Below are 110,662 nucleotides of genomic sequence, written 5' to 3'. Positions count from 1 at the left end.
TGGACAAGAACAGTACAACACATATTTGGTCTTCAAACAAGGAAACGTCACTGAGAATACATTTAGTTAAAAAAAAAAGAAAGAAAGAAAGGTAGCACAGGTAGCATCATAACATGTCTATTAATATGTTTTTTGGTTGTTGTTTTCTTTTTTCAAATAAAGATCCCATCAAAGCAAAATGTTACATTTTATTTTATGACAGTTGTGAATATATTGATTAAAAGTGTGCAAAATGATGCAGTAGAGCAATACAACTGTACAACTGCAGATATCTTTTGTATATACTGTACATGTGAAGTTGAAAAGTGTTCCCTTTTAAATGTGATCACAAATTCTTCTCAACATTGCATCTGGTCTAATATATGAATCAGAAAAATAAAAATAAAACTTTTTTCTGTCTGATCCATCTTGGCAAAGTTTAGCACCTACCATTACATCATCAAGTATTTTGTACTCTCGCCCACCAGTGTCTAAACTCCAGGTGGTCCTGATCTAATCCCTATCAACACTGGGATACCGTTCCGCCAAGACGCGCCATCAGAGTCTAACCACTAAATACCTTTATTTAAATTCTGTACATCATGTTCATTTCATTTTAATGATTTCTCCTTATATATATATATGTGTGTGTGTGTGTGTGTGTGTGTGTGTGTGTGTGTGTGTGTAGAGAGAGAGAGAGGCAGCCCATCCAATCCAACACACACATAATGTTATGTGTAATGATGACAAATAACTAAGGCAAAAAATATTCAACACAGGAAGAACGAGAGGTGCAAGCAAAAAAAGCATGGAATTTCATGTGTAGCTGTTGCTGTTCTGTGAGTCTATTGTGCAAGTGGTGTGATATGCCCATGTAGAAAGGACGGCACTGCAACGCTGGACTTGCCCTTACTCTGGGCTCCCTCTTTATTCTGGCAGCTGGTACAAAGAAAACAGCACACAGTCTTCATTAACAGTGTGCAAAGCAACTGCAACATTCAGTTCACCAGCTTGGGAGTTTTTTTTCCTTTTTCTTTCCAAACATAACACTTAACAAATGACTAAGATATATTTATACAACACAACATCAATAAAGTCTTTCTTTTAAAAGTTCTAGCTGAAACCAAACCTGTGATCGTATAGTAGCAGTATTATTTATTTATTTTTTTCTATACAACAGCATCAATTAAAACTTATACTTAACAGCGCCTACCTGGTACAAAGAAAACAGCACACAGTCTTCATTAACAGTGTGCAAAGCAACTGCAACATTCAGTTCTGTTAAAAAGAATTAGAACAATTACAATCCCATAGAGAAGCATTAGAGCTGAGTGCAAGTCAAAAAGCACCCGACTAGCTAACGAGTATTAGCTTAGCATGCTAACTAAAAGTGCTACTCGTGAATAAAGTTACTACCCATGCATCAAAATGCCTGTAACTTTCAGGATACATGCTAGTACTGCTTACAATCAAAATACATGTTGACAATTACCACTATAAGAATGTTTTCCTTAATACACATACAAAATTGACAACAGTATCGCTCACTAGCACCTACCACCAGCTTGGGAGTTTTTTTTCCTTTGCTGAGGCATGCGCTGTGCAGCAATTTGGAACCTTAACAGTTGCTGTTGCTGTGTTTGTCCACCAGGTGGCTCCAACTATTCACAAAGCACATCAATTTTGAGGAAATTCATTAAGCTATTTTCTAACTCTGTTACATCCACCCCCGCAGAATTTCACTCAAGATTATAGATGCACAACCCACAGCATCCACCAAAATCAACAAAACAAAAGAGAAACCCAAAAGAAAACAGACCCGACATGGTTATATAGACACACCAACTCAAGAAATATCCCCAAAAGGATGAAGCAGAGTGAGCGGCGCCAACTCACTACCAGCTCCTGGATGCAGGATGCCGTCTACACCCCACACAAACCATGCCCCACAGAAAAAGAAATGTCCCCGCATCGGGACCGAAGTTCAAACATGGTGGTGCAATGGAAAACCAGAATGGAACAAAGAATACACCAAACTGGAAACCACAATGTAGAAAAAAAAAAAAACCTTACTGAAAAGCCTGACGTATTGACTTAGAGACTTTGCCAATTATCTGACTTGCATCATTAACGACCTCTTGAGTGGACATTACATGGAGCAACCGATTGACTGGTTTGACAATGCGTCCAAAACGAGATCTGACTGGTTGTACATCGCCAGGACCAGAGTGGGTGGAAGGCGTGAGTTGTCTGTTCGCTCCCTGAGTGATAGTCGAGGGGGCCGATAAGCAGTCTCGTTCAGAGGTCACTGAACCGGCTTGATGGTGCAAATCACTCACACTCTCAGGCTCATCAGCCATGCTCAAAACATGACTAGAGGGCTCAGCGCCCTCACAGCTGTCCGAACATGCAGCTGACAAATTGTCAACCCATTGCCGAGTTCTGGTCACAGAATCCCCACTTTCTGAGAAAGACAGCAATCCCGTCGCATCCATGACATCGCCAGATCCAGCTTCAGATGAAGACTGAAAGGTGCGATCTGCGTGACTGTCCACGTCCACAGGTAAGAAGTTAACAAGCATCAACAGGTTACGGTGCACAACCCTCTCCTGTCCAGTCATAGGATTCTTGATCACATATGTGTGAGTAGCAGGCTTCACACCAACGACAGTGTATATGGTGGACTCCCACCTGTCTGCTGTTTTTCGCTTCCCTCTCTCACGTCTGTTGGAAACCAGGACTCTATCACCCGTAGCGATCAAGTTCCCCTTCACACGGCGGTTATAGAGCTCAGCCTGACGTCTCTGTTCTTTGTCAGCATGTCCTTGAGCAATAGCCATTGCCTCTTGAAGATCCTTTGTCAGGGACACCACATAGCTATCATAACAACCGATTTCAGGATCTTTCAGTATGTTTTTGAACAGCACATCAACTGGAAGACGGGGGACCCTACCAAACATGAGATAGAAAGGAGCGTAACCTGTTGTCTCATGCACAGTACAGTTATACATGAATGTCAGGGTCTGGAGGCGCCGGGGCCAGTCGTGTTTCGCATCGGGAGGGAGGGCACGAATCATGTTGCCCAGTGTCCTGTTAAAACGTTCCACACTACCGTTGCCCATTGGATGGTACGGTGTCGTCCGAGACTTCTTCACACCAGCAACCCTGAGCAATTCAGCAACCAGCTGACTTTCGAATGATGCCCCCTGGTCAGAATGGACCCTCTCTGGGAATCCATAAATGCAGAAATACTTGTCCCAGAGTTGCTTCGCAACCTGTTTAGCAGACTGATCTTGGCAAGGGAAGGCCTGGGCCATCCTAGTAAAATGGTCCGTCACCACCAGCACATCAACAGGTTTCTTGTTAGAATCCTCCGCAGTCCAAAAATCAATGCACACAATTTCCAAAGGTGCAGATGTCTTGATACTCTCCAGGGGTGCCCTCCCCTCAGGATCAGCTGCCTTACCAATGACACACCGCTGGCATTGTCGCACATAATCCTTCACATCTCTGTCAATGTGCGGCCAAAAGAACCTCTGGCGGGCCAGACACAAGCTCCTAAACTGCCCCTGGTGACCAGCATTGTCATGTGTGCCCTGGAGGACCTCGGGTTTAAGGGCATCAGGGACAACAAATTGGTATCTCTTCTTCTTGGAGACCTGATCCCTAGATACTCTGTAAAGGACACCATTACACATCGTCAGTTTGTCCCAGTGTTTAAGGTACCTAATGACCATGGCACACTCACTGGATCTCTCCCTCCTGGAAGGTCGACGGCCGCGTTCCACAAAGTACAGCACTCTGGAGAGGACAGGATCCCTCAACTGCCCCTCACGAAGCTCACCCTCAGAGAACACAGGTTGAGCATCTGTTGCAGGGAGAAGTAGCTGTGGAAGCTGTTGGAGGATGTCAACAGCACGCGTTCTGGCACCCGACTCCCAAAGGGTATGTGTCTCAAAGATGGCAGAGACCTCTTCTTTAGTCAAGGACTGGTTCTTAGCATGCACCGACACAGTAGGCTCCTCCTCGACCTGGCCATCGAAGAGATGTCGACTGGAGTTCGACTGTCGAAATGCCTCCTGTACTGAGCCAACAGAGATGGGAAGAGCTTCTCCAACTAGGTTGCTATAAGGGCAGCAAAGCAACCTCTCTCCAACAGCCAACTTCACAAACGGTCGACGGCTTAGTGCATCTGCAACAATGTTCTTAGAACCAGGGACATATTTGATATCAAACTCGTAAGATGCCAGCTTCGCCACCCACCGCTGCTCACAGGCGTCCAGACGAGGTTTAGTCATAATGTGTGTAAGCGGATTATTATCAGTCCACACCATGAAGGCATGTCCCTTGAGCCAGTGGCTGAACTTGTCACACACAGACCATTTCAACGCAAGGAATTCAAGGCGATGAGCAGGGTACTTCCGCTGGGCACGGGAAAGGGATTTACTGGCAAATGCAACTGGTCTAGCCACAAAATCACCTTCCTGAACTTGTGAAAGGACTGCTCCCAGCCCATCCAAGGAGGCGTTGGTGGACAAGACAAAAGGGCGAGCAAAGTCAGGATGGGCCAAAACTACTGAGGACACCAAAGCAGCCTTCAGATCCTCAAATGACTGTTGATGATCATGTGTCCAGTCAGTAGGTGTCAGCTTCCGAGATTGCATAGCACGGCTCACACGTGCCCGCCCCTTGCGCTTCTGCTTCTGGCCAGACAGAAGGTCAAAGAGGGGCCTTGCCAAGGCAGAGTAATTGGGCACAAAATGCTGGTAATAGTTCACCATCCCCAGAAATGATCTGACACGGGACTGTGACGGGGTGATCCCATCAGGCTCCATTAGGTCCGCAATGGTCATATTGCTGACAGCCTCGACCTTAGCAGGATCTGTGGACACACCAGACTCATTAATGATGTGCCCGAGGAATTTCACCGACCTCCTGAGAAGCCAGCACTTCTTTGGGGCCAATTTCAGGTTGTGTTGGCGAAGTCGGCTGAAAACCATTTCCAATCTCTCCAAAGCCAACTGCTCAGATGGTGCAAAGACCAACAGGTCATCAAGGTAGCACAGCAGGCTGAGGAAATTTTGATCGCCAAAAATGCAGGTCATCATCCTCATGAAGCTGGCTGGGCTGTTGCACAAACCCTGAGGGAGGCGGTTATACTCGTACAAACCCATGGGTGTTGTGAATGCAGAGTATTTGCGATCTTCCTCATGTAGCGGCATGTTATAGAAGCCAGAAGTCAAGTCCATCGTGCTAAAAAACGCATTGCCACCAAGGGCTGCCAAGCAATCAGCTTGATGTGGCAGGGGATGAGCGTCCTTTAGCGTCCGCCTGTTGAGCCATCGAAAATCGGTGCACACTCGCAAGTCACCATTTCTCTTCCACACAAGGACAAGAGGTGAGGCAAACTCGCTAGTAGACTTCCTGATTATGTCTCTCTCCTCCATCTCGTTAAGAACCTGGCGGAGCTTGTGGTATTCGGCAGGAGGCACACGCCTGTAGGGGAGACGAAATGGCCTGTCATCTGTCAGTCGAATCCTGTGCACAAAGCCCTTAGCCTCACCACAGTCCAGATGATGGCGAGAAAAGACATCTTGATAATTGACCACAAGGTCAGCCAACTTTTCTTGCCAGTCCGATGACACATCACAGGATTTCAGGTCCAGGTCACCCAGGCCAACATGGTCCAGCCTCTCCTGTACAGTACCAACATCCACTGTGGGTACAGATGTCCCAGTGGGCTCTGTACGAGTGGACTGTTGACTGAGCTCTGGAACCTCCATATCCTCCAATGCAAGGCAGGTGTAGACATCAGCAAGCTTGGCATTCCTCCGCAGAATAACAGGGTTGTCTGTGACGTTAAGGAGCTTGAGTGGGACCCACCTGTCTCCCCAGAGAGGAGTCACCACTCTAGCGACCATGATGCCCCTGGGTGCACAGCGAGAAGTGGTTGACTCAGTAACTACAGTAGAGCCGGGAGATATCTTAACATCTTTAGGAAGTTTCCCCCATACAAGAAACTCACTGTTACCTGGCAGGGTGACAGCCCTGTTGCACCTGACTGTGCCCACTTTGTCTGGTATCTCAGTACCAGACCAGCGTTCCAGGCCAGCAAGCAGAGAGAGGAACTGTTCAAGTTCCTGATGCCCTGAACCTGACGTCGAAACTGCCTCCCAGTAGCTTGCATCTTTCTTGAACTGACGGATTAAATGTCTGATGACATTCGAGCCAACAATTAAGTCATCTTGTTGATTCTCAACAACAAAGGTTGGAACCAAGATATGACACCCATACACTTCCATGTCAAGCTCCACCACTGATTTAGGCTTCACTCGTACACCACCACAGCCAACAAAAACAACAGTGGGTGCCCCCTGATTGCTCAAATCAATAGCACCAGCAGCAGCAAGCCTCTGCAGTGCTACTTCACTCAAAGAACAGGCCATTGAACCACTATCCAACATAGCACCAAGGGATGCCTTGCCTCCGATTGTAACAGGAGTGTAGAACAGGCTGTCACTGCTGCTGATTCTCTGTGTGTCCTGAAAAATAACTCTCTCAGACTTGTCTAAGTCCTTTACATTGTCATACAGCTCTGCTGCATCATGTGTGTGGGAGTGTTCTTTACGACCCGTACAGCCTCCCTCAAAGCACAGGTCGTCTAGTTTCCCTGGGCATTGTCACCCGTAGAGGCCCCATTGGCACACGAGCGACGTGTGTGACCGGGCTGAAAGCATGTGAAACAGAGTCGGGCAAAGCGGCAATGGGACTGTGTAGTGTGGTCCTCCTTATTACAGACCTGACAGCTCCTGCCATTGAACGAAGGGGCCCGATTCTGTACTCGTCTGCCACCCTGCCGTGAGGGGGAATGTCCATCCCCAGCCTTCACTTTATTCAACAGCTCCCTGAGCATCGACATCATCTCGCCAAGCACAGCATTGTCGCTGGGCTGCTGACTGTGGGGAAACTGCTGCTCAGGAGCAGGGAGAGCAGACTGCTTCTGGTAATGCAGGGGAATAGTCTGGCATTTATTCTGAGATGAGGTCGTCGGATTCCGTTCCCCATCCTGTGAGAATAGAGGAGGAACTGTGGGACAGCTTGGAGCAAGAAACATCTGCTGCGTCTGGGACAAGAGAGGAGAGGGTGAGACAGAGGGTCCTACACCAGGAGACGGGGGTGAGGTAGGAAGCGCGTCAACACCAGAAGACTTCCTGTCATCATTATTCAAGAGCTCAACACGCGTGTCATCACGAATTAGCGCTGCTGCATGGGCCTCAACCACGCGCACTCTCACAGAAGACACCCTCTCGCGCCGATACTCATCTATCCTCTCCTGAATCTCCTTGCATGTCCACTCATGTATCTGCTTGTACTTAAACACAGATGCGAGCTCAGGATCTGGGCAGTGTTTCACAAACATTTTAGCGATCTCACCACCAATGTCCTCCATTCGCCTGCCTTGACGCTTCAAACCTTCCTCAGCCATATCAGCAGCCTTGTTGAGGCGTATCCAGTAATCAACAGGATTCTCCCTGTGACAAGGCAGAGTTGAGTAGAAGTCCTGCAGGGGTAGGCAAGAGGAAGTGCTGCTGAAGTACCTTATCAGCATGTTGAATATGACATCAGGGGCGCAGGAAGTAATAAGCGCAGGATCACTTCTCAAGCCTATCTTAACTACATCCCTGGCCTTCCCCATTAGCCTCCCCATCACCTCCTCTGTCTGCAACGACACATCAAGACTCTGCTTCCTGATGTATGATTTCATCAGCTCAACCCATTCAGTCACTGCGTACTTGTCTGTACCATCACCCCTGAAAATGACAGGCTCCCTGTCGGATTTTACAATAACACTGAATTGAGTGTTTTCACTAGGTGTATTCGTATCGCCACTCGAATGGGAAGTCTGGTTAGGTGAGTGAGCATTATTTCGGTCGACATCACCAACAGCTCCACTAGACATAAGTCTGGCCGCAATAGATTCACCTATCTGTGAACCAAGTTGAAGGATCATGTCACTAAACTGGTTTAATGTGTCATTCCCATCACTGGGAGTGGAGTGATGTGCTTCGCCCCGCAAAAATTGCCCCACGGGAGACTCATCTGGATCTACACCCGACCCAAAGGCTCCAACCCTCCCAGGCAACACAGGTGAAGCTCCCTCATCCCTCCCAACTGACCCATGTGACAGTAAATGAGCACGTGCTGCACCTCTACCCTGCCCAACAGAGGAGCGAACGTTGTCACATATATCACTCAGCTGGAATTTGCTTGCCATATTAGCATATGAACAGAGAAAAGGAAAAGCAAGAAAAAAAACAAAACAAAACGTAGACAATAACAAATATTCAGAGTTGCAGGTGTCAGCACAAGCAGTCCGAAGAGAGTCCCATCAAATCAAAGAACAAACAGTCCAGTACCTCAACGTAATTCACAGTCCAAGACGGGCAAAGGATGAATCTTTAAGCACAATACACTGCAACCTGGGTTGGAGATCTGCATCAAGTTGATCTCAAATCACAGAGTCACGGCACCAATGTAGCTGTTGCTGTTCTGTGAGTCTATTGTGCAAGTGGTGTGATATGCCCATGTAGAAAGGACGGCACTGCAACGCTGGACTTGCCCTTACTCTGGGCTCCCTCTTTATTCTGGCAGCTGGTACAAAGAAAACAGCACACAGTCTTCATTAACAGTGTGCAAAGCAACTCCAACATTCAGTTCACCAGCTTGGGAGTTTTTTTTCCTTTTTCTTTCCAAACATAACACTTAACAAATGACTAAGATATATTTATACAACACAACATCAATAAAGTCTTTCTTTTAAAAGTTCTAGCTGAAACCAAACCTGTGATCGTATAGTAGCAGTATTATTTATTTATTTTTTTCTATACAACAGCATCAATTAAAACTTATACTTAACAGCGCCTACCTGGTACAAAGAAAACAGCACACAGTCTTCATTAACAGTGTGCAAAGCAACTGCAACATTCAGTTCTGTTAAAAAGAATTAGAACAATTACAATCCCATAGAGAAGCATTAGAGCTGAGTGCAAGTCAAAAAGCACCCGACTAGCTAACGAGTATTAGCTTAGCATGCTAACTAAAAGTGCTACTCGTGAATAAAGTTACTACCCATGCATCAAAATGCCTGTAACTTTCAGGATACATGCTAGTACTGCTTACAATCAAAATACATGTTGACAATTACCACTATAAGAATGTTTTCCTTAATACACATACAACATTGACAACAGTATCGCTCACTAGCACCTACCACCAGCTTGGGAGTTTTTTTTCCTTTGCTGAGGCATGCGCTGTGCAGCAATTTGGAACCTTAACAGTTGCTGTTGCTGTGTTTGTCCACCAGGTGGCTCCAACTATTCACAAAGCACATCAATTTTGAGGAAATTCATTAAGCTATTTTCTAACTCTGTTACACATGACACCAGCTGAAATCTATCAGTAATTAGAAAGCAATACTCCCACTTAGTACAAATTAAGTTTAGCTGGTTCAGTCCAAACATATAGTCTGTTAAAAGCTTTCTCATTAAACATGGTGAGCGCTCTCACAACCTTCGCAACCCTATTATTGCAAAACAAACGTACATAGCATGCAAACAATGGTTACAGAAGAATTTCTAAACCACTGAAGGTTCCAGTAAACATTGTTGGGGCCATAATTTGGAAGTGGAGAGGACATCATTTCACCATAAACCAGCCATGGCCAAGTGGTCCCTGCAAGATTTCAGAGATCGAGTGAAATAAATTATCAAAAGATTTGTCAAAAAGCCAAAAGCCACTGGTGGAGAGCTACAGAAAGACCAGGAAGCAGGAGGTACAATGGTTTCAAAGAAAACTATAAGTAATGCACTCAACTGCCATGGCCTGTGTGCACATTCACCACACAAGACTATTGCTAAAGAAAAAGCATGTTGAAGCTTTTTCAAATTTTAAGGAACAACATTTAGATAAAAAAAAGGCTGTGAAATACACTCATGTATAATCTGGCCAGATGAGATGAAAATTTTACTTTTTGGATCCCCTACTACAAACATTGTTTGGAGGTCAAAAGGCACTGCATTTCATGGTGTGAGGCTCTTTTTCAGAGCGTCACTGGCATTCTTCATATGACTGAAAGAAGGCTAAATAGAAAAATGTATGGAGACATTCTAAATCTGCTGCCATGGACCAGGATGATGAAGATGAAATAAGGGGGGTCCTTTCAGCAATACATTGATCCCAAATACACAGCCGAGGACACTCTCAATGGGTTTCTGAAAAAGAAAATAAATCTGCTTGAATAGCCCAGCCAATCACCTGACCTGAATCCATCTTAAAATCAGTGGAAAGAAGCGAAGCTCAAAGTTCATCAAAGAGGCCCACAGAACTTCAGAATTTGAAGAGTGTTTGTGTGGAACAACGGGCCACACAAGACACCTCAAAGTGTCATTACCAACAAAGTTGGTAATATTTTTGTTGAAGTATTAAATAGATTTCAATACGGCTGTGTCAGATAATTCATTCCTCTGTGGGGCATAGGCCAACATGCAATTAGTCACTTTCACCTTTCACAATAAATGCTCTCAATGTGCCAACAGCTGAGAAAAGACACGAGACATGAGTAGAAACCACACAACACAGTACAGAGGGACAAGTTAACGGGTGTCTGTGATGTGGTAGGAAAAATATCGATGCTTGCTTTAAATGTTTGCTTTAAATCTTCATATGTACATTTTTTTATTTGTTATATTTATTTTTTGTCGGGGGTGTTTGTTTTAATTTCAACCCAATTTCTCACTCTACACAAACACTGGGATTTCAGTAGCTGTTTTAAGTCGACTCCCCGCACCCCGGCTACTGTTGTGGGCTTTATGCGCACGGTTCTGTCTTTCTAAAGAAATGTGAGTAGGACTGACTTCCCCTAATGTGGCGCAATATATCCTTCTATCGCTCCCATAACAGGAAGACTGTGAGACTCGGGCGTAAGCAGCGTTCGCGTACCCAGGATATAGACCGTAGCTGAGTATTTTCCATAGCAGAAAAAATGCACTAAGTCGTCTTACAATGGATTCAAATAGGTAAAATGAATAACTTGAAGTTGTCTTTCTTACTGAATCCATCATGTTTGTTGAAAGAAAAGATCTCTGTTTCCCTTTTTCTTTTCCAGACGAGTCTGCAACAGGATCTCTGTTATCTTCCTTCTTTTAGCACACATCGTGACTGTTCCCTTTGGTATGTAGCTCACAGTAAACGAATTAATTGTTCTATGTGTGACTTCCTAAGGAGCCACAATTTATAATTTATGTGTCGTGCAGGAAATAATCAGACAACTAACTCCAGTCTTGACTGTACCAACGACTTTGACGAGCTGATGTTGTGTCAGCTGGAGCTACAAAACTGCACTGAGTACAGTTTGACTCTCCAGAGTGTAGACGGGTATGACTGAGATGTTTTTGTTTGTTTTTTAGTCTAATTTTAATATTAACCTGATGACATTTAAACCAGCTGCGTCACTTTGAGTGGATCCTGCTTTTGTTAATAGCTCTGAACTGTCGACTTAGTGTGCGGAGCAGGGACTGTAACAGCGGGTTCTTTCGGCGGGTTTGTACTTGCTTTGGCTCATTAAGTGGATGCATATTTGGACTGATATGCGGGAGTATTGTTGCTGGTTGTTTGTTGTGTCCCTGCTTGTTTTAGGGGTGCGACTGATCCTCACAGAAATGAGCCTAACAAACTGAAAGTGAAGCATGTTATAATGCTGAAGTAAAGTAAATAAAATGATAAATATTAACATTCACGTGAAGAACATATATATTGTACTTCTTGTTAGTGGATTTTGAAGTTTGTATTTGTACACTTCCTTTGGCCGCTCCCTTATTGACATGGGGTCTCCGCAGCTTGGAGCTTTTGTTTTGTTTTGTTTTTCTCGAGATTCATAAGGGGTTGTCTCCTCCCAGAATAAAACAGCACAATTTTTTGTTTATTAGGCGAAGGTGTAAACCACCACACTATGGAGCCTAACTCTTCCATTTCAACTCCTCTTTTGATCATCTTGGGATTTCAGGGAGAATGCTTTCATTTTCCAGCCGTGATTTTGTGAGACTCAAACACTGGCTTTTGTAAGCTAGAGGAAATAAAAATGTGGGATGGAGGCATTGGGTGAAAATGCTGTACATAAAAATGTAATATTAGCTTAATCAGCATAAGATGACATAAATATCATTTGTTTTAAACATTTTGTATTATTATTTCCCACAGTAAGAAGAATTGCTTTTTACAACAGTGTGGCACTGGACAATGTTGTTGCTCCTTTCGACTGATACTCGTGCTTGGAGAAACTCACACAGCAACTATCTGGAAAGATGGCAACGTCATGGAGTCAAAAGTTTTCAGTGTCACAGAGAGCAGTATGTTGACTTCTTTTAAATTACAGCCCATAACTCTGCATCTGCCAGAAAGACCGGGCGAACAAACATTCACTTTAATGCTCTTGTTTCTGTTTCTGTACAGTAAAACCAAAAACTCCAACAATCAAATCAGTCAATGAATCTGAAGGGAATTTTGAAGTCATGTGGACGTCAAACATGGAGGGATTTATAAACAATGAAATGACTGCTGTGGTGACTTACTATAAAAAAGGAGAAACAGAAAAGGTAGGAACAATGCCACAGTAACTATTTGTTCTGGAGATGTAAACATGGACAACTGTCAAACTCATTTTTGTTCCTCCATACTAGACATCTGGACCTTTCAAACCAGCCACAGTTGATGGACTAAATTACTATGCAATAAAAGGTCAAGACCTGGATCCAAGTTCAGCATATGTGGTCAGCGTGAAAAGCTTCATAAGTCTGAGTGGCAAGTTCAGTGACAGTAGCAAAGAGTGGGAATTTGAAACTGGTAAGTATTGTCTTTTTTCAGTTGTAAATTCTGTATTTCTTAACTGTGTTAAGAGGCCCGAATTATATTTCTATTGCACATTCAGCTGAAAAATAATGAGTTTTAATATTAACTCTCAAACTAACTTTCATGGAAGCTGCTGTCTCCAGAGAAAAGTGGAGATGAGCAGCTTAGATTGTAACATTAAAGCTGAACTATAATGTCCTGTATTCAAATATAAAAGATCCTTGAATATCTCAAAAGAAAAGCGATGCATACTTTGCTGTGAAGGTTCAGTTTGTTCATTTGAATTTTTCTCCAAAACAACAGAATTACTATGATGTCATGTCCTTCTATTTACGTTCCAGAGAGTGCACTCACATTTGTTATTTGCATTAGTGTTAATATGTACTTTCTCCAAACACTTTGATTGGTTATTGCGTTAAACTTCCTGACTTATGTCACAATACAAATTGAACATGTTCTTCATTATCATGTTCATCCTCTCCCCTGTTTTCATTTTTGCTTGAATTGTTGGTCACAAAGGTTTTGTTTATGCTTTTGGAAATAACAAAAAATACAAAAGCTGATTCATACTTTTGTCTGTATACAGTAGTGTTTGCTCATAGTTGTGTATTTCCTGTACAAATAGAAAAAGCATTAAACTTTTTTCAAACGCGTACCTTCACAGCTCGCTCCCCACACTACCTGCTCGTGGTTATCATCATCTGCCTCAGTATTGCTGCTGTCATCTTAAGCGCTGTTATGTGTGGCTGTTATGTCAAGTAGGTTGTGCATATAAAAAGTTTGTTTTTTGTGCCAGTTTCTGCCAGTGCATATTTCTCCTAAATACTAGAACTTCTTTATATTTTGTTGATTTTCTTTTAACATTTCCTTTTAGGTTTAAAAGAAACTGGTGGGATGTAGTTACCAAACCTCCAAATCCAAGCTTTCTTAATGTCTATCCAAGCAAGGAACAGGTGAGACATATTTCACACTAGTTAAAAGCTTCTGACTTCAAATGTTACACTCGTGTATTTTGTTAGTAATAATTGTGGGAAATTTTTATTAATTTTTTTTTCATTACTTTTTCATTAGTAGCAATTCATTGGATTTATGTTCTGTCCTTAACCTCCTAAGACCTGAAGTCTTCCACGGCATGCATTTTTAATTTCTCTTTGATATTTGGGCATATTGGGACCCGATGAATGTAAAAACAAAGAATTACCAGATTTTGGTTTTTTTTACCTTAAATTTGTTTTTAGGAAAAATAAGAGCCACATATGAAGATATTCATTTAAAATTTTGATAGAACAGTAGCAGCATAATGTCCTCGTAAGTGGATATCAGGCCCTTGTAGAGCAAAATTGAGTATTTTGGTCTAAATAACCCAAAATGTGATGTCCACATATGTGGACGCCAGGTCCTAGGAGGTTAAATAGCAGTTTGGTTGGGACTGTTATACTCAGAAGAACAGTGTTATTTCCATCTGCGGTCATTTATATTCTTAGTATGGCTCTCTTCGCTGACTTCCTCACCCTTCCGTGTGTTTCATGAGCACAGATCAAACATGAATACATGGGCTCGAGGAGGTTTGCACCAATGGTAGGCAGGCTAAAACAACTTAATTAGTTCACTGAGTATAACATTTACTGACGGCGCCCTGGACCTTATATTGGATAGTACTTCTCACACAATCTGCCAGGATTACAGCTGAGCTTGAATTTATGACCTGCGTCATGTTTAAGACTGTTCATCCCTTTTGTTTAGGTCTTGAAACCTGAGCCATCCATTACCTCCACTATCTGCATTGAGCCCCTTATACCAGATGACAGTAAACTGGGGTCAGTATTGGCTCTATTGATGCATCACCATTACAAGATATTTTCTTGAGGATTTTTATCTGGCAGTTTCAGTAATTGTTTCTCTATTCAGGTCAAAGATGTCACTGACAGACACAAGCAGTGGAAGCCTTCAGCAAACCAGTGGGATCAGCACGGGCTCCTCCGATCTCAGTTATGCGAATGCCGAACCCCCTGAGACTATGAACGAAGAACCTCCTATCACTAAAGCTGTTCATGATGTGCTTTCTAAACTTTTCCTGAATATTAGCCCCATATCACCAGTGACCACCAGTCCCCTTACACAATTAATGAATATGCAAAAAAGCGATTTATGCTCAGCTGCCTACAGTCCGTGTAGTGTCCAAGCTAATGACACCAGTTCAGGATCTTCTGTATTTGAAAATAAAACCTATTCCCTCCTAATTCCCGTCTCTGAACATCAGGCCATGACGGGCGACTTGGAGGCACAGGAAAAGGCTGAAATGCTTTGTGTCCCTGATTACCATCCCAGTAAGAGCGACATGGAAATGTGTCCTCATCAGCTGCTACCATCTTGTCAAGTTCCTGCTCAGCAAGATTCTGGTTCATTTCTAAGGCAACCAGACATGCCATATCAATCCTACAAAGCAGATTCTGGGACATTTTCGTATGAAGAAGACACCAGCTTGTCCTCTGTCTCTAGTGGGACTAACGCATCTGATTCTTGTGAATTTTCATCCAGAGCTGAGGCAGAGTTTGAGAGCTCTGACGAGGTCATCAGTGGTAAACCAAAGCTAGGTGAAGAGGTCACAATTTGTGATGAAAATCCCTGTTATGGTTGTGTGCCTAAAGGGTCAAACAGCTTTCTTGCAATGGATGATGACTACCAGGCACTTCCAAGTCTGGAGAAGCAACCTGATATTTTGCTTTTAGAGCAAGGAAATGGTGAGTACGAAAAATTATTCAAAAAGACTCCTCAAAGCATCTTAAGTGAAGTCTTTCCAGGTTTTATCCACAATGTCCAGGGCGGGCAGCTCCAAATACCTTTTCCCCCCTTAATGTCTGTTGACCACTCTGTGCCAATAATTACAGATGCTGGCTATCAAGCTGTGTAGCACTGTGACTGTGACCTATGTTTCATTCTTGAACTTGGAAACGGTTTTAAAATTATTGTAACTCAAGAGCCAATTAGTGTCTGTTCTTTGCACTGCATGGGATCTTTACACTGTAAGTCCTGCTTTTGCATATAAATGTATACATTTTTCAATATAGAGCATCCACAGGTATTCATTCTGAAAACATTTCAACTGTAAATACTTTCTTTCTGAAGTTTTTGATTGAAAATTGTGAAATATCCATGAAACTTCCACATAAAATGACTGATATCAGATATCAACCAGTATGCGCCTGTAGCCTTAATATTTTCAGTATTTGTTTTCTACAAAGGGATAGGCAAAACGGCTTCTATCACATCATTTACCTACATTCCACATCTGATATTTGAACAAAGTTAATTTTCTTTCTTCTTTTTGTTCAGTTTGGTTTGTGTTGCCGTTTGTTTTTAAATATCATTCTGCATTTCTTTTTGAAAACAGATTCCTTAAATGCATAAAGGCTGAGATGACTAAGCTGTATCAAATCTGTCTAAAATGTCAACTCAGTAATCCTCTTGAGCCATTTTAGAGTTTTCATTTAAATCTCAGTTTAAAATAATAGAAAAGATAGACAATTTGCCCATTAAGTCTAAACCTTTTAAGTAGGAATTACATAGGAAATGGCTGCACTCTCTGACTAAAACAAGCCGCAACACTTATCTGCCCTTCAGGGCTGCTGTTCAGAGTTATGAAATTACTTCCTCATTGCTCTTCTTTGGAACTGTTGATCCGTTTCCACAGAAGCACACGTCATCGCCTTCAGCATGTTGTAGTTGTCAAAATAAAAACATAGTTACTTTTTAATATATGCAACTGAAAGAAACAACTTTATTCTGTATTTGAGTGATGTGAATCTTAATATCACAATTTTCTGTTGTATAAAACAGTTCAAATAAATGTGAATACTTCTGAGTTGTGTTTCCTTCAACGAGACAAATAGGTTTGAATGATCCACAACAACGTTTGTCCGCTGTGTGCTTTGGTACACCAATGAAATTTGGTAATGCATTTTTGAGATTATATCTTATACATAATTGAATTGATCGTCTGTGAAGGTTCTCAGTCATCCAGGTCATCGTAGTCAAAGGAGCTTGCAAAGAAAAGCGTCTGGACCTCTTTAAGTTACTTGAAGACGTTTCACCTCTCATCCGAGAAGCTTCTTCAGTTCTAAGGTCAAAGGCCTTAACGCCCACTCACATCCTGGGCCATCTGACCTCAGGAATTCGCATGATAAGGTGGGGCCAGGTTTCACAATGAACACACCCGAAACTCTGGCTGATTGGGACCCACACCCAGTTTCACACCTTGGCTCAGGCGATTAGAGGATCATCAGGGGGTCCTTTTGTCCCTCTGTGGGGGGATACTCCCACTAGGTTTATATCTGGGACTCTCCACCATTCGACCTTAGAACTGAAGAAGCTTCTCGGATGAGAGGTGAAACGTCTTCAAGTAACTTAAAGAAGTCCAGACGTTTTTCTTTGCAAATTGAATTGATCATAATGCAAAATGCAATTGAAAAGTATATACCTTAAGTAGGATACATGTTATTTGTATTTTGGATCCCCATGTAGTAAATATGTGTACTTAAACGTGACAGTGGACTAATGTAAACTAGTGTTTATGTGCTACTTAAAATAAAGACATCAAGCATTTATGGTGAGTCAAAGTCACTATATTCTATACTACATAGTGCATATATATGTGTGTGTGTGTGTGTGTGTGTGTGTTCTGTATCCTGTTGCTTCTGTGTGTATGTATATGTGTGTGGCTGTGCTCAGTATTAGTGGTGGGCACATAGGTTTAAAAGAAATGTTCATGCTTAACTGAACTGTACTGAGCATGTACACTAAAAAGTCGAGGCCCTGTTGCAACATGTAAGAGAACGTCACCATTACTTACACCATTGCTTGTGCTTCCATCTTGTGGTCTTAACATGAATAGATGCTATCTAGCAACTGTGCTGTGACTTAATAAAGCCAAAATAAAAAATATACTGACACTGACTTTCTGCAGCAGCTGACATATACAAAAATTCATATATCATACAAACATAATATATATTTACCTTTTCCCCCATGTTTATACAAGTTATTTTAAATTAACTTTAAACAACTGGTTAGTAAACCAGCATTTCTGTCTATATTCAACTATTAGAAAAGGATTTAAAAACCTGTACAAGCAGCTTTACAACTCCCCTCCCACCTATAACCGCACTATTCCAATTCAACTCCACTCGAAGCAAACAACATGCAGTATACAATATTTTCTGTAACAGGAAGAGCCTGTGTGGTAGACTATTGGAGGAGGAGCGGGATCGTGTTAACTGTGAGTCTTCTGATTGGAAGAACCAGCCAGGTAGGAAGGGTGTCCCAGCATAACCTCTGATTTAATCTGAGCTCCTAAGAAATTTTCTGTTATTGCTGAAACTCCTGCTTTTGTACTGACCACCTTTTCCACTCACCTGAAGCACAGACTGGAGCATGCAACAACAAAGCCGGCTCAGGCTGAGGCCGTGGCTGGAGGAACAGATTCAGTCTGGAAGGTATCCAGGAGTCAGCTGGCTGGACCAGGTAGATCACCTTCTTCTTACCACCATATCTACATACACCTACACACATATACAAATACAACTGGGGTTTAGAAAGTTTCCTATAGTTAAAATCACAGTAGGTAAACATAATAAGGCATTTATTCTTAAATAATCCTGGGAATAATACAACAAATCACAGTTTATTTTCTTTTTCATTCAACAGTCAGCACGAATCTTCCAGATCCCATGGAAACATGCCGCTCGCCACGGTTGGAGTATTGAGCGAGATGCTACCCTTTTCCGGAGCTGGGCCATGCATACAGGTAAGAGCAAAACACTGACACTACGTGATTTGTTTCATCTGATTGTTTCTCGGCTCAATTCAGACTGTTTTATTATCCATCTGTTGTACTGATCGCTCTTACTGATCAGAACAAAGTTCTTATGCTACATTTTTTCACTGCACGCTCGTGTTTCGATACAGAACAACAAGAACTACAAACAGAAGCCACAGGAACATCCCACAAATAACTACCAAAATCAATCCCTGGGCCAGAATCTCAGCGCTTTATTCATATCAGCGTTGAACTATAAAGATATCTATTTGTTTTTACAGTAAATAGTAATAAAAATGATCATACATATGTCATGAAAGATTATCTTGGTAGGGGTCTATTGTGTCCTGGTATCTTGATAGTTTAAGAGGTGAGCCCTGTCTTCATAACTTCCCTGGTACAAGTCTGGTCAGGGATCTGTTAGGGAGCTGATATGCTCCCCTAAAAATATACATCTAACAAAAAGATCGGGATAATTACTTTATTCGCAAAAACAAAAACAACAAAGTCATGGGAATGTTCAACACGGAATGTATTTTTTTAGGGTTACATACTTTAGAGAACAGATACCAAGTTTCTAAATGCTACTTAAAGGCACATACAAATATGTTTTCCCTGTTGTTGTTGGGGTTTTTGCCAAACGGAATATGAACATTTTGCATTGCAATCATTGTTTTAACGACCCTGATGAGATTTGCCTATAGACCGGTTTCTTCTGTTCTAGAAGTGTTTCTAGTGAAGAACTCCACGGTTGTGTTGCTCAGTCTTTCTAGATCTACCACATTCCTGTTTACTTTCCAGCTAAGTGATGAGAGCTTGACGGCAACTTCAAATAAAACAAGCCTTATCCAATCAAACATAGACATGGTCTCTTTAAGGATAAATAGTTGGCACTACAAGCTGTTGCAATGACTTTAGGGATGTCAGTTCAGTTCATGTAAGTCCCTTCTGTCGCTCTCCAGTTCCAAACTGAAGCATTCTAATACATGTTATCTTCCCAGATCATTTAACTGACATCTTCTCATGAGTAGTCTGATAACCTTCTTCTAGTAATTTAATACATAACACTGAGTAATTTTCCTCACTCCTTTTAGTGGATCACACAGTTTTCATAATTCACAGAATATAAAACATATATTTTTCATAGTCTTCTATCCCCACATTATTGTTTTGGTCAATGCACAGAGAAGCATAAGTGCATGTGCGCATGTGTTAAACATGTTTCCGTCTTGGGAAAGTTGCGATTTATGACTGCATCTGCATCATGGGAAAGCTCCAGTTCACTTGCTGTGAATGCTCAAAGCGATCGAGTTGCTGTCAAAGTACAACATTAAGGCTTAAAAAAAACAAGCTCTAAAAAAGAGACAAAACATATTCATGAACTGTCTGTGTAAACACACAGTGTGAAATAAATACTAAATTGATTTGAACACAAACCATAAAAAGCTACATGGAGTTAATGTCTTAAATAAAAAAAGGTCTTTGACATGAGACTTGTGGAAACCTTGATGAATGGGAGGTTTCAGTGGCCGCTGCCTGTGCCCCTTTAATTCCTGTTAGCCCTTGTCTGCTGTAAGTGATCCATAGTGGATCTTAAAGCTCCGGTGATTTTATTACTTTAACAGTTCTTTTCAGAAGGCTGGCTGAGAGCCAAGTTAAACTGTTGTGCTAAATTTGAGAAAGACGACCATAGACTGGATGAAGTCACCTGACAGCAGGGTTAATGATGAATGATGTTAACGATTCACCATTAAGCCTGGTCTGGCACCAGGTGATGGAGAATCTTGGTAACACTTCATGATAGGGCCCGCGATTAAGGGTTTAGTTCTTTTGTAATTAAATGGAATTTCGAATGCTTAAACATGGGTACACTAGAATAAAGAGGTAACAGATCAAGGTTTTACAAACAAAGAAACAATTTTACTGTGAGTACATTTAAGTACTGCATAAGTATCTTAATTATTTTGTAACTTGTTAATGATTTAGAGAGGAAAAAATGTATTTCCCCCCATCTTACACTTTTTGGGAGTGTCTTGCCTATCTTGCCTAACTTAAAGTTATTTTACAAAAAAGGAGATTTTAATGCTTGTCAGGGATAACAGTCCTTTTCGCATTTCTATTGGTAAAATAAAGAAGCATTTGAAAAACAGACCATCCATGCACATCAACACAATGAATATTAAATAAAATGTAGCAAAAATAAGGATGTAAAAATCTTCTTTTTCTATGACTATCTTTAAGTATTTGTAGGTAAATATAATTAAAATGTAATCTTAAATAAAATACATTGAAATTCCAATCCAAACAGGGGACTTACACCCTTAGTGGCATGTTGTGGTACAAACATGTGTTAAATGTGTGTAATAACACAATTTGGCAAAGCAGAACTAGGGAACAAGTAAAACATTATGCATACACTGGTTCTGATTTGATTACTTGTTGTTTTTTATTGACAGTTGGGCTAGTGTCATTACAAAGACTTGAAACCAAAGGCTGTGATTTTCAAACTAATCAGTCAACCACTAACTAGTCTCTGAAGATTACCGTGTGGTCCTTTCCTTGGTACTAGTTTAAGGCTTCAGGAATTTTGCAGTGCTTACGTTGATATGTGCTTTGTATTACTTCTTGTTCCCCTTATTCACTTTAATGAGAGGAAACCAAAAAGGGCATAGTGACATAGGTACACTGGTCAAACTACATCAGAATTTCCCTTTAAAAACCTTGTTTTGCTGGCCGCAGCTGTGTTTTTCTTCCCCATTTTTACTATACAAAAAGTACTTTATTCAGCAATCACATAAATAGAGATTGTTACAGTACACATAAAGTCTATCTGTGTACTGATAAGTGACTGAACAGGTTCAGGCAGAAGCAATGCTTATATATGCTTGGCTTACATTTGTTTCAGTATAGCTAACCTACCCTAGAAAAGGAAAAGAAAACAACAAATACAAAACAATTCACTCATAACACTAAAAAATATCTTCGTAAATCATTCTTTTGAAACCCAAAAATGAATTGCAGGATTAGTTCACATTTATGTCAGGATTAGTTCACATTTTTACCCGAACAAGATAAATATAATTTTTATTATCTAATTTCTAGCTTTTTGTACAGTGAAAATATAAATACCTCTCAAATCTTAGACTAAAAAATAATTGTACAGGGAGTGCAGAATTATTAGGCAAATGAGTAATTTGTCCACATCATCCTCTTCATGCATGTTGTCTTACTCCAAGCTGTATAGGCTCGAAAGCCTACTACCAATTAAGCATATTAGGTGATGTGCATCTCTGTAATGAGAAGGGGTGTGGTCTAATGACATCAACACCCTATATCAGGTGTGCATAATTATTAAGCAACTTCCTTTCCTTTGGCAAAATGGGTCAAAAGAAGGACTTGACAGGCTCAGAAAAGTCAAAAATAGTGAGATATCTTGCAGAGGGATGCAGCAGTCTCAAAATTGCAAAGCTTCTGAAGCGTGATCATCGAACAATCAAGCGTTTCATTCAAAATAGTCAACAGGGTCGCAAGAAGCGTGTGGAAAAACCAAGGCGCAAAATAACTGCCCATGAACTGAGAAAAGTCAAGCGTGCAGCTGCCAAGATGCCACTTGCCACCAGTTTGGCCATATTTCAGAGCTGCAACATCACTGGAGTGCCCAAAAGCACAAGGTGTGCAATACTCAGAGACATGGCCAAGGTAAGAAAGGCTGAAAGACGACCACCACTGAACAAGACACACTCACCTGATCTGAACCCCATTGAGAACCTGTGGTCCATCATCAAATGTGAGATTTACAAGGAGGGAAAACAGTACACCTCTCTGAACAGTGTCTGGGAGGCTGTGGTTGCTGCTGCACGCAATGTTGATGGTGAACAGATCAAAACACTGACAGAATCCATGGATGGCAGGCTTTTGAGTGTCCTTGCAAAGAAAGGTGGCTATATTGGTCGCTGATTTGTTTTTGTTTTGTTTTTGAATGTCAGAAATGTATATTTGTGAATGTGGAGATGTTATATTGGTTTCACTGGTAAAAATAAATCATTGAAATGGGTATATATTTGTTTTTTGTTAAGTTGCCTAATAATTATGCACAGTAATAGTCACCTGCACACACAGATATCCCCCTAAAATAGCTAAAACTAAAAACAAACTAAAAACTACTTCCAGAAACATTCAGCTTTGATATTAATGAGTTTTTTGGGTTCATTGAGAACATGGTTGTTGTTCAATAATAAAATTATTCCTCAAAAATACAACTTGCCTAATAATTCTGCACTCCCTGTACACAGTCTGAGATGGACTTTGATTTTGTTTTGAACCTAATACGCAACTTTTTAAAGAACCAAATCGTGAAAGCCCATGCTGTGAGATTTTAGAAACAGTGGATTGGTGGGACCATAGTAACTTGGCTTGTTAATAATTAGTATCTAAAGGTACATTTAAAGGTTGATCTCCACAGTTCCACACAATAAAAAAAAATGTTTGAGCATAATGGAGCAATTACCTATATCGGTTATTGCAGGGCCTTGTAGTTTACATCCACTGTTTTATACAAAATTGGTAGCATTTTTTTCTTTATTGCAGTCAGTGTGTTATTTCCATGTTCTTTTGTGTTCAATCAGAAACCAAGAAACTGCTACATGTACTACAATTTCTGTATCAGACTTGTAGTTCATTTTCCTTGTACTTCCTGTTGATTTACAAAATTTAATAAATTGAGTTTCCTTAATTATAAGACACATCTGACTATATTTTAAGGACTTCACACACTCCAAATTGTGATATTACTGTTAAGTATGTTAATAGGTGCAGCCACACCTTTAACCCTATTAAACAGTATAAAGAGTTTGGCTGTAGCTGCCTTCCATTGCTTTCTGGACTATTTTTCAGCCTCTATAATTATGCACACCCATGAGTATGATTATCTCTAGTAAATCACATGGAAGCTGTGCCCTAAAGCGTATTCTGTTTTGTTGTCACTCTAACTGGGACCATGATTTTTAAAACAAATATTATGCTGTAACAAAGACGCTGTGACACTTATAACTGAGGCCATCCATAGCCTAGTAAGGAGGATGTTTACTGAAGTCACTTGTGAAATGAGTAGGATCAGTTTCTCATTGACTTCTTTTCGATTTGGCTACTTGCAACCGGATTAGTTGCCCCCTGTTGGCCATTAGAAATATTGCAGGTTTAGGAGACGTGCTTTTGCTGTGTGCAGCTTTTAAATAAAGTCTGTGGTTAAAACTATGCACACCGCAGACTTCCCTAGCTACGCACACCTGACCACAGTCTTTTTCTGACTTTATCATTAACCTTTCTGTATATGCTTCTTCAGGACGGTACCATCCAGGGAAAGATAAGCCAGATCCAAAGACATGGAAAGCAAATTTCCGCTGTGCCTTGAATTCTCTGCCTGACATCTGTGAGCTGCGAGAGCACAGCAAAAAGAGAGGCAGTAATGCCTACAGAGTCTACAGGATACTGCCCAGCTCACAAACACAGAAACGCAGAAGAGGTAAGAAACAGACTTAAAGTGTATTTCCCAACTTTACCTGCAAACACTGGCCTCATGTTTCAGTCCTACTCTCTCTCCTCTCAGGGCTGCGGTCATTCGACCGATCCAGAGAAAGACAGACCAGTTTAGGTGAATGCACATCTAATGACATGCACAACACACAGATTTGGCAACCCACAACAACAAGGCCCATTACAGACATACCACAGAAGGTGGAAGCTGTTGCAGAGAACACATTTACCAGCATTCAAAGACAGGGTGAGATGCTTTGTCTTTAAAGTGCTCTGTTGGTGTTTTGGATGTAAGAGACACTTTGAAAAGATTGATGATGGTTCTTGTTGGTATGCAGGGATGTGGGACGCCAAACCAGTGGACCAGGAACAGAGTGAGGCCGTCTTTAAGGTACCATATCTTAAATATGCTAACTAATCAAACGCAAACCAACAGTCTTGGTTTTCTTGCAAAAAAATGCGGTTTTTCCTTAGGAAACGAAAAATAATTGCTATGTAATTGAAGTACATCATATTTGACTTAACCGAGATCAGTTTCCTGGGAATTTCTTTTTGCTGCAGTTTTGATTCTGTATGTGCTGCTCTGCATATCTGTTTGACTAACTTTCAGTGTTTTGTTTCCTGCAGCTGATGGATCACTTAAACAACACTGAGCTCTGGAACCAGACCGGGGAGCAGAGAGGATGGAGAACACACAATCTCTGGAACCACTGGCACTGTATGACGCTTATTTTATTTCTGCAAAGTATTATTAGTCCATAGTTAAATGAAATCTTAAATATGAAAAAACATAACCCTTCTACTTCACAGTACTAAACTGCAGTACAGCATTTTACTGTATGTGGATTTAATGTAAACATTTCCAATTATATTCAGTTTCATTCATATAGCGCCAAATCACAGCAACAGTTAAGGCGCTTTGTATTGTAAGGTAAAGACCCTAGAATAATACAGAGAAGACAGAGAAATGCACTGTGGAAGAGAGCCAGAGATTAATAATAACTAATGATTAAATTAAATTACATCCTGAAATGTTTTAATTTTACTCGGACAGAGTAAATGTAAACATGAACAGGAAGTGTGTTGTACTATATATTTTTGGATTTTGGGGTGAGTAACACTGAGGGAAAGACTATGAGAATAACAAACAAACACAGCTCTATTAGGTAGATGAGCGTTAAGCCTGACAGATCAAATTCAATATATTATGTGTACATGTAACAATCTGTAAAAGTGGGATAAAATTAAATGCATTAAAGGTGTGATAACAGCCATGATTGTTGCCATGACTGTGTGTTTATGTGCTGTTTTATGCTTCTCAGGTCCTGGTGATGATAACTCATATCCTCTGCACACAGAGAACTGCAGTGATCTATTTGGTCCAAACTACATCAAGGAACTTTCCGACTGGTCCACACATCAGCAACCACTGATGCCATAGCTGTGCACCCAAGAACTCCATCTACCTTCTCTTTGTGTTTACTTTGTGTGTTTTTTCTTTTAAGCTTTCTTGCTAACCTTCATCCGTTTCCCTCTTATTGTTTTTCTGATAAGCTAATTGCAGGAAATAGGAGAAATGTGAGAGGGCAGGGAACATTGCTCTGTCATCCTCTCTGCTGAGCATGCTGGGATGAAGATCCACTTCCAAGCCAAGCTTTACCTCTGTCAACATTACTTATGTTTAGATTTAGTGCCTAACACTCACAGAAATGACACCAAGCTCGCAGATCTCATTTCATCGCAGTGCAGGATCAGTTTCTGTTCGCCCGTTTCAGTGAGCTTGACTGGATGTTTAGCCAGTAAATGAAGTGCAGAACAAAGAATAACAATTTGTAGGTTTGTGTTTGTGAGTGGAGTTCAAATCTCACTTTACCTTCATTCACAGAAAGCTGACCCAATCTACAATACGGTGTATTCTATATCCTTGTCCATTTGTAATATGTGTGCGACTTCTACATTTGTAAATTAATTTTACTACCTTTTGAAAAAAAAATTTCCAACATGAAATACAAGTTTGTTTGTTTTTTTGTATCTTTTTTAAGGCTATAGATTGTTCAGTGTGTTTTGTGTGTTTTAGTGAATAATACCCATGTTGTTTTTTGTGTATATTATTTGTTTATATATTACATTATATATATAAATAAACCTGCTTTTACAAAATACACAAATTACACAAGGGCATGAACTTGTCAGGATTCTTGACATCCTGTGTCTATATAAAAATGAATGCAAAAATACTGAATTTTAGTGTGTGATTAAAAAGCTGCCAAGTTTCTACTTTTTGATTTACTTTTTTTTTTTCCACATTTATTGCACGTTGTTTACATCCTGAAATATGTGAGGAGTATGATAACTCATTGTGATTGACAAGCATCCAAAACCCAATCCTGTGATGAATAACAAGGAGCAGATGTTACATTTCTATTTTTTTTAAACATCTGCTTCACCTCATTCCTTGTTGTGTTAGGAGACATGAAACCATGTAACCAATGAATACAGCTTGAATCTTCTGATCTTATCTCGAAGTTGTAATCTTGAGCACAGCTTTTAAAGTTGTAGCTTTAAATCTTGATTAAGGCTTTAAATCTTTAATCTTGAGCACAGCTTTACATGTTGGAATTACTAAGCCAATATGCCATTTGTAAGAAAACGGGAGCTACTGTGCATTAATTCAACATAAAAACTAAAATTTCTGAAAACGGAGTTATCTAACTGCTATAACTGGCTAAAACCTAAAAACTTCAAACATATGCTTTTAACAAATACATTAGTGTTTTTAATTTACACGTCTTTTTAACAGAAGACATTCGGGTCTATCACAGCAGAACAAGCAGAGTGCAAATAACACTTCACAAGAGTGCAATAAAAATACCAGACGTTGATAAAGTGAATCTGCTATCAAGGATTACTATTAGAGACATTGTATAGTTATTTATGGGTTGCCACAGCAGATCATCTACCTTCTTCACAGTCTATCCCTTACATCCTCTTCTGCCACATCAAACCTCTGTATGTCGACCTGTGCTGTTTCTCTGGATCTTCTCTTTGATTCTTTTTTGCACATACATACTTGACTTTCTAACTTTAGCTCCAAACCAAGGTCTCCCTCTGATGTGCTTATTTTTAATCTTGTCAATTCCCTTTTTCCAGTTCGGGATCACAGAGGGATGGAGTCTATCCTAGTTATCGTGGGACCAAATGTGTCATACACTTTGGACAGATTACACATGGAGACAGAATCATCACCGCTCACATTCAATTAACCAATTACCATTTAACCCAACAAGAATGCCTTGGGACTGCTGGTGTAAGGTGCATGCAGGTGGAGAGAGAACATGCAAAGTCGCTACAGGCAGGCCTCAGCCAGCCAGCAGGTTTAGACTGAGAATCTTTAGCTGTGAGGTATGAGTGCTAACCACTGCATCACATATTAAAGTTGATAATTGTTTTAAATATTTATGTATAAATATTTTAAAATTTGGGTAGTTTAACAGTTAGAACATTTAATAGAGTAATCTCTGGCTCATTTTGTCTAAACGGTGAAATATCTTTGGGCAACATATTGAACCCTGAGATGCCCTTGATGTATTCATCACAGTGAGTCTGCCTGTCAATGTTAAACAAAGCGATAAGAAATAGATAAAAGTGCTACATAAATGTGTGCGTAATTGTGTGAATGAGACTTTGAGTGCTCAAAATTAGTTGCTATGTATCAGTATCATGTATCATGCAAGCATCGGGGAATGTCAGCCACTAATTGCCCAACTTTTGTTAATAAGGTTCCTCTTTGCAGCATTCAACACTCAAATGTATTAACAATCTAAAAGTATATCCAAGTATGCTCCACGGGCAGTATTTCATTCTGGGGTGAGCACTCTTACTTTATATAAATCTAGTAGAATTTTACAGTAAAATTTTGTATTGTATTAAAAATGTATCGTCTTTGTTACACTGATGCTTTCCTCTTAAAAATGAAAAGATTAAATACACATTTGGTGAAACATCAACGTATAACATTTATTGGCTTATTCTGAAAATGCAATAAAGGAAAGATGATTTTCCCTTTAAAGTGAGAACTACACATTAGGCAGATTCTGAGGGTGGGCGGGGGGGGGGGGATTTTTGCCAACTACACCTTTCCTGTAATATTATACAGAAATATATGAATCTGAGAAAGCGTGGATGCATCACTTTTATACATCATGTAATAACAGTGTCATCATAAAATAAGCCCCGTGACAGGAATCCAAACACAAAACTGTTAAGTCACATTCAAACAGTCCACTGGCACAGCCTGCTGGTCACATAATGTACTGCAATCCAAGTATGACTGCACATTCTACAGCATTTATCCCAGAGCTGGAAAACAAACAAACAAAAAACACAAAACAAAAACGTGTACATGTATGTGGATCCATCTGCACATAGGAATAACTACAGAAACACAGATGTTTGTTACAATGTTTCAACCTGATGAATCTTAAATCTGTCTGGGGTTATGGGCAAAGTACTTGCAAGAAGTCTTAAGGCTGATATAAGAAATTTGACAACATCAATTAAATGTATTCTATGATTTGAAGTACCAACATCAAATGAGACGTTTTCTTTGTACCATAGAAATTTTGACAATAGCACTCATTTAACACCAATCTACATGCTCGACTTAATACATTCAACACATTTTGTCGCTGAAATAGTCAATCAATATGATGTACAAAGAGGACAAACAATGACATTTATTAGGTCCAGGCCTGCTGGTTTGCTCAGCACTTTTGATCTTTCTGCTTAGATTTTTTTTCTTAAGATGGACCCTAATTCAGAAATTTGGACAACACATAACAATTCCAAGGGGAAAAAAAAAAAAAAAAAATCAAAAACACATTCTAGTCTGATCACTGACATAACTGACAACTAGAATAACCAGGCAATAAGATCTGTTTTTATTTATTTTTCCCCAAATAGGAAAATTATGTGCTTGAAGGTTAAAAACACTGGCAAACTGTGAATAAAGTAATGTCCAAGACGGTCAGGTGGTGTGTTAATACTTTTAGTAAATTTTTTTTTAACAAAATAAGGTTATATGTAGCAATAATTCAAAACAGAAGCAACATAAGCTCAAACACTGCGACAAAGGTGGGTCACATGTGGCTGGAAGTCATTAAGCTGCATTTATCAGCTGTAACAGTCATGGCAGGTTAGTTTAAGAAAAAGGACAGCATCATCTGTGGCAAAATTAATTCTCTTCATCTTTAAAAAAAAAACAAAAAACAAAAAAAAAAACAAAAAAAACACACAACCCACAATGATAGGTAGGTGAACTAGATATGAGAATACTGCCGACTGTAACAAAACCCACTTTTGCTGCAGTGTTTCTGCATTCTGATTACTTCCAAGTTAAGGTCTAAAGTCTACTGTTGGTACACAAACCTTGAAAAAAAAGACAAAGGAACAAACAAAAAAACAAAACAAAAAACATAGCATTTAAAAACATGAAATTTCAAAAATAAATAAAAGCTCAAACAAAGCATTAAAGCTGGGGGAGACACCATTTTTGGCATACGTAGGCAAAGGCTCCACAGTAACTATTCAGCATATTGTACTTTAATGTGCTCTGCAAGAAACTAGCCTTCTGCACTGCCTCTAAGCTCTTCTATCAATCGAAAAATTTCGCCCACTGTGGCAGACAATCAAGTCTTCTCAATTGGCTGACCTACAAATGTGCCTTCAGATGGTGGATTGATGACAGAAAAAGCCACCAACAAGCAAAGGTATCGTTAAGTGAAGCTACATAAGAAGCAGTCACGTGGCAACCTTTGGTCAAGCCTATTTGTTCAAGAATCTAGCATAAAGAGGTTATTGACAAAACAGCAAAGAGCAAAGAGGAGAAAGGTGATCATTTAAAACGTTGCCTTTTCCAGATTTGTGCCTACTTCAGCTTTAAGCTTCCAAATCGCACTAGCAAAACAAATAACATGACTTCAGGAAGGCAGATTAGGAAGTTAATAGTTTATTAAAATCCTATATGGTTCAATCTAAATGAGTATAAAAAAAACAAACAAACAACAGTTGAAATCAATGCTGAACTCCTAAGCAAGTGTGAGTGTACAATGTATGGTCCAGTGTACTCTACTCATTTCAAGTTTATTACAAAAACAGCAATCTTCAACCCTGAAAGCAACTCAGTATAATGAGTATTTCTCAGAATAAAACTATGAACGTGTTGCTTTTTTTTTTTTGCCTTGCTACCACTACCTGTCCTTTGATAAACCTCTGAGGATAAAGAAGGAAACTCAATGTTCCAATTTTCCAGCGTGGCCCAGCCACCATGAGGTCCGTTGTCAAATCAAGATAATAAATACAGGCATCCAAATTGGCTTCAACAGCAAGAATCTTTGAAATAAATTTTCCTCATGCATACACACAAGCATACGTCTGTCTGAGATTATGAGCTTTCTAAACCCTCTTCCCTACTCTTAAACAGTTTCTCTTTACAGTGCAACAGTATGGCAGCAAATGGATAGCAGTGCTTTCATTAAAAACAAAAACAAAAAAGGGAATGGAAAAATAAAAATATATACAACATCAAGGTAAAGCAGTAGTTTCATCTTTTGGTCCTGTGTCCTTTATGGACAGAACTGCTTTTTGAAAATTCTTCCTTATATGAACAACAGTAGTTTCCACAAGACTGAAGAGCTGTTGGAGGAAAAGGTGGAACAAATGTTAGGATTCGAGTTGCTTCTGATTGGAGGTGTACTTTTGTGTCTGTGTGCATTTGTCAGTGCCAATTTTAAAATCTTAGTTTGTTTGGTCAAATTTACAGTCATCTGTGTTTTTCCCAGAAAGTATTTGATATCTTTGGGTTCGATCTGTCTTAGCACCTATGGCAACACTGTGTGGGAGTTCTTACAACCCCCCCCCAAAAAACCCCCAAAAAAAAGCAACCCTGCAGATGTAACAGTTTCTTGATGTCTTAGGACAGTAGAGAGCTATAATTTTGCTAAAGTAAGGCTAATTTAAAAAAAAAAAAAAAAAAAAAAAAAAAGTATAATTCAGTAAAGTCAAGAGAAAAAAAAAAGTATGTCATTTTTATATAATAAAGATTTTATTTTATTTATTTATTTATGTATTTTTTAAATTGACCTTGGCACGATTACACTGTCATTACTCTGACAGCTGAGTCACGCTCACAAAGACAGTTTGAGAGGTAATCAGCAAAACAATACCATGCACAGTACAGTGTAAATATGTGCTTCATTGCATTTCTCCCATTTCCTCTCAAAGCCACATAAGGCAAGCCTGCTGTTGTCTGCAGGCTTGATTTGCCATCACTTGTTTTTGACAGTGCATGGGTGGAGCAAACTTTTGAGGTTTAAAAGATAGTGTCAAAGTTCTCGTGACTGTTTCCATCACTGACTTATGGCTAGAGCCCCAAGTCAAGAATTTCAGACATCCTATATGATATTGATATTTCTAATCTATTATTTAAAAGAACTGGAAGACAGAGGAACAAGACAAATACTGCTTTTGCTAGAGAAAAAAAAAAAAACTAAAAAATTCACTCAAAAACAAACTTGACCTTTTATAAGTCGGCTCTGGCTGCATGAAAACAAGATGAAGCTGTGCTTGTGTGGCTTTGGGGTAGTGAAAAATCTGTGGTTAATGTCAGTTTCACTAAGGGATATCAGGACATCTCTCACCTCGTTACAACTGTGAACCTTCAGAACTTGTGTGCGCGTATCCTCCTTTAGATTTCATCTGGGCCTGAACTAGGTCGACCTATAGAAATATATAAATGTTAGCTGGCTGAAAACACATGTTTGAAAATTCAGTGAAAACAACAACAACAACAACAACAAAAAAAAAAAAAACTTACTGATGCCAAACCCAGGCCCATGTCCCCTGAGCCTACATGTGTGGTATGAACAAAGTTTGTCGGCTCCCCAATCATGGAGCGATCGATCCTTCGCCGCCGTTTCTGAAAAGTAGCAAAAATCTAAATTTTTCAGAAATCAGAAACTAAACACTTATCAGTTTACTTTTTAAATCTTTGTTTGAAGTGTAGTGGATCTGCACTGAGACAAAGGTAAAAACTGATCATTTGTGTTATCTTATCTGTTAACAGATAGTTCACTACCAAAGTGATGAAGTTTTACTGAATCTGTTTTGTCAATCCAGGGTTACTAAACCTACAACAGGGAAAAGTTTTGAATTTCTATGATGGACACTAATTAATCACACTCAGGCTGGAAAAACTAAACCTATGTGAATGCTTCACTGCAAAGATTCTCAAACTATTCTGTGGGCAAACAGAAAAGAAAACAAACCTGCCAAAATGTGGAGTGCTATGTTTAGAGGGAAACAAAAGAGTACTGGCAAGCCGACACAAAACACCATCCATAAAAACATGGTGCAGAAAGAACAGTGGGATTTATGGTGGAGCAGAGTGAGCATGTTAGCTGTCCACTCCGCTCCAGGGCCTGACTGTCTGTGCTACAAACAGTCTGTGGACAACTGTGGCTCATGTTGTTTTTGGTCTATGAGCCAAACATGAAGAAGAACAAGGTTATAAAACACAAAAGCTGAAGTGAAACCGAATATTAAAAACAATGAAAACTGTCACTACAGTCACTGTCTGTGCATTTCATACATTATTTTTTGATCTTTGAAGTTTTTGACGGGGATCTCCTATTCCCGTTGAACTCTGCTACTGCTCCCTGCTCTTTTCTGTCCCACTTATCAACCAGTCAACATTTGGCAGTCGCATACGTCATCCGATTCCAGCGAGACGCAGTCAGGATCTTGGAGGACTGCACGGCAGTGTTTCTCGCGTGGGTGAAAACCCGTCTCCCCTCTCTGACTGAAAACTGTATGCAGACGGACACATTTGCGAGGCTATAAATCCCGCTTATCTTGAGCTGCTTTTATAGCTCAGGTCCGCGACACCTCACATTCACAAAGGCAGCAATAAATTCATAACCGCATTACAAAACGTTACAGAACGATATCTGGGCAGCAGTCCTTGACCAAAAAGTCATAGCAGATCATGTGACAGCACACAAGTAAATAAACAAGAAGGGTTTTTCTTGGTTTGCTTTTTTAAATGAAGAAAACTAGGTTTTGTAGTCTGGGTCTAAAACCAATTTAGATACTGTGGCATGACCTAGATAGCTTCAATGTTAAGTCAAGATATCCCAGATATATTAACAAATGGTTTTTCAGTGAGGAATGATCCAAATTCCCTTCCAATCACTGTGCCCGTCTTATGAGCAGCTAGAAGAAACTTCTGATTGAAGTTTTTGTTTTCTAAACTCAGAAGTTAATTTAAATTTTAAAGCCTTCCATGAGAACAATTACTTGGGGAGTTTAATACAGACAGGAAATGTACAAAGGTCTGCATGTTTTTGTCATTAACTCTGAATTAGTTGAGCAGTAAACCACATATGATGAGTAATCGATACATTACTCACGATCATTCCAAAGGACTCAACAACTAAGTCTTGCTGCGGCAGGACAGGGGTTATTATTGTGACATCAAACAGTTCCCTATTATAACCAGACTGTCTGCCAACAGATAACCTTTAGCAAATATATTTAAAGTGTTTTTTGCCAGGATGTGTTTAACTGGATGAATGCTACTTTGGTAATCTATATTCAAATTAAAACCTTTTAAAAACAAGGCAGCTTAAATTAAATAAATCAGTTCTTCTTGCAAATTTCATACTCACAGGCTGTGGCTGCTCTGCAATGCAGCAACTGAAACAAACCCAGAACTCAGTCATTCTGAGGCCAACGAAGAAGCCGCAGCAGTTTCCTCTCTCTGCTCAGACGTCTCTACGCCCGTCTTCCTGTTCCGTGTTACCAGAACCACAAACACACGCCGGAAACTGATGACAGACACAGGCCAGTGGCTTCTTGGGGGTAAACCGTTGGCACGAAAAGTCTTGTCCCACTTCAGAGCACCACACACCTGCTGACACGTTAACAAAGGACAATAAAAAACACATTTCAATCAATTGCTGATATATTTTGATGTGTATCAGCAGCTTTCGGCTGCTCATGTTCCCCATAGCTAATAGTTCCCTGGACTTACTTTTACGGGAAGCAACTTTTGATTGAAAACAATATTTAAAAATTCCTTTCTTGGAAGCTTGCCACTTTTTGTATGATACCATCTCGCGTCTGATGAGGTAATCTATGGTTATTTTTAATCATACGTTTAAACTACTGTCAGACACACATACTACATATGAGGCATGGTGAAACATTTACGTCAGAAGGTTAAAAACAGAAAGTTCACCATATTCAAATTTAACTTCTCTTGTAACAAGTCTTAAGAAAAAGAAATGGGGCCAGAGTGTGGCCTCTATTTCAACAAGCTGTCCAGGGGATCACTGTTACTTTCCCTTTTGTGGTTAATCTCCGGTGGTAAATAACTTACTACCTGAATCCAACCTTGGGCTGTGAGGTTAAACGAACAGCCGGTGTTTCAGTTTTCAGAAGGCTGTTATTAGCTCCGACGCCTTGATAAGCTTTCCATTTTAATTAACATCTCTGTGGACTTGAAATCGTCTAGAGGCTTATTTCACTAATAGGGCAGCAGCACAGAAAATGTGGAGCACCATTTGGGAAAATAAATAAAAAATAAAAATAAAACTGTCTTCACTGTACTGTACTTGTTCAAAATATACTTAATTGTATAATGAAGGAAAAAAAATTTGATTTTGGAAGCACACTGTGGCCATCAATTTGGTGCTGGATGACAGTTTTTATTTTAAGATATCAGTATGGTGAATGTTGCTATACTGACAAATATCTTAGGAAAAAAAATTGTAGTTAAAAGGGATAAATGCTGTAAAAAAACAAAAAACAAAAAAAAAAACCCAACAACTTGTGGGATTATCACTAATCTACTAATTTGTTTACAAGGATCAAAGAAAATGCAGTTAAACATATGATCCACAAAGCTATTATAGTTAATTAAAATTGGGTGTATATTTAAGTTTAAATTACATAAAATAATCTTAAAATCATCATCAGTCTTTGTCAAATTTAGTCAAGTGTGTCAACACAACTAGGGTGGGGAGGCTTTGTGTTTTGGATGACTCTCTCAATGTGAGCCAACTCCCTTTACAGAGTGTTGTGTTTGTATTGCAACTCCTGTCCAAATATCAGCCACAAAAGACTAAACTAATACTCAAAATAATTAACACCAAACATAAAAACATTAAACAATAAAACGAGTAAACAAGTCGAACAAAACGATAAAACAAACAAACAAACAAAAACACACACACACACACACACACACACACACACACACACACAACACAAAACAGGGTGATATAATCAAACAGTGTTACCACATATTTCGAAATATCAATCGTTTTTTTTTGGTCGATGCCTCAGAAAGACACAGTAGAAGGCCTTCTGGCTGTCAAACAAGAGGTGACAGGAGGATCAAATGATCTGCCAAAAGCGAAGTGCTCGCTGACGGAGTGTATTTCCCAGTCTGTAACACTGACTCTGCAGCTGACGCTATGCACCGCTGACACCCAGTGCAACTGAATCAACGACTCTTGATAATATTATCAAGAGTCGTAAAATGAGCGCAGACGTGTTTAATGATGATTTTAACCACATCTGACATCCTTTAAGGATTACCAACTCTGCCGGTGATCTTGGATTACTTCAACTTAATCGGTATTTACAAACAAATGAGCGTTATGTAACTTCGCCCCGCTGCGGCAAAGACGCTTTACACGACCAGTCTGAACACAGCTCGCAGCTGGGTGCAGTTCAACACATGTACTGCTGCTGTGCCGGGGCGTCGGCGTTGATTAGAACTGAACTGCTTTAGTAAAATAGTGTTAGCTCTACCACATGCTAATACAGCTAGCTCTCCAGCTAACGTTCACGGGCTCGATGATAGCCGCGGGTCTGTGTTTTTTTCCACTGACAGCTAGCTGTCGGAGCTAACTCAGCCCATTTTCGGAAGCTGTGACTTCAGTTGTTAAATTAAAACAAAAACTGAAACAATTGCTGGTTTTCGCAATTAGAACCAACTACTCTTTCAAGATTTCTTTGTGAATTGTAATTATTTAGTATGAGAAAACTTACCAGATGGCGACCGGTTTACCGGAGAAAAAACACGTCCGTCCAAACTGATCGCTAAAGGAGGCAAAAAACCAGGAACTGTGATCACTGTTACGTCACACAACTTCCGTTTTAAAGCATTACTTCTTCCGCGTAAACCCACGTTTTTTTTTCTCACAGGAGACACGTTTATCCGTTGCTAACGTTAAGGATTTATAGTAGTAAATATGAGGCCGCTAACAGAAGAAGAGACCAAAACGATGTTCGAGAAGTTATCTAAATAGTGAGTGAACGGTTTCTGCGCCGTGTTAGCCTGTAAAGGTTCAAATTATACCAACACGTTCAGCAAGCCCGGTAGCTCACGCTGTGAACGTGTGTGTGATCCATGTGTTTTCTCTTGTAACAGCATTGGTGAAAACATAAAACTTCTAGTGGACCGACCAGACGGCGTTTACTGTTTCAGGCTGCACCATGACAGAGTCTACTACATGAGGTAATTTTGGTTAATTATCACGCATGTTGGGTACCTGTCCGTACATGAAAGGATTAAGGCGTTTGGTTTTCTGTCCACAGTGAGAAAATTCTAAAGCTGGCCACCAACTTTTCTCGGGACAAACTCATGTCAGTGGGTACGTGTTTTGGGAAGTTTACAAAGACCAAGAAGTTCCGCCTGCACATCACAGCCCTGGATTTCCTTGCTCCATATGCAAAGGTGACTATAAACAACACACAGCCAAGTCATTCCCTCCTACCAATATACCAAGCGGAGCTTAAATAAGATGTAGGAAACGAAACAATACGGGTATTACTAAAGTCCTCTGTAGTAGAGGCTCATTCTGAATTATGCCACTAGATCATCTTCCAGAAGGGTTTTTTGAAAGAGTTACAGCAAAAATGTAAAGTAGTGGAGTGAGTATAACCAGTTTATAGGATCAGTGACACATGACGGGTAGAAATTGTTTTTCACATGCATAAACAGCTGTTTACTATACAGATGGAGAATCAAAATATTCAATCAGAAATAAAATCATTGTTCATTGCTGGGAAACACTGGACATGATTTGCAGGCTCATGTGCAATTCTGTGTGCTATTACAGATTTATTGCATGAAAAATGGTGCTGTACAAAAGTTGGTTTATACTTATAAACAGGCTGTTATTTTTTCCATCTCATTGCATTAGGCTTAACATGCACTATAAAAAATAGATCTTTTTTCAACAAATTGAAGTTCATAGGTGAGAAGATTCGTATCTGTGCATACAGATTCACATCTTAGCTACATGGATACTTTAACTGAATGTATTTTTTTGCTTTTTGAAGACCCTAAATTGCGAGAACCTGTATTAAGTCGTTTATAAATATTATGAGAACAAGGGAGAAGTAGCTCTTCGTGTTCTTAGAAATTCTAGGCTTTCTCTTAATTGTTCAAGCTTTTCATCTGTGCTGTCATATTGGACTCATTCATTCATGTATGAATAACTTGAAACTATCATGTATTCAGTTTAAGGTGTGGGTGAAACCTGGAACAGAGCAGTCTTTCCTGTATGGGAACCACGTGCTAAAATCTGGTCTTGGCAGAATTACTGAGAACACGATGCAGTATCAGGGAGTTGTGGTTTACTCCATGGCAGATGTGCCTCTGGTAAGTCCTTTAAAGGTTGCTCTTCTTGTCACACTGTTATGGGCAGTATTCACAGTACAACAAAGATACATATTCCTGCTGGTAACACTCATGCTGGAAAACAAAGCACATATTATGCAGATGTTTTGTTTTCCTCAGTGCCGTGTATTCACAATAGGGTATTGGATAGATCCACTCATGTACTAAAAAGAGGTTAATACCTGATTAACTTAAGGTTATATGACAAAAGGCACTTATAGGCTGGCTGTTTGTCTTAATCTTCAGGGTTTTGGTGTGGCGGCCAAGTCTACGCAGGAGTGTCGGCGAGTGGACCCCATGTCTATCGTTGTGTTCCACCAGGCTGATGTCGGCGAGTTCATAAGAAATGAGGAAACATTAACATAAAGATGCAGAAACAAGTGGACTGTCAAACTGTTTATTTTTAACAGTAACACTCACTCAAAGTCAAAGGTTCAGCTTTTAGCTGCTAAACATTTTATAGTGACATGATCTGATCAAAGTTCCGACTTCACGAGCAGCTGTTATACCTGGAACACTTCCCTACAGTCCAGAGGCTAAAACAAACAATCTGTCTATTGACTCACTTCTGCCATTTGCAGAATTTCCTGGTTTGTCCCCTCCCTGTTGTATTAAATGAGAAGGGTTTTGTTTTTGTGTGTATGTTTTTTGTAACTTGAATCTTGAAATAAATCCACATCTCTGTATTAGTTAAATTTAAATCTTTTTTTTTTACAAATAGTTTGTGTGGGAGGAAAAAGTTACCTGTAGATCTTAGCTATATGGATATTTTGCAGCTTTCATATCTTTAATTAAAGGTCTGTTCTGCTTTTCCGAGATCATAAGACTGAGTAACATACTGACTTTTAAAGCTATTCCCATCTCTGTATCAATTCAACGAGTGGGTTTGTTATTTAGGGCTGCAGAGACGCTACAATAGTCACTACTACTGCAATTTCTGTTATCCCTTCCTCAAAAAGAAACAATCTTTGACCCACAAACATTCAGCATTTACAAGTGGCTTTTATAATGTTCAGTAACTTGTTAAGGAAACCAAAACAAATAAATGGAGATGGGATAAAATGAAATAGGCTTTGGTGAGTCAGACGATATTTGATTTTTTCATTGTTCTCCACCTGTCCTTCAGGTTGACATTTGTTCGATCTTTGAATTTGTAATATGCCTTTATCTTGCTCCAGTTGCCCTCTCCAAATTTTTTGACCCCATCTTTTAACTTCTGCGTCTCACTCTCTGTCCATTTCTGAAACACAGTAAAAACATGTCGGTTAGCCATTTGCCACTGTGGGAAGTCTAAAAATGACAGCATTTTAGATCAAGTTGTAATACCAGTGCAAGTGACTGAACATGCAATGGTTTTGATACAGGAACTTAAATTTGTATGATAGCAACAAAAGGCAAAGCAGCAAATTACTGTGTGATATTGAACAAGAAGTCCTCCCTACGGACTATTTCACACATTTATGTGACAAAGGCATTTAAATACAAATATCAACAGTAAAGTAATGTGTGACCAGTTAGCTTTGCAGCATGTTTTGCTATACTTACTCTTTTCCTTTGGCCTGAATTTGAAATGGTGCTCATGTCTAAGCCTTTGTGGGAAGAAAAAAAATAAATACACAAAATTATTTGAACCCCATCATCTAAACTCCATCAATTCAAGTTGACTATTCAATGAACTATTACTTACTTCTCTTTTTGGAGGTAAAATACAATTCTTCGTCGCTCCATACCTCCTTGGTCTCCTTTGCATTATGGTACTGTTGCTTCCTGTGAATAAGAGCCAGAATGTGTTTTTGTTCGGCAAAACGATTAAGCACAACTACAAAAGATAAAAATAATTAGGGCTATTAATCAGATATGCTGGGAGGAATACTGGTGTGTGTTTGCACGTAATCACATATTTAAATATCTTCAGTTAATGACTAGTACATATAAAAAAACAATATGAGACATTTACAATTCAAAAACAGTCAACTTTATTCTATATTTATAGAGTAATGTTAAATATTTCTAACCATAAAAAAAGTGACTATGACCCGTAGCTCATAAAAATCAGAAATCCATGATCCAACAGTTTTCAGCTTGTTCTTCAGCTTGCTAAGTCTTGCTGGAAAAGGAATCCAGCATCTCCAGATTAAAGCACAGACTGGTCTAAAATGTCCTGGTAAGAGCCTGCTTTGTGTACTTTGTGCTTAATAGAACACAGCAGACCAATTGCCACCTGCGCTAGCAGATGACATGGCACCCTAAATCACAGACTGGAACTTCACACCTTCAAACCAAATCAAAATGTGCACCAATCAAAAGGATAAAGCATTCAAAATGTTACATTTTAACATATTACAGTCCTCTTGTTACTTTCTCAGACTTATTGGTGTTTACTAACCATTCTAAATGGGAATGGACGTTCTTTTGAGCAGAGTCCTTGTGAGGAGTAGAGCTCGTTTGTGGGATGGGGTGAGAAGGGGACTGACTTGGCGAGCTCTCCATTGAAGAGTCTGTAATATGGATGTCATCCGTATCATCTCGATTCCTGTAAAGTAAATAAAACTGGTCAAATATCATATGATTAATTAGTCGTCTAGAGCACCGGTATAAAATACAAGATTCTGTAGTTACACTTGATTGTCCACAGGATCACTGGACAGCTGCTTATGAGGCTTTTGTACTGGAGTTTTCTTGCAGGTCACAGGCTCCTTCGGGTCTTCCTCGCTGTCTGACGATAACCGTATTGACTTTTTAGACTTTCTGCAAGATGAGAAAAAAAGTCAATGATATTCTGTAAAAGGAACGACCTGTTTTGAGTGATTGGTGATTAAAATTATGTTTTACTCTTTATTTCTGAAGTTAAACCGCCAGGTTTTATAAAAAGGAACAGCACAATGTGTACAAGTAGAGAGAAACTTTTAACTGCAAAATGCTAAATCAATACTAATGCCTTAAGCTGTTATCTGGTTTAAACTTGTACACTGTGGTTTTAAGTGAGCAGTGTCTGTGTTTCTTCATTGGCTACCAATAATGTCATGAGCTTAAAAGCACTGTATATAAATGTTTCAATAAATAACTTCTTCATAAAAAAACTAAATATGTGGGGGATACACTATCATTGCAAAGAGAATCAGGTCTTAAACCATGATGTAGATACAGAGATTTAAGAATACGAAGCAATACAATAGAAGAAAGATGAGGAAACAAAGACAAACTTATTTTTGATGCAATAGTTTTTTGTAGAGGCTGGCTAGACTTTCAACGAGTATGATTAGATCTGGGAAGAGTACAAATGAAAGTCAACGATGCCACAAAGCTGTTAACCAACTTTAAGTTTATAAATAAATTTATAAGTCACTTTTGAGAAAATGTACATGAGGCAGCAAGCCAAACTGGAAGGCCCAAAGCTTTTGAGCATAGAGTGATCAAATTTCTCGAGGTCCCTACAAGCATCCTGCTTGAGTTGCTCGATCTGTTCACGGTCTGAGATTTGCATCATAGCATCTTCTGATGGATTTCTCAGATATCATTGCTTTTTGTTTGTTGTCAATTGAGAACCTTTGGTTGGAGAGCTTTCCTTTGATGATGGACTCTGACCCTTGACTTTGCAGGGTCAGAGTGCATTTTCCAAGGTGTTCTTCCAGGGATTTCTTTGTTGTCTTCAGTAATCTTAAATGGGTCTCTGATGAAGCTAGTTCTTCCATGTGTTTTTCTTTTTCTGAGCTAATCTTTTGCACGTCTCTGTTGGGATTTTTTTTTCTTTCTCTCCAGTAATTCACACTTTTCTGCTCCATAGTTTGAAATGATTCCATCCAGCCTCTTAAGCTACAATGTATATTAAGACGATTGCTTTGGTGTCATATACATCGTAGGTAAGAGTAATTCATTTTGAAATCTAAAAATCTATAACCGTTTTTCAATGTTTTCAGTTAATATGCAGCACAGCCCACAGCAAACATCAGAAAAATAAGTCATTGTTAATGTTCTTCAAAGTAGATCTTTAGCTATAAGACATGTCAAGCCCGTATAAAGTGAAGCTGTACATATGGACTTGCCATGCTCGATAAAGTATTTAACAAGTTACAGTAAAAAAAAAAAATCAAAGTAAATCACTTATCTTACACTCAAGATGAACACTTGAACATATGACGTCTATCTATTCATAGCCAAAACTACTGGTGTTATCTCTACTCACTTCTTTGAATAGGAGTTGTTGCTGAGTTGAGCAGAATCCTTGTGAGGAGTGGAGCTTGTCTGAGGAACAGGGTGCAGAGGGAGCAGGCTGGGAGAGACCTTCACTGAAGGCTCTGAGAGCTTCTGTGGTTCTCCTTCACTGTCTGATGACGACTGTTTTGACTTGTTGATGTTTCTGTTAGACAAGAGTTAGACTGTTAGACTATTATCTTCAAAATGTAACATTTGCTTTGACTGGAGATCTGAAAGATACTATACTGTTTATCTGTAGTGTTTAATATCTGTGTTTTTAAGCACCAAAGTAATAAAACAAAGAGTAATTTTAATTAAAAAAAACAATTACTATTAACTAAATGACATCATCAAATATACAAAAGCGTAATTTGAATTCTCTTTGAAAGTGAGTCCTGTTCACTTGCACTGAACCCTCACATTAGAGAGGAGGGGGAAACATAAGAGAGTGAAGATAGTTTAGAGTTCTGAGCTTCATGTCTCATGTGTTTTACTACACGCTGTCGGTTCTGAGTTACATAAATTTCATGAGGCTCTGTGCTGACATCCATATGCCTGCCAATGATTTGTGACTGTCTGGACATGTCTGTGAAAACAATACATTACAGAACATCAACTACGCACACACCCTTCAGTCAGACTTCAAAGAACAAAAACAGGAATAACTATTCATTCATTGTGTGGACAGTTGTCTGAGTCACCGTGGGCAACCAAGTATAATAGCTGCTTTAACTAGTTTATTGTTAAGTGTAAGTTGACCTGAGTAACTTTTATTAGCATTAATATTGCGCTAGCTTAAAACAAGGAGACACAGTAAATAATTACAAACAAACTGACAATACATGAATGCATCCTTTGCTCTAACAACGGTGAAGGCTTTCTGGTTATTGTTAAGAGTTCTAATATTTTACCTGGTGGGTGAACTACTGGACTGGTTATTACGTTTCACACTAACTGCCGTGCTGGCCACAGAATGAGGAGAGTCCTCCTCACTCTCTGCTGACAACTCAGCAAAACTAGTTGAAACTCTGTAAACAAAAACAAACAAAAAAAAAGGTTTAATGCCATACACTGATTAAACAATACTAAAAGTAACCTGCTTAAACTGAAATGCAAAACCTTACAACCTTGTAAGAAAATAGTGCCTACTAATCATTTTCCTGGAAAAGAAAAAAAACAAATATAAGTACCTCCTGTTAATTCTGTTGGTCCTTCTGTGGCGTTTTGGTGCTGGTATGGAAACTTCTTGGTCAGTAACTGGACACTGTGAGTCTCTTTTATTTGACAGAGCCAGTGTCTGTGGTGCCTCTTCTACTCTGGCCTCGTTCTCTAATTCCTCTGAAACCTTTGAGCACTGTGAACTTGCCTGACTATCTGGTTCCATCACCAGCCGAGACAGAGTGTAAAGCTGTCTGTTCCATGACACAGAAGTTGTCTTTGAGAGCGAACTTTCCTGAGTTTGTGGAACAGCATCTGCTTGTGGTGGTTGGTCTGCCGGTGAAGCTTCCATGGGGCTGCCTGAGTCTCTCTGAAATAACCGTTCCTGCTCCAAGTCCAAATTGGTGTCCATTTTAGGATCAGGTGAGAGTTGCAGACACATATGCTCGCTTTCCTGGTCCTCCGTCTCCACTTCTTCCTCCAGCTGAGAAAACATTCTCTCATTTAATCCTGTAGCCAAGGCTTTGTAGGCTGCTTCTAGCCTGGTCCTCTGGATAGTTGAATGCTTGCTGGAAATTAAGATGCAGACAAGGAAAAGGGGCTGAAAAGGGATGTCTCGCCACATATTTAACTTTTCACACTCACTTGCTAATGTAATCGGTATACCTGTTCACCAGCTTGTTAACGATAACATCTAGTCAGCCAGTCACATGATAGCACAGAGCATTTAGGCATGTAGACATGGTCAAGACAACCTGATAAAGTTCAGAGGAAAATGGGCAGATTGCTTTGAGCCAACAGGGGGTAAACAGTAACCACTCAGTACAACCAATGTATGGAGAAGAGCATGTCTGAACGCATAACACATGCGATGCTAGTGTAATGGTGTGGGGGAATATTTTTTGCTGGCACACTTTGTGCCCCGTAGTACCAGCTGAACACTGTTTAAATGCCACAGGCTTCCTGAGTACTGTTGCTGGTCCTGTCCATCTCTTTATGGCCCAAATGTACACTGACAGCCGCCTCCAGCAGTATAACATGCTCTGTTACAAAGCTCACATCATTTCAAACTGGTTCTTTGTTGCATTCACTGTACTCAAGTGGCCACCAGAGAGCAAATTATTATTGAAAAAAATTTGGGATTATATTGATTTATTTTGTGTATTTTTAAAGTTAAGGGGACCTAATTAAACCTTTTATGGTTTGCTGAATCTAGTACTCCTGAAAATATTATAAAAAACAACAATGAATAAAAAAATAATGGAAATCTATGTTGGATTTTCAAGCTGCAACCGTTCTCAACTGATATTATGCTGCCCAGCATTGACAAGGGGTAGATACAGAGTGTGCAATATATTAACGGAATTAGTACTGAATTTCAGAATTGAAATAGCTTTCACTGGTTATGCTCTGAGTAATGAAGAAACTAAGACCACATTTCTCATTTGTAATAAGTTTAAAACAGTCACCTGTGATGGATGTTTGCAATTCCCAGTCCAGATGAGGAGTGATTTTTCTCTGGGCATTTGTGTGAGGGCTCCGGGCAGCTAATAGCACAATGTGCGAATACTCAGCACAGATAAGCGTAACTGTACTTATTAGGATCTAATAAAACCTAATCTGATGATGTAATGACATCCATAAAATGTTGCGAATTTGTTATTTTAATTAGCTTTGATCAGATCACCTGAGAGGGACAGATATCTTACCACGGTACAGACTGGACCATGTTTATTTGTGGACTTGAAGAGGGGACCGGTTGGACTTGCTCATCAGCTCTAGCTGCACTGCTGTCTTGTTCCTTATTCTTTTCCTGAATAAGCTGATTTGCAGCCTGGTAGAATTACACAAAATATACACTTTTATATAGTGTAAGTGTAAAGACTTTTATGTTATAGACAAATCCACAATGTTTTCTTAATTGTTTTTCAACAGAATAAACAAAAGTCACAGGCAAACATTTCCTACTGATACAAAGTAGAAACAAACAACCAAAAAAGAAACCAAAAAAACCCAAACAAACTACAAAGCCTTTATCTTAAGTATAGCATTCATACCTTTTGGAGAAAGGGAACGCTTGATGGGCAGAGCCTTTCACAAAAAGCCAGCATCTCCATCTTGAACCGTGCAAAGTTGATTTGCTCAATTACTTCATGCTTTTTATTTTTCTTGCTGATGAGACCCATGAACAGCATTCTCTACACAGAACACAAATATTTCATGAACACCTAAAAAACTTCATGAATCACCATCAATAATTTAGTATAATAATCTTTTGGTGTTTACAGTTAAAGCTAAAAAGCCCCCCCCCATCTTCCGCAAGCATGATTTAACCAAGTACCCCTACTCTTATTGCTTTTCACAGCATTTTTATAACTACTAATTTTAACACTGTAAATAATGTCAAAATGGCAATCAATGTGAATATAGTTACCAAGATAAAACAATCAAAGAATATTGCTTAAGGAAAAATATGTTTTAATTAGTGAACTCACCCTGCCATCCATCGTCTTGGTAAAGTGCTTGTTCAGCACCTTTCCTGCTTTCTCAAATTTTCCATTCTTAATAGAAAGCATTATAATCTAAAGACAGAAACAAATAACTTGTTGAAAAAAACCTGATTAATGTCTTGATGCATGCTCAATGATCCAGGTAAGTAAATTCCAAAAGGTTGATTCTGTTCACCTGGACGTAGCGTTTTCAATGGGAGAAACGTTTCGTCACTCATCCAAGTGACTTCTACAGTCTCAGCTACTGCAGGTTTCCCCAACCTTATAAACAGTACATTTGCACAATAGCTGAAACCAGCCCACTGAATGAACAATGGGCTGTGAGGTACTTGGATGAGTGATGAAATGTTTCTCCCACTGAAAATGCTACATCCAGATGAACAGAATCAACATTTTGGGAAACCTGATTAATAATGTAAAAACATGAATTTAGCTCAGGCTTAGTAAGCTCATGTATTCATCCTTTGCCACAAAAAAAAAAGATGTGTACACACATTCGCCCATGCATTTACACCATCGAGTTAGCAGCATAATAATTTCATTTACAGTCTCTGATTAAACAAAATAGTGTGTCTGTATGTTTTTGTGAAAGGGAATGCAAAAACGAATCACGTGCATAAATTGAATAGGTGATTTAAAAAAAAAAAACAATAAGGAAAATGCTTACCATTTCTTTAATTGAAGTGCATACGTTCTTGTAATCCTGTTGTGGGATACTGAACTCCTGGCTCATACTTTCCAACAACATTAGGGCTGATTCCAGAGGACATACCGACTGAGAAGACGTGTCTGCAGCTGGGAGGAAAAAAACAAAACAGGTTCATTTTAGTGTTTATTCACAATGCAAAAGAAGCACTACCATGAATCAGACTGACAGATGTGTGATAATGAATGGTCAATGTTGATCTCACCAAGTTTGTCACCTTCATTTATCCGGCAAAGAAACCGCCACACTTGTATCTTTTGTGGCATGAAATCAATGGGCCCATAAGGGCGAACCAAGACACCTGTAAGAAACAATCAAAAGGCTAAAAAATGCATATTTATCACAAAATAAAAAATAAATACACTCTGTTATTAGATATACTTTTTTTTGATGAAACAAGTAGTAGGCAGTAGCAAAACAGTATAAGTATCTACAATAAAAACAAGATTGATAAAAATGTCACATAAATGACATAAACCAGTGGGACATGCAACCACGAACCTACATCACAATTAGTCCAGCACACGAACCGTGACACTTTGACATATATAGAGCACTTCTTCACTTTTCAAGGATAACAAGCCTGCAAAAAATAGTTCTGGTAATCCCAGAGATACGTAGACTAGTCAAAACACGCTAAACTGATTGTTACTTACTGTCGAGTACATCTGTGATGGCACAGAAATCCTCATATTGTTCCTTTTTAAATAACTCTAGCGCCAAAAACAAATAATAATCCACTACCCAGCGGTTCACCACGGATTCAGTATCAAATTGGCGACTGTTTACGTTTTCTTTTGCCGCCATATTCATAGGGAGTGATGGGTTATTAATCTCCGGGTTTAGCTTATCAGGTGGCGCTTCATTCCAATTCTTTAGAGGCAGAATTCAGCAAAAGCGTAAAAAAGACAAAACAAAACACCACATACAAAAACAGACAAAACGTTCACATTGGACAAACATCCAACGGAAGACTTCTTCTTTTACTTCTTCTAAATTTTATGGGCGGTTGGCAAACAGCTGAATTGTGCATTACCGCCACCAACTGGTATGGAGTGTGGACGGAACGTCACTCACGCCCCGCCCCCCCCTCAAATCCTCCCAAACCCTCTTTTAAAAACCGGAATAAGGCCTGATAACTTTCACGAGACCTTTTCAAGTAAATCATTAAGATCTAGTTTCATTTTCATATTACTGAGGTTCGGGGTCAGCTGACTTCTCTCCACCTGATACTTCTGACGGTGTAATATAACATGTTCGATAGTTTCCTCTTCTCCACAGTAGTCACATTTCCCTGTATTATGTCTGTGAAGGTTCTCAGTCATCCAGGTCATCGTAGTCAAAGGAGCTTGCAAAGAAAAGCGTCTGGACTTCTTTAAGAAGTCCAGACGCTTTTCTTTGCAAGCTCCTTTGACTTCCCTGTATTATGTTTCCCTATCATGAATAGTGTAGTGTTTAAACCAATATGTTCAAATCTTATTCTCGATATGACCACCTCCTCTCTCCTACTCCTTCCTGTCCTGTGCTTCTCATTTCACTCTCCTTAGAATTTTATACAACCACCGTCCCCCCCGTTCCTCTTCCCACTGTTTTTGCCATCTTTTCTTCATTTTTTCCCTTACAATACTCTTTATCTCTGTCTGACAGAAGTTAATAACCAGGTCAACTACCCCAGAAGACACCCTTTGAGACAACTCTCAATTAATACTATGAATACATTGGACTCAATTTAGAGAAAAAAAAAAGAACTATATCTTACTCTTTGAACTCATTGGCAAATCGTATACTCGCAAAACCTCGTGCTGCCACACACTGGACTGGAAGGCGCATTACGCTTTAAACATTCAATTTTAACAGTGATTTTGTTTTTGCATTTTCTTTCTTTCTTTTTTTTTGCCTTAAACAATTTGTTTTTACACATACCTGATCTAGATTTAACTAACTCTGATTTATCAAGCCCCGATAATCCAGGTTTCAATCCCAGATGAGAAAGCAGGGCTTTCCTACCCCACAAACACCAAGCTGCTACAGAAACCTCGACTAAGCAAACCATCTTGTTGCTGTAGCACTGTACAGTTTTGAGCCATTAAAACCGTTGTGACATTTTAATAATGCCTCATTTATTTTCCTGGGGAGCTTGACTGATAATAATGCAATTTATGGGCCAAAAAATAAAAATTAAAGCTTAAAAATAATTGGTATTGTTTAGAAAGAAATGTATTTGGATAAAAAAAAAAATAATAATAGTACAGTAGCAGAAAGTAACATGTTTACATTGTAAGGGCATTATTAACACAGTTTTTTTGGTATATATAATTTTTTCCATCTGCTACATTTCACTACTCTCCAGATGAATTAAATCTTCATTTTAAGGCAGCTCACTGATATTTCAGTCTACACAGGTTTAATTGGACTACACGCATAAATGAAAATTACAGCAAAGAACGGTTTCACAGAATATGAAAGTGAGACAGTTATTGGAGAAGTGGAGAAAAGGAAATGTGTTTTATTTTGCAGTGTCACTTCTGGAATCTCACTATATTTACTGAAGAGAAAAAACAATGGAAGCTATTAATACTGTAAGTGAAGAATATATTATTGTATGTCTCAATATGGGTTTGTGCTTGTAAACAGGAAAGGATTTTTAAATTCTCTTGGCTTATTTTTATATCTATTTCACTGCATCAAACCTGACACACACACACACACAAAAGGTTGCTCCATTCATTCTTTTTACCGATAGTTTGTTTGGGGGGAAATATACCTGTAGATCTCAGCTAAATGGATATTTTGCTGCTTTCATATCTTTAATTAAAAAGTCTCTTCTGCTTTTCTGAGATCACAAGACTGAGAGAAATTTTGGACTTTTAAAGCTACTCTGTATATACTAAATTGTATTCGCACTGATAACAATGTGGAATTAATCAACATTTGCGTAGCATCCTGATGGGGAGACTCGTTTTCTTCAGTGCCATGTAGTCACAATAGCATACAGAATGGATCCAATTTAAAAAGCTAATTAATGCCACTTAAATTTAGGATTATATGGGGGGGGGGGACCTTGAATTTTGTCCTTGTTCACTAAAGGGACGTATGAGTCATGTCTTGTAATCCTCTAGGACCCCGTGAAACATAAATGAGAACACATTAACATAAAGATGCAGACACAAAGAAACTATCAAAGATTTTTATTCTTACAGTAACATTTTATCCCTTCCTCAAAATGAGACAATCTTTGAGCCATGAACACTGAACATTTACTAAATCTATAAACTAATTTTTAAAATTATCAATAACTTTTATCAATAACTTGCTTAAGAAACAAAAATAAATAAATGGAGATGGGATAAAATGACATTGGTGAGTCAGACGATATTTGACTTCTTCATTGTTCTCCACCTGTCCTTCAGGTTGACATTTGTTCGATCTTTGAAGCCGTAGTGTTCCTTTATCTTACACCAGTTGCCCTCTCCAAATTTTTTGACCCCGTCTTTTAACTTCTGCGTCTCACTCTCTGTCCATTTCTGCAACACAATCGAAAGATTCGTTAGCTTTTTGCTACTGTGGAGAGTCCAAAAATTGTTTCAATTGTTTTTAATGTAACTGACTAAAGTGAAATGTCCTCATGTGTACTGCATTATTCACACAGGAACTTAAATTTGTATGATGGTTGCAAATGAGTACTTTTTGTACAAAAGAGGAACAAAATATATATGCTAAACTGTAAATGGAGATGCCTGTATTGAACAAAGAGTTTGACTTAGTGTAATTTATATGAATAATCATTCAAATATAAATAACATCCACAGGAAAGTACAGTGACGGGTTAGCTTTGTAGCATGTTTGCTATACTTACCCTTTTCCTTTGGCCTGAATTTGAAATGGTGCTCATGTCTGAGCCTTTGTAGGAAGGCAAAAAAACAAACAAACAGAAAAACATTAAAACCAGATGTTTCAGATGGCAAACTTGCTTTAGTCTTATTGAATATTTATAAACAATTTATATTTAATGCAGTGTTACATACCGCTCTTGTTAGGGGTAACATACGACTCTTCATTGCCCTTGCTCTCCTTTGCATCATGGTACAGTCGCTTCCTGTGAATAAGAGCCAGAGTGTGTTTTTGTTTGGCAAAATGATTAAGCACAACTACAAAAGATAAAAATTAAAAATGACTAGAACTATTACTCAATCACGCTGGGTGAAATATTCACCCAGGTGTATTCCACCACTTTTAGTTTCTCAGTTACTGGTGTTTACTAACCATTTTAAAAGACGAGGACTTTTCTTTTGACCAGAGTCCTTGTGAGGAGTGGAGGTTGTTTGTCGGACAGGATGAGAAGGTGACTCACTTGGTGAGCTCTCCACTGAAGAGGATGTGGTACGGCTGACGTCCATATTATCCTGATTCCTGAATAAATAAATAAAACTGGTCAAATATCAATCATGTTGTGGACCCAAAGAAGACAATTGGGTGAGTTGGTTTTTTTTTTTTAGCATCCTACTAGGATTTAGGACTTAATTGGGTGTTTTCTGCTATGTCTAATTGGAAGGAGACCAGGACATGCTGGAGTGATTTGGCTGACATGGTGAAAACTCATATACCCTCAGAAGACCTAAAACAGGTGGCTGGGGATAGGGAAATCCGCACATCTTTGCTCAGGCTACTGCCCTCATAACCCAGAGCCAGATAAGTAGCAGAAAAATGGATTGATGGTTGTTATTAGTTTTCACATCAAAGTTATAAAATAAGTTCAAACATTGAAAATTGACACTCTAGTAACCAGTAACAGGTGAGAAATGCACATTTGGACTTATTGCTTAGTAAACCATCAAACTGCTGTGCTGCAGCATAACTTTCCCTGCTGGATGCAGAGTCAAAGGAGTCAACTCAAACAGCTGAAACAAACGGTTTTTAATGTTGTATATCTACTAAACAGTAACTTTCTCATAACACAGTGGTTCTCAAACTGAGGGGCAGACGTAAGTTGTGGGGCATGGACGAGGCGAAACAATCCGGTCTTTAAGTGAGGACGTGATGAATCCTGCTTCCCGGCCCACACTACTCTGTGTTTAATAAGGCTGTTGTGTATTTAACACGTTTTAATGCTTTGTATCTTGTTCTATTTAATCTCAAGTCCCTAAAAACAGTCAGTGATCACTGTCGGCCTCTCTCAGTTTTTATTATAGCTAATCATTTTAAATCTCAGTTTTTAAAACCTTACGATGTAACTGCAGCCCAGCCCATGCAGCAGTATATTAATGACTAACCTCATATTGTGGATGGATTATCTCAGTTGTTCTCCTGACTGACGTTTGGTCCGTTTACAGCATCCTGCCATGCGATTGCATTTGTCCCTAACCTTCGGGAACCCTCACATTAACTTTTTATCGAGTGGAAAAAGGTTAGCGTTCATCCTCCAGCTTCACTGTTTATATGATCGCTAGCGATCACGTAGCACATCATTATATACCAGCTAGTCCAACTTCAGTAACCCTACAAAAGTCACTGCTGTTTACTTTTTTGTCTTCATTTATGTCGGAAGTGATAGCTGAGCTGTACGTCTTAATTTTTTCAGAAATCCCTCAGTCAGAACATGGTATATTATATTTAGATGGAAACTAGCGAGCTAACTCCCTGCTAACTTCTAACTCCGTTAAACTTCATAGATTCTGTTTTCATGGATGCCTGGATGTTAAACTTAATTGTTACACCTGGTAGAGCAGCCACACTGATCATTTTATTACAGATGAAAGAATTTAGACAGTTTTTAACTCTCAGTGATGCTGCAGTGATCGTGTGACTTAAGGACCTGCAGCGGAGTTTGGGCCCAGGCACGGCTAATGACGTCAGACTTAAAGACCGGATAGCAAGAACATCTTGCTATTTGCTACTTTAACTTACCTGGTGCGAGTTCTGTTGGCTTGAATGCGGCTCTTTCGGGTGGGCGTGGCACCTTTTTTGTCTGTTCCCCGACACTGACGTTCTTTTTCATTAGATGCAGACAGTGTCTGTGGTGTTTTTTTCCTTCTGACCTCAGGTTCCAGTTCCTCTAAAGCGGTTGTGCAGCGTGAACTTGCCTGACTGTCTGGTTCCACCACCAGCCGAGACACAGTGTAATTCTCTCTTTTACACAGCACAATGGGATTCTTTAAGTGTAAATCTGCCCGACTTGGAGGAATGGCATTTGCTTGTGTTGGTTGGTCTGCTGGTGAAGCTTCCCTAGGGCCTCCTGAGTCTCTCTGAAATAACCGTTCCTCCAAGTCCACACTTGTGCACCTCTCTGAAGTCATGGAAAGCTGTTCGCAAAAATTTTCTCTTTCCAGCTCCTCTCTGTCTACGTCTTCCTCCAAATGAGCAAATGTTTTTTTATTTAAACCTGTGGCCAGGGATTTGTAGGCCGCTTCTAGCCTGGTCTTCAGGATAAGTGAATGTGTACTGGAAGACAATAAAATACTATTAACACTAGAAAACTGAAAAACAGACAAACAAACATCCTGACAACAAAAAGGTATGTACAGTTAATCTAATACATAAATGTTTTTACATGCATGGATAGTGTGATCACATGAGTGCAACATACAATTAATGCAGCTGCTAATGGTGAGTATTAATATAGTTAATAATCACTTCCAATTCAAAGAAAAGGGAGAATTATTTTTCTTCACACATTTTCAAACTGACTGTTGTTTTGCCACTGATCTTAATAGGCATTACTATGGACATTACATTAACATTAGACATTACTAACATTACTAATCAACTAAGAGAAGGGAAGCGATTACCGTGGTACAAACTGGACAGTGGCTATTTGTGAACTACAGCATGGCTGAGGTTCAGCTTGTTCATCACTTTCAGTTGCTGTGCTGTCTTGATCCACAGGGGTTTTATCAATGAGATGTTTTGCAGCCTGGGATGCATAAACCAAACACACACACACACAAATTCACAACAAAGAAACTTCCACGATCAGGATTTCTGAATTGATTACATATGAAACATGGTTTGTTCTTCATTTGAATCTCAATTCTAGTCAAAAGACAATGCACTTAAATTCATGATATACAGCAAGTTGAACCTTTCATGCATTTACTAAACACACTGAGCTATTAGGACTGCTCAAGAAAGCAATCTGATATTTGCAGCCTTAAACATCCTGGTCTCTTCCTCACAAAGAAGAACTTATTGATTAATACTAGTATTGGAAGATACTACAAATCAAGGTGTCAGGATATATTATATCTGAGCTGAAAGAGCTGGATCTATGAAATCCTTAATCCTTAAGCAGGAAATTACAGCAGTGATGTACATGAAGAATAGACATAATAAAGAAACATATAGAAATCCTGATAATTTTACAAGATGCGCAGGCTTTAAAAAAACACCAACAAAAAAAATATCTCCAAAACCCTGGAGACTTGGTTTAGAGCAGGGGTGGGCAATTCCAGGCCCCGAGGGCCGGTGTCCTGCAGGTTTTAGATCTTTAGATCTCTGGGTCAACACACCTGAATCACATGATTAGTTTGTTACCAGGCCTCTGGAGAACTTCAGGACATGTTGAGGAGCTAATTTAGCCATTAAAAATCAGCTGTGTTGGTTCAAGGACACATATAAAACCTGCAGGGACACCAGCCCTCGAGGCCTGGAGTTGCCCACCCCTGGTTTAGAGGGTAGAGTTTAATGCTGGACTGCAGTTTAATGCTGTCAACCTCATGTAACAGCAATTTCTTTGCAGATGCACCGGGCAGTGTACATTCCATTTTCCCAACAAGTGCTGAAATGTCTAAATGCAAAGATGGGCCAATCTTGACCCCAAATGTTTAAAAGGACTTCACATTGCTTAAAGTTATTCTATTGATTAGTTTCTATAATTAACTAAAAAAAACCCAAACATATTTAATACAGAGCATGTATACCTTATGAAGAAGAGGAAGGCTGAAGTGGCAGATCCCCAGGCAAAACGCAAGCATCTCCTCCTTGAAGTGCTGAAAGTTGATTTGCTCAATGACTTCATGAATCTTATTCTTTTTCCTGATGAGACCCATGAATGTTGCTCTCTACAGAAAATGTGAGAAACGTGACATTAAAAATATAATGTGTTTGAATATCTTAGCATGCACCATTTTGATTTTTAAATAGTTTTAGGGATGTAATAAAATCAGACCCAACACTGTTTAACATTCATGTGACAGAAAATGAAAACTAGCCAATGCAGTTATTTGATGGTTTTGTTGTAAAGGGGGAGGTTGGCCACTGGAGGGAGCTGGAGCTAAAAAACAAATGCAGAAAAAGTCGGGGAGGATTCTACAGTGAAATGAGGCTCCACCATCCAAAGATCATTCAGTGATCAGTCAACCACAATCCAGATAATAAAAGGGACACTTATAAGGCATGCAAGCTAAACCAATTGTTTTAATTTGTCTTTTCCACATAATGTCTTCCTGCACCAGCGCTATCATCATATCAGCACACTGATGACTGTGGCTGATGAGGAGATGCAAGATGAGAAAGCAGACTGTCCATTATCCAGTATATTTATGGCCTAAGCTTGCAAAGCCTAGTAGATCTGAAATGACATTAACCTTTGTGTCTTTGTCTACACTTAAAAGCTATAAAACGATTAGCAAAAGCTTCCCATCCTGGTTGTTTTGTATTACACAGCATATCAACATTGATATGACAATGCTTATCAATTTTTAAACAAGACTTTACAAAATAACTTATAAGTAGGGATAAAGTTACACACTGACTTTAATGTAAATGTTATTATTGTGTAGTGAAAAAAAGTTTTAGCGAGTAACCTCACCTTTCCAATATTTTTGGGAGGAAAGTGTTTCATCAGCACCTCTTCTGCTTTCTCAAACTTACTGTTTTTGATGAAAATCCCCACAATCTAAAGACAGAAATATATTATTTGTTAAACAGAATAGAATTAGAAACCACTGTTTTGATTGCCTTTGTAGACATATGTAAGAATGTAAAAGCTGAACAAGTGCAGATATTTAAAATGTAAAAACAAAAACAACCCACTTAATTTAGGGAGAAGTTGTCTTTGAATGGAAGTACAATAAAGGAATTCAGCTCAAGAGAAATGCTTACCATATCTTTAAGAGAAGAGGACACCTTTTCATACTCCTGCTGTGGGATACTGAATTCCTGGCTTATTTTTTCCAGTAACATTAGGGCTGATTCCAGAGGAGTTGATGGCACATCCATTTCAAATGAAACACCTGTAGGCAAAGACAAACCGATATTCACTGTTGTGTTTATTCACAATATTAAAGTATGACGAGATGTCAACCTCAAATATGAATTTAGAGAAAGCTGTGAATCAGGCTATTGATTATGACAGAAATCAAACTTAGTTTTGTTATCAAGTATTCTTGATAATCAAGTATTCTATCAATTGAGTAATAATGGAAAATTACATTTGTATCTTTAATAAGCAATTTTTAAAATATTAAATATTAAAATGAGAAAAAAAACAGGTCTTTTAAAATAAACTGCTCATTGGATTCTCTTTTAGAAACGATTTTTTTTGTTTAAAAACCGGAGCAGCTTGAGCGTAATGTTTTTAACACACCCATGCTCTTAGATATGTTTCTGCTACGTTGTCTGTTTTTAGTTGCAAATGTGAGTGACGCCGTGACAACTGAGCGCTACAGAAGCAGTCCTAGTATTGATATGTCACCAGATGTCCTTTATATACCATGTATACACTCACTGGACATCACTGGACTATTAGGTACAACAATACCAATAAGTTTCAAAAGCTTCTTAATAGAAATTTCTAAAATCCCACCGCAGCAGCTGTAGCGCATTTAGGGATTTGGATATGGTAAAGACTACTTGTGGAATTCAAACCGAGCATCAGAATAAGAATTTCAGTGACTTTAAACATGGCATGTTTGTGGTGCCAGACAGGCTGGTCTGTGCATTTAAGATGTACTGGGATTTTCTCTAACAATCATCTCTAGGGTTTACAGAGAATGGTCAGATAAAGAGAAAACATCCAGTGAGCAGCAGTTCGCTGAATAAAAATTGTCGTGTTGATGCGAGAAGTCAGAGGAGAATAGTGAGACTATTTTGAGTTGACTCATTCACTCAAAATGGAAAATTCTGCCTGGTCTGGTGAGTCTTGATCTCCACTGTGACTTTAGCATGTTAGTCCCCAATTCTGTTGTTAGTTGATTCTGTTCATCTGGATGTAGCGTTTTCAGTGGGAGAAACGTTTCGTCAGTCATCCAAGTGACTCCTTCAGTCTCAGCTGACTGCAGGTTTCCCCAATCTTATAAACAGTATATTTGCATAATGACTGAAACTAGCACCACCTCAAGTAGTGAAATAAGTTTGACATTTCCACCTTGGTGTTTTACAAACTACTTTTCCTTTGTTGGAAGTTAGGATCTAAAAAGGGAGCTGCTTCACTAAATCATTGGAAGCTGACAGGTGGTTCCTGCTCTGAGACATGCCTTGGCTTTTCTCGTTGTTGTCCACACTAGGGAACATCAAGGCATGGCGTTGCTACAACAGTGACATTGTGATATGATACTTTTATGATATCAGAATATTACATAAAAATGTGTACTGGTATTTAAATAGACATCAATGGATATCATGTCAATATGGACCAAGGAAGGAAAATTATGTGACACAAATAACTGAGGCAGCTCTGAAAGCAAAAGGTGATCAATCCCAGTATAGGCAAGGTGTAACTAATTAAGTAGCCAGTGAGTGTGTAGTCAGACTCTAATCACAAGCTTTTATTATTTATGTTGGCCTCTAAATGTGTCTAACTGTGGCATAACTGTGGTACAATGTATTGCAGATTAGTTACATACCTTTTTTAATCATTTGACAGGTAAGTTATTACATTTTTGCAAATGATTTATTTTGATGCACAGAGCTGTACACTGTCGCTTAAAGAACCACAGTAATACTCAGATGTGCCAATCTTGTTGATTAATGTTGAGCTCACCAAGGTTTTCACCCTCATTTATCCGGGAGATAAACTGCAACACTCGAAATTTCATTGCGATGTCATCCGTGGACTCCAAAGGGCGCGCCATAATACCTGCAATAAAACAATAAAGAAGCTTCTTATTTCCCTCAAACACACAGAAATTAATAACACAAAATAGCCTAAGTAACTGGCAATAATAGCTGGCTATATGCCCACTTTTTTAACGTCTACTGAGGTGTCTCAAATTGAAGGAATACATAACCGATTTTCACACAATTTTACCGATTTTACTGACTGGCTACAAATAACATTTTCAGATAATGTCAGAATCATGTTTGTCAGCATTAGAAGTACAGCTATATAAACACTTGGCATTATGACAGTCCTGTTGATACTCCATTATCATGTCACCTGGAGAGAAGTCTATGCCCTAGAAACAAGTTCAATAAATAAATAAATAATTTAAAAAAAATAAAATAAAATAAAATAAGGCGTATGGAGGTTGTATTTGAGGAAAAAGATGTCTTTTGTATGGTAATAAAACGAATAGTTATGTCTATAACTTCTGTTCCCTTCAGTCGATTCACTCGGTACAACACATAAGTATGGGATACCACGCCCTCGCGTGTCCTGGCTGAAGAAACCTTTAATCACGCCTTTAAGGCAGATGACGTGTGATGACACGCGCACGGCCCCGCCTGCACATATAGCCGCTGTCATCACAGTCATCCCTCAGTTCGATAGCCGCTCTTCACCGAGCCAAACTGCTCAGTGGGGCCACCTTGTGTTGTACCTCGTTCCTCTCCTTCAGGGAACAGAAGTTATAGACATAACTATTCGTTCCCTTTCAGTCGATTCACTCGGTACAACACATAAGTATGGGACATATATACACGCCCCACAGAGCAGCCACCGAACCGGAATCGGACCACCACATCCTTAGTGAGTGGTAGACCCAGCAGAAAGGACAGCATGAGCCACCGAAGGGGCTGTAACGTCCAACCGATAAAACCGCACAAAAGTGTGCGGTGATGCCCAACTAGCTGCCGCACAAATATCAGCTACAGGCACCCCTTTAAAAAGAGCCCATGAGGTTGCCATCACCCTGGTGGAATGAGCTCTCACCCCGTGGGGCAAAGCAAGACCACTGGTGCCGTATGCCAGTGAGATAGCTTCTATAATCCAGTGGGACAGCCTCTGTTTCGACAGAGCTCTACCTCTATTTGGATTAGCGAAGCAGACAAACAGCTGGTCACATAAACGCACATTCTGAGTGCGCTCAATGTAGGTGCGTAGCACACGCACTGGACAAAGAGAATGCATCCTCCTCTGCTCCTCAGATGCAAAAGGAGGGGAGCAAAAACTCAGCAACTCAAACTCCATTGAGCTAGAAGATGCAGGCATGATCTTGGGAAAATAGGCAGCATTTGGACGCAATACGACCTTGTGGCCATCAGAAGAGAACTGTGTGCAGGAGGGATGCACAGAGAGCGCATGAAGGTCACCCACTCGCTTTGCCGAAGCCAAAGCGAGAAGTAATGCAGTCTTATATGAAAGAAATTTCATATCCACAGACTCAATGGGTTCAAATGGGGGGCTACAAAGGGCCTCCAGCACCAAAGACAAGTCCCAAGCAGGGACACTGGACTTAAGCACGGGCCTCAGCCGGCGAACTCCTTTCAGAAAACGTATGGCGAGGGAATGCGCACCTAGTGTCACCCCGTCAAAGCCAATATGACAAGCAGATATAGCTGCCAAATAAACCTTAATTGTCGAAAATGAAAGGCCCTTATCCAGCAGCTCCTGCAGGAATGTCAAAACATCCACAATAGAGCACTGAAATGGGAGAGTGTGGCGGTCCTGGCACCATTGCTCGAAGGCTCGCCATTTGTAAGCGTACAAGCCTCTAGTAGATGAGGCCCTAGCGCTCTGAATTGTCGCTATCACACTAGGTGGCAAACCCTTAGCAATCAAGTTTAACCTCTCAGCAGGTAAGCATGAAGGCGCCACAGATCTGGGCGCGGATGAAACACTTCTCCTCCCGCCTGAGAGAGGAGATCCCTGCGGAGAGGAAGCTGCCAAGGACTCACTGCTAGCAGGCTGATTATCTCTGCATACCACGACCTTGTGGGCCACCAAGGGGCCACTAGAATCAGAGAGAGGGAGTGCCGACGCACTCTCTCTAGAACTGGAGATATCATTTCCACTGGGGGAAATGCATACAGGAGCACGTCTGGCCATTGGTGCGCTAGTGCGTCCAAGCCCAAGGGTGCATCGTGGTCGATTATGGAGAAGAACAGGGGGCAGTGAGTATTTACCCTGGAAGCAAAAAGATCTATTTGTGCCTTGCCAAATAGGTCCCAAATGTGAGCCACTATTAAAGGGTGTAACCTCCATTCTCTCACCAGAGGACCCCCCCTGGAGAGAAGGTCCGGCCCCAGGTTCAGGTGGCCCGGGACATGGGTGGCTCTTAGAGACAGAAAATGAACACTGCACCATAACAGCAGAGAGCGAGACAGGTTCAACAGGGGAAGAGAGCGTGTTCCTCCCTGCCTGTTTATGTAAGACACCACTGTTGAATTGTCCGTCCTGACTAAGACATGCTGGCCCTCCAGGACTGGACGAAAATGCTTTAGAGCTAAGAACACTGCTAACAGCTCTAAGTGGTTGATGTGCAGCTGGCGCTGGGCTGCGGACCAGATCCCTCTCACTGATGCACCCTCGCACAGCGCTCCCCACCCTCTTAGGGAAGCATCTGTGGACACCACCTTGCGAAACAACACCCTCGCAATCCGAGAGCCCTGATGCAGCAGCCCGGGCTCCCTCCAAGGACGGAGAGCTAGCATGCAAGACGCGGTTACCGTCAGCCTCCTCCGGAGGTGAAGCGATGCACACAAACGGTGAGAGAGAGTCCAGCGTTGAAACGCTCTCATTTTTAACAGTCCAAGTGGCACTACGGCGATCATAGATGCCATCATGCCCAACAAGCTTAATATCGTCTGGAAACGCAGTCTGCGTCCCAGCTGAAACTGAGCAAGGCAGCGATGAAACGCGGCCACTCTGTGCTCCGACAAACGTGCGCGGCTGGAAAGCGAGCATATTTCCAAACCGAGAAAAGTAATCTGCTGACTCGGGATTAGCGAGCTCTTTTGAAAGTTCACAGAGAATCCCAGTGTCTGAATGTGTGACAGAACCAGCGACAGCTGTGTCTCCGCCTGCTCTCTGGAGCAAGCTGCGAGAGCCCAGTCGTCTAGGTAGGCTAAAATGCGGATTCCTCTCTCTCTGAGGGGCGCCAGCGCTGCCTCGGCACATTTCGTAAAGGTGCGAGGAGCGAGCGACAGCCCGAACGGCAGCACTAGGTATTCGTAGGCTACGCCCTCGAATGCAAACCTCAGAAATTGCCTGTGTTTCGGGTGTATAGCCACATGAAAATAAGCATCTGTTAGATCGATTGTTGCAAACCAATCTCCCGGGCCGACCGCATTCAAGAGCTGTCTGAGTGTTAGCATCTTGAACCTGTACGTTCGTAGGTACGTGTTCAAGACTCGCAGGTCGAGGATGGGACGAAGCCCTCCCCCTTTTTTCGGAACAACAAAATAACGGCTGTACCAACCTTTGTCTGTCTCCGAAGCGGGGACCACTCGTATTGCCCTTTTCTGCAATAGCGCCTTTATTTCCTCTCTGAGTATCATGGCCGCCTCGGTGTTGACAGTCGTGTTTACGACTCTTTGGAAACGGGGCGGCTTGACCCGGAACTGCAACCGGTAACCCATGGCAACGGTTCGCAGCACCCACGGAGAGGGGGCGCAAGCGCGCCACTGAGGGAAGTGAGCAGCCAGCCGGCTGACCTGCAGCACCGTCGGCGGGGCGTTGTCGCCCCCCAGTGTGTCTGCAGGGGACTGCATCACCTGCCTGACCAGGCTCATTCTGCCTGCAGGCTGAGCATTTGTCATTGTTTGAGAATAAACAACACTCTTTACTGATTGTAACATGGAAACATGTACATTTATACATTTTGTTGGAGGCACCTTTTCTGGGGCACAACAATGAAAAACAGCGGGAACACTCGATGTGGTCACCTGAACATTTAACACACCTGAACAGGGAGTTACCTGAGGCATTTTGTGTGCAGGGGTTTTGTGCTTGGGAGACAGTGTTAGGAAAGTGCAGCGCCTTCTGGGGCTGACAACCTGAACAGAACTTAAGCGGCACCTCTTGTGCGGCAACAGAGGGGTAAAAACAGCGTCTCCCTGCTGCTGGACCCCCTCTCCACTCGAAACCACAGCTAGGAGGGCTGAGGCTTCTTCCTCCTGGGCGTCGGGTCCCGCCGGGGGCCCGAGGGTGGGCCTTTGCCCCAGGCCGACTGGCGTGGAGCTCGGGCCGGAGGATGTGCTCTCGCTGGCGGCACACCCACTTCAGCAGTGGGCGCCGGTCTCTTGCCAGTCGGCAGAGGAGCGGCGGGCCTGTGAGAGCTAGCTGCGGGCTTGGGCTGACGTCTGGGGATGATGTCGCGCAGAGCTTCCTTCTGCTTCTTCCTCAGATCGAATCTAGCCTGAATGGCTTCAAGTGAATGTCCGAATAACCCAGCCGCAGACACTGGTGCGTCCAGATATACAGCTCTGTCCCTATCCGGGACATCAGAGAGGGTCAGCCACAGGTGCCTCTGCGCCACTACTGTCGAAGCCATCCCTCTGCCCAGGGAGAGCGCTGCACAGCGAGACGCACGGAGGATGTAATCTGTGGCGTTAAAAAGAGGTGCCAGCGGGCTGTCATCAGGAACCAGCGATCCGAGCTCCGCCAGGCACATTGCCTGGTACGTCTGGAGCATGGTGACAGAGCTCATGGCACGAGCAGTGCCGACCTGAGCTCTATAAATCTTCTCCAGCTGCGAAGCAGAGAATCTGCAGTGCTTGGACGGCAGAGTTGCGGGGCCGCCAACACCATGGTTATGGGACGGGGCCAGATAAGCAGCCAGAGACGGCTCCATAGGGGGTGGGTTAGCTAAGCCAGCCCCCTCGGCGCCGTCCAATTCCATGTACTGTCCATAGCCGGGCACCGTGACGCGGGTAGACAGAGGTTTGTCTCATGATGCTGTTAGCTCGCAGAGAAAGTCTGGGAACATGGGAAGGCAGTTTTTGGCCGTTGCGGGCTCCGGTGGGAGGAAAAACCCCGCGAACCGCGACGGCTTCTGAGCTGGCGGAGGAGAGGGCCAGTCCACCTGCAGCTTCTCAGCAGCACGGCGAAACAGGGAGAAAAGAGAGGTGTCATCGTGGCCGACCGGCGCAGCAGCGGCGGTACATTGGGCCGACAATGAGCTCTCCTGCTCATCCTCCGACAAACCATGGATGTCCAGGCCGATGTCCAGCACGTCATCATCGTCCTGGGGAGCGCTGGCGGGCTTCAACCCAGGCTGAAGCCCGTCAGCGCTCCTGCATGGTTCCGGCTCGTCATCGGCTAACCCGTCAACATATTCCATGTGGTCAGCCCAGCTAATTGCGGGGACATCGACCGGAAAATCCTCGTCTTCGGACTCGGACGAAGCCGGGGCTCCAGACTCGGAAAGGAGAGGGTCATGCCGTGCGACAGCCGAGCGTCCCAGCACTTTTTCCACAAACGTCACCCGTCTTTCCAGGGTCGAGCGCCGGAGCTGGCGACAAAACGCACAGGCTTCGGGCTCCGTCAACGCTCTCCTAGCATGGACGATCCCCAGGCAGACAGGGCAGGCATCGTGCTGGTCGCTGTCGTGCAAAGAGAAACCGCATCCCTGAGGACAGGGGCGAACAGAAGATTTCTGCTTTGCTCGCTTCGGTTTGGAGTCCATTCCAAAACACAAAGCAAAACGCTGCATGGGAAAACTTGAAATTAGCGCTCCGCGGGCAGCCTACACACCAACTGCGCGGTGGAAGCTAACACCAACAGGGGCAGTTAAGCTAAGTTCAAGTCGGCAGACAACGGAGCTAACTAGCAGCAGCTAGCTAGCCCAACTCAGCAGAGGTGTTCTCAGCGAGGTGAAGAGCGTAAGAACTGAGGGATGACTGTGATGACAGCGGCTATATGTGCAGGCGGGGCCGTGCGCGTGTCATCACACGTCATCTGCCTTAAAGGCGTGATTAAAGGTTTCTTCAGCCAGGACACGCGAGGGCGTGATATCCCATACTTATGTGTTGTACCGAGTGAATCGACTGAAAGGGAACTATAAATATGTCGTTAAAATCACCTTGATTTTTTTCTTAAAAGACACATTTTAGTATGTTGAAAAACCACTATGTAAACGTACATACATGTAAACAGAACTGAAATTGTTCCTTGTGTATATAAAAGATCAAAACAAATAAATAAGAGCAGCCTCGCTCGACATAACAAGACGATGAGTCCGCTTACTCTCACAACAACACGATTCATGAAATTTCCCCCGTTTATTCATTTATTTTCTGTCAGCTGACGCCTGGAAAGTTTAAGAGCAGGTATTATCGTAACCAAGATAGAAGACAACTTATAAAGGAGCACTAATATTTAAGTCCGCTAACTTGTATTAAGTTTGGTACGAAGTTAGGCAGTTCTGGTAGTACTATAGCTGGTTACGAGCTAGCTAAACTAGTCAAAAACACTGTTTATACTTACAGTCGAGTATATCTATAATGGCACAGAAATCCTCGTATTGTTCATTTTTAAAGAACTCTACCGCCAAAAAGAAGTAATAATCCACTAGCCAGCCGTTCACGACAGATTCAACGCTCACTTGGTAACTGTTTACAGTCTCCTTTGCCGCCATATTCACGTCAAGTTAAACGGTAAAGCAGGAAAGCATTTAGGGTGAAGGCGGGGAAAATTTGAAGGCTGGCCGAAAGGCACATCGGGGCACTTTATTCTCCGAATTTAGTTTTTCAGGCAGCACTTAAGTCATTCCAGTTGTACAGAACCACAAGAGAAACTCAACCAATACAATAAATATCCCCAAATAACGTTTAAAAGTGTAAAAATCGGTGAAACTACAATCATGACTGCCAGTCCAATATCAAAAATACAAAATTTGATTAAGACTGTAAAAAGAGTTCTGCCTGAATGTCAAAATTCAGCTTACAAAACACAAGCGCTTCTTCTCTGAGCCGACGTTGCACTAGCAGGATAGCACTATGCTGCCACCCAGCGGACTGGAAGAAGCAGCGCTGTTCATTTCTTTTCAAATGTTTTTTACTGCATTACATGTACCTTGCAAGCGTTTTGCTCCATCGCTGCCAACTCAGCACACCTGTACGTTGCTGTAATACTTGCATTACAACAATACTAAAAGTTTGGTGTTCCCCTATTGAAATAATTGCTCTCATTTACATTTTTGTGCATGTCTGTTTCTGGGGAGGGATTCTGAATGAAGCTCAACTGAACTTTGAAGACTTTAAATGCTTAATTATGTAATTACAGTGTGTATTTTTTTGCTGCTGATTTTCTTAGTAGATGTAGAGTTAGTGATGGTGCGTGGGGTCAACCTTTTTGTACAGTGTAGGCAGTACCAAATGGATGGAAATAAGTGGCAGTATTTATTTCTGACAGAAGGAAAGGAGGAAGAGCAAAAGGGAAGGTTTTAGAAGCTATGATGTATGGTTTGGAGATGGTGGCACTAACAACAAGACAGGAGGTGGCAGAGTCAGAGATTTTAAGGTTTTTGTTGATAGTAACCGGCATGCACAGGAAAAGAAATTAATATATCAGAGGGATGGCTCAGGTTGAGCATGAAGGAGACAAAGTTAGAGAAGCACGTCTGAGATGGTCTGGACATGCACAGTGGAGAGATTGTGGAATATATTGGACAAAGGATGCTGAATCCAGAGCTGCCAGACAGGAAGAAACGAGGAAGACCACATAGAAGGTTCAAGGAGGTAATAATGAAGGCCATGCAGAGGGTTCGTGTGACAGAGGAGGAAACGAGGGGTAGGGTGAGACGAAGCAACCCCTAAAGGAAGCAACTGAAAGATGATATGCACACTGCATCTGCATCACAAATGACTTAATATACATATACTCCATAATGTATGATGAAAATCAAAATCCACTCCAAATTCTGCCCAACCTCACACTTGCTGAACTGCTTTAAGCAAATCAGGAGCACGTGAGCATGAGTATGACAGGCAATTAATCCGAGTGTATAGCTTTAAATTAATCAAGTTTATTATGTAAAAGTATGACATTAACAATATAAGACATCATAAGATTATGACACCATTAAAAAAAAACTTGAATAAAACATTCCATTTATATATTGTTAATAGTAACCTTTATACTTTGCTTGTAAAGCTGAAGGACTTTTGTTCTTGAAGAAACATTCTCTCAGGAGTGTAGGACACAAAACTTTCACAACTGTTCATGGTGATATTAACGGTAAATCTGTGATCAAACACCCATCCTGTTAAGAACCATTACGACACAACACCAAATTCTCTCTACCCTTTATATTCTGCAGGACTCTGCTTCAACTGCCAACTACTGTGAGGAGAAAAAAAGCATTGACAGAATAGTGTTGTATTGGTTTAAGCATCTTTGCATGTTGTTCAACATTCATCTTCCTGTGGTGATTGTAGCTTTTTAAAGTCATACAGCAGAAAGCAGAGATTATCAGTGTAGTCCTTCAGCATTCATCGAGTCTGTTACCAAATATGAAAAAGACATGAGACAGTTTAAGAGTTCGGTCATGGAGCAGGACATCCTATTGTCAAATACTTGACCATATCAATCTCGCCCAAATGATACCAATCAAATTCAAATGCTTTGACACAGCAATATCTGCAATTACTTTTGTTTTTGTACCCACAACAACTACAACTTACAGTTCAGCACTGCATTAGAACTGTTATTTCTTTTGATATTTGCCTCTAATCTAATGACATAATAGTTTATTGGACTCGTCATCATTTCCTGCAACACATTTATTCAGCTGCTGCATGATTACCAACATATACGCGTGCAAAACTAAACAATGGGAATTTTAGTATTATTTTCTGGCAAATTTTAAACTTCTTTCAGTTATAAAAAGTTTCATTTTCTACTTTCTATGAAGCTTAACTTTTAACAGTTTTCAGTTTTTAGCATGTTAGGGACTTGTTGAATGTTCTATGATCTATGTGAAAGTAAAGCAATGTTTAAATAGGAAATATATGAAATCCAGCAAATACAAATGAGAAATGAGGCCAGCATTAAAATAATCCCCTGATATTAATTAGCTTTCAGTGCTGTGACCCTTCTGATGACAGTGCTGTCAAATACAATTCTAATGACAACATGTTTTTCAAAACATTACAGCCATAGAGCATCAGATATTATTTATTGTAAACAGTGGACACAGTAGTAGGACCACAGATGAAAACAAACAGCAGTAATATTGTTCAGCAAGCAAATAAATTAGACTTTAAGAGTCTAGACTTGACAATACTTTGATAATACCAGCCTGTGCATCTGGACTTGACTGTAAACTGCAGATTCGAAAAGCCACATTCATCCAGTGCCAACAAACTCGTTAGTTAGGCAGAGTGAAGTTAGGAGAGTGGCAGCCACAAAATTGACATTTTCAAAAATCACAATATCTTTCAATCTCAAAAATTCAATTGATTTGATGTTTCAAAGGCATGGCAAAGTGTTCTAATAACACTGGGAAAGTGTCTGCTGCTGTCCTGCCACTAGATGGTACATGCCTGAAACTTTTGCAGTAATAGGAAAAAAGGCCTCACAAGCCTCTGCTGAGCTCCCCGAGACCGTATTAAAGCTCGTATAGTGAGCCTGGTACCTCAGTCTTTTTCAGCAAAGCACTCTTTTTAAATCTACAAGCTGACTTCACAATGGAGCTTTGCACAGTCGATCAGAATGTGAAAACAATGAACCAAAGGAGGTTGTGCTAACGTTTCAAACCTTCCTTTTCAACTCATTGTTACACACGGTGGCCAAGGAGCATGTAAAGTGACCATGTCTGAGACTCGGCTCTGTCTTGAGGGCTTATAACGTTGTTTTTTTAGGATTTAAAATGCTATGAAGACTTTTCATCTTTTGTATATAGTAAAATTCCTACTACACAGAAGTTCCCTCTGATTTCCCACACAGAGGTTAAAAACAAAACAAAACATGAAAGTATTAAACAACGCAAACTTAGTAACATTTAGTCTTCGGCCTAATTCACTTCATCATGAAAGCACAGCCATCAGTTGTCCTGTTGTTTAACTGATTGCAGAGATAAGGAGATGTTGATCAGCATGTAGGAGTGATGGAAATGGATACACATACACAATTATTACAAAATGTTTTGTCCAAATGAAGACTAGCAGTAGTCGTCTCCTGTGAGTCATGGTCATCTGCTGAGGTGTGCACATGGTGATAAAGCTTCACCAATAAATTTCTTTTAGCTCGAGTAACTTAAACAACTTTATCCCGAGGACCCCCCCCCCCCCCCCCCCAACAAAAAAAAAAACAACAGAGATGAAGAGATAGAAAAAGCCAGCTCCTAGATAAGAATGAGCATTGTGTTCATGGTAGCTTGTTAAGATGATTAAAGCCTCATTTCCAGACTAAGATGCTGAATGAAGCCTTATACATGCAGCACAGTTCAAACTCTAATGACCACTGTGCTCCATAACCAAGCTTTTTCCTCAAGTGTCATGTAAGTAGTGCATGTCCTTGACTGTGAATCCCTTGTCAGTGGTTCTCTTGTCTGGGCCAAAAGAAAATAATTCAAGCACTTTCCATTTCGACCCACTTGTGTGGCTCCAGTGATGATGAAAGATGTTGTTGATCCATCCCTCAAAAAAAAAAAAAAATATTCAAAGATTTTTCTCCAATCTCATGTGCACAGCAAACAAAACATACTCAAGTTGTGTCCCAAGGTGCATTAGTTGAGTTCAAACAGCATCTTGGATGGTGGGGAATAAAAAGACTCACTTGAGTTACGTACTGCATGCGTTACCAAACAACACAAACCACATAGCTCCTCATTTTGCCCACCCTGCAAAAAAAAAATCCTGTTGTTCATCTGATTTGTGCAAAGCAATATCACATGTGTTGGATCCACATCAGCATGTGATAGACAACACAGACTCTCAGTAGTGATTGTGATACACTTGGGTCCCATTACTGCAGAATGTTTTGTCACCTACTCAGGAAAGACGCCGCAGGAGGTTCATGGTAGCTCCAGTCGAAGAGGGCATAGAAGAAATCCTTTTTTTCCACCACACCAGACATGGTGAGGTGTCGGTGAGTTGCATCAGTCTGCAGTCTTCTCAGACAGAAAACTCAGACCCACCACGGCGACCGTGGGTCAACAGCATTAGGCGCCGCAGACGCAGGCCTGTGAACGGATTGCACCACAGCAAAGATGGCGAACCCCCAAATACAGCTTTCATGCCATCCCATCTCATGCGACGCTCCCAAGTGGGTTTCTCGTTTTTAAGACGTTCAATTTCCTGCAACACATTTGAAGCCACCAGAAAGGAAAGATTCTCAATAAGTTGTCCATTTCCTTTCTCATTAGCATGCTAACACAAACATTTACGCAGAGAACTAGAACAAAAGTCATTGCATATTAAATATACTACTATAGCTAAAGAAATTTAATGGAATGTTCCTGCAATTCATTTTTTTAACTTTCGGACCTTAAAAAAATCTAGTAATAAACAATAAACATAACTATATAAAGTACGCCTGAACAATGTCTCAGTTGATTATTTTATAAATAATATCACTGCTATCTGGGTACACAACTTTTAGGTGAATTTCCTGTGACTTTTACAGATTAAAATTAATGAATGATCATGATTACCAATGAGATGACATTGCTGAGGCAGTAATATGACACCATAACAACTTGATAAAATTAGTCTAATTAGTCTATGACTTCTTTCTTCGATTCATGCACATTTAATCCCTCCGCTGCTGAAAGGAACAAAGCTTGCGTGGTGCAGTAGATACTGACCGTCTCATCATTGCAGATGGAGTGGATCTGCGTACCAAACATTACAGCTGTGAAAGTGAGGAAGAGGATGGCTTCGAGACACAGGAAGATAAGCAGCAGCACAGACACCCCCGGAGAGAACTCACTGCACTCTGGTTAGAGGAACAAAGTTAGAGGTTTCAGAGTGCGCTGAACAACTGAGTAAAACAGAATATAAAATGCCAATCAAATAACAATACATTTAAAATAGGACAGATTCTAAAAGGGTAAATGTCTTCCCTTTGGGTGTTTAAAAGTCACATAGGTCACTGGATAAAATCTAGTGCAGACCATTAAAATAGTCCCTTTGCTACAATACAATTGCTACGGCAGACTGTATTTTTTTGGGAGGTCAGAGTATTATCCTGTAGAGACGAAGAGAAGTTAGAATTTGAAGAATGAAATATTATCTTCATTTTCTGGTTCACTCTTACAGACAGACCCACAAGGGAGCGGGAAATGATGGATGACAGCTCAATGATGGCTTTGCTGCACAACTTCAATGACTTGTGCAGAGCAGCTGTTCTGACAACAGGATAAAAATCTCTTTCATTTCCATACTCTGCTTCCTTTCTTCATGTCTCTAAGGAGTTTTAACCACTTGTACTAATAGTTGTATTTCTGCCTTAAACTGCATGTCTTTGACATCATGTGTTCATGTTTTTGATTCAAAGTTATGTTAGAGAAGCCTTACCGTTCCACTGAAGTTTAATACATGTGAAGAAGTGCATGCCACTGAGGCCGAGGGCATAGGCAGAAATCAAGGCTATGTACATCTATGGAGAGATGAAGAGAACAAAAAAGTCACATATACAAAACAAAGAAGGTAAGCAAAACCACTCACAACCCAACAGTTTACTGACATTCACTGGAGTAATGTAGCCTTAAACTATAAATTTCACATTCACAAGTAGAGCTGGGCCAGATCATACCGTTCAAGGTGATACCGGTATAATGTTGGGCAACGACAAGAAAATGAAATATCATGATAGAATATGGGTAAAACGCGCATGCGCAGTGTCTTTGTTTTCATACGCACATGGCGGAAAAAGCATGGTGGCGACGGAGAATGAGAAGCAGATCGTTGAATGAAACAGATGAACCAGAATTGGTTTGTAAAAATGCTGCAACTTCAGTGGTGTGGAACTTGTTTAGCTTTCGTCCATCAGATACACAACAAAGCGCTATTTTTGGTAGCGCATGCTAGCAGGCCGTCGTTATTACCGTGTTTTTTGGCACATACGGAACACTTAAAATCAATCCTTTGATTTTTCTGAAAATCGACAGTGCCCCTTATAATCCCGTGTGCCTTATGTATGAATTCTGGTTGTGTTTACTGACCTCGAAACGATTTTATGTGGTACACGGCGCTGGAAAATCTGTCAAATGTTTTAATACAACTTTGCTAAGCTACGAAGCCGCACCGCTTGATGGACTGTCGGAGCATTACGGCTATCATAGGCAGGAGCCTCGCGGAGTGATACGTACTGTGCTTCAACATAATATTACCGTATTGTGTGTGTATAACCTCTTTTTAAGTTTTGTGGATATTATACATGGTTAGGCTCAGGATATGTCGGCAAATTTCCACTGGAAATGCCTTTTGGTTAAACTGTCAGCAAGGAATTTGCATTTGCACTGTTAAATTTTTATATAACTTTAATGCACATAAAAGCTGCTTGTTTAAGTGAAAATACGTTGATGGGTTTTTTTGCACTAATAAAGTTGTGCAGTTGTAAAGTATTTTGTCTAGTGTCAATTATATCATTAGTTATATCGTTATCGCAAATTTTCAAATGTATATCGTGATAAATATTTTTGGTCATATTGCCCTGCTCTATTCACAAGTTTAAGTATTTAGACTTAAAAACAAAAACAACTTTCTATTTTAACCCTTTAAAACCTGAACCATGAAATAACTGCCAGAAACCTTTACTTTTTTGATAATGGAGTGTTTGTTGAACCTTGCCACCTGACCTGGCTGACCTGCGCAGGTGGCAGAGCAGGTCAGCCACTAATCAGAAGGTCGGTGGTTCGATCCCAGGCTACCTCCTAGCTGCATGCCAAATATCCTTGGGCAAGATACTAACCCCATGTTTGCCTACTGGTGGTGGTCAGAGGGCCCGGTGGCGCCAGTGTCCGACAGCCTCGCCTCTGTCAGTGCGCCCCAGGGCGGCTATGGCTACAATGTAGCTTGCCATCACCTGTGTGTATGAATGGGTGTATGAATGGGTGAATGACTGAATGTAGTGTAAAGCGCTTTGGGGTCCTTAGGGACTAAGTAAAGCGCTATACAAATGCAGGCCATTTACCATTTAGACAAAATATATACAAATTAGTGGTGTTAATACATTAAAAAAAAATTAACTAATCTCGAAAGTGTCTGTAATTAATGGCGATTAATCGCATTTACTTGATCCTGATTACTTGATTTTTTCAACTTTATATTTAAGCTTGTAACAGACATTTATCCAATATAATGAAGTAAATGCAGAATAAACAAATAATCTATACTTAAATTCAAAGAGAATTTGAATAGTTTTCTTCAATCTTTTAACACAGGTTCTACCACATGTGTTAATTGCATTAAAAATTTTAACCGCGTTGACCGTGATGGCGGATTAATTTGTGTTAACGCGTTAATTTTGACAGCACTAATACAAATATTTGAAATTTTAATCTGCATACATATATATTTATGAGTTTTAATTTATATCACATTTACTACATAAACCATATTTTTGCAATTTAGTCATTAAAAATGTGTCATGCAATTTATATCCTTTTTTGAGGGTTAAAAAAAAAAAAGTCACGCTGATGATGTAGAGGTCTCAAAAACTCACAAAAACACATGTATCAAATACGATATGCTGGGCTTTAAATGGTTAAATGATGAACCTGTGTTTCCACAGATAACTTCTCCTTTATGGCAATCTGAAAGGAAAGTTAACTATGACCTTGTGCCACTCAACCATATATGACAGCTTTATGTTTCTGCCCTCAAAAAAGTTCCAGTCAGCACACGAAACCAGAAAGAAGTGCTGATGCTGTCAAGAGAGTCACAGATGGCCATGAAAGCACATTTAATGTCGGCATGTTCCTGCTGTGGGGTGCACCTCTACTGAGCTGAGCTGCTTATTTGATCATGGAAATGAAGCAAGTGGGAAGACTTTTGCAATATCTCCCATGTAGTACCAAATAAAATGTAATTTATGTATTTATTAAAATTTAAAATGAGTGGAAAACAAGCCATTTTCTAAGAGGATTAAAAACAGTATTTTCATATGTAAAACGAGCATTTCTACTTGCTTTGTAACTTTAACAAACAGATTAACTCACGACTGCAACTGTGTACTTACAGTGAAAAGAACAAAGAATCTCTGGTTCTTTTCTCCCACACAGTTATTGACCCAGGGACAGTGATGATCCATCTTCCTGATGCATCGTTTACAAATACTGCAGGCAGGAGAAAGGAGAGTTTAATTCATGACAAACTGACTGCTAATGCAAATGTAATCAGCTACTCTGTTTGTCCTTTCATAAAATATGTTTTTAAGGAACATTTTTCCTGCTACAACAAGCCTGTGTATTACTTAGTCACAGAGTCTGAATGTGCTTCTGTTCTCATTACATGCTGCTCATGCTCTGCCTGCTGCGTATGCATGGTGTTAGACTGACCTGCAGTGGTGTGCCCTCTCAGGTTTGATGCTACAGCACTTTGGGCACTTGTAGATGACCTCGCCAGGCTTCAACTGCAAGCTCTCCATATATTCTTTTGTTGCGTTACCCTTGGGAACTGCGCCCTAAGAAAAAGGGCAGACAGAAAAAGAAACATGCTATTTATTAAAAAGATCCACATAAATGCATTATGCTGGGGTCATTGAGAATTCAAGCATATACAGCAATTCAGCCACTGTTCTTAATGTCTCTAGGCTGTGAGAGGGGGAAAAATATTTTAATTAAAAAAAAAAAAAAAAAAAAAAAGCACACAATGTCTACTTGTATAAAGTAATACAAGTAATTAATCTTAATAACCCAAAATGGCAATAGTCCAACTGAGACACAAACAGATGCATTGGTTCTTATTCACAACTTTTCTATTCTACTTGAGGACTCACAGCTTTTTCTATACACTATGTCTGACTCACCCTCTCACGCAAACATTCACAAAAGCACACATGTCAAGCATTCACACACATATTCACACTCTGATGAATGCACTGGGTCCAACTCGGGGTTCAGTATCTTGCCCAAAACCATTTTGGCATGTCGACTGAAACACCCAGTGTGTAACTCCCACTTAAACTCAAATACACAGATGACCTTAACACCTTGAAAGTACAGCTGAAACTCCAGTTTCTCCACTACAGGGTACACTTCTGTGTTTTACTTGGTGGATTTAAATTAAGCATTTGTTCAGAAAGGGCCACTGGGCTGGAGGCACCAGTGGGGCTGTCACCAGACATTTTGGTTTCTTTGAGTTAGAATCAGTTGACATTTCAACAGCAGCACTAACAGTATTAGACGTGCAATCCCCCGACACATGACTTCACTGTATTTAAACTGTTCGCCAAGTATTAGAAGCAAAGTCAGTAGCAAACCAAATTAAAAGTTGAACATTTTTTTTGAAAACCTCAAACGCTCTTAACAGATTAGAGTAACAAGCTGACAGAAATTCAGTTCAGAAGGCTGCACTGTGCTGCTTTCGTGCACAGCATCCACTCACACACTACCCCTAAGCTTAGTGTCCCAGATTACATCAGTGAGTGACTCCAAGTATCACTGTCAGTGATTTTTACTCATGGTGTAAGCTTCACTGTCAAAACATCTACTGCAGTAAGACTACTATACAAAGTCTGAGCATCATGCCACACATCTTTATTTCATTAAGATGATTTAATAGCTAAAACACCAAAAATTTAGCTTGCCAAATTACAACAATAAGCCTGGTTCTATTTAATATTTGTAAATGTTGTTTGTTTGCAAAAACAAATAATTACCATCAGACTGAAACTCTCACACTTTCAGTGACCTTTGCCTTCTCCACCCTTACTGTAATAAACATACTTACCGGGTCAGTCAGCATGGTGCGCAGGTGCGAGGCCAACGCAAGCACAGCCAGTGAGTTGAAGGTAGCACCATTCAACAGCGAGTACCAGAAGTTCTTGGCAGGCAAAAGCATGACGAAGTTCACAACAAATTCAGCGTACAGAACCAGGAACCAGGTCATGGTTGCACACACCATACCACAGCTGTCCTGAATAAACCACAGAGTGCGGTTTCCTGCTGTGTGACCCACATGTGGACCTCCAACCATCACTCCGGCTGCAAGGCTACCTGTCTCGACATCCGCACCTGCTGACAGCAGTGGATGGTGCTGCTCCATATCTCGTAATCTGTGGTTTGAAGACTGCATTCTGCCCTAGAGAGAGGAAAGACATTCAAACTTAGTAGCAGTAAAAGTAAAAGCAGTCAATCAATAAATACGGTTTAAGCTAGAATCAGTACATCAAAGAGACAAATAGTAAAATGTTTGGGAACAAAATAAGGAATGTGTGTTAATTAAGAGTTCTACGAATAGCATCAAACAAGAATGTAAGGTACTTATTCTTAGGTCATGATTATCTGTAAAATGACAACTAAACCTTAGGACAGCAGTGATTATAACTAGTGATCAGAGTGCTTTCCAAAGTAATTTGAAATCACATAATCAAATCATTTCTTAATAGTTTATGGCAACTTTACACATTCAAAGTTTTGGACAAATGTCTGATGCCAGCTGACACAAATGGGGCAAAGTATGTATATGATCAATGTGGCTCAACCCTGGACTCAACCCCCTCAAAGCTCAGGGCCTGTTGAGCCTTTCAGCATGATTCATTGGCGTACTCCTCAAGGTCGCAAGCGAACATTCAGGACCAGCTGGGGAAACTATCTCCACAGCTTCAGGATAAATCAATGGCTATTCTGGTACCTTTAGGAAACTGATCCCGCAGCTGAGCTACATGTTCAGGAGAAATAAAGGCTAATAATAATTTGTGGGCCTATTTTCCTTTAGGCTTGTAGAATTTGTGTTAAAAAAAAAGACAAAACAAAATAATATAACAAAGCTTTTTAGATTCTTTGGTATTTAAAAAAAGAGAGAAAACAAAAATCACACAGCCTTACTTTAAGGTCAAATCTAGTGTTTCTACCATTGCTGGAACACTTGAACCACCAAACACTCAAACGGGAAGAAGGAGAAGAAGAAGAAAAACAATTCCATCCATCCAGGGTCTAGCACCCTATGACAGCAAATCTGGGGGGAACTGGGGCAAACTTTGTCTCACTTGTGGCAAGGTTATATGATGTCGTCAACTATTTGTACCTTTCTCTCATCACCTCAACTCCACACATAACACACGAGTGAGGAGGTGCACTTGCATTGAGACAGAAGAACAACAGGGAAAGGAGAAACTTGCACGTCTGGAAAATTATACCAATATGCAGTAGCCTAATGACTCTTACACTGAGCTGTTATGAGACTAGTGCAAATAAATTGCTGAAAGAATGACTCCAAGGAATACAATTATTAATTTAACATTATTATCTGATCAGTATACTCAGTATTGGCATACGCCCAAAGCCAAATGGAGACCGGAAACTGTGGGATTGATGCATCCTTAGTGCACATGAGTGTCTGCTTCACGTGCCTATATAAAGAGGAGCAGAGAAATACAAATGAAAAGAGTTAACTCTTAAAATAAAAGAACGGATCCCATTTTAAAGGAACAAGAGGAATAAAAAAATTAATACAATGTCCAGTTTTCACAACAGAATACAAGCGCCCCTGCTAACCAAACACAAATATTAAAGGCCCTTAAAGTGATAAGACTCAGCCAGAAGAACAACCTTGCACAAGGTCTTTCCACCCCCACCAATCTTACACTATTTCCTCATTACCACGCTACAGAATTGACTTAAGGTGAATAGTAGAGGTGCTTTAGCTGCTTCCTTTAGGTAAGCATTTAAATAAAATGAGACAGGAGATAGGGTGGTGCAAAGCTAAGCAGTCAGTCTTGTGCAGAATTTCTAATCAGACTGTCTTTGGAATACCCTGGTGATATTTGCTTGTGCTTGCACCTTCAACACCTTTCCATGACAGTGACTTTCACTGAAGTTGCAGTATGAGGTTTTTACCCTGCAGTGTTGAAAACTGCCTTTCTGGCTGCCAGAAAACAGACATCCTCTTTCTCTTTGGGAGTTCAGTTCAAGCCCCAAAGTGATTTCACGGTAACTGGTTCAAAATAATAGAGGTGTTCTGTAAAATCTGTGTTGCAAGGTGACACTTTAGTAGTGCATGTTTCACAGTCTGTGTGGATTGTCCCTTTTGATAATATGGGAAGTTATCTATATTGCTACACAAGAGTAAGTGCTAGAACACACAAATTCTTCCAAACACTTTCTACATGGATAAAATCTTACGTCACGCAAGCTAGCAATATGTAACTTGTGCAAACAACTGGTTCAGATAGTAAGAGTGGTCAAACTGTCTCTGCTTTAACATATCTTAGCTACCGATATAGTGCACAAAACAAATTTTTACCATAAGTTTGTATTTTTTTAAAGGTTACCTTTAACGACATACCTGTCAGATTATCATGCCCTTTCAGAGACAGACTGTTTGTGATGGAGTGATGTTTCTGAAGTTCAAATTGTGAAAAGAAATCCTAATTTTCAGTGTGCAAGCACAGAAGTGGTAAAATTGCCACTTTTAACCACTCTTGTTAATTGATGTTCCTTTCATTCAAGAACAATAGGTTTTTCTTTTTTTAATCAGAAGTGTCAGACACAACAGAAGAACATATACACCTTTGAACACAAACTCAAATGTGCTGTGCTGCTTTATATATTTTTTCAAAACACACTCATGTCCCTATACACACATTGTGTCGTAACTTGTGTGTCTAATCCACGGGTGTCAAATATAAAGCCCAGGGCCAGAATCAGCCTGCCAAAGACTCCAATCTGGCCAGCTTGGCAGCTTTGGAAAATATTAAGGAGGACATAAATATGGGGCATTTAACTGTAATTTCATAAGTTTTTGTAGCTCTTCTCCTGAATACCTCATTAATAACCATTAATACTACATCAAAGTAAATAAATAAATTAAATTACAGAAAGTTTGTTTTTTGCCATCTACTATAGAAAAGTATGTTTCTTTTTCCAGTAGCTCCAGAATTTAAAAAAAAAATCATTAACTGATTATATAAAAAAGGACATTCTATAAAATAACAAAATCCTCTCGTGTTATAATTAAAATGCAGATTGGGCAATATGATACCAGAACTTTTTTGTCATTTTACACACTTATTTCTTACAATTTAATCATCCCAAATAGATTTATTTAATTTACTACAGCAGCATTTTTTCATTGTGAAGAAAAACTGGTATGTATGGTTTATATTGAGATCTTCTTTTTCACATTAAAATATATCAGGGACTAAATGTGTAGTTAAAGTTCTTTACTAGGGCTGCCACAAACGATTATTTTGCTAGTCGACTAGTCACTGATTATTTTTGCGATTAGTCGACTAATCAGATCATGCATCCATTGGACATGGACATTGGACACAGCTTATTGCATCAGCATGTGTCTGCTCTTACATAACTATCATTAGCTTACAGCTTGAAGTGTTTAAGGTATGTCCTAACTAAAAATAAAGACAAAATGATAGTTTATTAAACTTTTAATGAATTTTGCAGATCGTCTCAGTGGAGTTTAATAAACTCAGCCGTCTGCTCCTTGCTCTCTAAAATATAACAGGACACTGGAGTAAATTATCTACCATCTCACACTTCTGTTTTCTATTTGACGTTTATTCAGCTGTGTAAAAACTATAACTTTAATCTCAGCCAAACCGATTTACTCGGGAACAAATAAAACACTGAAAAAAGCCAAACAATAACAGTTTTAAGTTATCTAAGTGACTTATATATCGTGTTTAACCTGAGTAGCGAAAGACCGCGAAAATGATTTGCCGGGAGTCCGGTGTTCTCACGGGCTCTAGTGAGCCTTGAACCCCGGCTAGCTATCGAGCTGGTGGGTGACAGATGTCTCCGAAAATGTCGGAGCGCTTTTACAAATATGTGGTGTCTTGATAAGCCGAACAGATATTTGAAGTTCACACAGCTCCATTCTCGCCTGAAAATATATTCAAAGTTTATTTTGTGACCCAGAAAGAATAATAAGAGTAATATTAAAACTAAGTAGCTGCCGCCATTGTTGGAAACAGGAATATGCTGAGCGTGCTATGAATTCTGGGATAGGTTGGGCCATACGCCCGACCCATCCTTCAAACCTGGGGAAAAGTAGAACACATTTGTCGGCTGCATTTGCAGAAGTCTTCGAATTTGGACAGCCTTCGTCGCGTCGGTGTAACGTAATCGGCCTTCAAATGCGGGCACAAGAGGATGCGGTTCCTGAATTTGGACACGGCTACGATATCGGAAACTGCTTCTTCTTCTTGGAGGTTTAACGGCAGCTGGCATCCTTGTACATGCAGTGCTGTCATTTTCTGTTTCAGTCCGTTATTACACTCTTAAATCCTACTACTCATTCCTGTGTCTTTCAGGATCTTACAAGGCTTTAAACGACGCGTCGACTATTAAATTTGTCGTCGACGATTTTGATAGTCGACGTAATCGTGACTAGTCGACTAATCGTGGCAGCCCTATTCTTTACACTGACAAAAAGGAGAGTTTCACTGGTGCGGCCCACTATAAGATCAAAGAGAGCTGTACGTGGCCCGTGATGTAAGATGAGTTTGGCATCTCTGGTCTAATCTAATGAGACTACTCTGTGCATATTGTAACCCTCCAAATAAACCACAGCAGTGCATTTTTTTTCTATATTGTGCAAAATAACAAAATACAGGATGTCTTACGTGAATAAAATTCTCCACGTTTTTAAACCTTGTTTATATATAAAAACTATCTTAAAACAAAGGAAGTTTGTTATCAAGCGACCCGAGTGTGAGACACGGAACAAAAACAATAAACCACAAATAAAGCTTCAGTTATGAGATGACTGTGTGTGTCGCTGAATTTTGCACTTCCTTCGTATAGACAGACTACAATATTTCATATAGCAAAGCTGAGCTACTGTTTCCCACCCAGTTATAATGGGTATAACAGGAACTGAAAAAGTCAGCCCAGAAACTGATAGTGGCCGACTGTCTAGCTCATATACATGCTTCACTTCAATTAATTACAATGACAGGAAAAACAGTTTGTGCCAGTTGATGAATATACTGAGGAAAAGCTGCTCAATCACCAGCAGTCAGCTAGACTTGCTAAAAGAATAACTCATTCACTCATTGCATATTCCCAATACCACTGGCAACATTGCATTTGTATGTTAAGAAGTCATGCTGAAGTTTAATATCCACAAAGCTGATGCCATTAGGACCACAGGCCAGGTGAAGACAGACAGCATTGCCAGTAGACTGTTAAACTAAATAAAAACAAACAAAAAAGAAAATCACCATCCTAAAGAGGACAAAAAATGCTCTTGCTAGTTTAAGGAGTATTGATTTTTCCATTGTCAATAAAGAGGAGGTCCATTAAAGCCGCAGCAGCTGCTGCTTGTCCAGCTGTCTGCCCTTCCCAGTCAGAGGGCACAACACCACAGCCACCAACTGTCCTCTCTCCTCCTTTTCCTATCTTTGTAACCAGAAACAGCACCCAAACGCTATCCTGCTCAGATCACTTTATGGGACTCACACTAGTCTTGAGTCATCGCATGCCAACAGGGATGTAGCAGTTCCACCAAAACAGAAACCAAGATCACGATGCAAACGTCGACAATATCATCTCGTGGTTCCATCTTCCTCTACCATGATATCCACGTGCAGCAGTTAATGCCCGTTTAAAAAAGTTAATCCTGTTAAAATCAGACATTATCTGATTGAATTATCGAGTTTAATTTTTGTTCATGATCCAAAGATTTCCCCCTGCTCTTTCCATTTCTTTTTTGTTACTCATCCCCTCTAAAACCTGAGGTTTGTTATATCCCCAACACGCTAAGCAAGAAAGGAAATTATATGGAAAAAAAAAAGAAGATTTACTTAGTTATATTATAACTCACTGTCACATTTTACATACACCATTAGAATTCAATATTGCAGGTCAGATTCACTATTAACAATTGAAAATACCATAAATTAAACCAGTTTGCAAGTGAATCAAGCAAATATTCTCTGCTGATCTGAATCTTGCTAGAGGGCTTTTCATCAGCCAAAACCAAGAAGTGGAATGCAACTTCTCCAGGTTTTGCATAAGCGACAAACTGGTGACACAAGCTCCTTCCTCTGTTTGCTCTTGTTACATACCTAATATGTTCCAGCTTCACAACAGCATGCTGTGGTGTGCACCTCCTGGGCCAGCATTCAGGATGAAATACACATGTGGACTGCTGCCTGAAAAAGACAAAAGGCACACAAATATTTGTTCAGTTTCCACAGAGTGTAATGAACTGAAGTTATTATTTTTATTTATTTATTTATTTATTGTGACAGGCCATAATTACAGATTGAAGAAACCATTTCTGTCTATCAGTTTATACATCGCTTAATTTCCTTATAGCAGAATGAGAGCATGTGCCATCTATATTTACAACTTTTACTTCCAGGTGGCACACCCATAATTAAGGCAAGTCATGGTGATGAGGTGACATTGCAAATACAAACAGTAACATTTTTTTCCCGAGTTGGTCAATCAGTCCTTCTCTGTTTGGATCAGCTCAATGTGGTCAAACTATAGTAACACTAATCAAATACACAAATTAATAGACACGGGGGAAAAAAACACGACCAGTTCCTCAACGTTGATACAAAAAACTAACCATGTAAACCTTTACAAACAACTTTCAGCAACTCTTTAAGAAACTAAACTGAAATGTAAAGGACTTTTTACTGGTTTTAAACTAGTTTGACCAGATACATATTATTATCAGGGGTCTTTAGGCGTCTCGTCACTCAAAAAGATTGTTTAGAGGTATGACTGATCAGACCAAAAACCACTTTCTCATTGATCATCCGCCATCAGTGGAACTCGTCGTACTAGTATAGGTATCACGGACTATCTGTCTGCCAGCTAAAAGCATCAACTGGGGTCGATCTTCAGATCATACCTGCAGAGGTCGTGACAGAAACTCAACACTTCGACACACGCACACAGACAGACACACGCTCACGTACGCCAGCACGCACCGCTAGCCTGACAGTTCACATGCAACCGGGATGGCTGGTAAATCTCGCTTGCTAACAAGCCACTAAAATAAGCTAACGCCGCTAGCATGCTAACACTGTATACGAATGACGAGTGAGAAAACAAAACCTTTGGAGTGACAGCTAAATTACAAACCTTAATATTTGTCATGTATTTTCCTGGGAACTCTGTCTCAATACATTCTGGCGTAGCGTTTCAGCTGAACTCTTAACCCTCAAAGCAGCTGTATCTGCAGCAAGCGACACATCGTTTGAACAACGGGCTGAAAGCCACCAGTAACAACAGAGCTTCCGGGGTTCGCTTCGGGTTTGTCCGGTACCTTTCGTAATATTTCGTCGAATAATATTTGGTTAAACATTGCCACCGTGTGGTTAATGATAGAATTGCGCCTAAAAACTGCGATACCATGATTTCTCCACTAGTGGGTGATATTGGCCAATTACAGTGAATAACCTTAGGTAAAGTTCAAGTGAAAAAGCTAAACTATAGTTAAAGAGCAGGTGATGTGTGTGTGTGTGTGTGTAAAAAATAGCTATTTTTTTAATTATTCATCTCAGCTGAATTGCATTCAGGGACCCTACTGGTGCTTTAGAAATTTACTTTATATTTCTGCAGACCTTTATCAAATGCTTGCCCACAAAAACCTTATAACAGCATGAGGTTTTAGGGTGTATCTTTCTTACTTTTTGAAGTACCCAATTTTTATGCCACTCACTCCAGTGAGTAAGGTCAACACTGTTTAAAACTCTGCACAATTAAACAACTATGCATACACTTTTGTTGCATGGATACCTTTAAAATCAGTCTGAAGTTGAGGATGCCCTTGTAACTCAACCTTGATCAACATGCACATGCGTATTTAGAAAAAAAAGAGGATGAATACTGTAATAAAACTCTGACTTGTCTGGGAAATCTCTCTCAAAACAAACTCACTAAATCTTGTGGCTGCTACATAACCTTGAACGTCAATTAAATCCATGAACTGGACCTATTGAGGGAAAGGTCACTGCAAATCAATAAAAAACTGTTCTGAGTGACAACCTTTTCACTGTGATGAAGCTAAGTGCTTTGCAGCTTTAAAATCCCATCCAAGTCAAAGACTTATGGAAGATTTCTGTCCTCTGCATTTCCCTCATAGCAGCCCAACATCTTACTCAGTACATACAGATGAAGGCCCACTCATCTAATTCAGTGAAATACTGAGTGAAATCCCTTCTGGTCAGCTGCGGTCAGGTGCACCCTTCTTACAGCAGGGTGTACAGCAGGGAGAGGCAACACCTTACTGGCAGCAGTCTCTGCTGTCACGTGTCACCCAAGAGTGGATTATAAAGCCAAGACAAAGCAGCTTGGCCCTTCTCTGCCCTGTGCAACTGCGCAGTGAAAGCTCAGGGCTTCTGCCCTCTCCCGTTCTGGTTTAGAGCCAATATCGGCAGTCTGTTTTAGAGAGAGGGAGAGAAAAAAATACCCAGCAATCCTCTAAAGCAGCTTAAAGGCTGAATCTGGGGACTGAAGCTCTTTCCATTTCCAGAACTGCTTCTCTCTCCATTATGGCTAGATGAGCATCTGACTGACTTCCAAAGGAGCAACTACTGTGGATATACAGGGAGTGCAGAATTATTAGGCAAATGAGTATTTTGTCCACTTCATCCTCTTCATGCATGTTGTCTTACTCCAAGCTGTATAGGCTCGAAAGCCTACTACCAATTAAGCATATTAGGTGATGTGCATCTCTGTAATGAGAAGGGGTGTGGTCTAATGACATCAACACCCTATATCAGGTGTGCATAATTATTAGGCAACTTCCTTTCCTTTGGCAAAATGGGTCAAAAGAAGGACTTGACAGGCTCAGAAAAGTCAAAAATAGTGAGATATCTTGCAGAGGGATGCAGCAGCCTCAAAACTGCAAAGCTTCTGAAGCGTGATCATCGAACAATCAAGCGTTTCATTCAAAATAGTCAACAGGGTCGCAAGAAGCGTGTGGAAAAACCAAGGCGCAAAATAACTGCCCATGAACTGAGAAAAGTCAAGCGTGCAGCTGCCAACATGCCACTTGCCACCAGTTTGGCCATATTTCAGAGCTGCAACATCACTGGAGTGCCCAAAAGCACAAGGTGTGCAATACTCAGAGACATGGCCAAGGTAAGAAAGGCTGAAAGACGACCACCACTGAACAAGACACACAAGCTGAAACGTCAAGACTGGGCCAAGAAATATCTCAAGACTGATTTTTCTAAGGTTTTATGGACTGATGAAATGAGAGTGAGTCTTGATGGGCCAGATGGATGGGCCCGTGGCTGGATTGGTAAAGGGCAGAGAGCTCCAGTCCGACTCAGACGGCAGCAAGGTGGAGGTGGAGTACTGGTTTGGGCTGGTATCATCAAAGATGAGCTTGTGGGGCCTTTTCGGGTTGAGGATGGAGTCAAGCTCAACTCCCAGTCCTACTGCCAGTTTCTGGAAGACACCTTCTTCAAGCAGTGGTACAGGAAGAAGTCTGCATCCTTCAAGAAAAACATGATTTTCATGCAGGACAATGCTCCATCACACGCGTCCAAGTACTCCACAGCGTGGCTGGCAAGAAAGGGTATAAAAGAAGAAAAACTAATGACATGGCCTCCTTGTTCACCTGATCTGAACCCCATTGAGAACCTCTGGTCCATCATCAAATGTGAGATTTACAAGGAGGGAAAACAGTACACTCGCTGAACAGTGGCTGGGAGGCTGTGGTTGCTGCTGCACGCAATGTTGATGGTGAACAGATCAAAACACTGACAGAATCCATGGATGGCAGGCTTTTGAGTGTCCTTGCAAAGAAAGGTGGCTATATTGGTCGCTGATTTGTTTTTGTTTTGTTTTTGAATGTCAGAAATGTATATTTGTGAATGTGGAGATGTTATATTGGTTTCACTGGTAAAAATAAATAATTGAAATGGGTATATATTTGTTTTTTGTTAAGTTGCCTAATAATTATGCACAGTAATAGTCACCTGCACACACAGATATCCCCCTAAAATAGCTAAAACTAAAAACAAACTAAAAACTACTTCCAAAAACATTCAGCTTTGATATTAATGAGTTTTTTGGGTTCATTGAGAACATGGTTGTTGTTCAATAATAAAATTATTCCTCAAAAATACAACTTGCCTAATAATTCTGCACTCCCTGTATTTAAATTGTGTGCTGCATTCTCCAAACGGCTCTTCATGCCTCATGTGCATCTCACGAAACATTGATGTCCTATCAAGACATTAGAGACTGTGAATAGAAACTGTGGGAAGAGGGGGTTGTTTGATTCGAAATCTTGATGTAATCAGGAGTCTTGCATCCAATTAAATAATGAATGTCAAGTGATCATGTAACAAATAAACTCTCGCAATGGGAGCCTATGGGCTGCAGTACCCATTATTATTTCGGTGCAGTCGCCTCCGCTGTCCTTTGTTAACATGCTGACTTTCGAGTGAAATGAAGTGAAGCAAAGACGAGTGGAGCCCTGAGTGGTTTGAAGTGAGTGCGTGATGTGACTCTAGGTGGTCCTCTTGTCAGTGTGTGTGTGTGTGTGTGTATTGCTGCAGGAATAAACAGAGGAAAACAGAATTGAAGGCTTGAGTTACTTCTCAAGGGGTGAGAGGAAAGAAAAAGGCAAATGAGAGAGAGAAAGAAGGAACAAGCAAAACAGAGAATAGAAACAAGAGTCTATAGAACAGCTCCAGACTGATGCATTTACGCAGACATTGAAAAAACCTTATTTAGATTTGTCCTGGAGAAGAAGCCCCATCTGGGTAGTCTCACTTGTTGGGTTTCTACCAGATGCATCCAAATTATATATTAATTTTTGTGGTTGGTTAAGGATTAAGTTAGCATAATCGTGCATATAAATACTTCAGCACGGCATGACACAAGGAAGGAAATTCCTTTGAAAACCAGAGGGAAATCACTTTAATCACATTTCTTAAGGGAATAATTCAACAGCTTGCAACTATATTTATTCTGTTTCTTGCTGCAGTAAGAGGAAGTTTAAGACTGCTCTCATTCCTACAGAAAGTTACCAGCAGCAGCCAGCTGTCTTAGATGAACATATACACACACAACTACAAGACCTGCTTTGTTTCATTGTTTCAAGGTGAAATCTGTCAGTTTTATGCCCCAAACTCAGTACTTAGCACAGTATATTTTTTGTGTGTTTAAAAAAAGAAAATACAGATTCTGAAAGAGGGTTAGTTTTATATTGGACTCCCCCCCCCCCTTTTTTTTTTTTTCTGTTTTTTTTGCTTGGCTACCGGTCAGTATTTTCAGAAATAAATCTAACACTTTAATAAACTTGTAACGGAGCTGAATGGTGCAAATTTTGTAACCTAAGATGTTTGTAGAAAATATGCAAACAGTGGACCATTTATAATAACATCTATGTCCAAAAAGTGAAGCCTGAAAATTGCATTCTTTCTTATGGCCAAGAGGCAAATACTTTGGCTGAAAATTGACTTCCTTGACCTATGAGCTCAATAAATTGTTTCCAACTTTAACATCTTACTAAGAACAGCACATTTTTTTCCAATGTTTAGTCCTCATTAGAGTGAAAAGGGGCAATAAAGCATCCTCATGTTGGACCTACTTTGTGCTTATTGCTACTTTATGAGTGTTTCAGTTTCTCTGTCACATTTCACATCACATTTAGTGATGTCACATGGCTATACATTCACCTTTTGTATAAGATATAAACTCCACATTCCTAGTCATTGTTTAGACATTTTCTCATTGCAAAGCTTATTCTGTGCCAAGGCAACTGACCCTGAGTTACCGTAAGAGAAGAGACTCATAACTGAAGATTAATGTCTTATTAAGAAAAAAGAGTTCATTAATAGTTAAAGAGAGAACCCTCAGAGGAAAATGCTTTGGTGTTGATGGTAGATGGTCAGCAATCTACTTGTGGTAGAAAAGGAGGAGGAAAATACAGTGGAGAGTAGATGCACGGTGTAATAAAATGCTAGATCGTAGTATTTAGAGTACTAGATGAAGTATGACTTGATTTAGCTAATCTCAAGAAAACTAATATTGCCACCTTGGTTATATTCAGTCTCCAGTACAGGAGACCAGCTTAGCCCTCTATTAAAGGGGTAGATTGGCCTGCTTAATGAAATTAAAAGAACAAGAGTTGTTCAACAAACTGAGGTAAAGGAGATAAATACAATTCAATGCATTTCCCATGACCTGGTCATTCTCATGACCTCTGTGAAGCATGGCTGAATGAAGCAAAGTAATCTTTTTAGCACCATAAAACTGCTGGAACCATTTCTGAAATCGGTTTGGCCTTTTTTTTTTCTCTTTTTTTTTGAATGTATGGTCACTTTTATTATATTAGTGACCACATAAAATAAATTAAGATACCTTTATCTTTCTTTTTCCTGTTTCAGTAAATACATGAGAGTACATTGGATGTTTATTATTGCCAGTAGGTAATCTGGTTGTGAGTGTACACAAGTATCACGCTAAATAAATCTACAACAGAAAAATGTATGAGGTCTTCTTCTAAATATGATTGAAACAGACATAGTAATGGACATTAAATGCTCCACAATATCATATAAATTGACCCAGGTCAAGGTGAAACACAGACTGTATACACAGTCTTTAGATGGAATGGCCTCTGACTTTTCCAAAGGCTTATCTCTTATGCACCCACCTTCACCACACAAATCCTAGAAGCCTTTTAGAAGGGATTTTCTGACTCTGGAAATCTGTTTGCTTTTCTAAAACTGCAAGAGCACAAACAGGTCATGACCTTTCCCCCCCTGCAGGCCATCAGCTCTGCTCATATGGTTTATTTGGAATATGCACATTCAGTAAATGACGCCAAGAGGAGTGTTATAAATAAGCAACACTTCAGCGTTTTTAAAGGTCACTAATGTATTTCTCTCATTAACTATGTAAAACTTCTATAGTATGTTTTTGCAGAGCTGAATATCTTTTAAGAGCCCAGTGGAGAACATCTCCTTAATGCACCTGTTGTTTCCTCCATTTATCGTACTGTTCTATTTTCTGCAAAAAGACACATGTACAATGGATGACATTAATGCTCCAGAGAGGGGAGCTAAGGATAAACAAGTACCTCCTTCACATGCAAGCCACAGGATGACAGGCTGGATGGACCGCTTGTTTTAATATGTTTTTATCAGATACTATGAAGTGGAGAATGACAAGAAGCAATACGAATGAAAAAAGGGCTGATACAAAATAAATTTCAGAAAACTGATTCAAATGTTTAGCATGCAAAGCAAATGACCTGCATCTTCATTTGCTCTGCTGACACTATTCTCCAAATATATCACTTTTAAAGCTTGCCACACCTCAGAGTTTTCTGAAGTTTGCCTTGATGTGACGCGGCAAATGCTATTGGATCTTCTGGCTCATCTCAGTTGTCCAGGTAAACATGTCATGTTGTGTTACAACCTAGTGAGGCTTACTGCCCTCGACATAAAAAAGATACTTGTCCTTTAAAGCCTGCCATTATATAATATTTTCTAGCTAAGGGAATGTAGGCCTTTTTTTTCTCAGCGTCTATGCGGTAAACACTTCAAGGAAACACGCTTACTTCTTCTGTAATGGAAAGTTAAATGAGAAGATCAGCAGCTCCCCAGCGTGTGTCTGTTAAGACTGCAACTAGTTTGAATGATGAATGCATCTTTAGGAAAGAAAAAGCAGTTTTTACTTTTAAAGTTTAGCCAGTTTCAGCCACAGCCTCACATAGTCACATATATCCCTTCTTTAATAAATGTTGCTTTACACTGGCAGCGATCAATGCAAACTTTGTATGAGGGCTTTTAACGTAAGCTTGGCTATCCTTTTCATAGGGAGTGAGTAAGATGGCTTATGTGTGTTTGTGTGTATGTGTGTGTGTGGGCGCATGCGCACATGGCTTCTAGGGACTCATCTTTCTTTTTAGTATGAAAATCTAATCAAATTTACTATGCAGCACATTTTAAAACACCAGTACAGCAGTACTGGATTACTGTAATCATTAAAAATAAAATAAATAAAATAAAATCATTAAAATAAACTTGATATACTGAAGAAATGCACCTATAAACAGCAATGAGACACAACCAGGTACAAACACATGTAACATGATCACTGAAATAAAACAGTTTAAATAAAAATCTTTGCAAGGGTGTGGCTTGGTGTGAGTTTGTAACATCCATCAGGGTGTTATGAAAAAGGGTCTGAGTTAAGTTAACATCCACCTTGTCTCTTTGGAACAGTGATTTAGAAGAACTTCCAAATCATCCATCCATCATCCAACTATACTTTTATACATGCAGTTCACCAATCTATCATAGGAAAGCTCTTTCAGTTTCTCGAAATGTGTCCATTTACCATATGGTCAAAACAAAACCCGCACTAAAGCCTACGCGGGTTAATTAGGTTACATTTAGGTTAGAGCTAGGGGCTGGGGTAAGTCTGTCTAACATCACTGCAAATCAATATAGTGTCCTCAGACACTCAGTCTTTGTGTGTGTATATCTGAAAGTCAAGGTTGAGTGGAGATCTTTGTGGAGTTGAGGCATGACTCACAGTTCACTCCACTGCTGCATGCTGTGCGTGTAAGAGGCCACATAGTGGATAAGGTCCATCTATAATTCAACAAAGACAGACTTCCTCTTTCTCTGCTTTTTATTCCCCTCTGTGCTCTGCCTCTTTTTCTAAGTGACTGAATCTTCCTAATTCTGCATACAGTTTTTATTTTCCACCTTCCTCTATGCCAAACGTTGGAAGTTATTAAAAGACAAAGCTGCAAAGTTTAAAAAAAAAAAGAAGCTCAAATGAGTATAGGGCTACATGGGTGTGTAAGACCCTTGTCATTCTAAAAAGCAATGAAATGAGTGGTCGTTAAGTGGATTTTAGAGATGATATTGTGATGACATACAAGCTCACCTGGATATTACAGTCTAGAAGGACTTTTCCTGAGATTTTCTGTAAGGATGTTATCAGAAAAGGATTATAAATATCTTCTTAAATATATATATAGTTCAATTTTATTTGTGTAGTGCCAATTCAATTGGCAATAACAATTGTCCCAATGCAAAGTTTAGGATAGAGTAGTATAAAGTTTGGTGCCACTGGACTGTAGAGTGGTTGAGATGTGCTCTCTGAAGTGACATATCACATTTCTCCATCTGGCAATCCAATGGATGAATCTGGGTTTGGTGGTTGCCAGAGGAACAGTACTTGTGTGCTAAAAGTAAGGTTTGGTTTAGAGGGGATCATGGTGTAGGTGTTAAGTCCGTGGGTATCCTGGTATAAAGTGGAGAGCACAGAGGTAAGTTGAACAAAAAAAGTTTATTATGATACAGTGTTCAACACAGGTTCTTAGGTGGTGGCTGCAAAGTTATCCCCCATAAGCGTTCTTGTGTTCATTGAGCTACTCTCCCATGCTGGTCTAATATCCCCTTTTCCACTCTGCATTGAAAGAGCTCTGGACAGAGAGGGAAGAGGGAAAGAAACGCACAAACACTGATTCTTGCAATACTGATTGGAAGGTGAGCTGAGCTTGTTTAACAGTGCAATGATCTGGTGTCAGTTGAAGAGAATCTCCAGCTTCCAGTAGCCAGAGTATAATTGGTCTGGCAACCTGCAGGTGTGTGATTGGTTGCTGAATTCAGGTATGTGATCACCGCAGCAAAGAGTAGTAAAACAATCTACCTCTGGAAGACAATGCAGAGCTGAGAGAAAAAAAGAGTGTGTGAGAGAGAAAGACGAAAGGACATCTCAAGCCAGGAAGAGAAGGGAACCATGACAATGGAGTTTTTTTTCTCAGGTATTGGGCTTTGCCCCTTAGTTCCATTGAAAAGGACTCTTAATGCTTCAGCATACCAAGACATTTTGGACAAATTCACACTTACATCTTTCTGGGAACAGTTTTGGAACTGCACATCAGCGTACAAGAAGGCCCATAAAGATATGGATGCGTGAGTTTAGTGTGGAAAAACTTGACTGTCTTGCACAGAGTACCTCAATCGGAGAGAACACCTTTGTTATGAATTAGATAGGAGACTGGAAGCCAGTCCTTGTCCAACATCAGTTTCTGACCTCAAAAATGCAAATTCTCATAAACACACTCCTAAACCTTGTGGAAAGACTTCTCAGAAGAGCTGAAACTGTTATATCTGCAAAGGGTGGGCCAACATCATGTTAAACCCCACGGACTAAGAATAGGATCTCACTTAAGTGTTAACAAAAGCAGTCACATTGATGACTGCACTAGCGTAAACTTAAAGCTGGCTGTAACTAGAAAGCATATTTGGTCATTTGGGAAATATCAGTTAGTGCTGGAGCTTTTTACTGGGATTATCAAAGGGCTTACAGACGTTAGAGTCTTCTAATGTATTTGGTCAGAGTATCAGAGATCAGGGGGAAACCATGGTTATGTCTGTCCTCTTTTAACCATCATCTCACACAAAGTGTAGTAAGCATCAGAGGCCTCCATTTCCTCCCTAAAACCATTGATTCCATATGACGAAAATGCAAGAGAGACAGATCAGTGTTCTTCAAAAGATACATTAGTGAGCATTATACTGCTAATCCCAGGACCTGTAGGAAACTGCTAATCTGGATTATAGAATTTGTATCATGTTATAGCATCATTTGTGTATCCTTTACACACTAAGATGTTTTCCTCCCTTTTAAATTCCTCCTCTTTTTAACCTCTTGAGCCTCTTATTTTAATGCTTAGCTCTTGGTGCATGAAATTTCTCAGTTAAACATTCCATAAATACTATATTTTATTTTAGTAAAAATTGAAAAATGGAGTAATTTAGCATCTGAATGCTATCATATACTAAAATCTAATAATCTCCATGGAAAAGAATTTTGACATTGTTTAGACATTTTTTTTTTTTTTTTTTTTTTGGTGAATTCTGCTAATGGGATAATTTTGCCTTATGGAAGTTTGTTTTATGTTGTGTATGTGTGCGTGTTTTTTCCTTTCACAGTTTGTATAGGCTACTTGGTTTGGTTTAAGAAAAGGTAAATGACACTTCTTATAGAGCCTGTCAGAGATAAAGCATAAGAGGCAAATTTCCCAAATACTTGTGAACACAGCCACTGCCCAACAGCAGCAGGAGACAGAGGGACTCATTAAAGGCTCAGTGCAGCACAGAGAGAACCTGGACCTAAGACTGGGGCAATGGTTCAGCTTTTAGTACCACAATGAGCTGAGGCATGTAGCCAAGACAATACTGGAGTGACTTCAGGACAACAGTCTTACTGTCCCTGAGCAACCTAGCCAAGGCCCACAATTACAGCCTGTAGAACAACTCTGCAGAACTCTGAAGAGAGAAACTAAGAGGCACTTCCTGTCTAAACCCAGTTGTCAAAACCACACTCAAAGCTGCCAGTACTGAATTAAGTGACTAAATACTTTTGTAATATGACATTTTGATGTATTTACTTTTTAGTGATAAAAATCATGTCAAATATGCCAGTTTTACCTATTTAATTTAGGTATATAACATAAGCATATAATATGAAGATAGTTGCAAGGTTGAGACTCTCTTTAAAGCCAATGCAAATATCATTTTTGCTTTCAGCTGTTTATATTCTTATTCAGTGCAGTAATACCTTTGGGGTTTTTCTTTTCTTTTAAATTCATTGTGCAGCAACACAAGAATCACAAGAAGAACAAGACTCCACAATACCCTGAACTCAACATCAAAGATTGATATTTGGACTACATAAAGAGACAGAAGCACCGGAGGACGCATGAATCCAAAAAGGAAAGATGGCAATTTTTTTAAAAAGCCTGGAACAACCTTCCTGCCAAGTACCCTGGCAAATACACACTCATACATCTATTCAAACATCATTTGAAAGAATGAGATCAAAATGGAGATTTGTGGCCATGAAGCACAGTGCCACATTTGGCAAAAACCAAATACAGCATGTCAGCACAAACACCTCATACCAACTGTCAGCACAGTGGTGCAGTGGTGTAGAGTTGGGCTTATTTTGCAGCCACAAGACGGTCAGTGAGTCAACCATGAAGTCCCTTGTGTACCAAAGTATTACAGAGTCAAATGTGTGGTCATCTCTCTGACAGCTAAAGCATTTTCAAAATTAGGTCATCTAACACGACAATTATCCCAAACAAAACATCAACTCTACAACAGAGGGACTGAAAAAGAAAACAATCAAGATGTTGTAATGGCCCAGTCAAAGTCTAGATTTCAACCTGAATGAAATGTTGTGGCAGGACCTTGAGAGGAAGAAGCAACACTGTAAAGAAGAGTGTGTCAAAATTCATCCACAATGATCTGAGAGTTAAAGTTACACAGAAAGCAACTCAGTGTACTGGAGTTAAAGGTAGTTCTATAAGCTACTGAATCATGGCGTGTACTTAGTGCATCACTGTAGCTCTTCCAGGCAAAACAAAATTGCTATATGTGTCATATTCTTTGGGATCTATATCAGTGTAAATGATCTAATGATGTACTCATAATGCATTTGTTACACAAACAGAGATTTGGGGGTATTTCTTTATCTCTTCAATAATCTGTGTAAAAACAACAGTAATATCTGGAGAGCTTCTATATCATTTTACTGTCCTGTGCAAACAAAAATCCTGTGGAAATCAAAAATGGAGTTTTCCATCATGTGTTGGCACTGAGAGTAATCAGACCACTGCATGTCTGACTCATCACTTGAATCTAACACAACAGCTTATCAGCAACCTTTTTACAGGAGAGGAGAAAGACAGAGACTATGGCCAATTTTCTAATCCTGCAAGTCCGACTTACTTTAGCGTTTCATCAGTTATTTATAAAGGTAATAAAATCTACATTCGCCCAGTTATACGTTTATTGGGAATTTATATGGTCTTTAATCTTTGAATGAATTCCTATATTTTTTATTATTTGTTTACACTTTAAATTCAAGCTCAAAATAAGTTAATGAAAGCGCATGAAATGAAAATTGAAACTGAGTTATTTGTTTAGTCTATGTAAAAGTTAGCTCCTTAAGGAATTTCATGAGAACATGAAATAAACAACAGAAAACAACTGATTTGTAACATTAAATGCACAAAGTGAAAGATGACATCTCAGAGCAATGTCAGCAATGAAATACCTTGGAGAAAAATAACCGAAGAGTAGTAAGAGGTGAGAGGTAGCCATGGAAACATATTCCTGAAAGGAAAGACGATCCATTTGCCAAGATCATCTGACTCAACCAAGATATTTGTTATTAGTCAGAAAGTGCTGAAATGGCTACCAGCACTTTAAATATATTAAACAGTGCAGTTTACAGCAGAGCCACATATTGTAATCTTGGGATGGTGATCTGCAGGTTTTAGTACACAGTTACCTTATAAAGCATCAAATATGAGGGGCGGGCATGCATAATGTTTTTAATGAGTGATATGAGCAAAAATGGATTCAAACTAGGAATAAATTGAACAGAAGAAATCAATTCCCATGCCACAGCAGATGTCATTTTATGTGAAACGAACAATAAGCCTCTCACTCAGTTCCTCAGGCATTCACTGCACTCCAGTCCATTAGCTTTGCACTGTAGTCACTGGATCATTAGGCCCCATCCGCTTGAATAATGCAAAAAGAGCAAAGCAGGCAAATACCACTCAGCCTTATGTGCCTCTCATCTCTCAACACAGCAGGAGCCAACTAAACAACACATTATCCATCCAGTACTGTGTGCAACAACAGGCCTCCTCCTAGTGTGCAGGCAGCTGTGGTGACAACCCACAAATTATCCACTTTTACCACACTTATAAAACTGAAAAAAAAAAAAAGGCAAGTAGTCACATGAGAGAAAAACTGAATACTATTTCCGCAAACGTGTGTCTCATAATCACATCAGCTTAGCTTTAAAATCAGATGGAACAACACACCAGCAGAAACAAAGTGTTTTATCTTTTTATAGGAACATGTGACTGAAGGTTTAGTCAGTTTATGAAAGATCTTTTGGTATCAGGGTATCATCAGTTTGTTTTGGGTTTGCTTTCAGTGTTCATTGAACCTGATTACACATCAGGTTCAATGAACACACTCAGCTGTGACATGTCAACCAGATGGTAATTTTTTATTCTGTTATTTTTAGTATTGCAAAATTATACATTTTTGATATGCTGATGAAAAGGTGGTGCAGCATCGTCAATAGTGTTTGGTTTTTTTTGCAGCTTTTCAAATGTATCACCCTCCACTACACTCTACACTCACCGATGTCTTTATCAGAAAAAATGTTGCTAATTCTGGGTTGGAAGCCAGTTTTATCTTCAGAACTTTCTGATTCTTTGTTCCACAGATTAAGGTGTCAGAGATTTTGGTTCATATTGATATGATAGCATCACACAGTTGTTGCAGATGTCAGCTGCACATCCATGATGCATCCCAAAGGTGATTTAATGGACTGAGGTCCACTGACTGTGAACACATTGTCATGTAAAATATATGTAAATGAAATAAAATAAAACAACTTTGATTTGATCTTTTTTACATGGTTTGTTATCTTGCTGGAAGCAACCATTAGATGATTGGTACACTGTGATCACTAAGGGATGGACATGGTCAGCAGAAATACTCGGGTAAGTTGTTGGCATTGAAACAATGCTCAACTTGTACTAAACAGCCCAAAGTGTGCCAAAAATATCTCACACACCATTACACCACCATCAAGAGCCTGAATCACTGACACAAGGCAGGATGGATCCATGCTTTCGTGTTATTTATTCCTAAGTTCTGACTCTATCTCTGAGTGTTGCAGCAGAAATCAAATCATCAGACCAGCCAATGTTTTTCCAGTTTTCTGTTTTCCTGTTTTGATGAGCACACACAAATTAACCTAAATTAACCTAACCTTGCTTCCTTGTCCTTAGCTAATACGAATAGCTCCCAGTGTGATCTGTTTCAAGATTCAATATGTTGTGCAATCAAAGATGCTCTTCTGCAAACCTTGGTAAGTGGTTATTTAAGTTATTGTTGTCTTCCCATCAGCCTGTAGTAGTCTGGTCATTCACCTCTGACCTCTGGTAACAAGAATGCATTTTCACCCACAGAACTGTCACTGGTTGGATAATTTCTCTTTTTTGGGTCATTCTCTGTAAACCCTAGAGATGATTATGTGGGGAAAATCTCAGTAGATCAGCAGTTTCTGAAATACTCAGTGGAACCTGTCTGACACTACAAATCATGCCACATTTAAAACCACTTAAATACCCTTTATTCTCCACTCTGGTGCTTAGTTTGAACTACAGCAGTTCATCCTTACCATGTCTACATGTCTAAATGCAGTGAGTTGTTGCCATGGGATTAGTAATTATTATTAGTTATTGGCTTTACCAAGAAGTTGGAGAGTTCCTAACATAGTGATGGCAGGCATACATTACAGATTAGGGTAGATTTATCAGTGTGCTGCTACCTATTGCAGCTTAGTTGAAACTACAGTGCATTTTTATGTTGATGGCAATATAGCCTCTGTTAACACAGGAAGTCTACAAGCCACATATATATACTGCAGGGCATCAGAGTTTGATTATTTTATGGCCATTGAAAGGGAACTGTGGGAACGAGAGAGAGTACCAGTGAAAGCTCTTTAGCCTAGACTCCAGCAGTGAAGATGAAGTAATAGGCAACACTGAAACAGAGGATAGTTCCAAGAGGAAGAAAAGAACCATTCATTTAAACAATTCATACTAAAAGTATAGATTGTTTAACTTAAGTAAAAATTATATAAATAACAATCGTATTTTTTATTTATTTATTTTACATTCCTCTCTGGGTTCACCGGTCTTTATTTTTCCTCGTGCAGCCGACTATAAGCAGAGACCCTGATGACAATGGTATTGTCAGAGAGTTAAGGTGTTTGTGATTTGACTTCCCTGCTGATAGACATCGCAGTTCTGCCCACATCACGGAGAGAGCAGCCAATAGCATGAAGAATGTAAACCAAACGCCTGTGTGGAAAAAAAAACCAATGGGAGTGAAGCTGTTTTGCTTCCCTGCCTCTGCCTGTAGCTGAATAGCACTGTTGTGCGTGCACATGTGACTACAGAAGGCGCTTACTGGTATTTAAAAATCATCGATCGGGTGCTGAAGTGGACAGCTCCTCATGCAGATAAAACAAACCAAAACAACAATGGCTCGCTTTGCTCCTCGCGGACGCTGAATGGCGAACCTAACTTGTCCGGCAGCGCATTTTCTTTGAACATTTATTTTAAGCTGCTGAAGAGAAAAGGCGCCGAGCTCTCTACGCAAACGGTTAGGCGGATGTTGTGACACCTGTGGCTGAATCGGGATCGCAATTTCATAAAAGGGTGGTTGGATTGTTTCACGTTCGCATCCGTCCTGCAGGAGACGGGCTGCGGAGCCGTATGATCTCGTGTGGGAAAACACAAAGGTAATCTAAAGCCTTTTAGGCTACGGGGGCATTAATTTCTAAGCCACTCTCTGTATCTGCTTGCACAGGAAGGAGCATGGATAGAGAGGAATTTTCTCTCACCAGCGCGTTGAGTGGATTTGGAGAGCGGCTGGTGAGCTCCCGTGGAAACTAAACCGAGGTCAGTGGCTAAAGCATTGTTCGAATAAGCGCGCTGTTTGCAGCTCCCCCTTTTTAATCATTTCATATTTTCTAAGAAGGATATAGATTTTTTTTTATCAATCATGGGGAAAGAGGAATGCAAAACAATGCTGGACGCTTTGAACAAAGTGACCGCCTGCTACAGGCATTTGGTCATCGCTCTTGGGAGCACTTCGGACTCGCAAAACCTGCGAGAGGAGCTGAAGAAGACCCGCAAAAAGGCCCAGGAGCTGGCGGTGGCCAACAGGACTAAACTGACTTCTTTGCTCAAAGATAAGACCATCAGCAAAGAGGATCGAGCCGAGTACGAGCGCCTGTGGGTGCTGTTCTCTAGTTGCATGGAGCTTCTTGAGGTGGACATGAAAAGGTCCTTAGAGATAGCACAGGATTTCCCCCTCAAGGTGCCCACAAAACACCTCATCCAGACAGGGATGACCGGCAGCACCACCACGGTGGCGGCCCGGGCCATGAGCGTGCAGAATATGAAGTACGAGGCGGACAGCAATATCGACACGGCAGACCTCAGAGACCTACAGGCCGAGATCACCCAGGTGAGCCAGATGATGGAAGAGATGGAGATGAAGGTGCAGGTGGCGCCGTGGGCCGTGGAGGCGAAGCAGGAGGCAGGCGCTGAGCTCAAGTCCAACATGAGTGTAGGGAATTCCTCAGTGGGTGTCATCTCGATCTGCGAAGAAGAGCCCAAAGAAGAAGACGGTGGCGGAGGGAGCAGGGAGACTGGTTTTGCGTCAATCTGCGCTGTGATTGGATTCTTTGTCATCGTTATAGTCGCCTTGGTTCTAGGCTATTTGGTCGTCAATATGTGAACTGTCTAACCAAAAGCCCACCCTGATGGACATCCTGTGGAGCTGCCCAGGGAGCGGTAAGACTCTGCAGGCCCATAAGAAAGAGAAAGAGCGTCTTTTTGGGCTTGAAAAATAATGTGGACACAGAAAAGTTATTAAGCTTTCCTGGATTTGTGAATGTATTTGGCAGAGATGAGAAATTGCACTAGATAAGCTAAAATGTACTAGAACAATATAGCCAAAGTGTGAAAATAATGAGAGTGAGGTAGAAAAAGTATGTTTGGGGGGAGGGCCAGTGGACCATTTATTTTTGGAAGAGGGTGGGAAAAAAGGTCATAAAATTACGTGACAGAGTCTAGCCATCAGGATGATATAAACAACACGTAATCCAAGTGGATTAGTGGAAAAGCTCAAGCAGAAATGTAGCCTACGGTTAACTATTCTCATGATGTTCTGTGGATTGATGCTTTGCATCCAGAAAAGTTAAATCTGCTCAAACAAGCAGGGGGGCATCTAAAAAACGGTCGTCTTATTGAAACTATAGTGGAAGCCAGCACAGTTAATCTCTGCTCCTCAAACCACACTGGTCGGATGTTATCAAATCTGCACTCTTCTACACTCCTTTCAGCACCGTTTTAATGCGTCATAATAATCTGTATAGCCAGATTGCAATAGGCCTGCATCTTACTTTACTGCATCAAATCACAATGTGCTTGATGAGAGCCTTGGGACCGAAGAGATGTTCACAGTCTTTTAATAACGCACCCATTCACTGTAAGCCTGCTCATGTTCCTTTTCAGGGTTTTCTTGCACAGTGTTGAATGTACATTGCAACATGAATAGAAGGTTTGTATATACTGCTGTTTCAGAAAATGTACATACGATCAAGTATATTTATTATAATAAAACTTCGAAACACACTTGAAAATGTGCTTGCAGTTTGATAGGTGCTTTACAAACATGACCAGGCATGCTTGTAAAGTCACTTTGTGTGAAGGTGTGGTAAGTTGTGTACCTTGTAACTCATAACCAGTCCAGGCCTAGTTTGTAATCACTGCAAACCTAAGCTAGAGATCTATACATCTAACACACATAGAGATATTTTAAGAAGGGAATTAACCACTTAACCACCTTAGGTTTAAAATAGTACTTCATTTAAATGGAAAGTAGACTATGCTTAAATCCCTAATAGTTTTACATCTAAGAGCCTTTAAGGGTATTTCTGGACTGGCATCCAGTTGAACTGGAAGCAGTCAGAGTCAAAGTTTCCACCCAAGTGGTTGTTAGTTAAGGGTAGATGCACACTAAGACAGTTTTCTTTAGCCCAACATGAATATAAATTCAAGTTAGTTATTAATTTGCAAAACAGAAACGAGTGCTGCTCCAGAAATATTTTCGAGTCACATGCTTTAGTACATTAGGCTAAAAACAAAAACCTTAACATATAGAGAGATAATGCATCTAATGCTTGTCAAACCACCCTAAAATTCCTAAAATAGAATTATGCAAAGGATTGAAAACATCTTCCACTTTTTTTAACTCCACAAAAGTTTGACAAAAAATCTAAAAAGTCAAAAAGACAAAAGTGCACTTAAAAAAAAAGATAGCAAAATTGTTGGTATAAGCATGCATGTAGATATTTTCAGAAATGTATATGTGGGTAAAATTTTCAAGGATGAAACATGTTGGTCTAAAAATAATAATGGTCATTGAAACTTTGTCATAATCTGGGTTTGAAATCACAGTAACTTGTACTTTGATACCTCCAGGCTAAAATATCCAGGAAGACGGTATCACAAAACTTCATTTCTTACATAGCCATAATGTCTATGTAAGGGAAATAGAAAACCAGATTTATGCACAAACTCATTGCATTTTTGTGTGTGTGTTATCATTATTATTCATTTAACAAACATGCCAATTCATGTAAGTAGGTGTCTGAGTTTCTTTCCCCAACAGGCCACCGTGTTCATCCTGTGAGTTTCCTCATCTTCATTGCAAGTTGGTTAACTCATGTTCACTAAACTCTCATTCATTTCATAAGTGAAACAACAAACAGTCATGGAAGTAATGACTCTGGTCATCAGTCAAATCAGCAGGGGGTCCATTTAGTTTGAAATAAGAACCAATTTAACTAAAAATAATAATTCAAGATAAATATTTACACTTGTATCAGTAAAATAAAAGTTTGATGCAAATTCTAATGAAAAGACTGTTTAAATGCTGGCACCTGAAAAGCTGCACATCACATGAGCCCTGAAAGGACCCTAATGATCAGCTTCTTCTCTATTAAGGAGGTCCTCTTGTACTAATTGTATATGGTAAGTGGACCCATGGCATTTGAAGTCAATTGAGTCTTAGGCTGAATGTAGTTATCTCACATGTTTAAATGCAATTACAGTACATCCACATTCCTGTTCGAAGCAGAGGCTCCTTCCTTTACATATATATGTGTGTGTATATATATGAACTATATGTAAAACGTTGTAAAGGTATTCAAGTTTCAGATTCATTTCCTGTTTCCAGGAAATGAATCTCTCTCTCTTCTCCACCTCTCAATACAGAAATTCTGTGGAGAAACATTTAAAAAAGAAACTAGTATAATAGAGTAAACAAAGTAGATAAAATGCAAGATAATTAATCTTCTAACAAAAAAGCTGAAAGCATTCTTTGGGAAGACTTTGATGTGTGAAAATCAGTGGCATGCTCTACTCACATCTGATTCACAGTAGGCTTTCTGACATCTTGTTTATCGTTGCTGTCATTTCACAGAGGCACTATGCTCTTCTAACAGTGAGTCATGGACCTTGAATCTCTCGAAACTTATGACAGATTTATATTGTCATCCGGAAATCTAAAAATATAAAAGCGATTAATTAAACATGAGGATGAGAGGGAGGAGATTTAAGTAGAGAATGAGATGAAGCATCCTCAAATGCTGCCCTTTAAAATTTGTTCCACTCACTTCCAGAGGAAGAGGAGCATTTATGCAACATGCAACTCAGAGACTGTTTCATGCGTCTTTTAAATCGCTTTTTCAAAATTTCAGTTATGCAAGATGTTCCTGAAAATAGCCACAGCATCAAATATTTAGAGTGCTCCATCACTCACCTTTATAGGTGAGTAAATCAGGTTTCTCAACAGCTGTTTGGAGGTATTTTATTTTAACTTATGCACAACAAAACCATGTATTTGCTTAATTTGCTCGCTTGGAAACAAGCACACTAAGCAGACTGGTTCACAAAGAGGTGAGCTACACACTTGGCAGACACAGACCACTGCATCATCACTTCATCTGGACTTAGATGGTGGGTTTTCAAGGCTGTGAGTTGCTATGGAAACCCTTAACATACTCTGCAAACAGCACAGAAGGTTCAGCAGCGTTATTTCAACTCACCCGCTTTCTGCCACCACCATCCTACACACACGGCACTCTGAAGCAGTAAGAGATGAGGTGTGAGGACAGGGGAGGGCAAAAGGGGACAGAAGCTCTGCATCTTTTATCAAGCTGACAGGTAAAATATGTCAGAAAGATGAAAACCAGACTGAGGGCTGCTGACTCGCTTCAGTGTGTCTCTTCATTTTTTTTTTCTGGGAGAAATGTTTTCGTCAGATCAGAGTGACATTAAAGTACTTTTTCTGATGAACACAGGTGACATTATGACAGCATATTTGGATCTATCTCTTGTGCTGGTTCAGCCTCTTCCCACTTGTTCTAGCCGTCTCAGCAGTCCAGCAGACAGTGGTCTGTCACATTTAAAGTGCACTTTGTGTTTTTGAGAGCTGATACCAAAAACAGTTATGAAAAAAAAAAATCCCGTCTTAAAATACTGTACTGGAGAAATGTGTGAGACAAGGCTATGGGTACGTTGAGCCACCACCAGTTTTTCGGCCTGAAAAACAGGTGGTTTTTCGGTTCTTTCTTACTACAGAAGAAAGAACATTATGAATAAAGTTGTAATATACTTTTTTTACATTTTAAATTTTGAGTGTGAATTAGTGAAAGTGCACCTCTGAATTGCACCTTTTCTAAAATGGTGACTGGTGCATAATGTAGTGGAACTCTTGGGGTGAATTCAACCATTGGCCTCTTTTATCTCAAATTAATTTTGTATCTGTACAAAGCTTGTTGTTATGTCAAATATACAGTTAAGTGAACACTGAAAGCTAAAAGAAAAAAAATCTTTGGATGCTCATGTTCCACAAGAAACAAAATTTGTCATGTCTTGGATTTCATGACAAATCATATCCAGACTTTTACTTCAAAACCTGGTTAATATGAACTGTTTTTCTCAGATGGTTTAACAAACTACCTCACACCACCCTCATGGAGCCTGTGTCTGGCTGTTTGATAAGAAAAACATGCACGAGTAGCCCTTTTGAAGTCTATTTGAAAGAGCAGAACAAACACTTCCAGAGCTCTGGTAGTGTTTCTTTCTCATACAAAGAAGCAGATACTAATCCTGCTGCTGGATTGATGCTCTTCCACACTTTTGACGGTGATAGTTGGGAGATACAGGAAACATTTTGTAGACAGTATAAACAGGAATGTGCTTCAGGTACTGTTTCATGCTGCCAGTATTGACAAGAATGCTACTGAAAAATCACAGCAAAGGAGAGGAAGCACTGCATGTGTTATCACGTTGATTTGCACCAAAATGGATGAAACTGATTTACAGCAGTCTATGTTCCCTACAATATGCCTGAAACTTACCTGATTTTGTGTTATACTGTGATGATTGAACTGAATTGAGAGCCTTAATTTTAATAGGACAAACCATTTGGCTCATTACTTATGTCCATCACAAATAATCATAAGATACAGCACAAAAAGGCAGGTTAAAGCAGCGTTATTGAAAGGTTAATATGAATAATGATCAAATATGCTCAATAATAAATTCATTTATATTGGCAAAAATCCTGCGTGGCCCATTTTACACAAAGTATTTCTCACAAGGCTTCAATTCGTCCTGAAGGACACTGTTCTGGAAAACTTCTACTTATGCACTCCTCCACACAAGGACAAGCATGAACACACACAAGAAGACACTCGTGTTTTTCAGCAGCCTTTATGTTTAAATTAATCAGGTTTAGCACATTTCATTAACAGCATTGCTGTTTTCAACCTATATTTCCAGTAATAAGCACAACTGATCAAACACAGCCTTCAGCTTTCACTACAACTGCGACAAAGTTTGAGGATACTCTGGTCCTCTGTATAGTCATGAAGAACATGTCTTGGGATCACAATAACTATATATACATTTTTAGTGGAACAAAAATCTGACCTCTTAATGCATCTGTGTCTGTGCAGGCAGGTCCGTGCAAATAAAAAGTTGTCTAATCTTTAAACTGCATATACAATTTTTGAAGTTGCTTTTTGTCCTGACGTAAAAACTAACTACACACTGTAAAAACAGACACGATTACTGCCATTATTTAAATGAGCTGTCTGGCAGGTCCTGCAAAGTTTGGCCTGAGCTGAAGACTGAATGTCCTTTCTCTTCTGTCCATGTTTGTCTTCTTCTTCTCTTCCAGCTTCGTGTACTAGGAATTTCTACCCAGAACAAGCCATTCTGAAACACATTAACTCTCAAAGCGCTGCAAAATTTCTAATTTAAATTAACATAATAAAATATACAGTGATGAGAGCAACATGACTGAGACCGATATAAAAATATGACTGTAAATTTGCCTGGTTTTGTGACTTTTTATTTCATAGGCACAGGAGGACAAGGATCACAGGGTTGTCAAAGCTGACTTTTTGAGTCATGTGAAACTGCTGAATGTGCAATAGGGAGGACGTGGTTGTATTTTGGAGTGATGGTGATCTGTACCCTTAAAGTGTATGGATCTGATATGACAATACGGTGGAGTGGGGAAGCATCCTGATGATCCTTTGATTGAGGGGCTGTGTTTTTTGCAGCTTCAGAGTCTCTTGAGCTGTCCACTGGATAAAGTTTATCACCTGGATGAGTAAGCAGTCCAAGAGAGAGAGAGAGGAAAGATTAAACATAGATAGGTGTAAATCATTAAATGATAATGATAAAATCTGCACCTGGCAGCAGCGATATATGATGTTCATCATTTGATACAACAACGGGCATCCACTGCTCGCAGCCCGCTGTGGCACGCTGGCTGGCGAAGTTGTGGAGATCATTTAGTAGAGGGAAGCGGCACAGGCGGCTGAGTTCATAGAACTGTGGAGGCGCAATCCACAACTCCTGTGCCTGGTAGCTCTGCAAGATCTCTGAGGGTGTGGACCACTGAAACACAGAGATGGGGTTAGTGTTTTAGAACTGCAACACTGTGATCTTACCTTTGATTTGGTACATAATATCGACACCCGAAAGAGCTAGTGTTATTTACCCACTTAAACTAATGTGTAGCCACATTTTCTGTGTAATTTCAGCTGCAAAACCCCATTTTTGAATTACTCACGCTGACTTATCCTTGTGTAATCAGTGGCACCTGGAAGATCTTAATGATTGGTAGAGGAATTGTATAAAGAAGTTCAGTGTCAGGTGATATCAGTTCTTATCTTGGGAGGTCAGAGAAGATGCTAGCCTCACAGTGTGATTTTCTGAGATCACACTTTTTTTTTATGAGGAACATTATTTAAGAGGCAAGTTGACTGCACTGGGAAAATTTAAAAAGGAGCAAGTATCGAACCACTTCTTAGGTCTATGACATTTTCCAACTGTGCTTCTTTAAAAACACAAAAACAAACTCTGTGTCGTAAAACAGAAATCATGATTGTCAAGAAACTGATTCACAAGGCGATAAGCATCACTATCAAGAATTTGGAGGTGTTTCCGTTAGTGAGGGACAGGAGGTCACGGAACAAACTGCTCTCCAACACAGACAATCTCACCCACTCCACTGCGCAATACTGAGGCAGCAGAGCTCCTTCAGACTGATTCAAACACACTGCTATAAAGAATGATTGTGGAAATCAATCCTATTTTTCTCTATAAAACTGTACAATAAGGTTTTGTTCTGTCACAGGTGAACATACCTGTCAGGAATAAGATCTAAAACACACATTTTTGTATTATACCCTTTTATGTTTACTTTTATTTATTTTTTTGTAAATGCAATTTATACTATTCTCTTGCATTCGCTTCAGTTTTACTCTCTTTGTTTATTATCATTGTAGTCTATGTAAATTTTTGCACTATTTAACAGTATAATTCCCTTACTGTGCACCTGTATATATTAATTTGGTTGTTTATTTACTGCAGACTGTGCTGTTTTTATTCCTTATCCCACTGCTGTAACACAATCATTTCCTTTCTGGGATCAATAAAGTATTTAGCAGTGATTACTGAAAGGTCTTAATTTTGTTCTCCGAATTCATTTCCTGTTACATTTGGAGCATTTCTTTGCTTTACTTTGTCCCCTGGCATTGCATGGGCTGTGGACAAAAAGATCTGCAGGTCTGTCTAATAAGAATAAATTGACATCGCTTGTTTTCTTTATTTTTATTTGCTTCTCTCACTTCTCTATCATGGCAGCATAGGAACAAGCTATAAGCAAAAGGTCGATAGAGGCTGTGTCCTACCACACCAGGCAAGACCCTCGGTGCAAGTTGTGCAAAGATGCTCCTGAGATGACTACATAACAGCAGCGTGCAAGATGCTGGCAGGCAGGGGATACATGGAACCCTATAACCAAGTGCCTGGCATAGTATACAGGGACATCTGTGCTGAGTATGGCTATACTATATCTTTGCTAAATAATATGGCCATACCAAGAGATAGAAAAATCAGAAAGGAGCCACCCCTCAGTGGCTGTAGCTCAGGAGTCAGTCGCTCTACTAGATCCCAGATTTTAGTTGGGATACTGTTGGATTATATGACTGACCCCTTTTTTAATAAATTGGTAAGCAGGTTTTGATGGTCACATGTGCGTTTCATGTGTCTATAAAGAATTTTAATTAATCTGGCTGGATATATGTAATCACCTGAAAACGCTCAATTTCCTTATCATCTTGTAGCGTATGCGGAATCTCCTGCAAGCAGCAGATGAAGAAAGCTGTGTCAAATCTCGTCGTCCCATATCGGCCTGCTGGAGTCAGCCAGTTGCCCCACTCATGTAAAGCCCAGATATTAGGCAACACTTGCAGCTCTCTACACATCCTGATAAAGTTGGAGGGGTTCTGGTTAACCAGAGCCCTCCACTTGGTGAGCTCACTGCTGCACAGATCATTCACCCCGTAGCGCTCAATGTAACCAAAGTCCTTTATGCTTTTTAACATTTTTTTCTCCTCTATTTTGGGAGCAACCAGAAGTATGCCAGATTCCTCAAATGTTTCCCTCAACGCGCAGATCCGGAGGGCGACTTCTCCCGGGATGGGAGAGCCTAGTTTCAGTCGGTCTGTAGCAAAGATCGGAGGTCTGGTCTCCAGAGGCTGTTTGACACTACTTAACCCGAAAGTCGGGGAGTTAGTGAAAGATCTGAAAATGTCCAGCCACTCACTGGAAAAATCCGATGCGTCCACCACTCCCCCAGGAAACACATAAGCATTGGGCATGAATCCGCTTTTACCGCTTCTTTTAAGCAGCAAAACGTCGTAATCAAAGGGGGACCTGTGGGGCAGATGTGACTGTCCAGAGTCGCTTTCCCCTGTCAGCGGTGCTCTCGGGATGAAACCACGCCCGCGTCCTGCGGCTAAAATCAGAGTGGCCGCCTCTTTCCAGTACTTCAGTGTCGTGTTCATCCTAAAACAGCAGCGGTTTCATTCAGTCCAAAAAGTCTAAAAAGTTTCAGCCTCTGACCTCTGTACTTTCACCGTCAGCTGGCTGGTAGCTTTGTTTTGGTGGAAGTCACATGATTCAGGGAACTGGGGACAGAAGCTGTTATCGCCATCTACAGGCTGGAAGATCAACAATAACACGATCCTTAAATACAATTTATAACAGTTTTTCAGCATCTATCTATCTATCTATCTATCTATCTATCTATCTATCTATCTATCTATCTATCTATCTATCTATCTATCTATCTATCTATCTATCTATCTATCTATCTATCTATCTATCTCAGTTATAATGATGTGTTGTGGTTACTTTGCTGTAAAACTAAAAAAAAGTCTTTTAATTAAAGGCAGCTAAATTGCAAAATGTAACATGATTTTAAATAGAAGCAAATATGTAATGTTACATGTAATGCCCTAAATCTTTTCCTCTCTATATTAAGTCATCATCCTTTATTGGGAAAGGAACCAAAACTGGTACCCACAGCGCCACATGGATTTCTCTCAGCCAAGTAGCAATGACCAATCAGCAGTGGGCTGGAGTATTTCAAGCTTCAGTGACCTTCTGGATAGATTTCCTGTAAAAGGTGTATCAGACTGAGGAACATAGGAGGGCAGCCAACTTAACTCAACTCAAGCAGCTTGAACATTACAGGCCATTTTTAATGTGGTGCTTAGTTCAAAGTTACACTGAGTCCCTGAATAGGTAAAAACAGCAACTGTCTCTAGGTGTTCTCGTTCAGCACATGCAAACACTTTTTTTTTTTTGCTTTGTGACAGTTTAGCAAGTTTTATTATCAATAAATTGCATATATTGGTGCTTTTTAAGGCTTTAATACAGCGGTTTTATTCCATTTTACTTATTTAGTAATTATTAAGCTTTTATTGAATTGTGTAGCTTTAATGTTTTTTAAACTATATATATCTGTAAATATTTGTTTTCAACATAGCTCTACCCATGAATCATATATTGGTAACTTTCCTGTCCTGGGTTTGCAACATAAAAATGAAAAAGCCAATAACACTCTAGAGTTAAAACTTTGATTTTCCAAGTATTTCAGTAAAGGCTTATGAGACTGTTTCTGGAGTTTCAGTGAATGAAAGTGTCTGCCAATCTGTCAAACTGAAAGTTCTCACTGCAGTAAATACTCTTACTTTCTCACAAATTGTTCTAAATTTTGTTGGTGAAAACTCACTCAGTCAGATCCTAAACCCCCTCCCCCTTGTATGTGTCTGAAACGTGGTCATAAGTTCTGGGTCTCAGGGTTACTGAGTTCATATGCCAGTGTGTTTTTGTGTTAGCAGATTATAACTGTGTCTGCGGCAAAGGTTCAAATTCTCCTTAAAGCGTTTTAAACATTTCCTTTGTATTCCGTAGGTACTCCAAAAGCTGCAAGAACTAGAGGAAGCCAGTGTTTGAAGTTAAAATAAAAGCCAGTTATCGTTCCTATGGTTTCTCTCCCTTTGCATTTTAAATGGTTTATGTAAGTAGCATATACTAATCCTGGTTACATTCCCTCCGGGTGCCCACACTTTAATGTGGTCTTTTTTTTTTTTTTTTTTTTGCAGATGCAAACATAGTTGTCTCTCTAGTTTTCCCCTCTTGATTAATTCCCTCACTTCCATTCTGATAGTTTCAGCAATCTCCCTCAAGGAATTTATTCAGTCCTTTTATTGAAGATATTATTGCTTAGATATTAAACATGATTGAGATGAGGATTTTTATTCTCTCACTGATAAATTCAAAAGCTTTCACAAAAAGTAGCCCACAATGCAAATCTCAGTTGTTCTTGGGTTTCTTTAGATCATGGCATGATGTGCTGCTCTTTTAAATTACTAGTTTGTTAGACAGGTTCTATTTATGTAATTTCTTTTTTTCAACAGATTTGGCAGTGATTTTGAACTGACATTTCCCAAAAATGTGGTTAATCACATTTTTCAGGAAAGGTCGCATCAAGCTGAGGAACATACAAGTGGAGCCAACTCAACTCAACTCAACTCAACTCAACTCAACTCAACTCAACTCAACTCAACTCAACTCAACTCAACTCAACTCAACTCAAGCAGCTTGAACATTATAGGCCTTTTTAATATCCTGCCAATTTCAAAGTTACATACGAGTAGCAGGAACAATGAAGACAGCAAAAGTGTCTAGGAATTCTAGTTTAACACTAAACACTTTTTCATCAATCACTAGAGGGTATATTCCTTTGTAATTGTTGCAGTAATCCTCCTCACCTTTGTTGTTGTTTTTTTTCTTTTGACACATTGATGGTGTTAGAGTTAAACATCTCCTGGAGGACAGAATGTTCAGACCAGCATTGTTTCAATGTGTTGTTTAGCTGCTGCAAAAACCACAAAGAAGCACATAGTAGCATTCCTGGTAAGACCCAGTAAAGTGTGAACTTGTATAAATAATTGATCCTGTGTTAACTTCTAAAGTTGTTGAGACACATAATGGACCCCAATCTGTACAAATATACACATTCTTAACTCACTCGGAACCAAATATAATTCTAACCAGATCTGAAGTTAGTTTGGTTTTTCACCTTATTATTATTTCAAACTTAATCTCAAAAATGACATAAAATCATTCCATTTTACTGATGGATCGACAGGCCAAGATACAACTAATAAAATACATGTGGACAGAGGTCAAATGAGAAACTTCAAGATTCTAATGACTAGAGATGAGAGCACGTGGGGGTATATTTGATTGGTTTTTAGGTGTTTAATTGGAACTTTAGCATTATAATGCCTTAATGTAGCTTATCATTATCACTGAGTAACAGATTAAGTGATCTCCATCAGTATAATTTATTATTAATGTAATGTTGATGACACCCATAAACACACCCACAGTGTGAACAAAGTGAGGCTTATGCGTAACAAGGCTGAAATGGCTGCCTGTAGTCCAATCAGTAGTGCTGTTGGTGGAAGACAAAAGTCCTCCATAACTGTTCCTTGGCTGAGGTTAGTGGATTTAATACTTGTTAAGTCTAATTGTTGAATGTTGTCATTGTGTTTCTTAAATTTGTAAGTCTCGGTTCAAACTGTAGGATCAAAGCCATTCCTTTGTTTCTGACCACCTCTCCAGCCACTCTGTGCTGGGGGAGGTTTTACTGCAGATACATTCTATCTGGAAGATCTGTTTCTTGTGTTGTAGCTTCCTGCTTTTATGACCCTTTTGGTGAGCAGGAGGTCACATACACACACACGCACACACATTCTCACACACTCACTCAAACACACACACATGGACACACATAGACACACACACATACACACACACGTTCTTGCACATGCATACACGTGCTTACACATACACACATAGTGCCTTGTCTTTGTAACCAAGAGGGGTCTTACGAGGGGAGGTGCTTTTGCTGTGATGTGTATTGTAACAGTTTGTCAATAAATAGCTGCGAGGGAAGCTGCTCTTTGAAGGATTTGGGCTATGGGACAGGTGAGGAGTGTGAGCTCCAAGAGCTGGTTTTTGACTCTAAACTAGCGGGGCATGTGGAAACATAGACCCAACAATACTTGATAAAGCATTTTAATTAATGGCTTATATTTTTTCTAGATCACATACAGAAAAAACAAAACAAAAATAAAAACATTTAATATGGAGTCATCTTTGAATTTGCATCAATGCCTGCACAAATCAAACCACTCAAAATAAAAATTAAAAAAAGATTGTTTGCAGATTTTAACAAGCTGCTGTAAGGAAGTATTCCTCCAACAAGAGATCTGTCAGTTTAAATATTCAAATTAAATATACAA

The 110,662-nt window shown here is 39.9% G+C and overlaps 9 protein-coding genes across 12 annotated transcripts; 4 read left to right on the top strand and 5 right to left on the bottom strand.

The window, feature by feature from the left end:
* The first annotated feature begins 10,592 nt into the window (after window positions 1-10,592).
* On the top strand, window positions 10,593-17,492 carry il4r.1 (interleukin 4 receptor, tandem duplicate 1). 3 transcript variants are annotated; one of them, XM_084930774.1, is made up of 11 exons: window positions 10,593-10,652; window positions 10,939-11,054; window positions 11,144-11,208; window positions 11,292-11,412; window positions 12,235-12,383; window positions 12,487-12,629; window positions 12,714-12,876; window positions 13,547-13,640; window positions 13,757-13,835; window positions 14,626-14,699; window positions 14,791-17,492. In XM_084930774.1, exons 2-11 carry the CDS (start codon window positions 11,041-11,043, stop codon window positions 15,791-15,793), a joined length of 1,905 nt encoding a protein of 634 aa, XP_084786900.1. In that variant the 5' UTR covers window positions 10,593-10,652; window positions 10,939-11,040; the 3' UTR covers window positions 15,794-17,492. The 3 variants fall into 3 exon arrangements, with proteins under 3 accessions (XP_084786900.1, XP_084786918.1, XP_084786907.1); XM_084930792.1 differs by lacking the exon at window positions 11,292-11,412; XM_084930781.1 differs by lacking the exon at window positions 10,593-10,652 and having other exon boundaries at window positions 10,930-11,054.
* A 523-nt stretch (window positions 17,493-18,015) lies between these two features.
* On the top strand, window positions 18,016-26,491 carry irf1a (interferon regulatory factor 1a). The gene is made up of 7 exons (XM_084930800.1): window positions 18,016-18,402; window positions 18,586-18,685; window positions 24,039-24,218; window positions 24,303-24,476; window positions 24,568-24,620; window positions 24,857-24,947; window positions 25,552-26,491. The coding sequence occupies exons 1-7, from the start codon at window positions 18,313-18,315 to the stop codon at window positions 25,668-25,670; spliced, it is 807 nt and encodes a 268-aa protein (XP_084786926.1). The 5' UTR covers window positions 18,016-18,312; the 3' UTR covers window positions 25,671-26,491.
* A 1,729-nt stretch (window positions 26,492-28,220) lies between these two features.
* cdc42se2 (CDC42 small effector 2) lies at window positions 28,221-36,460 on the bottom strand. Of its 2 annotated transcripts, none has more exons than XM_084930834.1 (5): window positions 36,347-36,460; window positions 33,955-34,199; window positions 32,103-32,204; window positions 31,927-32,005; window positions 28,221-30,922 (listed from the first exon to the last, which is right to left on the bottom strand). In XM_084930834.1, exons 2-4 carry the CDS (start codon window positions 34,006-34,008, stop codon window positions 31,931-31,933), a joined length of 231 nt encoding a protein of 76 aa, XP_084786960.1. In that variant the 5' UTR covers window positions 34,009-34,199; window positions 36,347-36,460; the 3' UTR covers window positions 28,221-30,922; window positions 31,927-31,930. The 2 variants fall into 2 exon arrangements, with proteins under 2 accessions (XP_084786960.1, XP_084786971.1); XM_084930845.1 differs by having other exon boundaries at window positions 33,955-34,196; window positions 36,347-36,454.
* nip7 (NIP7 nucleolar pre-rRNA processing protein) lies at window positions 36,453-38,677 on the top strand. The gene is made up of 5 exons (XM_084930825.1): window positions 36,453-36,605; window positions 36,729-36,815; window positions 36,896-37,034; window positions 37,824-37,964; window positions 38,229-38,677. The coding sequence occupies exons 1-5, from the start codon at window positions 36,550-36,552 to the stop codon at window positions 38,346-38,348; spliced, it is 543 nt and encodes a 180-aa protein (XP_084786951.1). The 5' UTR covers window positions 36,453-36,549; the 3' UTR covers window positions 38,349-38,677.
* On the bottom strand, window positions 38,366-47,559 carry LOC146393543 (uncharacterized). The gene is made up of 14 exons (XM_084930761.1): window positions 47,207-47,559; window positions 46,756-46,851; window positions 46,512-46,639; window positions 45,830-45,916; window positions 45,392-45,532; window positions 45,044-45,168; window positions 43,367-43,903; window positions 43,088-43,204; window positions 42,166-42,339; window positions 40,602-40,730; window positions 40,369-40,515; window positions 39,670-39,749; window positions 39,528-39,571; window positions 38,366-39,222 (listed from the first exon to the last, which is right to left on the bottom strand). The coding sequence occupies exons 1-14, from the start codon at window positions 47,361-47,363 to the stop codon at window positions 39,064-39,066; spliced, it is 2,121 nt and encodes a 706-aa protein (XP_084786887.1). The 5' UTR covers window positions 47,364-47,559; the 3' UTR covers window positions 38,366-39,063.
* A 2,164-nt stretch (window positions 47,560-49,723) lies between these two features.
* On the bottom strand, window positions 49,724-64,591 carry LOC146393542 (telomeric repeat-binding factor 2-like). The gene is made up of 11 exons (XM_084930701.1): window positions 64,135-64,591; window positions 57,529-57,624; window positions 55,650-55,780; window positions 55,357-55,443; window positions 54,467-54,607; window positions 53,336-53,460; window positions 52,455-52,988; window positions 50,814-50,960; window positions 50,576-50,646; window positions 50,407-50,450; window positions 49,724-50,074 (listed from the first exon to the last, which is right to left on the bottom strand). Exons 1-11 carry the CDS (start codon window positions 64,283-64,285, stop codon window positions 49,916-49,918), a joined length of 1,686 nt encoding a protein of 561 aa, XP_084786827.1. The 5' UTR covers window positions 64,286-64,591; the 3' UTR covers window positions 49,724-49,915.
* Window positions 64,592-67,940: 3,349 nt separating this feature from the next.
* On the bottom strand, window positions 67,941-82,041 carry zdhhc7 (zDHHC palmitoyltransferase 7). Its single transcript, XM_084930689.1, has 8 exons — window positions 81,881-82,041; window positions 80,848-80,934; window positions 74,547-74,897; window positions 73,154-73,278; window positions 72,835-72,931; window positions 70,170-70,251; window positions 69,458-69,588; window positions 67,941-68,948 (listed from the first exon to the last, which is right to left on the bottom strand). The coding sequence occupies exons 3-8, from the start codon at window positions 74,889-74,891 to the stop codon at window positions 68,766-68,768; spliced, it is 963 nt and encodes a 320-aa protein (XP_084786815.1). The 5' UTR covers window positions 74,892-74,897; window positions 80,848-80,934; window positions 81,881-82,041; the 3' UTR covers window positions 67,941-68,765.
* A 14,653-nt stretch (window positions 82,042-96,694) lies between these two features.
* Window positions 96,695-99,052, top strand: LOC146393540 (regulator of G-protein signaling 9-binding protein). The gene has a single exon (XM_084930678.1). The coding sequence runs from the start codon at window positions 97,405-97,407 to the stop codon at window positions 98,143-98,145; it is 741 nt and encodes a 246-aa protein (XP_084786804.1). The 5' UTR covers window positions 96,695-97,404; the 3' UTR covers window positions 98,146-99,052.
* Window positions 99,053-103,177: 4,125 nt separating this feature from the next.
* nudt19 (nudix (nucleoside diphosphate linked moiety X)-type motif 19) lies at window positions 103,178-106,966 on the bottom strand. Its single transcript, XM_084930666.1, has 3 exons — window positions 106,091-106,966; window positions 104,183-104,390; window positions 103,178-104,092 (listed from the first exon to the last, which is right to left on the bottom strand). The coding sequence occupies exons 1-3, from the start codon at window positions 106,844-106,846 to the stop codon at window positions 103,875-103,877; spliced, it is 1,182 nt and encodes a 393-aa protein (XP_084786792.1). The 5' UTR covers window positions 106,847-106,966; the 3' UTR covers window positions 103,178-103,874.
* Between the last annotated feature and the right edge of the window lie 3,696 nt (window positions 106,967-110,662).

The sequence above is a fragment of the Perissodus microlepis genome, chromosome 1 (genome assembly GCF_051167445.1).
Source record: "Perissodus microlepis isolate ML-2025 ecotype Zambia chromosome 1, ASM5116744v1, whole genome shotgun sequence".
In the NCBI taxonomy this organism is placed as follows: Eukaryota; Metazoa; Chordata; class Actinopteri; order Cichliformes; family Cichlidae; genus Perissodus; species Perissodus microlepis.
This window is presented reverse-complemented; position numbering and strand designations above follow the sequence as displayed.

What these genes read in the sequence shown, in the direction of transcription:
- nudt19 (XM_084930666.1), bottom strand. Translation starts at nt 106,846, where the DNA reads ATGAACACGACACTGAAGTACTGGAAAGAGGCGGCCACTCTGATTTTA. An exon ending in AGGAAATTGAGCGTTTTCAG is followed by an intron (nt 104,391 to 106,090) that starts GTGATTACATAT and finishes TCTGTGTTTCAG; the next exon opens with TGGTCCACACCCTCAGAGAT. An exon ending in TCATATATCGCTGCTGCCAG is followed by an intron (nt 104,093 to 104,182) that starts GTGCAGATTTTA and finishes TTACTCATCCAG; the next exon opens with GTGATAAACTTTATCCAGTG.
- irf1a (XM_084930800.1), top strand. Translation starts at nt 18,313, where the DNA reads ATGCAACAACAAAGCCGGCTCAGGCTGAGGCCGTGGCTGGAGGAACAG. An exon ending in GAGTCAGCTGGCTGGACCAG is followed by an intron (nt 18,403 to 18,585) that starts GTAGATCACCTT and finishes TTCATTCAACAG; the next exon opens with TCAGCACGAATCTTCCAGAT. An exon ending in TCTCTGGAACCACTGGCACT is followed by an intron (nt 24,948 to 25,551) that starts GTATGACGCTTA and finishes TATGCTTCTCAG; the next exon opens with GTCCTGGTGATGATAACTCA.
- cdc42se2 (XM_084930834.1), bottom strand. Translation starts at nt 34,008, where the DNA reads ATGACTGAGTTCTGGGTTTGTTTCAGTTGCTGCATTGCAGAGCAGCCA. An exon ending in TTGCAGAGCAGCCACAGCCT is followed by an intron (nt 32,205 to 33,954) that starts GTGAGTATGAAA and finishes GCTACTTTTCAG; the next exon opens with AAACGGCGGCGAAGGATCGA. An exon ending in TGGGCCTGGGTTTGGCATCA is followed by an intron (nt 32,006 to 32,102) that starts GTAAGTTTTTTT and finishes ATATTTCTATAG; the next exon opens with GTCGACCTAGTTCAGGCCCA.
- nip7 (XM_084930825.1), top strand. Translation starts at nt 36,550, where the DNA reads ATGAGGCCGCTAACAGAAGAAGAGACCAAAACGATGTTCGAGAAGTTA. An exon ending in TCCTTGCTCCATATGCAAAG is followed by an intron (nt 37,035 to 37,823) that starts GTGACTATAAAC and finishes TCATGTATTCAG; the next exon opens with TTTAAGGTGTGGGTGAAACC. An exon ending in CCATGGCAGATGTGCCTCTG is followed by an intron (nt 37,965 to 38,228) that starts GTAAGTCCTTTA and finishes CTTAATCTTCAG; the next exon opens with GGTTTTGGTGTGGCGGCCAA.
- LOC146393540 (XM_084930678.1), top strand. Translation starts at nt 97,405, where the DNA reads ATGGGGAAAGAGGAATGCAAAACAATGCTGGACGCTTTGAACAAAGTG.
- il4r.1 (XM_084930774.1), top strand. An exon ending in ACTCTCCAGAGTGTAGACGG is followed by an intron (nt 11,413 to 12,234) that starts GTATGACTGAGA and finishes TATTTCCCACAG; the next exon opens with TAAGAAGAATTGCTTTTTAC. An exon ending in AAAAAGGAGAAACAGAAAAG is followed by an intron (nt 12,630 to 12,713) that starts GTAGGAACAATG and finishes CCTCCATACTAG; the next exon opens with ACATCTGGACCTTTCAAACC.
- LOC146393542 (XM_084930701.1), bottom strand. Translation starts at nt 64,285, where the DNA reads ATGGCGGCAAAGGAGACTGTAAACAGTTACCAAGTGAGCGTTGAATCT. An exon ending in CTCCCAAAAATATTGGAAAG is followed by an intron (nt 54,608 to 55,356) that starts GTGAGGTTACTC and finishes CATTTTCTGTAG; the next exon opens with AGAGCAACATTCATGGGTCT. An exon ending in GCCTTCCTCTTCTTCATAAG is followed by an intron (nt 53,461 to 54,466) that starts GTATACATGCTC and finishes TATGCATCCCAG; the next exon opens with GCTGCAAAACATCTCATTGA.
- LOC146393543 (XM_084930761.1), bottom strand. Translation starts at nt 47,363, where the DNA reads ATGAATATGGCGGCAAAAGAAAACGTAAACAGTCGCCAATTTGATACT. An exon ending in GCGTTCCCTTTCTCCAAAAG is followed by an intron (nt 45,169 to 45,391) that starts GTATGAATGCTA and finishes TAATTCTACCAG; the next exon opens with GCTGCAAATCAGCTTATTCA. An exon ending in TCCAGTAGTTCACCCACCAG is followed by an intron (nt 42,340 to 43,087) that starts GTAAAATATTAG and finishes CTTGTCTAACAG; the next exon opens with AAACATCAACAAGTCAAAAC.
- zdhhc7 (XM_084930689.1), bottom strand. Translation starts at nt 74,891, where the DNA reads ATGCAGTCTTCAAACCACAGATTACGAGATATGGAGCAGCACCATCCA. An exon ending in GCACCATGCTGACTGACCCG is followed by an intron (nt 73,279 to 74,546) that starts GTAAGTATGTTT and finishes CCTTTTTCTTAG; the next exon opens with GGCGCAGTTCCCAAGGGTAA. An exon ending in GAGAGGGCACACCACTGCAG is followed by an intron (nt 72,932 to 73,153) that starts GTCAGTCTAACA and finishes TCCTGCCTGCAG; the next exon opens with TATTTGTAAACGATGCATCA.